The following is a 144179-nucleotide window of genomic DNA, read 5'->3' as shown; positions in this document are numbered from 1 at the left end:
ATTGGTCTCCAAGAGTTAAACATGACCAATCCTTTTAGCAATCGATTAACGACTACAATTTCAGTGATTATTTAGTGACCAAATTTTGACTCATCGCTAAGTGGTTTGCAACTAGGATTTTCGTCACTATTTCCATTTAGTCTTTATTTTGTTCACAAAATAATCTACGACCGATTTTTGGTCATTTAAGCGACCAAAATGGGTGGTCACTGTAACGCCCCATTTAATTATTATGCGAAATTAAAGGAAACGTCACACCGAAATAGTACTGTAGCGTAGTCCTGGGGTTCTTAACACAACCCTTACAACTTGGGCACACCACGATACCAACGGAAACCAAATACAAGGCTAGCAAAAGAGAAAAGAGTAGCAAGGCGTAAAACAATACATGGGCCATAGCCCTAACGAAAACCATGAGAAATTAAAAGAGATCCAGCCCCGATGGCTAAGCAGCGGAATCGCCATTTCCTTGCTGACCACGAGAACCTCGCCCATCTGCTCCCATCAATCAAATTGATGATCATCGCAAGAAAGAAGAACCACATACAAGACAACCACGCAACAACAGGGTAAGCTAGAGCCAACAACATTTATATCATACAGTCAAATATCTATTTTCACCATTCAATATCCATACAACATCCAAGCATGTTTTGACTTTCCAATCAATACACTAAAACTTGACTCGACTCATCCGGATACGTATAACTTGGTCGGATTCAGCGGATGTTGACACTTGTGGTGGATACCTCTGCTCACCCCCGAGCTATGTGTTACAAGTGTTATAATGAATCAATTTTCCCTCACCACAAGGTTAGCCCTTAATGAATGTTGGGCCTCCTGCTACTCTCACCATAGGAGTCAGTCCGCTCTAGGTGAGACTAGCTGACTCCTTAGAGTGTTAGGATGCAACCTTACCTTGAATCCTTACCTAGTTATACAGATGGGGCATCACCATGGACACCCACTAACAGGGGCCATGAGATTACATCCCGACCACTGAAGCACGACCCTGAAAGTCTCACCTAGAGACTCCAAAGAATTATGCACTAACACAGATCAACCATGTTCACGCAGCCAAAGAATATTCACCATGCAGACATACATTAATCGAACCAACTTTTAAAGCCAAAGCCTTTCATGTTCCAGGCCCAACCCATTTCGAATCATCATAAACCATTCATGCTCATAGGATCTCAACTCATCTCATTTTCATGCCATTTTAACAATAACCAAGTCACTTAGTTCACATGCCAACTTTCATACCAGACCCATCATCTACAATTCATGATTCATGCCAAGCATGCATAATACTCCATTATATACATGTTTCTCATCATACAATTCATACACAAACCAATATCAATCATCCAAGAACAAACAAGCACCCAAGCAGTGTACTGCCTCGCCCAACCCCTCGCTCAGGCTGAAAGGTCTCGCTCAGGCTAGACGTGCTCGCTCAGGCGAGCCCCCCTTCGCCTAGGCGAGGGCTCGAGGAAGCATCCAGAGAACATCACGGGATCTCGCTTAGGCGAGACCCCTCTCGCCTGGGCGAGGTGTTCGCTCACTCAAAAATTTGAGCGGGTCGCCTGGGCGACCTTTTGCGCATTGGGGGTTTGGGCGAGCCTTCGTCAGACTCACTTAGGCGAGCCTGACTCGCCTGGGTGAGATTAACAGCTCTCGCCTCGCCCCTGATTCACCTGCAACAAAGGTGTTTCCCGATCCAACCAAACATACCAAGCACTACACACACCAAACCAGTGATTTATCCATGCAAACCATCCACAAGCTCAAGAACAGGCATAAAAACATCACTTAGACTCGGACTCTAACTTCCCGTACCTGGAAAAGGGCTAACAGAACTTCGACATGGGACCTCGGAGCACAGCAGATCGAGTGATGGACTTGCAGAACTGGTAGAGCAGCGGAACAGTGGAAGAGAATGAGATTAGTTCGAACTCTAAACGGTGAAATACGAAGAACAACTTTAGGAAGGAAATACAGTAGGGTAGAAATCACTACTTGAGCTTTTAGGCGGACCGGTTCGAGGCGGGAAACAAACCCTAGCAGAGCTCTAGCGGTACAGTGGAGAGGAAGGCGGCTGCGAATCTGAGAATGAAGAAAGTGTGAGCGTTAGGGCACCCTGAACTCAGCTTTAACCTTTGGGCCAGCTCTTAGGCCCATCAGATTTGGGACAGCCCCTTTATGTAAGGCAAAAAAAAGAACAGGACCTTAAAGTCACTAAAACACTTTTTTTTTGTAATGAGCGAACAAAATAATATTTTTTAGATATTTGATAATAATTTTAAAAAATTATGAGATACGTTTTGTCCATCCTCATGTACACGTAGATCTGTCACTACTTGCAAATCATTACCATGTTTTCTTTTGTTGGGAATGAATAAAAGATTAGTGGTTGGTTTGCATCAAGGACTCAAGTAACATGGTTGGGGAACACTTGGTCTCCACTTAAGATACCTTTCTTTTTTTCTTTCCAAATTTTATCATCTCAAAACCCTAAAATGGAAAACCACTTATTAAATCATTTCCAAAACTTCTCAAATATTAGTACAATGTGATGGAAACTGATCTGTTCCTACACAAACCTAAGTATGTAGCATTGAGAATATTTATAGACCCAAAGAACAAATTACTTTATAAGAACTTTCATCCTACACGCAAAACAATCAAAACCCTAATAATATTTATTATATCTCTTGATTTAATAACATATATTACTACCTACCTCATGTTGTGTTCAAATTTTCATCATACGTTTTCTTTTCATGTATTTATTATTTACATTTATTATTTATTTTTTCATATTTTGTCTATCTATAATTTCCTTAACGAAGCAATAATTGTTAAGAAAATTAATTGCATATTTGATCACTAAACTTTTAACATTTTATGAATTTTACTACTAAAGAGTGATGACTGGACGGTTAATTATTTGTGTTTATTTAAAAAAAAATGCATATTTAATAAAATAACTAGATTTATGTTTTTTAAGTGTTGTTTAATAAAAAGTCGTCAACTTATTTTCATTAGTAAATGTTACGTATTTTTAAATTACTATTTAAAAAAAATATGAATTTTAAAAACACTTACTTTAAAGTTAGATAAATTGACCAACCATGTCAAAAAAATAATAATAATAATAAAAAACTTGGCTTTGTGACCAACTTTTGCAAAACAGCATCATTGGTTTAATTTTCTGAATTTTTGTTTTGGAACACGTTATCACTTGTTATAAAGAATGGATAAAGTATGTAAAAATTAAAAGGAACGATAATAAATTACGCAAGAATGATAAAATTCACGATCATAATTTCATAGTAAAATTCTTAGTTAAAAAAAAAAAAAAAAGGCCACCTAAACAACGTTGATTTGTAACCAGTTTTTGCGAAACAACATTGTATAATATTTTAATTTTATAGAACTCTTTTGTCGCACATCATTACTTCTTTGTCATATTAATAAAACGTGTGAAAGTTAAAAAAGAAAAAAGTAATAGTAAAAAGTGAAAATTGTTTAATGATAAAATTGACAAATAATAATGGAGTAGTTAAAGACGTAATTTTTTTTATAACTAATTCTAAAAACACAATAAGAGTAGAAAAAGACAATGAAAAGGAATATTTATTATCATCCCAAAAATTAAAGTTATATCTTTAGCTAGGTAGGTATATATGAAGCAGAAATGAAGCTATAGTTATGATTTTCTTATCATGGAGGTACCTATGAATAGTTTTATAAACCCTAGTCTAGGGAAGCATGCTCATATAGGTTAAAGAGATAGAAATAGAAAGACAAAGACTCAAATAATGTGTTAATAATTAGGAAGGCTTTTGAAGGCACCATTTTTTTGTTGCTAGGTTTTCATATTTTAATTATTTTTAATTCAAATCTTTCATAGTATGTGGACTCTTGAGTCATGATGCTTAGCCACAAAAAATAAAATAAAATGATGTGATTAAAAAGTTAAAAAGAAGAATGGTTTATTAGATTCCCCTAATCATAAACAAATAGTTTTTGTTTAAGAATGAGTTACATAAGGATGATGTATATATATCCAACTTCTTCTTCTTGATCATTGTCTTCTGGGGAACAGTGGTAGATTTATAACATAGGAAATTGTGAATATGTGTGTGTTTGATCCCAGATTTTGTGAATCGGTTGAATGTGCTGCGACATATAATAAATTGAATAAGTAAAAAAGTTTATTAAAATAAATTTTAAATTATTGTAATATAATTTTAAAAAATAAACTTTAACTTTACAAAATTAATTCGTAAAATAAAATTTACATTATCGTAAATTCATCTAATTGTGATAATAACTTTAGATTGAAATATTGTGTAATATATTCAAATATTTTAGATTTTAAACACATATATTATATATGTATATATTTTTTTTTTTAAAAAAGGGTATTATCTGAAAGAGAAATAATATGAGACAGAAAGAATAATTAAAAGATAAAATGAGAGAGAATGGAAGCATTAAAAATGAAGTAAACATCCAGCTCAGCTATGTTTTTGTTGTGGTGATTGAAAAAGAATTGAGAAAAAAAAGAGAAAAAAAAAACAGAAGCACATGGGAACAGGGGAGCATGTGGAGAAGATTCAGAGCAGTTTGATGAATTAATTTATGGGAGAAAGAGCAACAGGGAATAACATGGTCTCACCCTATTCCAAAGGGGTTACCCCCAAACTTCCAATAAAGGGCTGCAATTGCAAAGGGACTTTGGTGCTGTAGGACAGCCTAGCCTATTCAGGTACACCTGGTGGGCCCCATTCCCACTCATGCCCATTACCTACCCTCCCTTCTTTTTTCTTTCTTCTTTCTTCTTTCTTCTTTCTTCTTTCTTTTTCACCACCACACACTTCAATCACACCAACCTAAGCTACCACCTACCAACTTTTCTCTAATATTACTACCTTAACACAATCCTCATATTCCATAACAATAAATCTTCATTGTGAAAAATAAAAAAAAAATAGGTTTTTACAATGGATTACAAAAGGGGTTATTTATAAAACAACATGCATCCTTCTATCTTTTTAATTCATAAGTTTGGATATAAAATTGAGATTTGTTCCTGTTTTAAACTTTGATATATTTTGGTTTTCAAATTTTAAAAAAAGATTAAATATAATATTTTTAATCTAATTACGTTAATTTTTTTTAACGTGTCAAACACATTTTAGATTAACGTTTGAGTTGTTTACATCGTTTGATATGTTCCAGATCAAATGGTAGTCTAGAACATCATTTAACAAGTCCACAAAAACTATTGTTATTGGGTTAAAAGGATTATACACATTAAATTTTAAAGTTCAGGGATTAAAATATAACAAAGTTTGGAATATGGACGAATTTCAATTTTGAGTCTAAGTTTAGGGACTAAAAACATGTATATTTTTTTTAATTCATGAAGTTTGATCTTGGTTTCTAGATTTTGAAATGTTTATGATTTAATTTTGTTCTCAATTTTACATGATTTTTAATTTTATATTTTAACTAATTAGTTTTTTGTGATATCATAAATGAATGTTAAATTAAAATTTATTGAACCTAATAAAAGAAATAGAACATCTAGAAAATTGTCAATTAAACAAAAAAAAAATTCATAATTTAAGAAAATGAGATTAAATAAACAAAAGTACAAATTTTTAGTATATACTCTTATTTGATATTGAAATAGATATATGAAATATAGTGTAAATGTGTTATTTATATTCATTGATGTATGAATATTATTGTGTTTGTTTAGTTGACTCAGGGATATAATTACATTAAATATGTTGATGTGTGAGGTGATTGATTTAGAGATAATGTATGTTGAAATGAGTGATCGTAATTATATCTTATATGTTTTTTTGGTAAAATTTTGCTTTTTGAACTAAAATTGCTTGGTGAACCATCACTAATATCTAAGATTACACTCATCACTCAATATTATTCAAGTGTTGTGATGGATATGCAGGACATAAAATGCACAGTTCAAGCAACAACTTGATGATTGAATAAGATAAAAGTGAGACATTTTTCTCTTCTTTGGAGCAAATATCACTCAAGCGATGTAATGTTGTTTAAGTGATGGAGTAACAATGGTGCATGAGATTTTGAAATGAGATAATGAAATTACATGTCAATGCTCAAGCAACAATATGTTCATTCAAGTGATAATATTAATGATTATGGATCTAGTTAGATGATAAAACTGGAATGAGACTCAAACAATAGTTACTCAAGTGTTAGATGAATGTTTTAGTGCAAGAAGTATACTCAAATTCTCCCATTTGGAGTTGAATTGCTTAAGAGATATGAAACACTTTAGTTTAAGGGAATAAAGTCGCTTAAACGAGAAAGAGCACCCTCAACTGATATATATTTTATGGTAATGATAATAATGATGATGAATGTGTCAAGATATATGTAATTATATATGTGATTGATGTGTTTAGATTCATGTGTGGAATGATTATTTATCATACAATGTATTTTAAATCACACACACACACACACACACACACACACACACACACACACACACACACACACACATATATATATATATATATAAGATTTAAGATAGTGAGAAACTCAAGGAAGTTGTTGCATAAAGACTTTTTATATAACATATGTAATAGTTACTTTAACATTATTTTTTATCAAATGTGTCTCGCAGACCCGAGACAGAAAAGTGTCTCTATGGCTCTGGTCCCTCTACAACCGAGACAAAAAAGTGTCTCTGTGGCCTCGGGTGATAACCGAGGCCAAAAGGCACCCCCTTTTGGTCTCGTCCCAATATGCCTCGGTTATAAAACTTAGACAAAATAACAAAAATAACCGGGACCAAAAGCCCTTACTGCATTGTTGAAACAACAATATGGTCCTTCAAGTGGTAAGATTAATGATTATGAATCTTGTTGGATGATACAACAAGTATCATTCAATTGTTGGAATTGCACTCAAGCAATAGTTACTCGAGTGTTAGAAAAGCGTTCAAATAAACATGGGTATAACCAAATTCTTGCATCTGGGTTTATAAAATGCTTAAGTGATGAAGTTTTCCTTAATTTAGGAACACAAAGTCGCTTAAGTAAGAAAGACCTCCCTTAAGTAATATATATATATATATATATATATATATATATATGTATATGTATATGTATGTATATGTATATGTATATGTATATGTATATTTTATATTATATTATATTGATGATGAAAGATATATGTGATTAATGTGTTGAGATGCATGTTTGGAATGATTATTTTGTATAATATACATTGTATGTTACATTATATAAAATATTTATGACATGTATGTCTTTTCAGGGTGTCATGCATGACTTTTATGGGTTTGTGGTGATGGAACGTATTGCGATGGTAGTATTAAACATAAAACTTATTAAAGAAAAGGAACATTCTATTTTTCATTGATGATGTAATTATATAAAGAAAAGAAATTTATTATGCATAAAGTTTTTTTTTTATCAAATATGTTTATTATGGGATAAATGATTATCTTTGCTGAAATATGTTTAATAAAAATTTTTAAAAAAGTTTTGAGTTTGACAAAATTGTACTATTCATAAAGATGCAATTGAATATTTTGTATTCACTAGTTGAAATAGTTTTGAAATTGTAATTTGTTGAGAAAATATTTGGAATGTGAATGACATATGTATATAATATGTATATAATATGTATATATATATATATATATATATATATATATTTAATTTTAAAATAATTAGATGTCTCATCATTCTTATAGTTTAAGAACAAACGAGATTGCAAGTAGTTTATATGAATTATGGAAACATTTTAAACTTTCCTAGTAATGTGTAAGTGTTTACATACAGTGTGTTCGGAAATTTAATGTTCTAACTGCATAAATTACATATGTTATACAATACTATATATAGACTAGTATAACTAAATAAATTGGGACTTAATTAGTTGGATGATACTAGGGATGTCAACGGGACGGGTAGGATACGGGTAGTAGGTCTTCCGTACCCTATCCGCTGGATAAATATTCGTCCCGTACCCGTACCCATATCCGTCGGGTATCCGTTATGCGGGTACCCGTCTATTTTTTTCATATCCGCGGATATCCACGGGTACCCGCGGATATTTAAAAAATTATTTAAAAAATAAATATTTAATCATAAATTCAAATAAAATAAAATAAAATACACAACTGTCATAAATTTTAAATAAATTTCAAACTAACCCAAGTCCATACAAGTCCAAAAAGTTATAAAAATAAATATAAAATGATGTTCAACACAATGAAAATTATTTAATTAGTGTTTTGATCAACAAGCCTACTTTCTCCGACTGATTCCTGAAAAATAATCAAATAATAAACCTCAATTGTCACGTGCCAAGTATTCTTATTTTGATTCCATCATTTGACAACAAGCATACCATAAACGTCATTGTCTATATAGGGTTTGATGTATATGCCCAATTTCAAAGAAGGGAAAGAGAAGAATGTCAAGAGATGTACTTGGAAGAAGACAACATACCAATACTTGAAATTACAGAAGACAAGATGTGCAGCTTATAAAAAATTAGGACAATTTTTTTTTACTAATATATATATATATATATATATATATATATATATATATATATATATATATATATATATATAAAGGTATTTTTGTGAAATAAAATTTAGCGGGTACGGGTATCCACGGGTACGGATACTATGATACCCGTACCTACCCCATTAACATGCGGGTATCAAAAATACCCGTACCCACGGGTAGCGGGTGTCCATTTTTAATACCCATTTCCTACCCATTGCGGATTTTATCCACGGATATCCACAGGTACAAATATTTTTGACATCCCTAGATGATACTCACTTTTGTCCAGATATATTATTTTAGTTCTTGTTTTTAAAAATTTGTCAATTATGTTTCAACTTTTGAAAGAATGGTTTAATTAGGTCCTTTTAAACAATTTATTAAAGGTATTAACGACATGTCACATGTCATTCAGTGAATTTTTTTCATTTTTTTTAAATTAAAAAATTGCCACATGTTAGGTCCTTGGTGTGACACATGGCACTATCCATGCCACATGACAAGGTACCACACATGTTAGTGTCACTACCAAATGTCATTGTCTTTATTTCAATTTAGTCTCCACAAATGTTTCTTTGTTTCAATTTAGTCTTCGTATATGTCTCTTTAATTTAATTTAGTCTTCATATATGTCTTTTTTATTCAATTTAGACCCAATTATTATTTTTTTTCAAAATAAAACAATATTGTCCCTCTCTTAAATTTGGGATCAAAGTTATTATTTATATACATTTTATACTCATGCTTTTATTGGGAATGACGTTATAACATATTATATTTCTTTTAATTATTAATCCATGTTTTTTTATTCATGAGTTTTAGTTTCTCTTCGAAACTTTGGCTTAATTTAGTTCCTTATTGAAATGTATTTGAAACGTTAAATAAATTTAACAAATTTTGGTTAAAAGAACTAAATCTATATTATTTTATAGTTGGGGACTAAATTGGACCAAAGTTACGAGGAATGATTTATTTCAATTTTCACTAAAAGTTAAGGAACCAAAACACATTTAACCTTAAATATAAGTACTTAAGTTAAGGGACAATATTTCTCTATTTTGAAAAAAAAAATGAACTAAATTGAATCAAAAAGACATATGTGGGGACTAAATTGAAACAAAAAGACATATGTAGGGATATGTAGGGATTGAATTGAAATGAAGACAATGACACACTTAGTAGTGACATTGTTTGTACCTTGCCACGTGACACTGACAGTGCCACGTGTCATACTAAAAACCTGACACGTGATAAATATTTTTAAATTAAAAAATAATAGAAAAAACAAAAAAAAAACCACATATTGACATGTGACATGCCGTTAATGCCATTATTATTTTTTTTAAAATGACCTAATTGAAACATTTAGAACGTAATTAACACGTTTTTAAAAACGGAACCAAAATAATACATATGAACCAAAATGATATGATCTGACTAATTAAACCTAAATTTGTACGATACACCCATAAAACATTCTCGCACCCTATTTTACTGTGCTCTCTTGCACTCATTCTAATACATAATTGCAACACAATAAGTAAAATTGAGTTTTCTCCAAGTTAGAAAAAGATCCACATAGACCGATTATCATAGTGTAAAAGAAGAGATTAGAAATGGAAGATTCTAGAGTTCTGAGATAAAAACAAAGGCTTAACTTGCAGTGAATTTTGCCATCTAAAATTAACTAACATATACTTTAACTCCTATTTTATTTATCAATTGATGGATAGGTAAACATATACTTAATTTTGTAATTTGTGTGTACAATAAAAAAGAAAGTTTAAGGATAATTATTTCAATCTCAAGTTTATTTAAATAATATTATCACTCGATCATTATATATAATTAAATCTCATATTCTCTTATATATAACTAAAATAATATTCATTTTAAAAGGGATGGAATAAGTACAAGTATGATGATAAATATTTTTTTATTAGTTTACCTAGGTGGGTGTGATTCTTGTGAGTTAAATTCTCGTAGATACTCTTAGCATTAGAAAAGTAAAAGCACCCAATGCTTTCTCCATCAATGGATAAAAGACATATTCTATCACATTCCCTCACAACTCTATATATTCATTCATTCATTCACAATCCTTGTGTGTGAAAAATTATGAAATCATGAGTCATCACTACTCATCCCGTAGAACAAGCAAATTTGTGATCTAAAAAAAGATACCCTCAATTTGATTTGATCCCTCAAGATACATATGTTTTGCCCTATCTTCTAGCTCTACCTTTAAATTATTGGTATATATATTCAACAAATTAAAGTGGGGTACATCGTAACGTGATCAAGACCAATTATATCAACTAAAAACTTATCTTTATTGTTTTTAGGGAATCTAAATGTTAATTAATACAGGGTTAAATATGTTTTTTTTTTCCTTCAAATTCCAGCGAATTTTGGAATTAGTCTCCCTTCAAACCTTCATACTAATTTAGTCCTTTATCTTTAGAAATACATGAATTTAGTCATTCTTACCAAATTTTGTTAAGTTTATTTGACATTTTAAACGGATTTTATAATAATATATGAGTTAATATTAAAATGAAAATATGTCAAACGGTGTAAACAATTCAAATACTATCATGAAATACATTTGAAACGTTAGATAAACTTATCAAAATTTGGTTAAAAATACTAAATTTACCTATTTTTAAAGATGAATGACTAAATTGGTCGGGTCAAAAGTTTTGATGAGAGACTAATTTTAAGTTTCACTAAAACTTGAGAGACAAAAACATATTAATTAACCCATTAATATATAATCTTTTCATTTATTATGTGATTTATTTGAGGTATATTAATTGGGTTTTCTTCATAATATAATTAGTTATCAATTTATAATAGTTTTTCAAACTTATTTTCATGGATATTCTCTTTCAAAAATTACCATTTGCATAAATATTAAACTTGATATATCTTAGGAGATTAAATATTTTTTTTAGAATCTATATTTACTTGTTGCAATAATAATTATTCTAAGCTCAAGTCCATTGAAATAATATCATTAGAGTCAATTATTATATTCGGTTTTATATAGTAGTTTTAGAAGAGTGTTGAAAGAGAAAAGCGTATTTAAACTGATTTTGGTTTCGACTCTTAAATATTTAAACTGATTTTGGTTTCGACTCTTAAATAATGTAAGACTTTTAAATGTAATGAAACAATTATCATAAAGTTAAATTTCAAATAATTCATTTATTTAGTATAGAAAAAAAATGCTTAAATATGATTGAGATTTTCTTTTATTTCCAATACTTCTCTTTTTTTTTCTTATTTTACATTTCATCTCCTTGAGGCTATATAGACTATGTTAGTTTGACATGAACATATTTGATAACTTCTTCATGGATTAGAAGAACAAGCAGTTAAAGATTTCCATAGATGAAATATAAAATATTCTTCTTTTAAGAGAACCCAAAAAAGAAAAAAAAATATCTTCGAAAACAAAACAAAACAAAAATACTTAGGTCTAACTAATCCACACTATGAATTAATTAAAATTAACCTCTTATATGTTATATGTACAATATGAAATCATATTTTATATTATGCAAGGAAAGGATTATGAATTTTTAATTTTTTTTTTTACAATCAAATCTATCTTTACCATATGCACGTTTAGGAAAAATAGTAGTACACGATTGGAGTGAAAATATTCCAAAATCTTAGTCTATATGTTTGATAGAAAATGGACAAATATATCCAGCAGATGCCAGACTCATCACTTTAATTAATTTAATTCCTAGTGCAAGTTCCATCACTGATGCGTATATACTTATATATAATAATTTCATCAGAAAAAAAAATAAAAAAAAATAAAGTAGTTATAATAAAATCACTGCTTGATGAAGTGTGCATTTTCAAAGTATTTTCTATTATAATTCTCTCCTTGGATTCTGGATTTTCACGTTGCAAAATGCCAGGTTTCCTCGTCACACACATGCATGACCTAACCAGTTAAATTGCCTTAAAATCAAGTGGCTCTTTTTTGGCAAGATTCCAACTTAATTCAAGTTGTCAAATATGTAAGTTGGCATTTTCATCATAAAATTGTTTTACCTTAAAAAACTATTTAATTAATAAATAAGTAATACACGTATAAGTATGATATAATCGTTAAGACAAACATGAGATATATAAATTTCGTATATATAAAAAATTAGATAAATTTTACTTTGAAAATGAAAAATAAAATAATTAAAACCGGTGATTTCTCTAATTTTTTTATATATATGTAAATGCAAATATTGTTTTTAATTCTAATACATTTGACTCTCTCAAATTTCTATGTATTTATAAATAAAATTTAGTATTTTTAAAAGTTCGTCCCTAATCAACACCGTAATTGTTGTCCTTAAAGTAAAAAGTTTGGTTTCTTTTTTTTTTTTTGGAATAAACATTTCCTTAAAATGGTATAACATTGTAAATCCATGATATTGTTTCATGTCTTTATAAAAGAAAAATAGTTTTGATCCCTGTAAAACAAATAGTTTTAGTCCCTTCCAAATCGAAAACTAACATTTTTTTATATATTAATAAATAAATAAATAAAATATAATTCAGAGATTTAAAATATATTCTTAAACTCTTAAGATATTAGACCACAAGTTGGAAGTCTCATATCGACTAGAGATAAGACTAATTCACAATATATAAGTAGGTACAATCCTCACCTTACAAGTCAGTTTTGTGAAGTTGAGTTAGACTTAAAACTCATTTCTATCCTGGTATCAGAACTATGTTAGAGCATATTCTAGCGAACTTTCTTGAACATTCTGTTCCATCCGATATCAAACCGCTAATAAACCAGTTAGATTTAAAACCTACTTCTAACACAACATGATAGTCAATTATCCGAAATCATCTTTCAACTTTTCCCTAAACTATAAATCATAAACAAGTAAAATTTTAAACAATAGTTTTTTTTTTCTTTTAAGTTAAATTCAAAATTCATTAATTTTAATTTCTTTTTATGACTTTCTCAAATAAAACTCCTTATACCCCAATAATGTATATATGTCAAGAAGAAGCAAGCTACGTCTAGATCTCTCTAAAGAAACCAATTTTTCTTCTCTTTATTGGGATTGCTTGTGCTTTTGATGTAGACAGATATGAACTAAACTAGACTTGCATCACTCCAATTTCTCATTTCCACTGATTAATAAAAAAGCCAAAATTTCCAAATAATATAATAATGTAAATAAAATAAGTTATTTTGTATGGTCCCAGAGCTTCATTATCGAATCATTGAGTTTGAATTATTTTTCATTTTTTGTGGAGTTCAATTTATATAAACATATAAACTAACAAAGAAGAGAGAGATATTTGTTCTGGACCATTAAAATATTATGGAAATGTGTGCTATAGTTAGCATATCTATGAATCTTGCATGTTGAAGGATACAAAATTCAGCAGCCATGTGTATAAAAATATATGTTTTTGCATCATTATTATAATTTGGACTATAGTTTTGACAAAACCATTGGTGTTACAGATCACACACATCTATGATTTTTCTGTTCATCTTTATCTTAAATCAGCAGCTACACAGTGTGCCTATGTCATATATATAAAATTAATAAACATAAATGTCAATTTGTATAAATAGTATTTCTACATATTTTCTAGAAAAAGTATATTTAATGTAACTATGCTTACAAATTAATTTAAATAAAGAAAATATTTTAACATGCATTATATCACTTTATATTTTAAATTTTACACATTTATAAATATGTATTTTAATAGTATAATATTTGGAGGAATAATTTTATCATTTCTAAGGATCTTGCCTGTCTTGAATTGATAGAGTCGTCTTTTACGGAAGATGTGGCTTCAATAGAAAAATATCTTTCGTAAATATTATTGTTTTTATTTTAAATATAATAACATATTTCAAAATAACACAATAAATTATTAAATTTTAATATCTTTAAATTTGATATTAGTTTAAAAATTTAATAGTTTAGTTGTATGCGGAAAATGATCGAAGCATTATTTCTATAATTTTTGTTTTTTATTTTTTTTTCTCAAATTTAGTCTTCTCTTACTATATTTTCCTGATAAAACTTTGCTCATAAAAAATAAGGAAGTGTTTTTTGAGATAGAAAACCATTTGAAAGGTTCCAAAGTTTGCTTTTACATTTTATGTTAGCATTTCAAAGAAGGAAAAACACTTAGAGATTCTTATTGTTTTGATAAATATGATGCTACAACAAGATTTATTAAGTGAAAGAGAACTTTAGATAGTCTAACAAATCTAACTTGTAAACTTGAAAAGAAAAATAAAAAATTAAGAGTTTTAACAAGAGGAAAACTGATGGAAAGGATTTTGGTAATAGTTAAAAAGAAATAAAAGATTAAATTGAAACAAAAATTAAAAATAAAATAAATTTACCTTTTTAAATATACATTATTTCGAATCTGAGAATAGCTCCTCAAAATATAAGTTGCTTCTAATTTTAAATTATAAAAATATAAGAAGGTTAAATATGTTTTTTATTTTTAATTTTCAATAAAATTTGAAATTAGTCTCTCATCAAAATTTTAAAATAATTTAGTCTCCAATCTTAAAAAAAAAAAGTGTGAATTTAATACTTTTAACCAAATTTTATAAAATTTATTTGATATCCCAACAACATTTCTTAGCAAGGATTGAACATAAATATGTCAAATGGTATAAACAACTTCAATGTTATCATATGTAACGTCAAACAAACTTAATAAACTCTTGTTAAAAAAAAGACTAAATCCACGTTTTTATGAAATTGAGAAACTAAATTGAATCAAAGTTTCACATAAATTCATCCGAAATTTTACTAAAAATTAAAGAACCAAAACATTAAAATCCAATAAAAAAAATAAAAATAAACGTATACAGTGTTAAATATTGAGTTAAATTTTGATAACTTTAAAATTTAATGTTATTATCAAGAAAAAAATAAATAAAAGAAGAAATCCGTGAATTAAAAATTAAAGAGTGACTAAAATTAAATTTAAGCTTCATTTCATTCCTTCACTTTTGTAGTAAAAAGTTACTTAAATTAACTATATAAATAAATCAATAAATTTTTGATAATGAAATTATAATGATATATAAAATTGAATTTAGATTAATCATAAGTATGTAAAACTGTTAGTGCATAATTGGTATGAATGTAGAGTTTGTATGTTAGTTTATACATTATTATACATATAAAAATGAAGGAAGAGAGAGAGAAGATGGGTCCATGAAAAGTCTAATATATGAATTTGATGTATACTAGCATTTCATAGTTTGCTTTTACACCTCTTATTATGATGTTTTCTCTCTCTGCTGTCTGTCTCTCAGCCTAAAAATCGCTGTCTTTCGGTCTGCATACCTATCATCATCACCATCCCTCTTTCTGAAAACTCTGTCACCATGAGAGTGAGAGCCAAACTCCTGTGATCGCCACCACCCTCTTCATCAAACCCTTCTTCTTCTTCTTCTTCTTCTTCTTCATCTTCTACCAAACACCACAACCTCAAACAAACACAACAACAACAACAAAGAGTATTTGATTCTGTGAGTTTGTGTCACTGATTCTATGAAGCCTTGCATGAATGAATGATAACACCACTCACAACATCACAACACCAACAACAACTCTCCCTGTTCTTCTACCATGGCCTTCCCTCCCTCTCACACCTTCATGTTCCAAACCCATGAAGATCATGACCACCACCAACTCCACCTACGCTCCACCTCTTCCTCCCTCAACGCCTTCCCCTCTTTCCCACCCCATCACTTTCAAGGTAATCACAACGCTCACTCATCCCCCCTCTTAATTCCATCTCAATTCTTGTACTTTCTTCATGTATATCGAGGTCACACAAAACCGTTTCTACCTGCAGCATCAAAGTTTTTCTCTTCTATGTTATTGTATCATCACTATGATTTCAGCCACACCGCCTTTTTCATCTGTAATATCAAGAATCGTGATGAAACTGTGATAGCTAACACAATTTGAAACCTTGATGTGTATGCATATCAAGTTTTCAAGTTTGATTACGATTGCTGATAAATGTAGCCCATAGAACTGCAGTCTCAGTTTCTTTGTGGTTATATAAGATCTTGGGAACTTTGAAATCATGGGTTGTTTTTTAAAATCTTGATCTTCTGGGGTATATGATTTTTGGAAAGATGAAAAATAAGTTTTTCCTTTTAGGTAGAGTGGTGTTATATTGAATATGTTGGTGTTGTTGATTCTGTGTGGTGTTTAGGCGGTGGTGCAGGTGCAGGTTTCATGATGAAGCGATCGATGTCGTTTTCAGGCATAGAGAACAAGTGCGATGAAGTGCATGGAGACGACGAGTTGTCAGATGATGGATCTCAGCTAGGGGAGAAGAAGAAGAGGCTGAGTTTGGAGCAGGTGAAGGCTCTTGAGAAGAGTTTTGAGTTGGGGAACAAGCTTGAGCCTGAGAGAAAAATGCAGCTTGCAAAGGCTTTGGGCCTTCAACCGAGGCAAATCGCTATATGGTTCCAGAATAGGAGAGCAAGGTGGAAGACCAAGCAGCTTGAGAAGGAGTATGAAGTTCTCAAGAAGCAGTTTGAAGCTGTGAAAGCTGATAATGATTCACTCAAAGCTCAGAATCAGAAACTACATGCAGAGGTAATCAATGCTATCATACACAGCTTTTGTATCTACTCTTCAGTTTTCAACACAAAACTTAGATGCAGTTCTTTTCTCTTGCTCTCCCATCAGAATTCAGTTCCAGTAATCTGAAAAACAATGATATTGTGCTTGGAGAACTTCAATTCTGATTGAAAAATACTATCGAAATTACTTAAAGAATTGCATCCAAGTTCTATTATTTTCGATACCAGAAAACATGTCTTGTGACTAGTCATTGACTGAGGTTCCTTTGTGGTTTTGATAACAATGGTTTTGGAGAAATGTGAGCTTGAAGTTTTTGAGATCTTGGGGGGTTAATTTGGTACTCTTTGAATCCCGATCTTGGTTCAGAAAATCATTGAACCACCATGTAATCTTAATAGAGTTTGAAATGAATCCAAAATCCAATTGTTTGGTGCTGAATTGTAAAAATTGGATTCTGTAAAGAAAGGAATGGTGTTTTGTTCTTTGTCTCGTTTATTCCCACCACAGTTTTATTTTCAAGAGTTTGATTGATTAGCTAAATTTTGTAAAGGTCCTCTAAGCCGTTTCAGTGCGCTTCCTTTTCCCTAAACAATGGATGAAATTGATCTTTTTTTCATGTTTGAAAAAAGAAAGCTAGTCTTTTGTACATACATATGTGTTTTAACTATAAGAGGGTGTTTTGTTCTTTTTACTTTTGAGTTTTGGTTTTTCCCGTTCCATTTCACTGATTGTGTTATTATGATGATCCCACAAACAAACGTTAGTGACTAATTCTAAAGAGATTGGTTCCATCATTAACTTGTTTTTGTTGATTGAGTTGATCATTCTCGGGAGGTGTCAGTGTGACAGTGTCAGAACTGAGAGCTGCGAATTAACAGTAATGTTTGCTTTCCTTTTTCCATTGAAAAACTCTGTGTTATAACTGTTCCATGTTGCTAGCTATGAAAAAGACAAGGTTGCATTTGATCCTTCACATGGAACAATGTAACATGATGAAGGCTTGGAATGAAAACCTGAGATGAAACTAGAACATGAACACATGAACACATGAACACACAGTTTTTGTTTTACACTTTTACCGTGTGGTGTTTGCAGCTACAAAGTCTGAAAAATAGGGAGTGCTGTGAAACCGGAACAGTAGTTAGTCAGAAGAAAGACACTGAGGGTTCTTGGAGCAATGGAAGCAACAACAGTTCAGAAATCAACTTGGACCTCTCAAGAACACCAGTGATGAACAGTCCTGTGTCTTCTCAGAATGGAAAAAGCCTCATACCAAGTTCCCACAACAAGCCAACAAGCATGACTCAACTCCTTCAATGCTCATCAAGATCAGATCTTCAAGATGAGAGCTTCTGCAACATGTTCCACAACATTGATGAGCAGCAGAATTTTTGGCCCTGGACCGAGCAGCAGCACCAGTTTCATTAATCAAAAAAACTTGATTTTGGATATTATAAATGATTTGAGGTTGAAAGGTTGTGAGAAGTAATTAAGTTCATTAATTAGGCTTAGCTCAACTTTTTTTCTCTCCCTACCAGTTTTTTTTCTTCTTCAGTTTATGCTTATGATGTAGATTGGTGTATAAAGAGTTTGAACACATTTACTTGAGTCATGATCAAGAGAGGTGGTGAACTTTGAATAGTAGAGCATCTTTTTTTCTCTCCCTCTCTCTCTCTCTCTCTATAACAAAAACTACATTCAAAATTTACAAGTAAATAAATTTATTTATGTAATTTAATGGATTAATGCAATGAATTTCAAACACAATTGTTTATGAATTAGATCTAAATCTGGTATTAAACTTTAGAGTTATGCAGAAAAAATATAGCATATAGTATATGGTTAGATATGTAGGTGGCCCTAAGTGGAATTGCAGGTCTGGAATGTAGAATGGGGCCAGAGATGGAAATAGGATTCTCTGGTGGCATTGTTTAAGCAGAGAGATAGATACATAGATAAGTATATATATTTTATTTGATGTTGGTGCTTTGGAATCATGAGATCATGTCATGGAAAATTGCATGGAAAAAGGTGTTTGGAGAAAGTTGAGGTAATGGGTGAGGAGTGAGGAGAGAGATGAAGTGGTGCAGAGAGTGAAGCATGTCGTTTTATGGGATGAAAGAAAGAGCCAAATCTAGCTGGGACTTTGCAAAGAGTAGTGGGGATGGGGGAAGTAGGATTCTGAACCTTTGCACACACTCCAACAACGGAGAAAAATATGTTGTAACTCACAACAAAACTAAACTTACTACAATTCAATCATCTACTAACCTTTGTCAACTTTATTAAAATCAAATTACACCACAATTATAACACGTGTTCTGAGGAAAAAAATTATATTAATTAATAAAATAATTTAATCTTTTTTAGTAGTTTTAACCATTTCTTCAGTAAAAATGAAAAAAATTATAAAAAAGATTAAATTTTAGATTAGTAGTAATATTAATTTCTTATTTGAATTCAGCTCATGCTTCCTTAATATTATAAATTTTCAGTGATTTTTCGGAAAACTCATGAGTTGAATATCTCAAATATATATTGATAATCAAACAAGTAAGAAGAGAATACACAAACATCCTCTATTTCTATTTTCGATTCATCTATCTTCCTTAATTGTTTTTAAAAGATATCAGTCTGACATTTTTCTTAAGTTCCACTAGTTCTGTTAAAAAATGAAAAACGTGTGTAATATATTTAAAATAATTGATAAAAAAAGATTAGGATTATAATTTGTTATTGGAAGATACCTTGCTTTAAGAAAAATAGATCTTTGCCAATTTTAATCTGACAAGCGAAACTACTTCATTCTGAATCCTAAAGAAGATCCCATGTGACCTACTGCCACAACCAAAAGCAAAAGCCTCTCATATCTTTCTTTCTCTCTCTCTCTCCTAACTCTGCATCCTAAGTTTCTTGGTAGCTGTCTACCAAAACAAAAACTTTATCTTTGCTTTCCTAAAAAAAATATACACTACTTAATCAAAATATATACGGTTAAATATATTTTTATCTCTTAATTTTTTTTATGAAAATTAAAATTAGTTTCTTTTTAAAATTTTAGACCAATTTAGTTTCTTATCTTTAAAAAATAGGTGAATTTAGTCATTTTAACCAAATTTTGTTAGATTTATTTGACGTTTTAAACGTGTTTGTCAGTCAATATTGAAACGAGAATGAGTTAAACGATGTAAAGAACTCAAATACTATTATGAAATGCGTTTAAAATGTCAAATAAATTTAAAAAAATTTGATTAAAAAAACTAAATACACACATTTCTAAAGTTGGAGGACTAAATTAGTCCAAAATTTTGAAGATGGAATATTTCCAATTTTCACGTTAAGAGATAAAAAACATATTTAACCTAAACATATATACGTATGGTTAATTAATTAGTTAATTATTATTGTTAGAAGTGGCGATTTTCATAAAAAATGTCTTTAATATGGTTATACATAATTGCAATACATAGATTCAATATTTATCATTAAACTATAGAAATTTTTATTTATATTTGTAGAGTTTACCTTTTTAGTAATAATTATTAGTTAAACAGATAAGAAAGCATATTACAGAAGGTATGTATATTAAATCGTTAGCATATTAAGCTAAAATGTGTAAAATAGAGTTTGCATTTCATAAAGCTAAATTGAAAAAGCTAACTAACCAAGTATTAATATTTTCTTAGTCAACTTACTGTACACTAAAAAAAATTATTAAGTAGTGACTAATTTTATAACAAAAAAAATGTTTAGAAATCATTTGGGTAACCATTTTCTTAATTAAAAACTAATTTAGAGACAAATTCTTTTGATAGCCAAAATTTTGATAACTAATATTAATAACTAATTTAGAGATTAAATAGAAACTATTTTAGTTATCAATAATTTTTAATTTATAAATTAATATTTAAATAAGTTACTATAATGAATAATTATTTTTTATTATTAAAATTAATTGATAGTTAAGAATTTTTTTGCAGTGATAATATCGAGTTTTAAAAATTTAGTATACAAGTTTTTGTTATTATTAATTGTTTTATTATTTGGGTAAATTGGTTTTAGAAGTAGTTTGTTACTAATAACAAATATTATATCTCACAAGCATTATTATTTCCTTGCGCTATAATAGAATGGAGTACTTATAAAAAAAGGAAACATAATTTGTTCTTCCTAAAGTATCCATTGAGTGCTTAAACTGTAGTTACATTGTTATAATGCGAGGAAGTGGAAAGAATTTTGTTCACAATGGTGAAAGATGTAACATCTAAGAAAACATTTATTAATATCTACCTAAAATTATTGATACAAGCTTAACTATATCATGTATAATAGTTTATTAATATTATAGAAAGTATATCAATATAATTAAAAAATAGAATTCATTCTATCATTTTTATTTATATATTCTTAATATAAATATTTTGTTTTATAATATTTTACTTTTACCAATCACAAGTCAATTAAAGAAGTTTATAAATTAAGATTTCTAATTGTACATTAGCACTAGCAGTACTTTTACCTATGCAACTTTTTCTTTTTATAACAATTAAAACCAGTTAAATCAATTTTAAATAAATATTGTAATCAAAATATTCCAGGTAGTATGAAAATAATACATGGATAATAGATATGATGATTAACTTACCATTTTGTAACTTAAACGATAACTAATTAACAAAGTGTATTTGAATTTAAATAAGCTTTTTCTTTGTCTGGTATCAAAGATAAGATAAAGTCATTAACTTGTTATACAAATTAAGTCCTAAGACAAAGTATTCATTTAGTATAAAATAAAAATACGAGGTATCAAATTATGCAAAAAAATATATAAATACACAAACTCAACCAAAGAGTGCAAGGGTGTCTAGTGTTTTGAATTAGAACATCTTATGGTATTTGAATATTGACTTCACCATTTTTATTTAACTCGTGTATCCATCTCAAATTTTGAGAATTCAATAAGCAATTTTGGTTTTTATATCATATGCACTTTCATTGGATTTGTCATTATTTAATTTCATGTTTTATGAAAACTTTACAACTTTGCAATATTTCCATAATTTAGAATAGTTTATTGGTGCTTTAGATCATATAATTAAATTGGTTTCCATTAAGAGTTTAACATGAACACTTCCTTTAATCATGTTGTAAGGTGATTTCTCATTTATTGATATGCAAACTATAAAATATGTTATTTTTTCTCCATGAAGTAATAAAAAAATCATACAAAGTTACATTCAAAATAATAATTTCCTTAGATCTAATTGTAGTTGACAAATTATCTTTCTCATACCCCATAACCATAAAAAAAAAAATTCTTTTACTTTTAACACTATCATTGTCATGATCTCTTTATACACATAACTAATGCATGAACTTTGGTCATGCTTTCTTTATCATAGTTCAACTCATCAATAATAAACCTATTTTTGAATATGAATGAATCTAAAACATCAAGTTGAGAAAGACAACTATAGTCTTTTATCGAAGAAGGTAAGCTCCATTATCCTTTAAACATGATTCCTTAGTGGTTTCTTTGATTGAATTCACAAGAAGCATGCTTTTTTAGGATGTTAATTTCTTTGTTTTGTGACATCTTTAAGTTTCAAACTCATTCTTCTAAAATAATAACAACACAATTTTCGCTTTGTGTACTTATTTTGAGATAGTTTGAGTAATTTGACTAACTTAACATAAATACACGAATTTTATAATTTTTGTTATTGTATTATTGACTATAGAACTATATTTATTAATTTAAAAAAATATATACTTTTTGTTATTCATTTAACTCTTACATTGAATTCTATTTTGATTTTTTTTTTGAATTACTTGTATTAGGTTAAGAAGGTGTAACAACATTTTTATCCAAATAATAGATATCCAAATGGAGTTTTTTTTTTTTTTTTACTTCATCAAAATGCGATTATATTTACTATTTGAAAAAATTGATAACAGTGTTTTAATCACTAAAACTCTTATTCAACATTGTTCATTACATTAAATTTTTTACTATTATTTTTGGTATCAACCAAATGTTAAACCAATATAGAAAGGTTTTTCTTTCAACTTCGAATAACATTCAAAATAAATGATATTAAAATTAACATAAAATATTGATATCGTGATTAAAAGTAACATTATATATAAACGACGTTAACATTGGAATAAACTAATGAGATAGTTAATTAAAAATTAAATCATAATTGTCCATATTTTTTATTCATTACCGTAGAATAGATTTTTTACGACGATTAAAACATTCTTCCAATGATAGTTTTTAAATCATCGAAGATGTGAAAGTCCAAAAAACAACGAAAAATAAAATAATCATTGTTAAAAGTTTAAAATGACAACAATTGTTTTGTAACCATTGTTAAAATTCATAAAAAAAACAAAATAAATAACGTGTTGAATATCAAAACAATATCAACAGAGGTAAACTTACTAGAGTAGAGTAGAAAAACAAACTCATCTTAGTGTTAACAAAGACACATAAGTTTTTCATAGATTCACCATTTGCTTACTTGTGAAATTATAAAGATAAATAAAAACAAGTAAAAAAAACCCTAAATAAATGTGAAACCTACCATAGGAGAGGAGGAGACTTGTGGTGAGGGTTTTGCGGTTCGATGTAGAGAGCTTTGCAAAGGAGCTTCACGATGCAGTGTTGAGAGCTTTTGTTGGGCATCTAACATGTCTTGAAAAGTCCCACATCGTATAGGGTAACCTAAGGGGTAAGGGGTGAGTGTTAGTGACTATATAATGGGTTCTAAGTCCATGATGTTCCTTACCCCAAGTCAAAGACACTTTGAACTAGTGCTTGACTTTTCTTATTCTCTTGTAATAGAGTGTTGTGAAGTGTAGCTAAATTCTTGCTTTGGAGGGTATGGGTGTACTTAGGGTCAAAGGGCATGAGAGAGTTGTATATGCGTTTTCTTGTGTTTATTTTATTTTTCTATTAATAAAGTGATTATCAAGGTTTTTTTCCAACAGTGGTATCAAGAGCTATGGTTCAAGGATTTTTTCTTAGTATGCTATGTGGTTGCAACTTAGTCTGATCTTTCACATAAAAAGAGATTAATTCCTTATTGTTATAGAATCATCCTTATTTGCTGAAGTTGCAATGAGAAATTTGATGGAAGGGTCATTGTTAGTGTTTTGTTGGCGGTAGGATGTCATGGTGCCATGGTGGTGCTATATTGGCAGGTGCTGTGTCTCTAGTGAGGGAGTCAGACGACACTGTGGCTGCAAAGTGTAGACATTCGATCTGAGGCTTTTTGCAATGTTCGGTGGTTTTGCTTCGTGGGTTGTGGCATAGGGTTTATGGTGTTTATGTGCGAGAATTGACTAATATTTATGCAAGGTTTGTGGTAATTATACACGAGCATTGGTTAGCATTGATGCAGGGTGTAAGGAAATTCTTGGGATGACTTAATTCGAAGTGGAAATTCTTGGAATTATTTGATTTCAAGTGTAAATTATCACTACAAAAAAATGTATTTTAGCGACCACTGAATTTGGTCACTAAATAACATAAATCAGTCCCTAAAATCATTTGCGACTAAATTAGCGACCGAATTTATGGGGTAACAAAAACCTTGGTGGCAAAAACAATAGCAACCATTGTTTTTAGTCGCTAAATAGCTACTGAAATTCGGTCGCTATTTGGTCCCTAAAAGTTGGTCACTTTCCTAACCATAAGTGATATTAAATTCGGTTGCTAGTTTGGTCGCAGAATGTAGGTAGTTAGCGACCAACTATTTCAGTCGCTAAAGTATGATTATTATATTTATGTACACTTTTTTTTTGGTCGCTAAATTGGTGGCAAAGTTATGAGACAAACAGTGACCAATTAAATCGGTCGCTAAAGTATGATTGTTTTAGTGATATACAATTTTTTTGGTCATTGAAATGGTGGCAAAAAATTTTGTGAACAAGGACTAATATTTGTTGGTCGCTAAATTGGTGGCAAAGTTCGGAGACTAACAGCGACCCATAAAATCTGTTGCTGATTAGCAAAAAAATGAATTTTTTTTTATATTATTTACAATTTTTACCTAGTTAAAAACAATATTTTTACCTGTTTATGAATGATAAAATTTGATCTAGCTAAGTAATAACAAACTACATTACATAATATAGTAAAGTGTAGTACATACATCACAAGTGGTAAATATATAACATGATCCAAAATAACAAAACAAAAAAAGTTTGAAAGTGTTCAACATTGAAACACACCAAATAACTAAACATGAAACTAATGATCGCCTGGTCTACTATCACTATATGGTCTACTTTATCCTCTCAAATATTAGGAGGATCACTAGGACCTGGCACAACATTCTTCAAATGAATATGTTGCAAAATAAGTTTCATTTGTTCATCTTGTTGGCGCATACGTTCATTTTGTTCATGCATACGTTCACTCTGCTCGGCATGATTTTTCAGCAAGTGTTCAACCTTTTCTTCATGTGTCTTCTCCTTGGCATTCTTTGCCATAAGTTCAGCATTCAACTTTTGAATAGTCTCACGCATTTCTTCTATTTGATGTACTACTGGAGCTTGGCTAGTAGAAGAGTGAGCACCTGCAGAACTATAAAATTTTTTGCTTAATGTACCAAGTCCATACACATTCCCTTTCTTACTTTCACCTCCAACAACACTAAAGTATATTTCATTGTCATCAATAAAGGGAACATGAGAGTTTTGTGAAGATGAGCCTTCATGCATGTGTTGTTGTTGGACTTCTTCTCGACGTTGCTTATATTTTTCCTGAAAATAATAACATAAACTATTCTAAAGAAGGAAACACACAACAATCACTAAATTATAACATTAAATGTTAAACATATTGCAAGGTCACGAGTCTTGTCATTGATCCATTCTCCAGTCTTTAGTTTCTTTGTTCTTTCTACAATCTCCCAAGCAGTTGGTTCTCGTTCAAGTTGCCTAGTCTACATATATTTAAACACAAGTAAAAATTTAGCATCTTAAGTCTAATATATTATATTTCAATTAACTATACAAAAATATAATAAGTACCATTTTCTCAAAATGAGCTGCAGTAGATATGGAACCACCACAGTAGGTTGTGACTCCTTTTTGAACAGCCCAATTTGCCTTGGTTGTGACACTCTTGTCTTGGAATTTTGTAGAACTTCAATGAAGATCCAAGGCTGCTCGAACACTTAGTGGAATCCAAGTCCCCTTATCCTGACCATTCCTAACTTTGTTCATTGCATTTTTTAAAATACGTGAGCCTTTCATTTCAAAAACAAATCTTATAGCTTGCTCTTGTTCTGGATCCCACCTATATTCTTTCTGCATGAAAAATCAGTTAGCAAACACATATAATTTAATAATAAAAATAACATTTCAAATGTAATCATAATTCAACTCGCCTTAAATTCTCCAAACCATCTATCTCTAAGCTCGATTCGAACCTTCTTCCAACTAAGATTTGGTTCATCAAATTTTTGTTTGAAGATCCGTGAGATTATAGTAGATGGGCCATTTGCTGGAGTAAATTTGTGTTCAAACATATTGTCAAAATGATATATGTAAATATTGATACATTGAAGAAATTCCAGAATGAAATTAAAATATACTTACTCTCCTTTATCTGCATGAAGCCAAGGCCTATGATCAATGACATTGCCAGATTCACACTCGGGTGTAAGTGAATCATGTATTGGCAAAGGTTGATTCAGTGTGGTCTCTACAGAAAAGCTAGTAGGAATGGACTCTTCTATTAAATGTTCAGCATGTTCTTCCTCAACTACAGGAAGTGAGGGTCCTTCACATATAGGACGTCTAGACTCCATGGTGGTTAGATGAACAAATGAAGTGGGAGAGTTTGTGTTAGGTGAAGCCCTATCATCAACACGAACACCTCGTCCACCACGATTGGGTGATCTACGACCACCACTTCTACCCCTTTGAGTCATCTGCAAGTGGAACTTATTACATATACAACATGTAAGAAATTAAACAAAGTGGAACAATGAATTGTTAGTAAACAAAATAAGTTAATTATAATGAAAAGACTCAAACCTGGTTGTGTTTTCTACACCCAAACGTGTCAGATATTTTGCCTCTCATTCATTACAATTATCAGAAATGACAAACATATTAATGTAAAAGATAAGTAACACGAGATATGCAATTAATTGTAATACATGAATTATCGAAGAGGTATATGTTTCATCAAAATCACTATCCATGTCACCCTCGCTTGAAATGTATTCATCCTCATATTCTTCATCCATGTTTGTTTAATTTAGAAATTGCATATCTATTTCTTCTCCTTCGCCGTCAACATGAGCAAGAGAATCATAAATGACGTCTGGATTTACATGTAGCACTACTTGGAGTTGTATTAGCTCATCATCTTGGTATGGAGTCTCATGCTCAACCTGACCAACCTTTGTGCCCCTCTGGATATGATGTGTAATAAACTTGCTCTGCCTGTTGTGCAAATATGAATGGATCATATGCTTTATTATATCTCCTTGATTGGTTCACTTGAACGATTCCATACTTATTATCTACTTTGGTTCCTACATTAAGAGTATTATCAAACCATTCACATTCAAAAAGAACCAAATTCATGATTGGCATGCCAATATACTCCAATTGAATGATATTAGACAATAATCCATAGAAATCTGACTCTAATTAACCATTGGTTCCTCGTACATAAACTCCATAATTAGAAGAGTTCATGCCTTCACTCCAAAGAATAATGTGGAATTTGTATCCATTGATGACATAGATGGGCCATGATTCAACTTTTGTCTTAGGACCCCATGCCAAATTAACCAATAAGGGATCTTGAATATTATTTTCTGGATTTAGAACCTAAATAAAAGATTATACATTATTCTCTAAAGGAGAAAATAAGATGTGAATAACATGTAACTTAAAAACCTACATATTGTTTGAACCAGAGTGTAAAATGCGATGATATGTCTTGGTCAATTTCAGCATCAAAAGCAGTTGGCCTAAGCTCTCTTAAATATTCAACATAAATACTGCAAAGAAGAAATGAAGTACTCAACCGATATAAATCAACATAACTAACTTTAACTTAAAAGGACTGAAGATCATTCATCTTACTCAAAGTATGGTTGAACCTCTTCACAATTTTGAAGAACATACAATTGGGCAGCATCAAAGTCTCTTTGGTTCAGAAAATATGTTATGGATTTTCCAATTGCTCTTCCAGGGTAATTGAAGATTGAAATAGGAGGAGTAGATGAAGACCTGTCACCTACATCAACATTACGAGGAATCCTAGTCCTTCTTGTTTCAACATGATCAAGATAATGAAATGAGGCAAAGGTAGATGTTTCCTCCACCAAGTAAGCTTCACAAATAGAGCCCTCCACCCTAGCTTTATTTTTAACTTTTTTTTTTTAAGGAGTGTAAGAACCTAAAAAAGAATATAAACATGGATCTTTTAAACTATTCAAGAAGTATACAATAAATAGTGTAAAGGTGATTAGTAATTTTATACCTCTCAAATGGATGCATCCAACGGTATTGAACTGGACCACCAATTTTTGCCTCATAAGGTAGATGAATTGGAAGATGTTCCATGAAATCAAAGAAGCATGGTGGGAATATTTGTTCCAATTTACAAAAACACATTCTGCTCTGCTATCTCTACAAAAGCTTCAACATCTTGCATTAAAGAGAAAAATAAAGTTAGCTTTAATTTTGGTTGTTTCAACAACAAGTGCTTTATGCATAAATAACAACAAAATTAATTCTCATAAAAAAATAAAAATCAATAATTATTACGCCCAAACTACATTTGCGGTAGAGCCATTTACACCAAGTTAAAGAAATGTTGAGAACAAACCAAATACCTTATTCATTCAATTTAACAGTATATTATAACTATTCAAACACAAAAATAAAAAGTATATTTATAAAACTAAAAGAGAAGGAAAAAGTTAACTTAGTGTAGTCTAGAGAGAAAACAAGAACAACTTTATCAATAAATTCCAAGGATTTTGAGAAGTTACCCAAATTATTGAAGGACTAAGTTGTTTTTAGGGCACTTTGAGCTTGCAATGGTTGAAAGAGCTCCTTTTCTGCAGTTGGATATCCAAGCTTTCAACTCCTCAAACTTTTTATAACTCCTCTTGGATTGCAAAGATGAATGCTTGGTGAAAGAAGATTGGCAACGAAGAATAAAACTTAAAAGAGAAGGGTTTGGAGGATAAAGGTTTGGTGAAAGAGAATGTACCAGGAGAAAACAAAATTTAGGGAAATGGAAGTGAAAGATGCGTGTGGCATGGAAGAGGGAAACTGAAATTTCAGACAAAAGGTACTTTAATTTTAAAATTAGTTATTTTTATCTCTAAGTAATAATGACTACAAATTTAAGTATTCTTTAAAAAAAAATTCCAATTTTATTCTACCAAAATTTAATTATTGGAATAAATTAATAATAAATATTTGTACAAAAAATATAATTTGAAAATTAATCAATAAATACACATGTTTAAATTGATTATTTAATATTTTTTAATTACTAATTAAAACTAAAAATAAATAATAAATAGAATGTTATTATTTAATATTAAATATATTACCTTAATTATTTATTTTAATATTTATCATTGTTAATAAAAACAAATGTTCAAAATCATTCAACCAATTTTAACTACTAAAATAAAACGTTACTAAAACTAAGACTTAGAAATTAAATAAGATGAAAAAAAAATTATGGCTAAATATGTTTTGGATTTCGAAGTTAAGCACCAAAAAAAGGAAGATGATGCTTAAATCAATATCTAAGAAAAACATTGACGAAACATTTCAAGAAACAAAAAGATTAGGTCATGTTTCATACCTGGTGTCAAGATTAATCTTGTGTTTGGATGAGGGATTTAAACTTTCAGTCTAGATCTACTCGGCTCGACCTAAGGCTCGGATCGACTTGACTCGACTTAGGGCTCGGATCGACTCGTGTCGACCTCTAGTCCGAACTGACTTGGCTTGACCTTCGACCTATTCTGACTCGGCTCAACCTTCGAATTGAGAGAATTCCTTAATTTTTGAGGGAATTTCATATTCTACTATTTTTGTTATTTAAAATACGTCCTTAAAATTCTTCAATTTCAATTTTCTTTTTAATTTCTTTATCCAAACTTGTCATTTTTCTTTAAAAAAACTTTAAATTCTTTAAATAAATAAATAAATAATTTTCTTAAATTGTCTCATCCAAACACGTCATAAATATATTAAACTATTAGATATTCAGATTGAGTCTCTCTGCATAGTTTGTAAAAACAAGTTAGAAATATGAGCTCGATAGAATTAAATTATTTTAAATCTAGTATTTTTGTTTGAAATTAAATGGATTTGGAATGGTCTAACTCAAATTACAGTAGCCATAAATCTTTTAAAATAATAATTATTCTTTTTAAAATTTGTAAATAATATTGTTTTATTAATAGTCGAAAGAAGAAGAGAGGGAGATGCAAGAGACATGCTATTTTTCTTTCAAATGTTTCTTTCTGTGATTTGTGAAAGATTAATGGTTTGGGCCAAGGCTAGGGTCTATTTAAATTGCATACATGAAGGAACTCATGAGTTAAACCATAACACGCAAAAATTGTGGCTGTCGTGTCACTAACATCAATTTGCATGTCTTAACATGCGTTATATATATATATATATATATATATATATATATATATATATATATATATATATATATATATATATATATATATATATATATATATATATATATATATATATATATATATATATATATATATATAAAGATGAAAGTAAAGCCCATTATTAGCCATATACATATTATTTACAAAGGAGTTCAAGATATTCCAGAAAAAGAAATACAAAGATCAACTACGGTGTAACCAACTATGGTGGACCCACACTTAAAAGAATTCAAACACTAATTGACGCTTTAACATGGCAGTTAATTTAATACATTCCTGTAGTATATTAAATTTGAAATTGTCAATACCTATTGTATGAAAAAAAAAATCAATGACGAACTAGCTCGTAACTAATATTATTTTACATGTCAATGTTTAGTGACCCAATTAAATATTAAATTTTATTTTTCAACTAAAAACAATAAACATTTAGCAACCATTAAATTTTTGGATCTTAATATAACATTTAACCATAAACCCTAACCCTAAGTCTTAAAACCGTAACCATTAAATCCCAAACTCTAAACACACTCATCTAATGCAATTTTAAAAATATTGAATTTAGCGACCAACACAATTCGGTCGCTAAATGATGTGTTCGCCATTTAGCGACCACTGCATATCGGTCACAAATTGCTACGTTAAAAACATTATATTCAGCGACCACCAAGTTTTTAATCGATAATTATTATGTAATAAATATTTAGCGACCACCACGTTTTTGGTCGCTAATTATAAAATTATACAAATTTAGCGACCACCATACTTTCGGTCACTGATTCATGCATTAAAAATATTTTAAGTAGCGACCAATGACTTTTCAGTTGCTAAAACGTATTTAGCGACCACCATGGTATCGGTCGCTAATGAAAAATTTATTCGGTCGCTAATGTGGTTGCTAAAAAGTCTACATTCATTTGTAGAAATATAGCCACCGATTTAGCAACTAAATTGTAGCAACTATATGTGAAGGTCGCTATTTCAGTCGCTGATTAAATTTATGTAAGTACAATAATATTTTGTCGCTATAGTGGTCGCAGATTGCAACAAAAATCATTCAGTGGCTAATTCGGTCGCTAATTTCGGTCGCTAAAACATTAAATTCTAGTAGTGTATTGGGATGGTTTAATTCCAAGTGGAAATTCTTGGGATGGTTTGATTCCAAGTGAAAATTCTTTGAATGGTTTAATTCCAAGTGGAAATTATTGAGATGGTCTGATTATGAGTGAAAATTCTTGGGATAGTTTGATTCCAAGCAAAAAATTTTGGGATGGTTTGATTCCAAGTGGAAATCTTGGGATCATTTGATTCCAAGTGGAAATTCTCAAGACCATTTGATTCCAAGTGATACTCTTCATGGTGGAGTTTGATGGTTGGTACAGGGCAATAAAGATGTGTTTATTTTAATCAGGATGGGGAATGTTGAGCTGATGAAAATAACATGTCTTGAAAAGTCCCACATCGCCTAGGATAACCTAGGGGATGGGTGTTAGTGACTATATAATGAACTCTAAGTCCATGATGTTCCTTGGCCCAAGTCAAACACACTTTGAGCTAGTTTTTGGTTTTTATTATTCTCTTGTAATAAAGTATTGTGAGGTGTAGCTAAATTCTTGCTCTGGAGGATGTGAGTGTACTTGGGGTCAAAGAGCATGAGAGAGTTGTTTATACGTTTCCTTGTGTTTATTTTATTTCTCTATCAATAAAGTGATTATTGGGGGGTTTTCCCAACAAGCTTCGTGGAGGAACCTTGCGACGTGTGTTTTATAGCGCGGTGCAATAAAGACTTGCAACATGAAATGAGACCAACAATGCCTCACGACTGGCGGAGGTTCACGTGAAACGATTCTTGATTGGCGAAAGCTCGTGGAGGTTCATAACTGGTGATAGTAGTGATTGCGAAAAAGTAGGGGGAAGAAAAATGAAAGTACATGGGGAAGAGGAAACAATCAAATTAAAGTTGAGGAAAAAAACACTTTTTTTTATGAAAGTATTGCACATTCAATGATGGTTCTCTATATAACTGTCATTGTTTCTCCATCTCGAGATATTTTTAACGATGGTTCTCGATATAACCATCGTTATTTCTTGCCTGTCCCATTTATGCTAATTTTTATGGTCCAATAGGGACTTAATCTTTCCAGCAAATGCACTAGTTCATTTATAGCACAATAAAGTCGTATACACAAGGATTTGGTTAGATAAAAGAATGACTTATGATCTATTCAAGTTTGTAATGAAACAAAGATATTGGTAGACAAATTTGAAAACAGACTTTACTTAATGATTAAAGTAATTGATGTTGATAAGGATGTTGAGATTGAACTTGGCTAATCTTATTCTATTGCACTAGTATTGACTCGCTATAAGTTATGTTCACTGCTTTAGTATTTCTGAAAGTTCTCTTTATTGTAATCCTAAATCCATTCTTAACATCTAGAATCTAAGATTATCAAACTCCGTGTGATCTCTTTAACCTCCTAATTGAATGACTCTTTGCATTAAAAACAAAACTTTTTGTTCAACTACAATCTTAGATTTATTCTTATCATCTAACAACTTTAATATTAGTTAAAAATTCAACTAAAAATTTAATTTCTACTTTAATTATTAAACGACTGATATAAAAAATAAAATATCACAACTTTAACACACATCTTTCTATCTTTATTACCATTATTACCATGTAATCACGTTGAAAATCATTATTGAAAACACAACTTGTAGTAGTATAATTCAATTTTTATCTTTTCTGTAACACCCCTCTTAATCAAGAGGGTCGTGTCAGGTCTGCAGCCCAATACACCCCAACCCCTCGCCCCAAGTGTCCCCCCACTTCGCAAGGCAGGTTGTGGCCAGTGGGTATTGAACTCCCAACCTGACCTTTTAACACCCTGGCGAACCAGAAGATGCTACCAGTTGTGCTGACTTTTTTGTAACACCCCTCTTAATCAAGAGGGCCGTGTCAGGTCTGCAGCCCAATACACCCCAACCCCTCGCCCCAAGTGTCCCCCCATTTCGCAAGGCAGGTTGTTGTCAGTGGATATCGAACCCCAAACCTGACCTTTAACATCCTCTCAACAAGAGTCTCTTGATTGCAGACCTGACACGGCCCTCTTGATTAAGAGGGGTGTTACATTTTCAAATCTTAAAATAATAAATTGACCTGTCTCTTCCTATTTTCTAAAATATATTTAGAAAATGAAGAACTAAAATGTCAAGATTATATATATATATATATATATATATATATATATTTACTTTAGTTTCTATTTTCCATTTAAATTCTTAAAAATCTCATCAGGCGGAGAGTTCCCGCTAATGGCTTATATGAATTAGTTCCACTGCAAAGTAAATAAAAAACTCAAATATATAGAAAATGCAATTAGGGTTGAATATCAATTTTTCATTTAAAGAAAATTGATGAATTGACTTTTATCTTAGTATTTGTAACTTATTTCATTGAATTTGAAATGGAATGAAATATATTAAATTTGATTTTTCTTCTATTGTAAACTGAATTACATATAAAATTATTATTTATCAAGACATTTAAAAATTAGTTTGATTGATTTAACAAAAGTAAACTTCATTTAATGTTTTTAATTTGTTGTCATAAGTTATTTATCCAATGATCTATTTAAACAAACTTTTATTCTAACTTATTTTTATAACGACTTATCTAAAACTATCTTCTGATAAATACTTTTTATAAGAGTTTTGAAAATAAAAAGAAAATGAACATTTTTATAAATTAAAATGATTTCGTACATTATTAAAAAATTATAAAATTCATATATGAGAAATTTTTATACATTAGCATATATGAATAAACAAAATTTTATAACTTATAAAAATAATTTTTTTTTCCACCTTCATATAAACTATAATTGTAACGTTTACCCAAAAAACATTATCTTCTCTTTTTTTTTTATAGTAAAAGTTCATGTAAAAAAATTGTCTAAAAGAACTAATATTAGTTTATACATACATTGAAATTATTCTTTATTAAACTCTTACCAGCCATTTTTTAAATTTATGTATAAGTTAATTTTATATTATGACAGAAGAAGCTAATTTTATTTTAATTTTTTTCTTTTTTTCTTTTTTGTTAAAGTAACTATAAATAATTTCCTCCTAATACTTCTTTAATCTGTTAAACAGTTTCATCAAACACTTTTAATTTAAGCAACTATAGGTTATTATTTTTGAACTCTTAATAGTTTATAAACTTTCATCATACTAGTTAATAGGTTAATTGTGTTGGACAAAGAGAGCAGAGTTATCCTTGAAAAACTAAAAGAAGATTTGATAGGCATTTGTGTAAGTTTGATGAAGCATGTGAATAAGAAATGAAGAAAAAATGCAGCAACGTATTTAAGAGATTGGGGCCATCTGAACTGACACACAAACTGATAGTGAAACCATTTGATGACAGCAGATACAACAATGAGCATTAATGGTTGCGTATCTGATGCATCCATTCACCAACACATGTGGCTATTGCAATGCATGCATGTGTGCCTGTGTCATGTAATAAACATTCAACAGACAAGGTACGAGTGATTAGTGAATTGTCTTCCTTAATTTTGATGAGTGTTATAGCAGGACTTGCATTTCGAGGAAAAACCAAAACATGTTGGTCACCATCTCTTGTTTCCCATATATCACATTTATTAAGGTCAAGTGGGAATCATGTGTGTTGATAGTTACGTATAAGGTTGCCACCAAACTCTACTTTCTCGCTTATTCAAATATCAGATTGGATAGACTAAAGTAGCATAGGTAAATTTATAGTATAAAAATGAATGCAAATCTCATCTTACTGGTTAGTTTTGTAAGATTGAGTTAAATTTAAAGTTTAGTTTTAGACGGTATCAAAGTGATCTGAAACTTATTCCATCGAGAAAGTATCTGAAACATATCCTAAAGACTTGAGCTTATTGTGTCATCCACTATCAAGAGATTTGTTGTTTGTTGGACGTATCGTACCTCCCGTGCTATCTTATCAAGAAACTTATTGTTTGTTGGACCTATCGTACCACCCATTAATATCTAGTCTCATGCTCGCGATGAAGTGTGTTGAAAATTTTACATCAATTAGAAACAAATATATTATATAAAATGGATGCAAACCTCACTTTAAAGCTAATTTTGTAGCCTTAAGTTATAATTAAAGTCAATTTCTTTAGACATCCTCTTGGGTTCAAGATTTAACTATCTCTTTTATTTTGTTTACGTAAAAGTAATGTAGTCAAATTTAAATTACTTTACATAATTTTCACTTGTTATATTCCAAACATGAATTTGAGAATTTCTTTTTTAACTTTAATATTATATATATATATATATATATATATATATATATATATATATAATTGAAGATTCTACATCAACTAGAAATAATACAAACTTATAATAAACAAATAGGTGTAAATCTCACCTTATAAACCACGTTTTGTAGGATTGAGTTAGAATTAAAATTTACATTTTAAGATGATATTAGAATCATCTTAAAGCATATCCTAAAGAGATTTGTTGTTTGTTGAACCTATTATGTTACTCGTTATCGAACCATCATTAATATTTAGTTTCACACTCGAGATATATATACTTTGTTGTGATAGAGTGTGGTGGACATCCTACGTACAAGGAAATGTCTAAATAGAAACCAATTTTAGAGGCAAAAAATAATTAGTCACTATAGTAAACAATTTATAAACCAATTTATAGAATAAAGATGATTGATATTTAAAATAGTCTCTATTATGAATAAAAAACTATAATTGATTTGTGAATTGGTCGATAAATTAGATACTAATATTAGCTACCAAGATTTTGATTATATAGAAATTGATTTCTAAATTGGTTTTTATTATGAATAAAAAATTATAATTGATTTGTGAATTGGTCACTAAAATTAGCTACCATGACCTTTGACAAATTAGAAATCAATTCCTTTGGTAGGCAAAATATTGATAGTTAATGTTAATGACTAATTTAGAGATCAATATTCACAAATCAATTATACTTTTTATTTATAATAGAAATTATTTTAGTTACCTTTAGTTATTAATAATTTTTAGTTTATAAATTGGTATCTTGGTTACTATAGTGACTAATTATTTTTTATTATTAAAATTGGTTGATATTTAGAGATTTTTTTGTAATGATAAAGTTTAAATAAAAAATTAAATATTGTTTTGATCAAAATTAAAATAATTAAACAATACTATTTTTTTTAATTTGTGTGAAATAAGTTGTTTTTTTTAATTTATATGGAGTAAGATGATTTTTTTATAATAACTAATTTAATAACACTTGTACAAAAATTACGGTAACATTTATATTTTAAGAATAAGTAATACGTGATTGATTTTACAATAACTATATTAAAAATATATTTTTGAATGATAACTTTTTTATTATTTAGCCGTGTGATACGAAGTAAACTTGGACTCTACTTTAAAACGTAGAGAAAAATTACTTTATGCATATAAATTATTTAAACTTAATTAGGTTTAAGGAGGAGTGATTGTGATTTTCATCTTTGCTAAGCAATGTGCTTCATGCTTTTATGGAAGTGCTAGTGGCAACTGTTGTATATAAAATAAAAGCTCTTCGATAAAGAGCTTATAATAATGTGACACGTGTTAACAGTATCATAGAAGATATTCCATAAATAAAGTGTAATTGCTTTCTTATTGATTGAAGATTAAAGCACACATGATTATGAGATCGGTCAACTCCATTATATATAATTAATCTTTTCATTATCGTTAATTATTGGTGAGATCTCTTGTTTCTTGCCCAACATCACCATCCACTCTTTTTCCAAAAGCATGTTTGGCATTCCTAATACCAACCATTAATTAAAAATATATTTTTACAAAAATAGTTTTAATTTTCTCTCAAAATAATAAGAATATAATTTTCAGACATTCTGTATCGATTAAAGATAAGATAAATTTACAATCTTTAAGTGACGGTAATACTTCTTTTGATTGAATTAAATTTAAAGTTAATTTCTAAAGAAATATAATATCAGAATCATTCCACTACTAAAACAATTCATATTTCTTGCCAATTTTGTTTTGAAATTTATTTTGTAAGAAATATTTATAAATTTTGTTATGAAAAAAAATTTGCAGGAAATTGCTACCAATTTTTTTGTAAAATATTTTGTATAAAACACTTTTTGCAACAAATTTTTTTAGAAAATACTTGCGAATTTTATAATTTTGTAAAAAATAATTACCTACAAAGGAATTACCTACCAATTAAAATTCATAGAAAAAATAGCATGAAAAAGCCTTTTCTTGCAAACTTTTTTAACAAATTTGCAAGAAAATTTCCATATAATATGAGAATTTTTAGTAGTATTCAAAATCTACCTTGATGTTTATTGAGACTATTGAGTTATCCAATATCAAATTGTTATCAGAACACTTATAGGAGTGAATATAAATCTTATCATATAAGTTGAATTTGTAAAATTAAGGTATACATAGAGTATTTTCCTTAAGATCAATATTTTATGTTTGTAGTAATATGTGATACAACATTTTTATCAATTTTGTTAATAATTAATTATCATCTAAGGAATTTTTTTTTTCTAAATCACATTTTTCTATCTATAATATTATAATTTGAAACATTGCTTAATCTTATTACATACTATTCAAACAAAAATTTTCAAAAATATGATGTAGATAATTTATTCATTTGACGTTTGTGTGAACTTATAATCAAATTGTAATAAAATATCTACAAAAGAATCTTTCCCAATCATGTGAGTGTTCTCTGTTATACCTATCATATTTTTGATTTACCACCGACAATTTTAGTTTTAATTTAATTTAAATATTCCTTAAGTAGTTTTAAAGTCTACTCAGCTTCCATCAAACCCTACAATCATATATGGTTGTTACGAAATGTCTCATAATATGACAAGTTTTTAAAATAGAAACTATTTGCTACGAAATGTACCTTATAATAATATAACTTTGGATAAAATAAAAAAATGTAAAAAAAAGAGTGCTATTTTGTTACAAAATGTCTGGTAATAAGAGATAGTAAAATTGATAATATTATCGTACATTGTTGATGCTTAAAATTTGTGAAACATTGAGAAATAGTACACATTAAAAATAGAAGGAAACTTTCTTTTCTTTATCATATTGGAAAAAAGTAGAATGCATCTTTTGACCTTACTTTCTATGGATAGTGACTGAACTTCATTTTTAAGTGGAACCACCTTTTTTCTTATAGAGAGTTAGAGCATAGCTAAAAGAATAATCATTAATATTTTTATATAACTTCATATATTTATATATTATTTCTCATTTGTGGTTTTTCTTTTCTTGTGGCTGTATATCTCAACTATCACACTAAGAGATAAGGTAGAATAAGCAAAGTTGTCTCAAATTAATAATATTATATATATATATATAATAATAATAATAATAATAATAAAATAATGTAACAGAATATAAAGGTAAATAACTTTACATTATATTTTTTAAAAATAAAATTACAAAAATGTTGATCCGAGAATTTTTTTTTTTTCAAATACGAATTTAAACAGAATGCAAACATAATTGATTGTGGACTATGTTTAATGTAATATAAACAGAAGGAGAAGAAATTAAATTAAATTAAATACATTGAAGTTTCATGTTATCTCATCTTAATATCTTTCCATTGAATTATATGAATTTTTAAATTAGCTATTGAATCAAAAGTTCTAATCATATATATTATATTTACAATTTTATATTAATTTTTGAATTATTTGATATATTGTTTATGCAAATAAAAGTAATGTATCATATATTTTTTTGAAATTATAGTAAAATATGTATTAGACTCTGTTATTTTTGTTTAATTTCAAAAAAAATTGACACAAATAATCATGATTATATAAAATTATTATTTAATAATTGGATTGACAGAACTTACATTTTTATCTAAATTTATTAATATATATATATATATATATATATATATATATATATATATATATATATAATAGAATTCATTCAGATTTTCTCATGAACAAATTCTCCGTTGGTCAACATCAATCTTTCAAATTTTTTGATGATGAGTCAAATTGTTTGCTAAACTAAATAATCATAAGTTTAAGGAATGTCCATTTATGAAAGGGACTTAAATAATCAAGTTAGCAAAAATGTATAAGAGAATATAACTTAAAGTGAGTTTTTGTTTTTTTTCCTTTCTAATGTTAAGGAAGGTTATTATATAAGCTTATATGGGATTACATTCTAGTTGGTTATAAATTAATTACTATTCTCATGTAATAGTAATTTTTTCGAGAAAAAAAAATCCTTTTTATCATTTTTAAACTTTCAAGATAACGGTTATTTTTTTCAATTAAATTCTGATTGTCCATTTTATTATGGATTGAAATTTTTTTTTAATAATACTATTGTTGCCATTTTTATTGTACATTAAAAAAGTTTTGGAAAAAAAAGTAGCAAATATATATTAAATATGAATATCTTATGTAAAAATAGTTACATTATATAAAGTTACCGCATCAAATGGTACACATAAAAAAGTAATAAAGAAAAGAAGAATAGGGGAGAGAACCGGTGAGTTTAATTGGAAACATGTTATAGAAAGTATGATATATTTTATGGAAAGATTATTCCATAAATCTTGTTCTGGAAATCATGTTTCAAAAGACATCTCATGTATTTAAAAAAAAAAAATTAAAAATTTCATTCCAGAAAACATTTCATAAATTCCTGTAAAATTTTCCAAAAATTTTATTGCATAAAACTTGTTCCAACATACATTTTTAGAAAACTTATTTTGAAAATTCTATTATAAAAATCTTATATATTCCAGAAATTCTGTTTCAGAATAATTAATCTAATAAAGCAGGCCATAAGCATAGGCCCAAATTGTTAAGGATTGGGGTATAAAAATATCGTTGGGCTTTGTTGTTTCTCACAGGTCTTTTTGTTAAATTCACACTCCATCTGTTCTGTATCATTTTACGAAAAAAAAATCCTTTTTGGAAGTGCGTTTACTATTGTTGTGTATATAAACAAGATCTAACATACACAATAAAAATACGCTTATAGTTGTAAATATTTGAAAATAAATTGAAATTAAATATTATTTCTCTAATTAAAAATAAAAATAAGAAATAAAAAGGGAAGTAAACTTCATATTAACTTATATATATAAGGAGAAAAAGTGTTGAACAAAAGAGAAATAGTAGATCAAGAAGTTTTGAAACAAAAATGTGCATTGTTCTTTATTTTTCAATTTGTATTGATAAAATGCTCACTATAGTTTAACCTTTTTTTAGGGTTTCGATATTTAAGGGTTTGAAAATGGTAAAATTTGAATATATTGCTAATTATTACTGAAAACATATAATTTACTGGAATAAAGTAAAATCTTTTTAAAATTAAACTTAATATAATGAAAAAAATGTAAGAAAAATAAAATGTGAAAGATTTCAAATGTTCCTTACTAAGTTACCTTTACAAGGTTTTATAGTTAGATATTTGTTTTTTAATATATAGAATGTGAGGTAGTATTATATTTGTGGATGAATTGAGTATTAATCCATAAAAAAATTTGAATTAGATGAATTTTATCAAATGGATCAAGAAGTTGTTTTATTCCGTTATGAAGTAAAAAAAAAAAATACTACTAACTACAAAATATAGAAAAATAACACGAATGCATTCTAAATTTAATTTGTCCCTTATATAAGTAATGTTTTTATTTTACAAGAATAATTAAGAAAGTAAAATAAACCATATAGCACTTGATAATCGTCCATATTTTCATGATAATTGTTGCTTTCCTTCAACTTCATTAATAAATTATTGAATGGTTATGAAACATAAGTCTTTTAATCTTTTACAATGTAAAATATTAAAAGCTATCCCTTTGTCCCTCCCTAAATATAAAACACTTCTAAAAGAGCCATAACGTTATTAGTGTACTAAATTTACTCTTGTTACAATGACTTTTAAAATTCATTTTTTCATTTATTAGTGAAAATATACATGTCATAATATTTGAAAAGAAAAAAATATATAATATAATACAGAAACTATAAAATGTCTTAAGAAAAATAAAATTTAATGTCTTCTAAAATATGTCTTGTAATAAGAACTAGGATTGTATTAAAAGTCATGTGCACAATAATTAAAATAGCTAATAGGTCATATTAAATATTGTATAATTAACTTTAATTTTTTAAGACTTTTTTGTTAATATATAAGGACCCTTTATGACTCGATCGTTGGGGTTTTTCTTTCTTTACCCCTAAATTTTCTTCCTACATCTCAACTTTTTTATAATTTCACTGCTATCCTTTTGGTTGTAGTTATCGGCTCTTAGAATTCGGTGTCACCGGCTTTCAGAAACCGGTATTACCGGCTTTCAGAATCCAGTTTTATCGATTTTCAAGATACGAACAGTGGCGAAACATGAATAAAAATTTTAGGGATGCCAAATTTAATTTTTTTTATATATAAATTAATTTTCTTGTTAAATAAAAAAATCTTCATTTTCTTTACTTAAACCATTTTCATAGAGTGATTCACATATGCATTTCTCAATTTCTAATATTTCTAAATCATTGAATTCACGCAACAGAGATATTCTAATTTTTATTCCAAATCAAGGTTATCCAACTAATTCATTATGTGTAGCAGAATTTGTAATGCAACCCAAGATTTATCCATAAATTTTACCATTTCAGCAAAAAACACAACAACCTTTAAATTTCATAATTTAAGGTTGTACTAATTTGGATAAAAATATAATCAAGGTTCATGCTAATTTGGTAAAAGAATTCCTAAAATCACAATTAGGGTCATATTAATTTGGGTAAAACTTAATTTGGAAGAAACATCATAGGAGAATCATAAATTTAAGATACATAAATCATAAATTTACCGGCTTTCAGCATCCGGTGTTACCGGCTTTCAGAAACCAATATTATCGGCTTTCAGAAATCGGGGTACCAAATTTTAGAAATCGGAATACCGAATTTCATTCTTGGGGATGCAGACTACGAAGATATTTAGTTTATAATTTTTATTTTATTTTCTTGAAGGATTTAATGGTTTTCACACTCAAACTTGGAGGTGCAGGAAGAAAAAATAGGGGTGCAGGAAAAAAAACCTTCGTCGGGTTAGTTTGAGAAACCCATAATTTATTTTAAGTTAGGGTATTGAATTACAGGCTCCGAAAATTTGGACCTATTGACCTTGCTTGTCTTGTTGGGCTTCTGAGTCAAGTTGGGCTTTGATAAACAAAGACACAAAGAGTGCTATTCAAAAAAAAAAAAAAACCAATAGTATTAATCAATTTTAAATTAATATTTATTCAATTATTTTATAAACATAGTGCCTTTATATAATTTGAATATAAATTTTTCACTAATTCTTATTAATGTACAATTGTATACTATTTTGTAAAGTACTTTGAACAATATATGTATTCAATTGTTTAATTTAATTATTTAAATTATTTTTAATTTAATTCATTATTTAAAAATCTATACGTTTAAAGTTTTCATCGTCAAATATTATTTCACTGATTTTAAATCATTTTTATTTGAATATTATTACATCAATTAGTTACATATATAATTTTTTATTTAAATATCTAATTATCTAACTCATCATTAAATTTTTCGAACTAAATTTCACATTTCAATACAAAATAGGTTTTATATTTAAAAAGTAATGACTCCATAACGAATTATGTAACATGTTTTTTTTTTCTTCTGATGTTATTAATTTTTAGCATTGTTTTATTAAATTAATATTAATTTATGGATGTTATTTTCTTAATTAATGTAATCATTCAAAGTTTCAGAAATATTATATTTAATAATTCAACCTTTATATATAATCATTCAAACTACTAAGGTTTTAGTTATAAAAAAATAGTTTCTAAATATGTTTTATTAGTGTCGAATTTATATATAAATTTAGAAACCAATTTTGTTGGTAGCTAAAACTTTCATACTCAATATTAGTAATCAATTCATTATATGACTAGTTATAGACCAATTTAAATAATATTTTAGTCAAAAAAAATTAGTTTTTAAATTGATATCTAAATTGGAGTTGTGATTAATTTTTTATCACTAAAATTAGTCATTAATAATTTTTTTTTGAAATATTAATTATTAATTTTTTAATTTTTTCTAAATTTTCGGTTTTCAAAATCTAAATAAATTTTCTAATAATACAGGCCATTTTAATCAAAATTTATTATGTAAATAATTTCATAAGAATTCGTTTTATATTATTTTTAAATCAAAATATCACGTGGGAATTCAGTTTCCAGAAAGTTTAATTCTGATTTATTTTCCAATGACATAGACACATGGAAAAAACCAGAATTCGGGACTCGAGGAAAAATTATAGTTATAACAATAAAATGTGTTATTTCTGTATATAATTTGAACTATACATCTCATTAAAAATTATGTTCAAGAGTGCTATAGGGAAAAAAAATTCATTTACGTCTTATTATTTTACTTCCAATCTCAATGTAACTGGCTTAACTGGGTTATGCAAAACCATTCCATGAAAATCAACAACAAAATTGTAACTTAAATTTATTAAGTTTTGAAAAATGTTTAAAAAATAAATAACAGCAGTAGTTGAGTAATGTTTTCTTCTTTTTGTTTTTTATAAAAATAAAAAATTTGAACTCTTTAAGGACAAGTATAAATTTTCCTAACAAATATAACAAAGATTATAGCATTCATAAGGAGGAGAAAATGATGAGAACAATTTCACGACAATTTACTCAAAAGCTCTTTTTACTTTGTATTGCTATAAACTTTAAATTGTTAATTAGACAACATGGTAATTCTAGAATGTGATTCTCTACTAGAGTTTTTTTTTTTTTTTGTTTTTCTACTTTGTCTTTAGAATATCATAATAGTCACAAATTTAAAAATTTTAAAATATATTTTAATGATTTTTAAAGTATCAATATAATGTATTTTTAATGCTCAGTAGAGAACAATATAAAAAAATCCTAGTAGAGAATCTAGACTCGTAATTCTACTAGACTTTAGAGAAAAAGGTGCACAAGAATTTAACATAAGAGGTTGAAGGAAGAACCAAAACCCTAAGATTTAGATGAAGATGCAATCCAAGGATTTGCTGGAGTTGGAGGTAGAGGAAGAGGGTAGTATTGGCACTGTGGTGAACCTTGAAAGCACCTTAAAACTTTTGGTGATGAACCTCTTCCAGGGGCACACCTGTTAGCACTAGCATGGTTGGAAGGGCGTACACCATGTGAGTTTTTTTTGGGACCAACCTCACCAACCATCTCATCATGTAGATACTTCAACTTGTGAACTATTTCACTCATAAGGGGTCTTGCTTTAGGGTCTAGGCGAAGACAATGAGTAGCTATTCTCATTGTCCTATGAGCACACTTTGTAGGGTATTGTCCTTCAAGTCTAGGATCCATCAAATAATGAAAATTTGCTTTGTTTCTCAAATGAGGTCGCAACCATTCTATCAGGTTTTGTTCCTCTACAGGCATTGTTTCATCCATGGCTCTTCTTCCTGTCAGTATTTCAAGCAGAACAATCCCAAAGCTATAAACATTGCTTTCAGAAGTGATGTGTCCTGTGTCATCCACATTCTTAATGTGTCAAAAGACATAAAAGTCACTAAAGTTAGATGTCATAATTTTAATGAAAGGAGTATACAGTTAAAAACTAAGAAAATGTCAAATATGATGGATTTTTTACCCAACAATTTAGAGAGACTAATGTTATATATATATATATATATATATATATATGTATATATATATGTATATATGTATATATACATATATACATATATATATATATATACATATATACATATATATATATATATACATATATATATATATATATATATATATATATATATATATATATATATATATAACATTAGTCTAATCGACATAAAAAATTGACACTATTTTTAATTTAAAATCTTGAGATAATGAGTTTAAGACTTTTTTCAGTGTTTTGACTATGTCATTGTCTATCAATGTGAAACTTTGACGAATACTTATTATTTGATGTGAGACTTTAATGAATACTTATTATTCTCTATAAGAAGTGAAAGTCTATGAATTTGGTGAATGAATATACTATTGGTATTGCATAGAAGCTATTTACACTCAAGGATCACTAACCTTTCATGACATACTCAGGGGCTTCATAACCTTTTGTTACTACTACTTTAGTTGGTGCATGAATTTCTCTAGCTAGACCAAAGTCCCAAAGTTTTGCGTTGTAGTCCTGAAATAAAATGATATTAAGACGTGTATAAAATTAACATAGTTTGAGATTGCAAAATTGAAGTTATTACCATATCCAATAGGATCTTAGATGTCTTAAAATCTGGAAATATTATTGGCCTTGAAGCTTCCTCTTGTAAAAATGCAAGGCCATTGGCAGCACCAATTGCAATTTTCATCCTCATAGGCCATGTAAGTCGAAGAGTTCCTGCTCACACGTAACAATATATAGCTTGCTAATTTTATGATATATATCTATAATATACAAAATAATAGAAAGAATCTAACTAATATGTCTACGTTGTGATACATGTGAGGTAATATCTTCACATGTCATAAGATAGATAAGATTTAGAAAAGAAAGAGTTAAGAATAGATAAATATAAAAACAATATTAATTTATTCTTATCAGCCAAAGAAATATAATAAAAGATACAAGAAGTATAAAAAATACATAAACCTTAAGAATAACAATAAGTTTAAGAAATAGAAAGAACGAATATGTATGGAAGTTTACAAACCATAAACAAAGGTTAAAACCTAGTTAAGCTTACAAATAACAAGCTTTGCTAAAAGAGCTTTCCTTAATCCTCCCCTTGCCATTAATTACCAATAATTGAACAACTAAAACCAAACACAAAATACAATGATTAACAAACAACTTATATTATCAATTTGCACAAACTTTTTAGTGGCGATCTCCAAAAATATTTTAGAGGTACCAAAATTTTATTTATAAATGCATACAAATTTGAGGGAGTAAAATATATTATGATTAAAAATAATATTTTTATTTATATACTATTTTTATATATACTCATGTTAGCCAATACAATTAGATTATGAAAACAAGTAGTAAATTATAATACATTACCCCTATACCAAATATCTCCTATTTGTTCTAACTCAATCCTAAGGTTAATCACTCATCTAGAGGAAAGCATAAGCTTCTAACAAAAATTTGATAAATATTTTGATTAACCCCACAAGTTATACGAACATAACGAATATAAGGAACTTACCAAATATACAAGAGTAGAAATAGGGTTGCAAGGGTAGAGAGAGATAGTAAATCTTATGGGTAGGTGTTCAACACTTAAGGTGGTGCATGATTGAGCCACGAGAAAGTTAGGCTCAACTACAAAGGCAGCAAAGACAAAAGAAAACCCTTCATAGAAGGAAACCTCTGTAGTTGAGCGCCAAAAGTTCGGCTAAGCACCGCCTAAAAATTTCTATAAATAAAGACCTCCTGTCCTTATTTTAGACATTGAATGGAGAGTTATAAATGTAGTAGTAGATTAGAAATAGGTATTTGAGACTAGAGAGAGAGGCTCTTATTATAAATCCTTTGTGTAGATGCTGTTGGAATTATATTGCAATATTATTTGGGTAGCTGAACTCTCTCGTGTCCAGGTTGGATGTAATCAATTCTATTTCTCTATACTTCTACTTCTTGGATAATTATATATGCTTTCATTCAATAGTTTGTGGTTTGATTTGTATTTATTGCTTGGATGACTTGATCACTCATCTTATTTCACTAGTTTGGATTGAGTTGGAAGATTGGTCTTAAACTTTGGTCCAATCAAACCATCACACTCTAGCTAGAGGCTTCCACATGATCTACAGGATATGTTGGGTGAAAAAGTCTTGCACAATAAAGTAATAATTCATTCATGGAGGAATCACACTAGATTTGAAGTCCTTAAGTTCTAGGCTGTAGGAATGGGCCTCGATCTACCTTTAAGAGTACTCCAGGAAATTGAATGATTTGCATATTAAATAAACAAGATTTTTAGTAGTAGCGTAAAAGAAGAAGAGTTGAAACCCAATCACAGTCTCCACTGCACTCAATCTATATGTATTTATATGTACTTTCTATCAACATCCAAAATCCTAAAAACTACCTACCAATATACTTGCTAAATCTTTGTGGATACGATAACCTTCATTCGAATGTACTACAATTGACTTAGTGCACTTTCCAATAGGTCACACAGTTGAATAAATATCTTAAAATTTGATATTATGTAATGTTAGGGCTTAAGCCTCATGGATATAAATCTCAACTTAAGTTTATCCCAAACACAAGCATGATTACAATAACAGAAAAAACTACAAATGATTGGTAGAAGGTAAACAAATGAAGAAAAATAAAATAGAAAATGAACACACAAAAGTAACATAATTTAATTGAAATTTTAAATAAATTCAATCTATATCCATGATGAAATTTTGCTATGAACCAAGGATTATTAGTCAAAGTTTCTCTCTAAATGACTCATTACTCAACTCGCTTTACAAAGTGACATAACTACCTTATCTATTTTTCATTAAACATGTCTAAATAGGTGGAAAAAACATGTGAACAATGATTCTCACAAAAAAGAAAAAACATCATTGGAAGACTACGTTAAAAAACATTAGTCTTAATAAAAACTAAGGGTTGGACTCCTTACTAACACTATCTACCTTTGATACAAGAAGATAGATGTCTTGTATTGGACACCTTAATGAAGTTAGAATACATGAAACCTTGGTTTAGCCTAAATCTTTTGAGCAAGACTCACTTGCGTGCAACTAAACCCATTATAAGCTTAATCACTAATCAATTAGGTCAAATCCAAGCAATGGTAGAACTTGTTTGAAAAATCTTTCATAATTACGTTGTAAGGGTTACAATTATTTGAGACCTTCAACACCTTCACAAATCCTTAAGCAATCTCTTCTCTTACAAGTATAGCCTAATGTCAATATGCTTTGTTTTTTCATGGTATACTTGGCCCTTTGTTAATTCTATAGTGTTGTTATCACACTATACAATGACAACCTAATATTGCACCCTCATCCTTAGTTAAACACAACTACCATAAGGCTTCACTCATCGCTTTCGTCATGACAATGTACTTTGCTTTAGTGGTTAACAAAGCAACTACCTTCTATAGATTGACTGATCAACTTATAGTAGTACCATAAGCAATAAACACATAACCTATGAGAAAGTTTTTAGTGTCCAAGCCACTACAAGAATTTTGTTTATTACCGACGGAATGTTATTGACGACCAATAATTCATTGGTAGACTTTAATTTACCGATGGACGTTTCCGATGGATTTCACATTTAAATTTATCGATAGATACTTCTGATGAAACAAAGTGAGTTTTTAAAATTTGTTGGAAAGATTCGTCAGTAACTTATCATAAAAAAGTGTTTGTCGGTACTTTAGCATCATAATTACTGATGATCAAATTCTTTCGGTAAACATATTGGCACTTTGGGCAACAAATTTTTCGCCCAATCTACTAGGGATTTATATTATATTAAGGGAAATGGGTGAGGAGAAGAAGAAGAAGATAAGAAGAATAGGTGGGAGGCGGCTAGGGGTTGAGGTGGAGGTTGGTGGCTGACACAAAGGCTTGCTGGTGACATGATAATGTGAATTTTTACCATTATCTTAGCTATCTTTTGCTAACAAAATCAACTACTTTTTAGCTTTTAACCTACTTAATCCTCAATTTTACCTTGCTTTTATTAAATAAATACATCTTGGGTTGCATTGATCTAATGATACCGCTAATCCCAAATTTTTGTATTAATTCAGGGATAGGAACTTTTGCCTCAAACCAAAGAAGTTGGCAACCTAGAGAAGCAAGAAGAAAGACCAAATTTGAAGATTTGAACCCTATATTTAGTGTTGAGCGCCAGAAAGACAAAGTTCAACGCCATTTAGCTTGTATTTTTCCTGCGTTGAGTGCACTAAAAGGAGCGTTGAGCACAAACCTTGCAGGGTTAAACACCTAGAAACCCTAAAGCCAACATTGAGCGACCTTAAGCCAATACTAAGCAACAGCTATCTTGTAAAATGTGGCTTTGAGCACTAGGAGGCGAACATTGAGTGGCATTTTATTCAAAAAAATGCATAGAGAAGTCTTCATACTGAACGCTTAACGATACAGGACTAACGCTGAGTGATACCTGTGTTGACGTGGTAAATTTATCCTATTTCTTCTTAGTTACTCGAAGGAAAGTCATCTTTGGACTTTTGGAGCACGAAAAATACATTGTGGATAGCTTAGAGGTTTGTTAGGGCTGATGGGAATAATCTCTTCTTCTTCTTTGTATCTCCTTCTTCTTCCACTCTTCATTTGTAAGTTTTGGTTTTTTATGACAATGGAGAGCTAAACCCATTTTGTTAGAGGTAGATGTAGCCACTAACTCTTGCATATTCTTCAATGTTTTGAATATATATATATATATATATATATATATATATATGCCTTTTCCATTAAATGCTAGTATCATTGTTTCTTTACTTAATGTTTGCTTTAGTTTGGCCATCCATTGCTTGATATTTGGTTCATTAGGTGTTGGAAAATATCTTTTGTAACCTATAACTGAAACTTGATACCTAATGGGGCTTGTGTCTAAGAATAGAGCTTGACCCATTAGTTGTCGTAAACCCTAACTCATAAAGCGAGTCTGTTTGTTAAGGGGGATTGACTCTTAATAAGGAAATCTAGGCTCATTCTATTAAGGGATTAAGGTTTGAGTAGACTTGTGGGTTGATAGTATATTAATGGAGAGGATGTGAGTTTCTATATGCATGAGAGTGAAGTTGGTGAAATCTAACCCCAATAATAACAATCCATATCATTTGTACCCTTTTACATCATCCTTGTGTTTTCAATCTCCAAAATTTATTTTTATCATTTATGCTCAAGTTTACTTTCTTACACAAACTCAGATTATGAAAATATTTGTTAGTCTAAACTTGTTATTAATAGTACGATTATTTGGTATTACATAAGTCCACTGGGAAACGATATTTCAGTCTTACTGGTTACTACTTGCACGATTTGGTACGTTTGCCAAAGTCCTAACATGATACGCGTTGGTAATGCGTACTAGTGACGTCGATGATTGTTGGTGATGGTGACAATTGTAGGCCTGTGTTAGAGAAGGAGATGAAAGAGGAGGAGATGGAGGACGAGGAAGACAAATAAGAGGAGGATGAGACCTAAAGGATAAAAAGGACCTGAATTGGTGGTGGTGGCACGTCTGCTGGTTAGTGACAAGGAGAAAAAAAATGAAAAAGAAGAGGTAAACAAGGGGGAAGAAGAAGATTCTATCACACATTTTACCAATGAATATTACTGATGGAAATTACTGGTAGATTTGAAGTTGTCGATACTTATTGAAAAATGGTTGTATCGTTGATAAACTTTACCGACAAATTTTTAACTGTTGGTGATCCATCGATAAACATGATTTACCAACAAATTTTTGCATCACTGACTAATATTGACCATTTGGTAATATGCAATTTTCTTGTAGTAAGCACTTAATGTAGTCTAGGTCAACACAATCTTCTAATTGAGCATCTCAAGCATACTGACTAGCTTTACCATTAACTAAACTCTACCAAGTGACACTTTCAAATATTAAAGCATCCACTTAAGAGCTTGTTAGTGTCTTTCCTAAGATTTGAGATAAACTTGTTAACAACACTCACAACATAGGCTATTTATTATTTTGTTTTTTATTTTTTTAATAAAATGTTCATGTAATGGGAGTGATACCTAGCGTGAGCTTATTTGGAACATAGGCTATGTTGAGGGCAAGCATAAAACATTGCATGCATCACAAAACAAACAATTTTTTGATATGGAATACATCCATATAACTTTGTTCCTTCACCTTCTTAGGAGACTTTGCATCACTCATATTGTAATGTGAAGCAAGAAGTGAGTAAACAAACTTCAAGTTTGTCATTCCAAACCTTTCAAGGTTTTCATTCCAAACCATTCAAGTTTGTTGTTCCAAACTTGTAAAATTATTTGCAAGGCATACAAGTCATTCTTCCTCACACCCTTCATCACTAAAATGGATCCCTCATTACCATCAACATTGTCCGACCACCTTTAAAAAAACATCCCTTCTTCATAAATTTACTAAGAGATATTAGGTTACATTTCAAGCTAGGTATGAGCCGAACATCTTCAAGCTAGGTAGAAGCCTAACTTCTTTAGGAACTATCTCAGATCCATCATCATTTAGACAAATCTTGGTGATTCCAACTCTGATTATCTTACAAGACTTGTTATCTTTAGGGAGAATTGAACTTCCTTCAAGTTTTGTAAAGTTCTGAAACCATAGATGATTAGGTGTCATGTGGAATAAGCAACTATAATCCATTATGCAATAACAATCATCAACATTACTTGACACCAAATAAGCCTATGTTAATTCATGAATATCTTCAACTAGAGTTGCTTCACTAAATGTAGGTGATATATTAGAACTAGACAATCTACAAGATCTAGACAATCTGCCAAGGTTATAAGCATTCTTTTTCCTCTCAGGATAGAACCTTTTGGTATGACATTCCTTCTTGCAATGAAAAGATCTAATATTTAATGCACATCCACTATTGAGATACCTTGACTTCAACTTCTACCACCTCTATTATCAATTGTAAACACTCTTTTCCTCGTTACCAACTAGAGTTGTTTCACTAAACATATGTGGTATATTAAAACTAGATAATCTACAAGATCCAAACAATCTGCCAAGGTTATTAGCATTCTTTTTTCTTTTAGGATAGAACCTTTTGATGTGATATTCCTTCTTGTAATGAAAACATCTAATATTGAATGCACCTCCATTATTCATATGTCTTAACTTCAACTTTTACCACCTCTATTATCATTTGTAAAAGCTATTTTCCTCATTACAAGGTTGTCTTAAAAACTGTATGCCCTACTTTTAAACTTCTAATTAACTCTTTGAAGCTCAGAGTCACTTTCACTTCCTCAAGAAAGAGATAGAGAAAGAGGGAAAAGAGTCTTTCTTCCATAAAACAAGGTTTCCTAAAAATGATTATGCATCTTAGGCAAGATATACAACAACAAAAATGCCTGATCCTCATAATCAATCTAAAGGTCAATATTCTCCAAATCAAGAATAAACTTATTGAATTTATCAACACGTACTTAAGATATAAGTGATTTACCATGGATTTTGGCATGTACAAGCTCTAGACTTTTATCTTTAATCACATTGTGATCTCCCTCTTTAAAATTTGCTTTAATATGTTGTCAATGAGGCTAAGAACAAAACTTGTATAAGTATAATACATGCTTTTGATTTAGACAATTAAACTAGGGATTTCGGCATGTACAAGCTTTCAAGTTTCACCCATTTTTTTTTGCCATCTTCCCTTGAACACTTGTCTCATTACCTTATACCTCTTATTGAGGCTAAGAGAAATGGTGCTAAGACTTTTCTTGTAAAATCTTTGTGTCCTTCTCAACCATGACTACGTTAAGTCTTGATTCACTTTCTCAAACTTGAAGGAGGCCTAGTTGAATCAGAGGATCACACATTTGAACAACCTCAATCTAAAATTGTTTAAACTATTACAACTCTTGTATAAGGACAATACTTATTATTGAGGCTAAGAACAATTGCGCTATGAGACTTCTCTAGTAATGTCTTCTTGTCCATCTCTGCCATGACTATGTCAAACGATTGATTTACTTTCCCAAGCTTCAAGGAAACCTAGTTGAATAAGAAGAGCACACATTTGAAATACTGAAATCTAAAATTGTTCAAAACACTACAACACTTGTATGACTATAATACTTGCTTTTGATTTAGACTATTAACTAAGGATTTTTGCTTGAACAAGCTTTCAAGCTTCATCTATGATTTTTTTGCTAGCTTCGTGTGCGACTTAGATGTTATACCTTGTTATTGAGGCTTAGAAAATCACATTATAAGACTTCTCTACTAATGTTTTCTTGTCCTTCTCTGCCATGACTATGTCAAGCCTTGATTCACTTTCCCGTGCTTCAAGGAGGACTTATTAAATCAAAAGAGCACACACTTCAGCAACCACAATACAATACTTATATGAGTACAATACTTGCTTTAGATTTAGACGATTAGCTATGGATTTCAACATGTACAAGCCTTTGAGTTTCGTCCATAATTTTGTTGCAATCTTCCCTTCAAGACTTGCCTTAATACATTATACCTTGTTATTAAGGTTAAGAACAATCATGCCATGAGACTTCTCCAGTAACGTTTTCTTGTCCTTCTTCACCATGGCTACATCAAGTCTAGATTTACCTTTTTGAGCTTCAAGAAAACCTTATTAAACTATAAGAGTACATATTTTCAATAGTCACGGTCTAAAATTATTCAAAGCAATGAATTTCTCAATCACATACTTTTTGTGAAAGTCATAATGATTGAAGTACTTGCTCATCACACCAATTTGGTGTGGAATGTACTAAAAATAAATCATTGTGAGATGATTTAGCAACACAAACGAAATTACAATAATAGAGAAGAAGGTGCAAACTAACATTAAAAGGAAAATGAAGGAAGATACAAAAAAAGAATCAACGTACAAAAAGCAACATGATTAAATTGAAGTGTTAAGAAACTTCAATTGATATCCATAATAGAATTCACTATGAACCAGAGATTATAACCTGAAGTTTTTCTCGATGAACTCACATTGAAATCACTTACAAAGTGTAAGAGCTGAACTTACAACTCTTATTTAGTTTTCAACTATAACTACAAGTTCCTATATATAGTAATATAACCACCTTAACTAACTTCTATGAAACATGTTCAAACAAGTGGAGAAAACATGTGAATAGTGTTTCCTATTATTGAATTGAAATGTCACTGAGACAACTAATTCCAACTAAGATATATTAAATAACCTAAGTTTTTAATTTATAGTCTTCCACATATTTTAATTTTGTAGATTGTTTTCTAACTTACCCATTCATTTTTTCTAATATATTCTTCTACCTTTTATAGAAATTTTCTATGAAGTGTCTTAATTTTCTTAATCATCTTTTCTGCCATCTAATAGATTGCTACGAAGAATAAAGGTAATGCAAACAATATAAATGTAATGTGAGATACTCTTCCATATATGAATCACTTTTAACAACATGTCTTCAATATGAAATTAAAGGTAAAATAAGAAATTGAAGTATAGTTAATGTATAATTAATTTGTGTATGTGGAAAAAAAGAAATATATTTTAGAAAAGAGGAGTTGGAGATATGAATATAATGATTGAATCCAAGTTCTCATGAGGTTGTCTAGTTTTATGTATTTCTTTTATAATATATATATATATATATATATATATATATATATATTATTTTTTACATTAAATTAAATAATATGATTCTTTAGTAGTCGTTTTTATTATGTTCTATAAAATCTAAGAGCATGCCTAGGGGAATTGTAGATTATTAAGGAATGTGTATACGTAGGTGGGGTGCTAGGATTTTAAGTGAAAGTTGGTCAAATTTTTGAGATTATACAAATCTCACTAGATTATGTCTTCCCTTTAAAGATAAATACGAAAGAACAATATAAAAAGCTTGTAGTCTTATATCTTGTACCTATAATTAATATATATTTTATGTCAAACAAAAATCAACAATGATAATGTAGTACTGAGGCATTGAAACAGTCACAAAAAATAGTAGCCAGTGTATATAAAGAAAATATTTTTTTTGTTTCATTTTCAATTGTAAAAATAGAGTTTATTTTTTGAAAACTAAAAGTAAAATTGGAGTAGTAAAAAATAAAGGAAGAAAATAAAAAAAAAAAACAACTTTTCAAACCATACAATCACTATTGAAAAAGTAACTGAAATAATGAATTATTTGGTACATTAGGACATACTGCTGAATAGATGCTTCTCTAAGCTTCCTTGACACATATACTCATGTACTAGTAGTCTTTTGCCATCCTCAATGCAAAACCCTACTATTTTAACCAGATTTAGATGATTGAGTTCACTGAGATAACTAATTTCATCCTGAAAATACATGAAAACAATGAAAATATTTTATTTTTTAATAAACAATATATATAGTAAGTGATGTGATTAATTTATAACATTTTCTTCTCTAGTATAGTAAGATTATACATGTCAAATAGATTATAAATAGATTATCAGTGTAATGTATTTAAAACGACTAAAAAAGGTTAATAATGATGTGTGCAATCTCAAGAAATCACAAGCATGCCAATGTAATTTGGTTCAATAAATAGCAAAGAAAATAAAGAAATTTAGTTAGGGTTAGCATCACATACAAGCCATTCTTTTTGATCTTGAGATTCATTTAAGTTGAGTGCCTTGACTGCAATGGGAATCCCTTTTCCAGGCCTTGCTGCATAGTTCCCATATTGATTAATCCAACCCTTCAACAAAATCCCAAACCCTTCCTCGTCATGAAAATTCTCAACCTTAAAAGTTCGTGTTGCCAACATAAGATCTTGAAAACTGAACCTTCGAAGAAGCAAAGAAGCTTCAAACAGTTCTTGATTCGGAACACACAGTCTTGTTGCATGCCTAAGTAACCTTCTGTTTGATGAGGATCTTGGGACAATTGGTTCTTGTCTCTCAACATCATTTGTAACATGTTTTCCTGTTGAATTGGGGGAAATAGGTTAAAGAAAATTTAGCAAGGAGCTTAAAAAGGTACATGAAATAGACCCGTAAAATTAAGTCTAAGTTTTTAATCTCCAAGAGTATCAAAGAAGATCTCCAATTCTCAATTTTGTAACATACATATTTTATATATATTCAACTTTATGTCACAATTAATTTTTTTTGAGACATGCATATACATTGGGTTAAATTTTTTTTTATATATAAAGAATTAATTTAAATTAATAATAGAGCACTTGAGAGATGTTCTAATTTATCTACAAAATATAAAAGAAAGATGCATTATAAAAGATAAAAAAAAATGTAATGTATCTTCAAAACTTGTCAAAGACAACGATATAACTTTGATTTACAAAAGTTAAGATTCTTCTAAACATTGGACACCATATTTTAAGGAAAGAATTGATTTTTCTAGCTTTTTTTTTTGTGTTTCTATATATTGTATTGTGAGAATAAAGAATAGTGGACACCACTGCATATTAACACATAATGGAAAAGAAACCATGAATGTGATAAATGATATGATATTTTTAGAAAAAAATAGAGAAAAATGGTGTAGTCAATTAAGTAAGTGTTTTTATAATTACTTGTACACCCATCCCATATAGAAATTAAGTAATGCAATTTAAGAGTTTATTAAAAGAAGTTCTTTAATTGGAACAAGAAAGAAATGTAAACTCTTAGAAGAATAATGGTGAAAGAAGGTAGAATATGTATAAATATATATATATATACCATGAATTTGATTGATTTTGTTTGAAGAAGCTTCCCCTTTAGAACTCCAAAGCATGCAACCCAGGAAAATCCTCAATTTCTTCCAAAATCTTGAACCTTCTTCAGTACTACCATGAACAACATCTTTGTTGTTTCTTCCTCTCTTGGTTTTGCCCCCAATTGAAGAATCAACCCTAATACAATCAATGCTTCCCATATTTTCAGTTCAGACCCCTGAAAATTCAACATATACAAATTTCAGCACCAATTCTTAAAATGAAAAACATAGAAGACACACATGCTATAGCAAACAAAATACACTTTGAAACCTTTGTGTGAATTGTTCTTAGTATGCTTCGTGCTTACTAAGATATGGGTATTAGAGGGAAAATGGTGAAATAGCGTGTGAAGAATCAATGTGCTTGGTTTTTTAGTACCAGTGTTTGACTATTTTATGTGGGTCAACGTGTATTTTGTTCTAAATAATAATAATAACAGCAATAAATGCTAGGGTGATGAAAATGTATTTCTGAGATGTTTTATTTATGGGGTCCATTAGTAATGTTTTTTTTTTTTGTCATGAAAGTCAACAATTCCACCAATAAATTTGGTTTAGCAATATAAATAAATAAAAGAAAAAACTCTGGATAAGAGACAATTTCCTATATATAACAGGAAGGATTTGGTGACTTTAAGGATTTTCACACAAAAATTAAATCAAATATGAAAAAATACAATGCATGGTTTGTTAACACAATATATATACAATGGGTGTGTAATTATTACACCAACCAATCAGGTTAAAATCTATTAAAACATAAATGATGTTTACGTATGAAGACAATGAAAATGATCAATTACTTTGAAGAGATAAATATAAATTTAATTAACTAAAAATATCATAAATATAATTTCTAAAGTAATTATCATATGAATGATTGATTTTCAACAATATAGTTTCAGAGATAAACTTACATTTTTACAAAAAAGTTTTTTTTTTTTTAACTGAAAGAACATTTCTAAGCAACATTTTTATATAAAAAGAGCTTACATTTGTAAAGGAGGCCAATTTTAATAATACACCGTAAATGTATTTCAAGTAATTTCAGTTCTCATTTTGTTTGATAAGCATTAATAAAAACCAACATAAAAATTGACTTCATAGAATTAACAAATTAAAAATCACTAATGATATATTTTTCTAAAAAAATAATGCGCATGTAAATAAATTATTTATGATTGAATGACAATATATAAAATTATATGTATATATTATTTTTCTATAAAATTTACAGTACATTTATTAAGATTTTATTTTACTTATTTATGGAAATGATAGTGAAAGATATACAGGTAAGTAAAATTTGACAAAAAAGTTTAATGAATTTTAATCAAAAAATGATAAAAATAACTTATAAAGTTTACAAGGACCACAAACCATAATAAAAAATAAAAATCACAAAATCACAAGTAATTAAGGAATATATATCTCAGTTAATTATTTCAACATTCAACATTGTAAATGAATTGTTGTGACTCCTTAGTTCATGTTCATATTTCACACAAAAAGAGAATTTGTAAACACTAGCAATGAAACATAGGAAAAAGTGGATGCATTAAAACCTGTTCTAATAAGATAATCAGACACAACACTGAACTTCTTTACTTCAGAGAAAGGATTGAACCATTGCTACACATTTCAATGTCATAATAACTCGTTGATGCAACATGCAAAGATCTTTGTTCCCGGTTTTTGTGTTCATCAATTTTTAAGTATGCAAAAAGGTTTGGACATATATCTCTAAATTAAAAATAAAAATAAAAAACTAATCACTTAATATAGTAACTGATTATAATTACCATTGACCAAAGTGTTATTTTTATATATAACTTACCAATGATTCTAAATACTTAAATATTTTAAATATATGTGGTCAAGACTACAACTTTAACACAGGTAGTTCTTTTAATGAAATTTAATTTTATTCATTCCATTATTGTTCCTTGGTCAACATTCAAAACTTTCTTCATCTCATAAGTAAACACTTGCACGTGCCATTATATATTGTTATATTATTACCACCTTATTTTCTTAATTTCTTTTGCACTTTGTAGAGAGGTTTCTTGCTTTTATATATGAATATTGGTTCTCAGTGTTGACACATCTTATTGTACTCAATTTAAGATTTATTATTAATGAATTTTTGCTTAAAAGATAATCAGTAATTTTATAAACTGTTTTATTTTTTTATTATTCCTAAACTGAAAAATGTCATTGGATCCTTCTAAAAATTTGTGTCCCTATGTTTTAAAACTATAATATAGATTGTCTTTTTTTTTACGGTTCATAAACTAAATTTGGGAATCTAATTTAAAAAAAAAATTACAAGATCAAGAGCTGAGTTTTACAATTTTTTTTTTTGTTTTTAGTTTAATAATGAAGTAATTGAAAATTTTCAAATAGTTTAGCACCCTATAGTTAATCTTGCGTCATTTATTTCTTTTGTTTTTAATTAAAAAACAATAAGATTAAATATTTATATTTGACGCATAAATTCATCCATTCCACACACACACACACACAAAATCTTGAATTTACCTCCTTACTTTTTAAACATTTCTGATATATAAAATGACTTGAACTTTATCTTTCCATTTATCGCATCTGTTATATTATCTGTCTTTCCTTTTAATCTCCAAATACATTTAAAGATGGTAAATAAGTTAAGATATATCCATTGATCATTCATGTTTGAGTCCTTAAATTAAGAAATTCAAGTTTGAGATTACTTTATATATTAGTTTCATCTTTTCATGATAAAATTTTCTCTCATTTTATTTTATCACACATTAATTATAATAATTATTCTTTAAATAATAAATATGTATATTGTTTAATTAATGTAATAATGTTAATAATAGAGGAGACAATTACACTTTTTTTCTCACCTAAGTAATGTAAGTATTTCATTGTTTTTTTTTTTTTTGTTAATAGTGTGACATCCCAACCATGCTTGTCCAAAGACCCTATAAACATATCATTCATAGCATTCAAAGTACGAGAAAGAAAAAAAAATGTCCTAACTTATTAGTCAGCCATAATTATGTTCTACAACATATTGGTCAGCCACAATTATGTAAATTTAATGAGGTCAACCACAGTTTCACAAATCTAATATTAAAAAATATACTAAATATTTATATGTTACAGCAAGATCAAACATAGCAAAACCAAACTAAAAGTTATCCTCACTAAATTTCCTTCCTTTTGAAACTATATATTTGAGTTGTAAGAAACCATGTTTGAGTTGTAAGAAGTTGCCCCCACATTTTATTGACTTGACAACCCGATTTGAGTCTCATGCTATGAAGAATACTGAAAATGGAATTAAGTTGAAAAAAAAATATGAATATCAGTGTCACTCAAATTGCGATGCTATTGTTGGTTTAATCGATTCTTTCTAATGTAATATAAAAGATTAATTAAAAACAACTAAAAGAATATGTAATTAGTTTCAAATTTGTGTTAGCATTGGCTTAGCATACGTTAATTAAAATAAATAAAATTAATGTCGATTTAGCATATACTAATTTTATTTATTTTTAATATTTATAATTATTTGAGTTAGTGTTGAGTAAATAAATATTGACTATAAAAAAACTAAAATAAATAAGGTTGGGTCGGTATAGTGGACTCTAAATTTTATTAGTTTTAATATTTTATTTCTTTTAATTAGTATTGACTAAGTGAATGGTAAATGTTAAAAATAAATAAATAAAGTTAGAATTGGCTTAGCCGATGATAACTTTATTTACTTTTAATATTTTATTGATAACTTTATTTATTGATTTATTGAACCCTAACTATTAAAAAAGTTAAATTAAATAAGGTTAGTCTAAGTTCAGTGATGTAAACTTTATTTATTTTCAATATTTATATTTATTTAAGTTAGCATTGGCTTAGCCAACACTAAGTTATATATTCTGAATTTGTGTACGTTCATATCAAACATGTATCGTAGACAAACAAATTTTATTGAAGGAAGAGGACGGTTAGATGGTGGTACCAATAAGTGCCCATTTTAAGTGAAAATTAAAATTATTTTTGGCACTTATTTTGCTTTGATTGATTATAATTTTATGATAACTCATCCAAATTTAGTTTGTTTTGCATAATAGAGCACCATGAGAGAGAATTATAGGAAAATAAGAAGTTTTGATTGAAATAATGATACTTGATTACTTTAATATTAAAAAGTTAAAGTATACATAGAAATTTTATAAATGAGTTTCATTATTTATAAACACACTATCTATTTAAAATCCTTTTCTTAGAGCCTTATCCTTTCTCTTTAGATTTCTCACTCTTGTCTTCATCTTTTTTAATATTAAAAACCACTAGAGTGACCCTTGTGGAGAGCTCTATAATCATGTTCAATCAATTTCTAAAACTGAATAAGTTGATTTAAGTTTGGCATGTGTTTGGCATTTCATGATAACATTTAAGCTAGTTACACCTTTTCACACATTTATGCTTCAACGTTAATTGATAAATGCGTTTGAAACATCAAATAAACCTAACAAAATTTGGTTAAAAGGACTAAACCCGCACATTTCTAAAGATGGGGACTAAATTAGTTCAAAGTTTTGATGAAGGGACCCAAAATATATTTAACCCAAATAAAAACATATTCAAGGGGTACTACATGTGAAGGACATGAAGAAGAATCTATTGTCTATAGAACAATTGGATGAACTCGAGTGCAGGATCCATGTTAAAGGTGGGATCTTAAAGGTAGTGGAATAACTTAAACCCTAATTATGAAAGCAGAGAAGATCATGGCGAATTTGTACGTGATTATGGGAGATACGTTGCAAGAAGTTAATGCAATAGTTGTATTGACAAGTCAAGAAGCGATGATTGTGTGACATCATAGACTTGGCATATGTCAGAGTGGAATCTGCAAATCGTTGTGGAACGTAATCTCTTACCATGGCCTAAGGAGGTTAATTTACCTCTTTGCGAGCACAGTGTGATAAGCAAATAACATAGATTGAAGTTTGCTAGAGTGGCTACAAAAAGCAAACACATATTAGACTTGGTTCTTTTTTATGTGTGGGAATCACCCGTATTATCACTATGAGGGGCAAAATATTTTGCATTATTCATTAATGATTACTCTAGGAGATTTTAGGTGTACCCCATCAAGAGGAAGTCAAATGTGTTACCAATATTCAAAGAATTAAAAACACAGGTAGAGCTTGAAACTTGGAAAACAATTAAGTGTATAGGTTATGCTGACAATCTGAGGGATCTCACCTATGGGGTCCCATTGTGCATAAGGTTATTGTTAGCAAGGATGTAATGATGCTCCAACCATAAGGTTTTAAAGAACAAGAAAACTTGGTTTGCATATTGAACAGGTCTTTGTACGATTTAAAGCAGACAAGGAGGTGTTTGTACAAGAGATTTGATTTTTTTAGTAGCCTCGGTTAGAACAAATTAAGTTCAGACCATTGTACTTACTGCAATAGGTTTCATGAGGATGATTTTATCATATTGTTGCTTTATGTGGATGACATGTTGGAGGTAGGCCCCAACAAAGCTTGAATTCAAGAATGGAAAGCACAATTAGCTAGGGAGCTTGATAAAAAGGACTTGGTGCCAGGAAACAAGATTTTAGGGATGCAGATACACCGAGACAAAAAAAATGGCTTTTTTCAGAAGAATTACTCACTAAAAATTTAACGGCACTTTAACATGAAAGATTGCAAGTCAATTTTTATCCCTTTAGTAGTGAAGCGGAGATTGGAGATGTCTCGAGTATCATATGCATCGGTGGTGGATAACCTTATGTATGTCATGATTTGTACAAGATCAGACATTGCACAAGCAGTAAGAATGGTTAGTAGTTTCATGACAAATCCAAGTGGAAATCATTGATGTGTTGTTAAGAGAATCTTGAGATACATCAAAGGAACTTCATGTCCTAAACATAATGACAAAGAATAAAGCATAATGTGAAGATTTGATTAATTTTGTTAAAATTTTCAAGTGGGAGATTGTGAGAATAGAAATCCACATTGGTGAAAACTTACATTGAATCTTACTTTTCATGTTATAAAAGAAGCTCAGTGTTTCCTTAAAAACGCGTTATAAAATCTTTTTTTTCTCTTTTATTTTGTTGTAGTGCTCGAGAGAAAAATAAAAAAAAATGTTAATTTTTCTTTTAAGATTCTCCTTGTATTTATTTTTCTTATTTTCAAGAGAAAGATTTTTATTATTTTTTTCTCGAGATAAAAGAAAAAGGTACGCATTTTTTCCCTAGTAAAATTTATTTTTTTATCTATTACCAAAATTTCATTTTTATCTATTGCCAATATTTTCCTCATCTTTATTTTAGTTGTGAATATACTTGTGTTATTACTATAATATCCAATAATATAACTGAAAAAATATATAAATAATTAAGTACGTGGAATTAACATATAACTAAATATAAATATAAATATAAATAATTAAATAAATAAGATCTATAAGATAATTAGAAATGAATATAAGTAATTAAATAGATAAATAAAATAAAGTTGGGATATTTCCTGAATAATGAATTTTAAAATTAATAAATAAATAAAATAAGATGAGTGATATTTTCTTCTCTTATCTTAATAAATATAAATATGCACTTCCATATTTTTCTTTTGGTTTCTCTTTCTCTTTCGTTTTTTTCTTTTCCTTTTCTTTCTTTCCTTCTACTCTCTTCCGTCCTTTTTCGTTCTACGTTTCTTCTTTCTCACTTCTCTTTCTTGTTTTCTCTCGATCCTTTTTATGCTCTTCTCATTCTTCTTTCCCCTTAAATTCTTTTTTTCTACCCGCACCCCACCAATATATATACACGTAATGATTACAAACATGATGTTTTTTACCTTCTTTAAACCGTGATTATCTTTTATTTGTACCGACAGATAAGTCATTACCGATATATTTTAATAAATTAATTAATTCTTCTTTTAAATTTTTAAATTTTTAAATTTTATATTAAATTAAAATAGTTATATAATTCATAATTACTAAAACAAAAATTTAATAATCAAGTCACAATTAAAATCGACAATGACAAATCACATAATATATTACTTTTTTCTGTATTTATAAAAAAGAGATAAAAAATAGTACCAAATATTAAACAAATATTTCATTATTAATTGAGACAAAAGAGAATTGCCTTTTTCTTTAGAAATGAAATAAAAGATATGAAAAATATGATTATAAATAATAAGTTTATGTCTAACTTTCTTTTCTTCCATCACAGAAGAAAACAAGTAAGCGAGAGAGATGGGATGAGTACAATATGTGAAAAATACAAAAAGATGATAGAAGAGAAAAAAATATCTTAATTCTTTTTCTTTTGTTATATTGATTTATATTTTATTACTTATTAACATTATAAAAGAACTAAAAAAATACCTAATTTAATTTTCATTAATTTTCAATATACTACTACCTAATTTAAAAGATACATATAATTTAAAAAATTTAAAAAATACATATAATTTACAAAAATTTCACAATACATATAATTTAAAATAAATTGAAAAAGTTTGGGGTCTTGGACACCCTCACCCCTTATATACTTCGTCACGGTATAAGTAAGTGCAGTGGCGGATCTTAACCATAAGTTTTGGAGGGGCCAAAATAATATAATTTGTTTATCATTAAATTGTTATATCATTAGTATAATGTTTTAAAAATTGGTTCCTCTAACCGAATAATTTAATCTTTAGTATAATATTGTGACAAATATAATCTATCTTGTTTCCATCTTCACGAATAGCTTTACTTTTATCACTTTTATCACTTTTGAATAATAAATTTATTATTTTATTCTTCATCAATATACATATTTTTTAAATAATATTTAAAAAAATTTATCATACATTACTAAAAAATTGAATTAAAGGAAAAATATAGTATAGTTAAGTCATAACTAAAAATCGGATACATTGTTTTTTCTTCTATATTCATAAAAAATGAATATACTAAAGGCTCATGAGATAAAAGAAACAATGTTAACTATTAAATTAATATTTCATTATCAAGTAAGATAAAAGATAATTATTTTTCTTTTCTTCAAAAAAGAAATAAGACAAATGAGAAATGAGAGAAAAAATAATTACCTTTTTTCTTAAAAAAAATGACAATGAGAGATGAGTACAATTTTGTAAAACTAACAAGACAATAAGAAAGGACATAAAAAATATCTTAATAAATATTTGGTTTAATTATTCTTTCTGTTATTGTTTTAGTTCAAAAATGTTAAGTTAGTCCTCCAATTTTGTTTAGTTTCAATTTAGTTGTGATTTTTGAAAAACTGATATAATTTGGTTATTTTTATTAAATTTTTTGAAAGGTATAATTACTGATTTGGTACCCAAACTTTTTGGTTAAGTTCAATTTAGTACCCAAATTTTTGGTTTGTTCAATTTAGTACCCCAATTATCTAAAGAGATTCAATTTGATCCTCTCCGTTAAGTGGGAGTTAACATCGTGTTCGTACAGGACATGTGTCAAGCTATGAAATTTTTAATTTTTTCAATATTTTTTTTAAATTATTTTTTAAAAAAAAATATTTTTTTTTTCAAAAAATTTAAAAACTGCCACATGTCAGTTTATCATCGTGTCACGTGGCAGCTTACAATCATGACACGTGACAGTGATAATAGTTTTTTTCAATTTAGTACCCCACGTGTCATGATTGTAAGCTGCCACGTGGCACGATGATAAACTAACACGTGACAATTTTTAAAGTGTTTGAAAAAAATAATAAATTTTTAAAAAAATATTTAAAAAAATAAAATAAAAATTTCATGGCTTGACACGTGTCCTGTACAGACACGGTGTTAACTCTAACTTAACGGAGAGGATCAAATTGAATCTCTCTAGATAATTGGGGTACTAAATTGAACAAACAAAAAGTATGAGTACCAAATTGAACTTAACCAAAAAGTTTGGGTACCAAATCAGTAATTATACCTTTTTGAAACATATCAATGTTTTTTCATTAAAATTGTAAACAAAGATAATTTGTTTTGTTGGTGTAATTAACATAATCTCACTATCAATCTTGATGAAAAGTTGATCAGCTTTAATAAATTTAACCAAAATGACCAAATTACATCAATTTTTCAAAAGTCGAGATCAAATTGAGACTAGAAAAAACATGATGACCAACTTGACATTTTTAGATGAAAATAGTGACTAAAAGATTAATTAAACCTAAATATTTTTATTCTTTATATATTTAATTTTATGTTTTATTATCTATTAACATTAATTGGTTATATTTTATAAAAGAAATAAAAAGACAAATAATTTAATTTTTATCCGTTTATAAAATATACTACCTATAATTTAAAAATTTTAAAAAAATAAAAAATTTGAAAATGTATATAATTTTTAAAAAAATCAAAAATCTTTGGGGCCATGCCCCTCCCAATGTCAAATCTCACCCTACAAAGTAACTAATTTTATAAGGTTGAGGTAGACTTAAAATTTATTTCTTAACAAATTATAATTTAATAATTATGAAAATAAAAAATTAAGTTTCAATTGTATTGGAAAAGAATCAATGGAATGAAGCATGCCAATAACTAATTAAAGATTTTACATCTTCATATTTATGTTTAATAAAATAGTATAATACTTTGAACAAAGTAAATTTATAACAAAGTCCCTTCATAAGTAAATTTATAACAAAGTCCCTTCATAATTTAATCGTTAAAAATGTAAACTGAGACATAAGCAATCTAAAATATATGAAAACAAACTCCTCTGGAAAATACCCAAATACCCTTATTTAATTGTTGACACTTGTTCATTTATTTGGTTTTTTGGTCAGTTTAACTTTTTCCAAAAATGGCCCGTGATTTGCACTGGTGGTTCAGTAACACTTTTAGATTTTACTCAAATAACCCAATTTAAACGAATGACACCTGTCCCATCGTTGGTTTTTCTGTAAAATCCCCTTTGACCTTACTTTTCAGATTTCTGTCTCCATTCTTTCTTCTCTCAATTTCTCCCGCTCACGACATTCAAAAAAATTCATAATTTTTTTTTCTTAAATTGTTCGTCCTTTTGCTGCCAAATCTCCTCAGACCATCTTCCCCCTTCTTCTTTCTCCCTTCCTAACCCTAAAACACACCCTTTTTTATCAACCCACTTTTTTCTCAGAACTAACCACACCCTTCTTTTAGTGTTTCTGTTTTGAAAGCGTTGTCTGGGTACTCCAGATTAGTGCATGCAATGATCCACATATATGGTGTTCTTGAAAATTCAGTTTTATGGATTAATATTGTGGGTTGAAAGAAAGGTAACATCTTTTTTTATTTTTTTATTCTTTATAGTTTCAATTTTTAGACTTTCCATTCTTCTTAAACTTATGGTTTTACGGGATTGTTTATTAACTGAAGTTTTTATGGTGCAGGATTGAATGTATAAACTTTTTATTTTGGTATTCAATGGTTCCGGCTCCGATCAAGCAAAAGTACTTTTTTTAATCTTTTATATTTTATATTTATTTTGTGGTTTAATTTTTTGTTTCGTAATATTTACAGTACTAAAACTGGAATGGGAAGTACTTCAAGTTTTCATTTTAGCCAACATTGCAGGTTCCTTATCCTCCACTTATCCAACATTCCAAGTTCTATCACGTTATGAGCTAAAATTTTTGTGTTCTGTTGATTCCCTTTTAAAGAAAGTTGAAGAAAGGTTAAATCTTTAAAGAAATTTTGGGTTAATTTTTTGAGAACTTTTGGTTTTGAATTTTTCAGGTTTGGAGAAACAAGGCTTGGAGGCAAGGATTTAAGGTGGTTTGCAAAAAAAGATTAAAAAAGATTTTAGTTTTAGTCTTTTTTTTATGCTTCAAATGCTTCTCATTTTTTTCTTTTTCTGAACTTTTGTAGTGTTGTTGACAAAGGGGATGTCAAAGTAAAATGTTGCTAATTCTTTCAAACTGATTTAAGCTCTTTTTTTTTTTGTGAAATGTTGTTGGTGACATATAGGATATGCATGGATTCCAAAGGATGACAACATCCACATGTGGGTCTATATAGTAAGCAGCTTCCTCATGCATATGTTGAAGGCATGATTCATTTAGATAGTTTAACTTAATCTTTTTAAATTAATGCTTCAATTATTAATTGATCTTTATTGTTGTCTTATAGAAGCTTGATCCTTATTGAGGCCACAAAATTGGTTGCAAAGCTTGATGAGAAGGAAAGAAATAGTTTACCAATGCTTAGACAAGTTGATTTCATTGATGGGGTCCTCCATGAAGGTCTCCCTAGCTGTTGGCTTTTTTATTTATTTTGCTAATGAATATATTATTGGGTAATTTTTCAATAATGTGTTGTCTTTGCTCCAGGGTTTCTCTGGGATGAATAGGTTTAGCTAGAGCAGATGGAGTAAAGTCCAATATGAGATGATATTTGCGTTTCTTATCATTTGTTGATTATTTCTAGCCAAGGTATTTTTTTTGTTGGAGAATGTGAGGAACTTTGTGTCTTTCAATGAAGTACATACATTGTTTAACCTTGGCTTCACTTTTTGTGATGAGTTATCAGCTAAAATTACTGCAACTTTTTTCCTTAAATGCAACTTTGATTTTTTCCATGCCTTAACTGCAACTAAAATTAGAGTAATTTATGTAGATATCATATTGTTGAATTTGTATTCTTCTCTCATGAAGGACTTCGTGATATCATATTTTAGGGATAAAATGAAGAAAGTAAACAAACTCTCAAAGAGCTTGAAACTAAGCACAACAACTATACGAAAAGACAAAACGTTTGAATGACATGGATTTTGTAATTGAATCAGTTTTCATAGTTATATTGTTGTGCATTAATTCTTAATAATAAGCTTTTGAGGTGGTAATCTTGTCATTATTAACTTCTTTCATTTTCAGGAGTTAGACAATGATATGAGGAAGTGTAAGGAAGAGTTCAAGGAGTTTGAAAGGCATGATGTTAACTACTAGAAAGATTTTAAGCACATAAGTCAGAAGATAAAAAAGCTAGAGGATAAACTAGAAAAGGTAGAGAAGCAAGTCATAGTTCATTGCAACGAGACATATAATTCTTTTGTTTCTACTTTGTATGTCAGGATTCATCCAAAATTGAAGCCCTTATGAAAAAGGGCAATCCACTGATTTGATACCAAAACTTGAGGACAATATTCCAAAACTGCAAAAGTTATTGCTTGATAAGGAGAAGGTCTTGCATGAAATCACAAAGAGTTCCAAAGGTGGACTTTTATCATTTTTACTATTTTATTTCTAATATAGTGTTGTCTATTGATAAAAATATAGTGTTGTTTAATCATAATTTTTTTATGAACAGTTTGGGAGGGTTCCATAACTTCTCTCCCTGTTTTACCTTACTATTTTCTCAGGCTACCAATGATATGGAAAAAAGGCCATTTTCCATGAGTATCTCATTTTATAAAGGTTACAACCTTTCTTCCTAACTTCTTTTTATTGACTTTTATCTAACATTGTGTCCTGCATATTACTGATTTTTTTTCTTTCATTTTTAAATATTTCTCTTTATTTAAAACAGTCACCTACATGCTAGATGAAATCATATGGAGTTAAATAGCCAACAATTTTCACTTTGGTGCAACTATTGTCGAATCAAATATATGAATAAGCCCATGAGAATCCTGCTATTTCAATTCCAAACACAACATGTTCTTTTATTTATAAATATGTTTTCAGTTCCTTTTTTCTTGATCAATAGATTGTTCTGGTAGTTGAAAACTTGATGGTTAACATTGCATTCACCATTGTTTTGGTTATCCAAGCATGTAATCTTTACAGAATGGAAATGTTCAAGGAGTACTAATAGAGATTGAAGAAAGTCTTCTAATTGTTGTAAGTCTCCCTTATTGATTCTTTCTATATATTCATGCTAAGAATTTGATTTTGGCCTATGTTGATACCTGTTTAATGTATTTCCAACCATCATTTTAACCGTGCAAGGATTGCTACAACATTGCAACTAGATTAGACAAGATTTTATCTATTGTTATGATAGTCTTGGCTGTCTTCTCTAACGTGGTGGCTATATATAGTGATGCCTATGCCTTGATCAAGCAGAACCAAACTTCACGCGAATGATTTCCATCATTCTAAATAAGAGAAGCTGAATTAGGAAATTTAGGTTTTCCAAGAGGATCCGATGGATTGATTTGAATGAATAGAGAAGTTACCCTGTGTACAAAAGTGCTTCAGAAGTGTTACAGTCTACAACATGCGTCCATCCTCCTCTGTAATTTGCCATTTGTTGTGGTAGTTGAAAGTTTTTTTGAACAATACTCTCTATCCCTTTCCCTAATTTGTTGGCGTTTGTATGCATTGTATTGAGTGAAAATGAATGAATTTGTTAAAGAAATGGTATACATTTGAAGAATTGGATGAGAGAAAACTATAGCTTCCATTTATATTCCTGTCCCTATTCTCTTTTTTTATTGTTGAAGAAATTGAATTGTAGATTTCAGAATTACTTATTATAAACCATGATATGACTTAATTTGACAATACTAAATATTTTCCCGCTGTTTTTCTAAAAGGTAGAAGACATTAGAATATTGAGCAAGGAAGATATAATTTTCTTAAGTGATTCATTTAGCCTCACTGACGTGGTTTTTGTGATTACATTTATAGAAAGAGTAAAATACATCAAGAATAAAATAAAGATGGAGCAAGAAATATTAGAAATTGCCATGAAGCAAATACATAAAGCTTCATAAGTTTCAGATTTCGATAGTAAAAACAACGTTCATGTGCGTTCATATTCTTAAATGTAAATGAATTTCGTAAGTTATTGTTTGTCAGCAAAATTAAGTGTTCGGTTTATTTTAGTTATTTATTTTTCATGAAAAACTCATTTTTGATTTACATTAAAAAGACAATTATAATTTTATTTTAGAATGTTTTATATAAGTTTTTCAAAAATAAATCTGAATCACAAAAGATCAGATTACTAATTATTTTAAATAGTTCGCAGAAAAAGGTGATAAGTTTTCTTTTAAATTAAAACTATATTTTATAATTGTAATAAAAATAACTTTTACCTTTTATATATTCTCTAAAGTATTAATTATTGTTTATATACATATATCCTTAAAATTGTTTGTCTTTTTTAAGTTCTAAATTTCTAAGTAACCTTTACAGATATACGTAGTGTGAAGAAACTTCTAAAAACAAAATTAAAATCAAAATTAATTATTTATTGAATATTAAAAACAAAATTAATTACTATAATACTTTCATATTTGTTATATTATGTTTAACTTTTATTATAAATACAATGTCTATGTTGATAACAACATATGCATGTATTTTTGTTTAAAATTTTTAACATCAATTTCAGGCTTCTCTAACTTTTTTTAATAGAGATATCATCTCAAAATATGTTTGTATTTCTCCATTTTTCTTTAAATTGATTATTCATGTGTGGACAATACTTTACACGATACCAAAGTTCACAGTATACCTATATTTTATTTTAACAATTATAAGTACATATACATTTCATTTTTAATATAATATATAACTAACTCATAAAACATGTGTGTCGTACCAAACAATTAATTGAGAGTTAATGTTTGATAACAATATCTTTTATATATATAATATATATATATATATATATATATATATATATATATATATATATGTGTGTGTACTAGGATTTAAGTATGGTATGAATTAGGAATTTAAATAAATTTATGCATTATATTAAATTTTAAACCAAAAAATGAAATGTTGATAGGACTCTATCGAATAGGGTGGATTGAGTGTTATTTTACTATTTATTAGCCAACACTATCTTCTAAATCAAAAGTTAACAATGCAGTATAATTTTATTTTTTGTTGGTATTTTTTTTTCTTATTATTAATAGTATTGTTATTATAATTATTAGTAGTCTTAACAATTTTAGTGTTTTTATTTTATACGGGACCAAAGTTTACAATAACAAATTTTAACTATATAACACTATTATTCTTTTATATATTAATTATTATATCAATTTTAAAATGTAACACAAATAAATTCATATACAAATAAAAATATAGACCCTATATAATACTATTATTCTTTTATATATTAATTATTATATCAATTTTAAAATGTAACACAAATAAATTCATATACAAATAAAAATATAGACCCGTGCGTAGGCACGGTATCATGCTAGTAACATAGGAAAGTATAGTAACATGGAGACTGTGAGAGTGTTAATATTGAGTAAGTAATTGTCTATGAAAGATTAAATATTACTTTCACTCAAAAAAATATTCTAGTGTTATAATCTTGATCGCATTTATTTATATTATTAAAAAATCATTCACAAATTGTAAATATAATTAAAGTAACATTAAGTAAATTGTATTAATATCGACTAATAATAAATATAAATATTTATTTATTAAAAAGTTTACAAATAAATAATATCGACTTAGAGTTGGTTAGGCCGATTCTCTCGTACATGGTACATTAGATCATTTACAATTCATTTCATATATTTGTATTATAATTATCTTTTTATTATATTTATTGTTATTGATAAAAAAAAATTTAAAAATAATTTTACATTTTAAAACTAAAAAAAAAGAAAAAATCATCCCACTGCTAGGATGTAAATGGGACGGGTTGGATACAAATAGTAGCTCCTCCATACGGTAACTGCTGGATAAATAGTTGTCTCGTATCTATATCTATGTTTGTTTGGGTATTCATTATGTTATGTGGGTACTTACATTTTTTTTTAATATTCACGGTATTTGCGGATATTTACAAAAAGAAAACTTTAATATTTAACAACAAAATTTAATCATAAATTCCAATAAAAATATAATGCATAACATTTATAAATTTCAAAGAGTGCAAATAACCATTTAAATAATGTTGAACGACAATTTAAAAATAAATGAAATTTTTTTAAAACCAATTGATAAAACATAACTCATTCAAACTCAATGTGTTAATGTTTTAATCATTTTTTTTATTTAAAATAGAGTATAGTAATATAGATATCTACGGATACATATACTATAATATTTGTATCAATTTCGTTAACAAGCGAGTATAAAAAATATTCATAATCGTTATCCAACGAGTATCCATTTTTAATATTAATTTTCTATTCGTTACAGATTTTATCCACAAGTACTCACGGGTACTGATTTTTTTTATATCTCTGCCCACCATATAAATATTTAAAATTAATATAATGTTTTATATTCAAGAAAAGAAATTTTAGTGATTAAAAGATTTTCCCATTCTCCACTCTTCTACCAACCATGTTCCACCCCACTCAACCTCCTCTTACGAAACTGAATTTATGACAATTCTTTTATGTATTTGAGATGCATTAATTGCATTTTTATGGTCCTTTAAGTGTTTCATTCATTATTTCCATTGCCAGAAGTCATCTTTCTACTTTTTCATGCATAACGCACAAAATCTCTTTTGGAAATGAGCGTTTCACTTGAATCAGTCAAAACAAATGCTCTCCATATACTCTCTCTAATATTGTTTAATACTTTTCATCTAAACTGAGAAAAATATTTAATTTTTCTCGTTTAGTGTAATCTAAATTAAATTATTTATTACATTTTTTTGGTTTTTATTTCAATTTAAATTTATTGTAATTAAAAATTACTTTAATATTGAAATTTCTGTCTTCCTAATGATCTTGGATAATTTATTAAATTTTCTGATTTATTTTTCTCTAGCTTTAATAATTTTGATGAGTGTGTACCAGTTGTTTTTAGACTTTTTATTGTACTTTACTATTGTTTAACACATTTGAGCACAGTTTATCTATTACTTCCGTTAAATCTACAATTTTAGACTCATTAATAAAGTGGGAGACTTATAATTTTGTAATTTTTATTGAATAATAAATGTTGTCTTTAAAGTAATATATGTGGGAGAGTTACTTTTATCTTTATAATTTGTCCATCTTACCCTCTGAACATCTTAAAATTCCAATTAGTATCACACATAATTTATTATTCTCCCTAATAATATTTAAGTTTTTTCATCCTGATTAAAATTAACCATGAATGATTTATTAAAATAATTTTATTACTAAAGTGAGTCCACCACTTTCCTCAACAAATTTATCCACTACAAATTACAAAAATTAATATATTTTATTTGGAGACAAATAAAAATAAATAAATTTCATTTAAATTTGAAAACATTCATCAATTTGATGACCATAAATAAAACAAGGGTTATTTTAAAATGGAGAGAGTGTTATTCGTTGCAACAAGTTCATCTCACTTCTTTTTTATCTTAGCAGAAATATTTCTTTATTATATTTTACTTAATATATCGATCCTAATTAATCCGAGATAAAATCTTGAGAAATATTTAGACATTAATTCGTATAGTAAAAAAAAAAAAGAAAACAGGTGATATTTTTTACTCAACGACTTGAAAAACTCCCCTATCTCTATTCCTCTGTAATATTTTTTTTTTAACAAAAACTTGTTCCTTTTTTATTTATCATGTTTAAAATTTCAATATAACACAATTTTATTTTCAATTATACCCTTTATTTTCGTGTTTATTGTGCCTTGAAAACTGTTTAAATATGAAAGAGGAAACAAAGTAAAAGAAGTAAGATAAATAACGTATTTAAAACTGGATTAAAAATAGAGCAGTTAGACATTTCTTTAAATTTTGTGAAAAGAAAAAGAAAAGAGAGAGTAGTGAATGGCCCTGAAATAATATGTCAGCATTAAATTCATCATTTATAATTTTGTTTATTTATTTAATATTATTAATTGGTAATAATAATAATAATAAATGTTTATACATTGACCCATATTAAATATCTAAGCATCCATTGCTAAATACAGGTTCTATATAAACAAACACTCCTTGTTCTTCTTTCTTTCACATCTCATATATTAAGTTCTGAAGCATCACAAGATAATTTGACACTAGCATTTCTATTTCCAAGGTTTTCCTTTCATTCATCAGAAAACCCTAGAATTTTCTCTTCTTTCTTGTCATCTTTAATAATTTTGTGCTAAAATTTGTGTGTGAATTTTTGTTTTTTTTTTTTTGAAGTATGGGGAGCATTGGTGGTACTGAAGCTGGTTCCATGAGTGCTGGTAAATCCAACGGAGGAAACAAAAACAAAGATGTTGCTCAAGGTGCCATTAAAGAAGGCTCAAGTTTTTGGAAGAAATTGAAGATTTTTCTAGGTTGCATGCTTCTGAGTTCAAAAGAGAAAGGAACTTCTGGTGACAAAAGCAAAGATGGTGAAGGTATGTAACTTGTTGAACCATTCTTCTCATAGTTCACCCTTTTTCCAATCGTTGTCTTCTTATTACCTTATTTAATTTTTCACATTATTATTTCTATTTCTTTTAGTTTTTTCTCTCTCCATATGGGTGTACACAACTCAAAATCCTCAATTTTTTTTTCCTATGCCATTACATCTTTCAACTTTTTTTTTATCTATGTTTCTGAATCTCTTTTTCTTATTTCCATTTACATCAAAATCCAGTTTAATCAGTCCATTATATGAATTCGTGTTTAAGTTTAATTCAATTTTAAAAAATTGACTCAATAAAATAAGTTTTGTTCCTTCTCATATATTATAATTTGGTATTATCTCTAATTGATATGAAATCGAGTGTAGAAATCGGTGACAACCTAATAATGGATGGAGATCGACTTAAATGTCGACTAAGATAAACTCTTATGTCTCTAATATCATATCAAGATAGAAAATTTAAACTTAATTAAACCATATAAATTAGTTTATTATTAAAATAAGGTCTTCACTCATATGAGACATGAGATCTTCAACAAATTCTGATTTGGGATTTTATATTAAGACCCATTTGTTTATTTTCATTTTTTTAAGTCTTTTATATCCTTGAGGGCATACAATCCTTTGGGGAGAAGAAAAATAAAACTAAAATTAGGAAATAAATGTAATAGATATGCATCTAGAAAAGGAAAAAAGAAAATTAAAAATACGAAAAGATCCGTATTATAAATTTTGAAAATTGTTTTATTTTTCATTAGATCTTTGGAGAAACCAAAACAAAAGATCGATTGCTTTCTTATAAAAGAAGAAGAACTCATTCTACATAGATACCATACGCTTATGTATATGGAATTAGTTGTTAATAAAATCAAAAAAGGGCTTTTTATTAGTAAAAAAAAATACATTGAGCATGTTGCAAAATTGAATTAGATTTAGTTAATGCGACCAGTTCATGTACAATTTCATGTTGTTGATTGAATTTTCTTTGATGTTTTTTGTTTTTTCTATGTAATGAACAGGAAGAAATGTGAGAAAAGATATTGTTCGGCGCAAAAGGTCAAAGAAACCCTCATCCAGCAACGAAGGCCAGGAGTTTATTGCAACTTCTTCCAATCTCAGGAGGTTCACTTTTCTCGATATTCAGATTGCAACAATGAATTTTGATACTAGGAGTTTTCTTGGTAGGGGAGGTTTTGGAACTGTGTTCAAAGGTTGGGTTGATGAAAGAGGGAATTGTGCAGCAACACCAGAATCAGAATCAAGGATTCCGGTAGCAGTGAAGACTCTAAACCCAAATGGATTTCAAGGTCATAAACAATGGCTTGTATGTGATATCATTCTAAACCCTAATTTATAACTTTCCATTTGTATCTTTTAAGGACTTCTTCTGACTGTGTTTTTGAGTTTAAAAATTGAATCTTTTCACTGTTCTGTGTTTTGCAGGCTGAAATTAAATATCTGGGTGAACTCTATCATCCGAATCTAGTGAGATTGGTGGGATATTGCATGGAGGAAGATAAAAGGGTACTCATGTACGAATACATGAGTCGAGGAAGCTTAGAGAAGTATCTGTTCCAAAGTATGTTTTAACTCTATTGAAATTTAGGTTCTAATACATCGACCAATGCAATATTTTAGTCATTTTTTTAAATATAGTACTTTGACATTACTTTTATACCAAAACATTAAGCTAATGGTATTTTGGATTTTCATCTTTATATAATATTTAATTTTGTATTTTCTATTCAATGTGAGACTTTTGACTGGTACTGGGACATAAGGATTTAAAATAGAAGTAACGAGAAATATTATTATGTATCAGGAGGACATGTGCGACTTCCATGGCGTATCAGGATTAAAATTGCAGTGGATGCTGCTAATGGTTTGACATTTTTGCATGAGGAAGCTTCACGGGCAGTGATCTTTCGAGATTTCAAGACATCCAATATCCTATTGGATAAGGTAATAATTTTAACTTTGCATTCATGAGTATTCAAATTTTAAACATAAAATATAAGTGTGTTTACTTAATATCAACATGTTACAGGACTTCAATGCAAAACTTTCAGACTTTGGGTTTGCAAAAGATGCTCCAGTGGGAGGTAAAAATCATGTCTCTACAGAGGTTATGGGAACAGAAGGTTACATAGCCCCTGAGTATGTGTTGACAGGTTAGTATATTTTCAAAATCTCATCAATGTTATGGTTCATGCATCTGATATAGCTTCTAGCCTTGAAAAAAATTCAGTCTTCAAGTGTGGACTCCTCTTCGAAGATGAATAGTCGTTTTTATCTGTTTTGTGTTCAACTGTTAAGAATATGAACTTATAAATTGTATTGTTGATTGAATGACTAGAACAACATGGTGAATCTGTGGGTTAAGTATGATTTTGTTCCTTTAACTTTTCAGTGAAATGTGAAATTGGTTTTTTTCGAAACTTTGGTCTAATTTAGTTCCTCAAATTTATAAATATATGGATTTAGTTCTTTTAATCAAATTTTATTAAGTTTATTTGACGTTTCAAACATATTTCATGCTAGCATTTGAGTTGCTTATACCGTTTGATATATTTCTGTTTCAATGTTAACTGAGAAACATGTTTGAAAAGTCAAATACACTTAACAAAATTTGGTTAAAAAACTAGACCCACCACTTATAAAGACATGAGACTAAAGTGGTCTAAAGTTTCGAAGAGTGATTAATTTCAATCTTCGTTAAAAGTTAAGGGACAAAAAACATATTTAACTCTACATTTGTTAATTAGAATATTCTCTTCTGTTTGGTTAAGATTAAAAATGTTTTTGACACAGGGCACCTTACAGCGAAGAGTGACGTTTATAGCTTTGGGATGGTTCTCCTTGAAATGCTGACAGGAAGAAGAGCTGTGGATCAAATGAGGCCTACAAAAGAGAAAAACTTGGTGGATTGGTTGCGTCCTCGAATAAGGAGGAAAGAAAATTTTCACTATGTGATGGACCCTAGATTTGAAGGGCAATATCCAATTAGGCATGCATATAGGGCAATGAGGTTAGCCGTTGAGTGTGTTCGCCATGATCCAAGTGCAAGACCATTGATGAGTGAAGTGGTTGGTGAGTTGAAGTCTTTATTGGCTCGTGATGATGGCACACATTCTGGTCCTTCAACTTCACCTTCGATCCCTTCAACCTCACTTGGGAGAATCCATGTTGGTCCCTCCAACCATGGTGGTGGCAGTGGTAGTGGTGTTAACAAGTACGGCCTCAGAACTGCTTCGGAACCAAATGTTCCACGGCGTTTTCAGGCCTCACCAATGGGCCAAGAAAGTCCTCTGACTCCATCTCCTCATAATCCTAGTGTTGAACCTTAATCCATTTATATCGTCTAGGGTTGGACTTTCTTCAAACCCTAATCTTGAGTTTCTTGTGCATATAACCATTTTTTTTATCATGTTATCGAATTTCATTTTGTAGTTAATTTAAAGTATGAAGTCATTCTCTCACCTTTTTGTTTTCCTCTATTACAAATGATTATAATATTTCCATATTTGATAGGAACTACTATATTTATATGTCTCTAAATAAAAAATTTCACTTAGAACCAACACAACACAAGCTCTTGTATTCAAAGAGAGATCAAGTCATCCACAATGTACTTTTATCTTCAATTTTTTTAATCTGATTTATAGTAGATTGTAACACTACAAGAAAATATCTTATTAATGATCAAGTTAATTAGTGATAAAAAAATAATAAGTCATTATAATAGCCAATTTAGATATAATTTATAAACTAAAAATTAGTAGTAACTAAAATAGTTTTTAAATTGGTCATTATAGTGAATTAGTCTCTAAATTGATATCTAATATTAGTTATCAATATTTTAGCTACAAAAAAAAAATGATTTCTAAACTTGTCCCATTAGTGGCCAATTTATATACAAATTTAGAGATCAATTTTTTTTATAACTAAAACTTTGATAACTAATGTTAGTAACTAATTTAAAGATTAATTTACTATATGCATCGATTTAGAAACTATTTTAGTTACCAATAATTTTTAGTTTATAAATTAGTATTTAAATTGGTTAGTACAATAACTAATTATTTTTTATCACTAAAATTGATTGCTAATAAAATATTTTCTTGTAGTGTAGAAAATGATTATGAATGACAACAAACAATATAAAATTAATTATTCTTCTTAATTTACAAAAATAGAATTGATTTACCAAAAGAAGGCCTTACAGCAAACAACTTGCAATAATCAATGAAACTTAAATTGGCATGAGCAATAAAGATAACTTTGCATGAAAACTAATATTGAAGATGATAAGCAAAGAACACTAAAAAAAAAATCATTAAATAACAACTAATTTTAGAGACATAAATATTTAGTTACTATATTAATTGAGTTAAATAGATTAACTAAGTTAAATATCATTTTATAATCTAAAAATTATTGGCATGTAAAATGTCTCTATAATAAATAAAAAATTATAATTGATTTGTGAATTAGAGTCTAAAATGATACGTATCATTAGTTATCAAGATTTTTGCTACTTACTATATTGATTCTATATTAACCTCTAATTTAAAATTAAAAACTAACTTAGACACTAATTTTTTAGTAGTTAAAACTTTAGTAACTAATGTTAAAAATTAATTTAAATTTTAATTTACAAACAAATTATAATTTTTAATTTATAAAAAAGATAATTTTAAATATTAATAATTTTTAATTTATAAAATATTATCTAATTATTTTTTGTCTCTATAAATTCATATATATTTAATGATTTTCTTGCGTAGAACTCCGAAAATCCTTTAATCGTGTTAAATATTTACAACACACCACAATCAAATCCAAACACAAAATTCCCCCACAACCCACAATTCCAAAATTTAGAGGAAGAGATAAAAATTGAAAAAAAAAAAGGAAGGATGAAAATAATATTATCAAAGAAAAAAAATAAGGTTAAATATGTTTTGGTCCCTCAAATTTTAGTGAATTTTGGAATTAGTCACTCTTCAAAACTTTATACCAATTTAGTCGTTCATCTTTAGAAATGCATAGATTTAGTCCTTCTTGCCAAATTTTGTTAAGTTTATTTGATATTTTAAACGTATTTTGTGATATTATTTGAGTTAACATTGAAGCGAAAATGTGTCAAACGGTGTAAATAATTCAAATACTATCATGAAATGCACTTGAAACGTCAGATAAAACTTAACAAAATTTAGTTAAAAGGAATAAATTCACGCAATTTTTAAGATGAAGGATTAAATTAGTCAAAAATTTTGAAGAGGGACTAATTCTAAATTTCACTGAAACTTGAGGGACCAACAACATATTTAACCCAAAAAAAATATGTATAGATATTCTACACTTTAACTAAGGTTGAGTTCAATAAAGGAAGCCAACAATAATAATAAGTTCTAAAGTTTGTAAGAGGGGCAGAAAGATGGAATAAGAGAGAATCAAAAATCAAAAGTTTTGCTTTTCCAGAAATTTTTTAGATTACTATTAGTACTCATTCACTTACTAACGTCACTTTCTTTTATTTTGAGTTATAAGTTTATTTCAACCCAAACCTCAAGGCCCAGTATCTTTTACTATACCCACCACTTAATATACTATTCGCAATCTAAAGATTAAATACAAATATCCTTTTCTAACAAAATCTAAAACTAGCACACACACATTTTATAAATACCTTATATATAATTAAATAAATAAGAGCTTAAATACTTATCTCATAAAAAAAGTCTTTGCGAAAGTGTCATTTTTCTCTTCTCTTATAAACTCTATATCAATTAAAAAAATGTATTCATTGATTATTTAAAAATATTTATTACAATTAATGTGCGTCTACTCAATAATAATTTTTTTAACAAAAAAAGTCTGATAAAATTTTATTACAAAATGGGGAAACTAGACACATAAGATAGTTAATAATTAATTTATTATCAAATTTAAACATGTTTAATAAAACAAATTATCCTTATCCATCGTTTAAAAAATCAAACCGAATAACTCAGGGATATTTATTTATGTCTTTAGATGTATTAAGAAGATATGGAAAGGAAGTAGAAACAAAAATAAATAAAACAGGTCAGACATGACAAAAAAGAATCATTTCTTATATCAGATTGAGGTGTAAAAAAGGGGGAAATAAATTCAAAATTAAGTTTTTTTAAGGAGTTTTTTTTTTCGGTTAAATATGATTTTAGTCATAAAATTGGACCTCAAATTAAAATTTGTCTATGTTTCAAATTTTGTTAATTTTAGTCCTTAAATTTTAAAAAAAAATTATATAATTATATAAATGCAATAACATTAATTTTTTTGAGTTTGTTAAATGATTTTTTCAAACTAACATCGAAATAAAAATATGTCAAACGGTAGTAACAACTTAATTATCAACCTGAAATGCATTTGACATGTCAAAAAATTGTAATTGAGTAAAAAAAACTATTTATTCAATTAAGTTTGGAAAACAATATATATCAAAGTTTATAACGGTCAAATTTCAATTTGGCGTTATATTTGGAGACTAAAAATATATTTAAACTTTTTTTACATAATATATAGTAATATACTTATTCTTATTGTTTTTCAATTAAAAGACATATCCAACTTTTGGTTAAATTAAATAGCAACTTCCTAAACTATTTTGAAAATTTTTAATTAGCTCATTTAACTAAAACAAATATGTAATATTTAAGTACTTGATTGTTTTTTTAGTTTAGGAACAAAGTAAAAAATTTCCAAAAACCATTTGATTATTTTTTAAGCGAAAATTATTAACATCAAATAATACCAATACATATTCAAACAACCTAAATAAAAAAGGCAACACTGAGAACCAATATTCCTTTATTAAGAACATAGTATACCAAGTAAAAGCAGGGAAACCTCCCCACAAAATTCATAAACAATTAAAATAAAAACTTAGAGATGTAATCAAATAGGAAAATTTAGTGACACCTGCAACAGTTAATTGTGATATGATGAGGAGGAGGGTGTTGACCATTGACCAAAGAATAATATGTGAAGTAATAGTTAAATTAAATTAAAAAATTACATGTATTACTGTTATAACCTTGACCACATTTATTTTGAATTAATATTAAGTATTTAAAATCATTGAAAAATTACATATAACTAAACACCTGGTCAATGATAATTATAGTCAATTACTATAGTAATTAAGTTATTAGTTTCTTAATTTATCTTAAAATATTTAGAGATATATCTCCAAACCCTGTGAGTTCTGAATCCCTTGAATATTACAAAAATAATGAACACAAAAACGTGGAATGGTTTTTGCACTGGTTTTCAAAGTTCTCTGCACATTGCATCCAAGAAGTTATTATGACAGAGAAATGTATGAGTGTTTGCATCAGAAATGGTTCTATCGTTCTTCTGAAATAATGCAGTTCATCACTGTTCTTGCATTCCATTCCTTGGCCAAGTAATGTATATTCTGTCATCTGATTTTTCAAATAGTTTTAGAACACTGTTTTTGATGCATTCAACATTTCTTATATTTTTCTTTTGTCGTTTTATGAATTATGTTAATCGAGATGCTTTTGATAACAAGAAAAATGGTGTCGTTTTTGACATGTTACATGTAGACCTCACTTAAACATTTTTGAATTCAAAATATAAAAGTATATATATTTAAAAACGATAATTTAAAAATTATAAAAGTTAAAACTAATATATATTTATTTACTTTATTTTCTTAATTTACAAAAGATTTTCTAAGAAAGTAAAATCATGATGGAATAATCACCTTACAATTGAAACATATAATACTTTTAATAAATCGTTTTGTCTACTAGTCATTTTTGTCGTATGTTTTTTTAATTAATTCACCCAAAAAAATATTTAATATTTAAATTAATCTATTGATAGTTTATTATATAATTGCTTAAATTACTTTTATAAATCAATCCTTAATTAATACATTACGAGTTCAAAATCAAAAACTTATTCATCTTAATGCTTATGCATGTTAACGTGTTCTCTTTCTCAAATATTCATTGATTACTATTGACTATTTTTCTTTGCACATACTCATTTCTCATATTCAATGAGGTTAGTTTTTAACTTGTTTATCAGGTCTAGTTAAACACTAAACACAAAAACATTACCTTTAATATCTTTTGTAATAAAAAAAAAAAACAAGTTTTCCATAGTTATACAATCACGAATGAGATTAATCTGTCTATTTTTTTTAAAATATATATGATATTAAATCTAATTTTATCATTAGTGTTTGTTAACTTCCATGATGTTTTTTTTTTGGAATCTCTCAAAAATATATTTCACCACCCTAACATTTATTATTATTTATTAATAAAAAGCATAGACCCACATAAAACATTCAAACACAGATGATTTTTAATAAGCTCACAATGTTACTCTATTAACCATTCTACCTCTGATGCACATACCTTATTAAGCACTGAAGAATAATACTAAGATCAGTTTCACACAATATTACTGCAAAGTGTGTTGTTAATTACCTGGCATGTCTCTTCTTTGTTTTCATCATTAAGATTTTTTTTCTTTTTTTTGCTGAAATTCATATTTGTTGAATGTTTTAGGGAAAATGGGGAGCATTTCTGGTACTAGGGTTGGATCTACAATTGGGGGAAAATCCAAAGGAGGGAGAAAAAACAAAGATGTTGTTCAAAGTAGTAATGGAAAAGGTTCAAGATTTTGGAAGAAATTGAGAATTTTCCTAGGTTGCATGTTTTGGAGTTCCAAAGGGGAAGGTTCCTCCATAAACAAAATCAACCAAGCTGATCATGGTAATATATTAATTCTACCTTTTTTTTTTTCACCAATATTTCTTACAATTTTGTTTGACTAAAATTCTTGTGTTGACTTGTTTGATTTATACATTGGAATAGTCACTATTAAAAGACTTAATTTGATTCCACATTCTCAAAAAATCATGTTTACCTATATTATCTTTGGTTTTTAATTTGTATTAGATGTCCACAAATCTTTCCTCTTACACTATAAATACAAAAAAGTAATTTTGAAAAGCCAACTTAAAATTCAATTTCTTTCTTAAACAAAATCTACATTGATTTTGTGAACATATTTGTTAACATAATTACTTGTGAAGTAAAATTGAATGTGCATCTTTTATGTGTAGTATGCATGCAAAATGGGAAATTCAAGATCTTCTTTTACATGTACAAATTTAGATTTAGTTGTGTTTAATTCATCTAAATGTTATGTCGCTTATTAAATCAACAGGAAAACATGTTACAAATGATGTTGAGAGACAACAACTGATTGTCCCAAGATCCTCATCATCAAACAGAAGGGTACTCAGGCATGCAAGATTGTGTGTTCCGGATCAAGAACTGTTTGAAGCTTCTTTGCTTCTTCGAAGGTTCAGTTTTCAAGATCTTATGTTGGCAACACGAACTTTTAAGGTTGAGAATTTTCATGACGAGGAAGGGTTTGGGATTTTGTTGAAGGGTTGGATTAATCAATATGGGAACTATGCAGCAAGGCCTGGAAAAGGGATTCCCATTGCAGTCAAGGCACTCAACTTAAATGAATCTCAAGATCAAAAAGAATGGCTTGTATGTGATGCTAACCCTAACTAAATTTCTTTATTTTCTTTGCTATTTATTTTATTTTGACCATTTTTTTTATTAAGAAAATTACATGGCTTCGATATTTCTTATATTATAAGTCTTTTTATAGTTGTTTTAAACATATTACACTCACAACTCCAAAAAGGTGCATAATAATGTGAATCCTCTAAAAGGGGTTAATGTAATGTTGGATACTCAGAAATAGGTGCATAATCTTAAGATAATTAGAAAATGTGTTAGTGTGTAATTTTGCTTATTTTTTTTATACATATAAAATGCTGTAATTCACATTACTTATTACTATTTATGTTGTTAATTAAAAATTTTGATTTTTTTTTTGTCTCTATTTCATGTATATGCAGGAAGAAATTATTTATCTTAGTAAACTCCAACATTTAAATCTGGTTAGACTCTTAGGATTTTGTCTTGAGGATGACAAAAGGCTGCTTGTGTACGAGCATGTATGTGAAGGAAGTTTAGAGAAGCATCTTTTCAAGAGTATGTTTTAATTTATTTATTTATCCATTATTCATGTTAGTTTTTTAATAGTATCTGTATGCTTTTAAAATAATTATTTTATTTTCTATTTTAGTTTTTTTTTTCATTATTCAATCATAATTTTACAAATAAAAAACAACAACAAAAAAAATAAAACCAAAATGAATCCTCCTAAAATAAACTAACCCTTATTTAGTGTGACTGTTTTAATGTCACAAAAGTTACAATGTCATGGTGTAATGAAACTTATTTAGTGGTGTGGGAAAAAGCCAAGTTAAGAAATAGGTTCATAAATTACCAATTGAGTGAATTCCAAGCTTTTTTTTTTTTCCTACAATAAGAGTATTATTTATATACATGGTGCATGTTACCAATTCCTTTTACATAGACCCTATAATCAAGAGATCATATTTTATATCTTATTGCATCTTATTAGTTTTGTAGATTTTGCATTTTATTTCTCATGCCTTTCACCCTTATTGTTGAGTGAGCATAGTGCTTTCTCCGCCATGGACGTGAAATCATGTTATTTCATTATACTAGAAGGACATAAGCTAGTTAAGGTGTTAGTAAAGTGAGACCTAAATAGTTACAAAGAGAAAATGAAAAGTTGGTTAGTACTATCAATTATCTTATCAACCAGAACCTTTTATCTAGTGGTGAGGACCCTTTTCAAGAAGAAGTCATAGTCCATTTTCTTGTGTTAATCAAGAAGAAGGACAAGTAGTGGTGATTTTGCACTAACTAGAGAGTCTTGAAAACTATTATTATCAAAGATTATTTTCCTATAAAAATAGTAGACAAACTACTTTATGAATTTTTTGGAGCCAACTAGTTTCTAAATTACATTTCTCATCAAATTCTTGTGTGGTCAAAAAATAGTTTAAGACAACATTTTATGGGTATTAGAGGAGTTGACAATGTTCTCTAGCTCACTAACACTCTAATCACATTCTAATACCTTATGAACATCGTGTTTTAGTGGAAATTCTAGGTTTTCTTTAACGAAATTTTAGTTTATAGCCTAGGGTTCTCAACTACAACACCTCGAGTTAGTTTTACAAACTCTTCAACAACATGTGACAAAGTCTCGTGTTTAGGTGGATAATGGAAGACTCCAAGGTGCAAGAAGTGATGAAATGACCAACACATACAAATATTAAACAAGTGTGTGATTTTCTTGGACTTAAAGGGTATTATAGACCCTTCATCAAGTATTATGTTACAATAGTCGAACCTCTTAAAATTTTGCTAAAGTTGGAATGAGGCTACCAAAGTAGAAGGTTATAACCTTAAACATGTTAAGTTGAATAAATAATTTGTTCAATTTAAAATGCTTGAGGTTTAATATAGGTTGATGTTCAATTGCAAGAACTTATAAAAGCATGTTCCACCCTCGTATAACTTCTCATTTACCTTGAAAGAGAATTTGCTCTTTCACAAATATTGACCTACTATATGCAATTTGATGAACAATCAAAATTGCTAAAAAAATTCCTTGAGATGTATTTGTATAGTTTCACATTTCAAAACCTAAAAGCTTATTTTTCTTCAACAACTCTCAAAGAACTATCTACTCATGCAACATTGCGCTTCAGTCAAATTCAAGGCAAAGAATATGTTATCCAAAGAAGAGACAAGCATATCCAATTATTGAAATATTATATAAAGAAGATAAGAGCATTTATTGCTACATGGAATGCATTTAATGCATCCTTCAATATCGAGCTCATCAGACAAAAGAAGAGACATTAAAAAAAGAATTTACTCAAAGATCATAAACGATTTTACAATGGCTACTTTCTTCAAAATCTATATAAAATATTTCATAATGAAGAATAGGGAGAAAAAAAACGTTGCATATATAGTATCAAAACACTATTGAAATTTTTTAGCCAACTAAAGATTCATAGAGGAACATTCAGTTAACAAGCTCTAAGAGAGGGTTATTAAATCTTGTATACGTTAATAGATGATTACCCTCTCTAGCGAGCAACTTAGTGATGCCTGATCACTCCTCATACAAATTGCTTATCATAACTAGCAAGCAAAAGTAGTTGGTTATTAACCAAGAGTGACTATTATTTGAAGAATACTTGCTTAAGTCGAAAAGAAACTTGTGAAAGAATATTAAGTTGAGTCAAAAGTAAATTTTTTAAATAATACTTGAACAAGGTGATACAAGACTGGTTGGGAGATGAAAGAGTATTCAAGTTGATATAGAAGTCACTTCAAATATTTCTCTTTAGGAATACCTCTATAAATATGAACTCTCAAGTAAGAAAATAGAAAAGAACATTTCATATAATTGAAAGAAGATATGTGGTTTATCAAAAGGTAGAAATCTTAGAAGCCAATAAATCTTTTATCTATTGTTCCATTGACTTGATGCACCCGATATAAAACTCTACCAATTTGTTAAGTAGTGGAATTTAAGCTTAATTCAACCTTACAAAACTGACTTGTAAGGTGGGGTTTGAACTCACTTATATATTGTAAATTGGCCTTATTTAGTCGATGTAAGACTTCCAGCACATCCCCCTTATGTCAAGGCATATACATATTGAGCATGAGAATAAACATTATTGAGTGGTTTAGTAGCAGCCCAATAACGGGTGGAACAATAAATCCAACAAATAATAAACATTGCAAGGATATGTATAACTCATAACTTTAATATTGTGTTAAGAAGTAGACTTATATATATATATATATATGTTATATTAGTCTTATCTCTAGTCGATGTGTGAGTTCTAATACAATTCACTAATACTTTTCAAAGAATTTTTACTACCTTTAGAGGAAACCATAACATCATCCACACATACAAAACATTTGTATGAATAGGAATAACTTTGAATAACATCATAGCATCAATCCTACCATTGTGAACCACTTTTATTGAGTTTCTACTAAGTCATTTCACAAGAAAAAAGAACATAAGAGGATCTCCCCTACTATAAAAAGTTACCCACCAAATCCTTACCACTCTAATAAAAAATTTACAGAATATAAGATAGTGTAGATCCAATAGTTATTTTATCTCTATAGTATTACCTTATTTTACTATCCTCGTTCAATGAATAAAACATTCACAATTTTATTTTAGATCACATTTATCTTAATATAACTTGCACTTTTAATATATTTGCTTTTTATAAAATTTGAACTTATTTTGCTTAACATTTAGGTTATTGATTATTGTATGTGTTAAGATATATATTATAGACTCATAAGTTATTATTGGCATCTATCAGCAAGAGCTGTACACCTTACATGGCCTATGAGGATGAAAATTGCAATTGGCGCTGCTAATGGCATGTCATTTTTGCATGAGGAAACTTCAAGACCATTAATATTTCGAGATTTTAAGACCTCTAATATCCTATTGGATAAGGTAACTTGACTGTTCCATGGCTTACTATTCTAATTTTCAACATATTTACACCATTACCTACATCTTAATATCATCTTATTGGATCAGGATTACAACACAAAACTTTGGGACTTTAGTCTTGCGAAAGATGCTTCAATGGGACATGAAATCCATACAACAACTAAAAGGGTCAGATCAAAAGGCTACGAAGCCCCAGAGTATATAATGACAGGTTCGTATACTTAAACATCTCAATTTTGGAGGCTGTCAAGGACATCCAAAGAAGGGTGTTAAGGTTACATATTTATAAAATAAGAAAGGCAAATAGAAAGTTTAGATTAAATATTTCTTAAAATAAGGCATTATTTGAAAGGATAATGATCATTGAAAAAAAAACTATTGTTGCTAATTTTATATTCCTTTCTTATTTTCTATCTACACAGATGTTATCACTAAGTCTCTTTGATTGATTCAACTAGATATTTCCTGTGTAGTAGACAATCACAGGCATTGAGAAAATACCTCTTCAAGACCCTATTTAGTTTTTCTTCATAATAAACTTATCAAATCAATGTAATAAGATATATGAACTTGTGATATTTTGTCTAAGATAAAAAGTACAACAATTATTTTTCTTAAAAAAAAAGAAGAAGATAAGAACCTATCTACAAAAAGTATAAAATTGCATAGTTGTCATGACTCTATTGTAAATCTAGAGTGTTTGGTGCTTAAAACTACTTTTTGGTTTAATAATTATATAACTTCTCAAATTTCTTGCTAAATGGACAAATATATAAATGACTTGACTTCTTTAATGAAAACTCTCACAACAATTTGTTCAAAGATTAACTATACCAAAACCTCCAATTTTATTAGGATACAATGAATTTCTCATCTTTTTATCTATGTCTTTTGATCTTATTGTTTCACTAAAAACATACACACAATGCATTGCACATGGTAATAGTGTATGCATGCTTTAAGCTTCAATGTTGCATATAGTGCAAGTTTCTACTCCATTTGTTGTTAACATTAATAGTGTTACTGACACAGGACTCCTTACTTCCAAGAGTAATGTTTATAGCTTTGGACTAGTTCTACTTGAACTATTGACAGGAAGAAGAGTTATAGATCAAACAATGCCTACAGAGGAGCAAAACTTGATAGAATGGTTAGGGCCTCGTCTTAGGAACAAAGCAAACTTCCATTATTTGATGGATCCTAGACTTGAAGGTAAATATCCAACAAAATTTGCTCATAGGACAATGAGGTTAGCTATTCATTGTCTTCGCCTTGACCCAAACACAAGACCCCATATGAGACAAGTACTTCATGAGTTAAAGTCTTTGCATGATGACATGCTTGGATCCTCAACCTCCCATAGGAGAATGTATAAAGGTCCATCAAACCATGTTAGTCCAAACAAGTATGGCGTTGGAATATGTTCATCATCGAATTTTCCAAGGTGCTTCCAAGCCATGCCAGAGTGTCAAGATTATCCTCTACCTCTACCTCCATCTCCATCAAATCCAAGAGTTAGATCTTCGTCAAATCCTAGTTTGAAAATTTATTCAACCTAGTGTTAGTTGCTTGTGTACATAACTATTATTTTTATCTTGTGAAATTTAGAGGAATTAATTATATTGTTTTCTAGTTCCATATTGTAACAAACAAATCTAAATTTAGATAGCAATTCAAAGAACAAAGTAAACAAGTATTACTAAATTGTTATATACATATGATCTCACCCTTTATTTATGCATAATGAGTGTTACAATCTTTACCGTATTTGTCATTAAATTTTGTTTTCAAAAACTCGATCCTAAGCACAAAGTATTTGTCTCCTTAACACTTTAGGAAAACAAAACTAAGGATGATGAAACATTAGTAGTCTATTTTTTTTAACCTTTTATTTTGAAAAAAAAAAATTCAAACCATAATCAATTTAATTGATTTTGACTTTCATGAAATTTTTTCACAAATGACTTGCATCACAACAACAAATGTCTAGTAGATTTCATATCACTCTTTTGAAACTTATATGTATTACCATCTCCATAAAATTTCTTCTTTTCTCCAAATTATCATTATATATAAGTTTTACAAAATTAATGTTATGATGTAAATATTTTTCTTTAAAAATATTTTTGAATAATAAGAAACTATTTTTATATTCTAGTAACTATTATAATTTAAGTTTATGTGTGATTAATATATAGAAATAGAATGAGAGAATGCACCATAATATGTGAAACCTAACTTGGTGTCCCTTTTGAAATAGAAATACACTATGGTGACATGTTATGACATTACAAAAAATTGTCTATATTGTAGCGGTTTTAATATGGTGATTGTTTAAAATTGTCGCTTGATAAAGGCAAACTTGGGTTGAGATTTTATATACAGAGGGCTTGAGCCCCAAAATCCCCAACATCACATAGTATGAAGTTTTAAAAGAGTTGTTCAGTTGTGTGACCTATTGGCAAGTGCACCAAGTCATTTGTAGTACAGCTAAATGAGGGTTATCTTATCCACAGAGATTTAGCAAGCATATTAGTAGTTTTTTTTTTGTATTTGGAACATATTGATGGTAGTATATATTATATAGATTGAGTGGAGTAGAGGCTATGAGTAGTTTCATCTCATCCTCTTCCATGGCACCATTGTTGATCTTGTTTATATACTTACGCAAATCATTCATTATCCTATGAGTGTTCTTTAAATGTAACTTTAGGTCCATTCCTGGCACCTAGAGCCTAAGATCATCAAACTTCAGTATGATTTCTCGATGACTGCTTTAATGAATCACCTCAATAAGGATCAAGACTTTATAACCAACTAGAGCCTTATATTTATTCATAGCATCTAAAACTTGAAGGAGAATTAGCTGGACCACAACTTGGAACCAGTTCTCACTCAACTCTAAGTTAGTGAAATAAGACGAGTGGTTAGTTCATCCACAACAAACACAAACTAACTCACAAATATATTGAATGAAAATATAGATAAATATTCAAGAAGTAGAAGTACAGAGAATTAGAATTGATTACATCCAACCTTACAAGAGAGTTCAGCTACTCATAGAATATTGCAATGCAATCCCCGCAACATCTAGACATAAGATTTACAATGAAAATGTCTATCTCAAGCCTCCAAAATTGTGTTCCTACTTTACTACTATATATTTAAGTCTTCACTACTAAATATGTCTCCACTCCACACCTAAAATAAGGACATGAGATATACATTTACAAATTATCCAAGGCAGTGCTTGGCTCCAGCTTTGGCGCTTAAGCAGCAAAGGTTTTATTCCAAATCTTTCCAAGGACTTAAGCCGCAATTTTGGGGCTCGAGATGTAAAAGTCTCGATCCTTCTAAAGGTGGGTGCTTGAGATTTTCTCCTCATGAGGATTTCCTTTTATGGCCCAAGCCTCAAGATCTGGAATGTAACTTCCCTCCTCATGAGAGTTTCCTTCTAAACCTGAGGCTAAGCCATGAAGACTCTTGTCTAAAGAAGTTATCTCAGTAGCTTGAAGTTATCTCATGTTTAATTCTTGAGATTCCTTTTGCAATGGGTTTACTTTATGGCTTGAGCTTTAATTCTGCCGCTCAACTACATCAGTCACAATTTGCCCATAATTGGATATTTTAATCCAGTTTCTCTGTTTTTCCACCTTAACTTTGTTTTGATGCTTAAAATTACAAAACTAACTAAATACGGCTGAATTCAGCAAAATGTAAGTAAAATAAAAACAATATTAGTGCTAACATTATCTTAAAATTCATATAATTTTGGCACTTATGACAGTTTTATACAATATAATATGGTAGTTTGAAAACTACCACATTTTGAATGTAAAGTATGACTTTTTTAATTTCCATAAATAAATTATGGCAGTTGAAAATATCGTAATATAACTCGAATAATGGCATTTCAAAATATCGATGTTTACATTAAAAATGTTTTCAAATAAAAAATGTCATTTTTACACTATTTTAAATTAGGGTTGTTGCGGCGATTTATGAAAATTGTCATATTATACTTTGTGATAATAAGATCTATGACAATTTTAAAAATTATCATATGCGTAAGTTATGGCGGTTCAAATTGCCATAATATACCAAAATAATCGTCAAAATTTACACAGTCTTTTGTAGGGAGTAACAATATAACATTATTAGTTTATATTAGTGTGACAAATATTATATTACAATGGGATAAGATTATTATCATATCTTTAGTTTTTAAGAGAGTGAAATGGAGTGATGTGAGGAGTGGGTAACATTACATGTTATTACGCAGTGTGTATACTAGAGTGATATGTTAATTTTGACCATTGTTATTAGTTATTTTACTTTAACAAAATTAATTTTCTTTAATTTTTAACTTAGTCTCTCTTTTTATTTTTTATTTTGTAAGTAGTTGGATAGTGATTACTCTCGTTTAATTATACCTTTAGTATGTATACAAGAGTGATATGTTAATTTTCACCGTTGTTATTAGTTATTTTACTTTAACAAAATTAATTTTTCTTTAGTTGTTAACTAGTTTGTCTTTTGATTTTTTATTTTGTAAGTAATTGGATATTGATTACTCTAGTTCAATTATACCTTAGTTTCCATTACTTTTTTGTCTAACAATTGAATGGGAATAGGAATGGAAACGGGTTAGGTCGGGCACGGATCGTGCCTACCCGTAACTCGACCCACAATAAAAAAATTCACTAACAACCTGCCTAAAGAATACTCGTCAAGTACTTGCTTAAAAAATACCCATGCATATTTTAAAATCTGTGGATACCTACAAATATTTAAAAAAAATGTTATAATTTTTTTAAATAAAATTACAAAAAAATAAAAATAAAAATAAAAATTAAATTATAATTTTATTAAATTTAATCTAATAAAATATAATTTTAATTTTAATTAAATTTAGTTTAATGAACATAAATTAAATTTTAATTTTAATTTTTTGCAAGTAACGAATACTCGCGGGTATGGATAGTATGATACTCGTACCAGACCCGTATATAGACATGTATTAAAATACTTGCTATCCGCGGATGTTAAATATCCATCATGGATTTTATCCACGAATACTTGGATACCTTGTTGGGAATAGTCCAACTGTGAGTCAAAAATCTCACATTGGATAGAATAGACAAAGTTAAACACTATATAAGAATAAAAACTCATAACATCATTGCCTTAAGGTTTTGGTGTAAAACTGGTGTCAAATGTCTTATATGTATAAAACTTATATCATATAACTATATTGAACCACAATCTCTCTATAACTATAAAACCATATATATGAAAAAAATATAACCCAACATACCTGTGGTATGAATATTTTTGTCATCCCTAAAGAAACACTTGATCAAAGAGAGGAAATGAAAGTGTAAAAAAAAGGTCAAATATGGGAATTACAAAAGAGGAGCTTGCATTGGCTGCCACCTAGCTCTCGCACAACACCACGAAACCAAAGAGGAAATATATTTTTTCCAAAGTCGAGCACTATGAAGATGTATCAAAGCATAGAATAACAATCTTTCTCAAATTAGGTTGGAACAACATTTTCATTATGAGTGCATAATCACCATGTCCCATCGTTTTTTAACACTAATACAAGTGAAGCAAAAACGTTTGAATAATGTTGTCATTCATTATCTTGAACTTCTAAAGGGTAAGGATATCGATTAGGCCAAACATTTACCACATTGAACAATATATATTACCTACAAATTTTCCTGCAGTAATAAATTATTTATAAAAGATACTTGCAATTTTTATTGTAAAATGTTTTCTGTAAAAAATATCCATGCATTTTGCTGAGATTTTTTTTTACAGAAAATACCCACGAAAGTTTTTGTACGAAATTATTTGCTGGAAATTAATACTTGCAGATTTTGCTACACTAAATATTAAAAAACTATTCATTACCTGCAAATTTTTCTATCAATTTTTTTATAAAAAATATACATGATTTTTCTTGTGAAAATTTTATCGTAAGAAATACCTATAGATTTTTTTTTTTCGTAAAATGTCTTTATTCCGCAAGTAGTACTGTAGATATTTTTAGTATAAAATTATTCTGAAAATATTATTTGTAAAAAATGCTCACTTAATCTCAGGCTTTTATTTCACTCGATCTCACGGTGTTCACCAGATAGTTAAAATTGATATTTAAATAGTAATTAATTATGCATGAAAATATTATCTAGAAAAATTTTAAGAAACACTTTCTACAAATTTTGTAAGAAATCTGAAAACAAAAATCTCTATCAAATATGGAAAATTCTAATAATGTCATGTGGTGTAATGAACAACTGGGGATATTTGTCAAACAGGGCTTCAAATTTTTGTATGGGTTGAGGAATAAAGTGTTAATCCTAAGAAGGTAAAAGCTATGATTGGAACATTTTCACAATCCCATCAATAACAATCAAGCTCCTTGATATGCCAAAATCAGAGATGACACCTCAATTTTTAAATTTTGAAGAAAATGTCTGCAACATCTATGATTTAGATGAACCCAATGTAAAAACATTTGAAAGAAGCAAATGGAGAGCTATTTCCATCCAAGATGCATTTAGAGCTCAATAATGATGCTGAAATTAACAAACACTTGGTGATTACATCAGCAATTCTGTGAGTGATTGCTGTTCTGCAATCATGTTAACCCTTTGATTGCATGTCTCTGGCCCTTTCCATGTCTCTGCAGGGAGAACAAAAGTCCACAATTTGAATGAGTATTACAACTTGAATACATTATTACTACTTCATTTCTCAACTATAAATTCTTGAATTTCTATTCCTGTATGCCGAGCACCTCCTTGTACTCTCAACACAATTTCATCTCCAACTTTGAGTGAGGTCACTGGAATGGTTGTTTTTGACATTGTATTTCCTGAATACACAAATACACAACACTTTAAGAAAATCACCAAACTAACAGAAAATAGAAGAAAAAAATGATTGAATTACCTTGTGGGGGACAAACCAATGCAACTGTTTCTGCATTTTGTAAAAGGATGCTGATAGTTTGATTATCTGATTCTATCTGAAATGAGGCAATTATTATTACCAGATCAGAATTTTGGATAGGCATCATCCTTTACTGTACAATATTGCTGCAAAGTGAAGACATCGACAAGGATAATACTCATTCAACAACTAAGTAGAAGATGTAGATATTCTATTCAACCAGTTACTGTGTATTGCATTTATTATAGCATAAACTATGATTATTTTAAGTTTCTGAAACCTTGTAAAACAACTTTTGACTTTTACCAGAATGATGACGTTGTGGTTTTGAAATATGATTAAGGGTAAAATAGAAAAAATGATTTCTGGTTTCCCTAATGATGATGACATTATGAATACTACTTTATGGCACTTGGTTTCATTGCAAGTGCTAAATAAGGGGATATTTGAGAACTCTAAAAGCTAATTTAGAACTACTTAAAATAAGATAACCATATAAATTCAGGTTATTATAAACCCTTGTTAGATATAGTTTGATATTATTAAGATATTGTTAGATATTGATAACCACAATATCAAACAATATCTTCTATTTAATCTTTTTATTTTCAGTTACTCTTTTTACTTGTACCTCTCTCTATTATAAATAGATTACCCTATGTGTGGTTTATACACAAGGGAGATTAATCTCAATCCCTATCTTCTTTATTCTCAACAACCCTAAACCCTATAAAAACTACGTTTAACCCAAACTTCCATTAGAATTTGTTTTAAACCACTTTATATCTATCTGGTTTTAAATTAAAAGCACTAACATGTTAACTGACTGATAAATGAGTGGTTTTTTGCAATTTTATCTTATCCGATAACACCCTTGGATCCAGTTGAGGAGGACAAGGGGAAAATGAAGAGGAAGAGAGAGCAAAAGAAAAAATAAAGTTGGATCAGAAAAAAGACCCACTTTGAATTTGTTGTTTGAGAATCAATTTTGTCTCAGAATCAGATTCCATGAGAAATGTTGTTCAAAAAAACTAACCCACAGTATCTAGTTTTTAGGAGTTTCCATAAACCCCTAAGGAGAAGTTATAATCACAGTGTATTATCAACTGCTACATCTTTAAGAATATATTGTTTTAGATTAATTTGACATATTCCACAGCAAATGCACTATAGCACACTCATTAAAGAAATCAGGCTAAAATATATAAAAGAAACACTTTTCAATATTTTTCTTTTTCAATAATGCATTCTTCACAAACCTTTGCCTCCACTAGGATCAGTGGTCTACTTTCTATCTTTACACGCCCAACAATAGCAATTCGTTGGTGACCCTGCTGATCAACAACAATCACTTCTTTTCCTGACTTCAATTCTGACAGGTAGGATGTTCTGCTTCCTGGAACAGCAACATAGGCATGCACTGGTCCCTGTTATGTTAGAAAGGGTTCATGCAACTTCTGTAAAGAGCATGACTAACATTTTAACTGAAAACTCCAAAACATTGTGAATGCAAAAAGTAATAAAAACAAATTAAGCAAAAGTCAAACTTTCAGCTTCAGGAATGTAAATAGGCTGAATTAACCTAGCAAAATGGGACAAGCAATGAATATATTAATTTCAGTCTTGTGTGCATGATAAGTGCCAAAAATCAGTTAAATTTCATATGGAATTCTGGCACTTTTGTTTTTAATTTGTGTTTATATGATATTGATTTTCCATGATCTAAGCAAAATGAGCTTCAATCACATGTTTCCAAGTTTCTACGGAAATCATTTGATCCCTATTTTATGTATTTTTCAGGTAAATTAAAGAAGGAGAAAAGACCCTAAGAAGAGTAAGGAGAAATCAAGATACAAAGAGAAAAGGAAGAAGCTCTACCACAGTTCGCTCAAGCCAAAACAATCTCACCCAAGCGAGAACTCTTGCCGTCATTCTCGCCTAAGCGAGAAAGACCTTGCCTAAGCGAAAACTCGTGCGATATACATATTTCATGAGTCAGAAAGTGAAAGGAGGCTGGAACTTTTGCATCTACGATCTGAAAAGCGCTGGAGAATCACAAACAGGACAGAGGAAGCATCTTTCAATGGCTACCATGAGTGGCTAATCTTGTCTCTTAGGATTGAATGTAATCAATTCAAACTTGGATGTAATCTGGTGATATTTATATAGCATTTCTGTTTCTACTCAATATTGGTGTTATGGTTCTATTCTTAATGCTTGATTCTATCTGATCAATAGATTCTTTTCTTGATTGTGATTGTTAGATCTGACTGGGAAGTATTTCTGAAAATATAATTTGAACAATGATACTTGATGTGTTGTGATACTAGAAATAGATTTCAATATATCAAATGCTTATAACACTTGAACATAATGCTGGATAGTTTGTTGAACATGTGAGAAATCAATATTCAGGAGACTAATCTTATGAATTTTATACGTGAGGAATCAGTATAAATGATTGTTGAGTGTTGCATCAATATTGGTATTTTCGGATGCTCTATGTTCATATTTATCCAGATTATAGACAAGTGAGATATATGAAATTCAATCCCAGCTTCTTTTATTAAACTTTCTCTAAACTTTTCTGCTTTCACTATAGTACCTTTATGTAAATTTAGTTTAACGATCAATGATGTATCAAATGAATATCTTTGTATATACGCCGATTGAGATAATTATCTATTTTAATTGAATTTGTTCCTCATGGGATAGACACTCTTACTTAAAAATTATATACTACAGTTGACTTTTAGTAGTGCACAACTTACTGCATTCACCCGGAAAGGCCTACTTGCTATGTAATTTGACTCCAAGCATTCTGAGTGAACAAGAAATAAACCTCTGGCAAAAGATCCAATCTGTTGCAAGTATTTGGACAATAAGAGTGGAAGCTTCACTGATTAGCCAAGAAATAACATAAATGTTGCAGAGAAAACTGATACATACCAGAAGTCCTTCACCAGGTCTCATGAGACTGCAGAGATCTACACAAACACGATCCCCCATTCCAGCCACTTGAATATGTGTCACAGTGGCTTTGGTCAAGCTCAGTAGATTGCTTTCTTCCATTCTTCTGTCAAAATATGCCTGAAAGTTTCCAGCTGAAATAAGAGGTCAAGCCTAGTTACTGAAGAAGTCTCATCTAGGTACAGAATACCTTTAGCTCATGAACAGGTTCAACATCTTCAATTTTCATAACTATGCCATCTAAACCATGTTCAAGCGCCTGTAAAATCCAAGGGATGTAACTGTCAGAAGAAGAGAATTAAGGCTGAAAGAAAAAGAGTACTGTACTACTATATACGGTGTAAAGTTTCCTTCATTTGTCTTCTTGTGTATACCTCAAGAAACACCTGAGCTTCAGAAGTATTATTAGAGATGGCCAACACAGTCTTTTGGCTTCTTTGAAATGCAGCTATTATATTTTCAGCAGGTATTACCTGAGAAAATGTAAACAAATAAAATTACTGAAAATGATTGAAAACAAACTATATTACACTTTAAAAAAACAGTGGATTATGTTGCAGGAATTGAAGTCATCAGACATGATCAAACCACGAAAAAAAATGGATTCTAGGTGATGCCCTCGAAGTCATAGAGTTAAAATTGGTATAAAAACTATATACAAAATGATTCATGGATAACAAGTGTGCAAACTATTCCATCATACTTGTTATAGCAAGCTACAACGAAAATACCTGCCAATCTAGTAAATTAACTACAATGCTCTCTGCTTCTTCATCCTCTGGTCTAAGTCCCTCTAGTTCCTCTGGGTTTGAAACGTCAAAAATTGTGGCTACCCTTTTATTCTGTTCATCCAAAACCTCTCCCTCATTAACAAAAAGTGGGCATATTACTGCAATTGCTGTACCCATCAAGACCAAAATTCCAAATTCATAAAATTAGACATGGTAGTATAGTAGTATAATATACCGGTTCACCAATAATTGTTATATGTTCTTTTTGCATCTTGAATCATTGATTGTCTCATGTATGGCAAGATTGCTAGCTTCTATAATTATCATTTTCAAAGTCATTCATAGTGATTGATTCCCAATTGATTGAGATTGTAAATGTTTTTACATTTGCACTCAATCCAAATTAAATTCTGGCAAAAAATAAAACACAAATGGGTGATAGAATCTGCTTCCGAATGAAGAACTTACAAGACCATTCTTGAGCAAGTTGTCGATGGTGTGATGGAAAAACAAAAGTATTCCATCCTCTCTCTACTGCCGCAGTCATTACCTGCTTGTTTGTGGTCCATATCCACACTTTCTTGGATCGTTTACCAGTCTCATCCCACGATGTAAAAGAAGGAGGAGTAGAAGAAGAAGAAGGAGGCATAGAGAAATAAGGAGTATTATGCCTATGCCGCAAAAGGGTCTTCCCACAATGAAGAGAATTAAAGTTGGAACAAAGGTTTGTGGCTCGAATGTTTCCAGAGTCTGTGGACAACCAAGAACATTGGAGGAGAGTGGTTGGTGAAACTGAGAAAGATGAAGAAGGAGAAATTGAAGAGAAGTAAGAGATGCAAATATGAGAGAGCAGTGTCATCCTATGATGTTATTGTTGTTATCTCACCTCAATCTTTTTTTTATTTTGGTTTCGGTCCTCATCTGTTTGTTTGAGTCACGTGGGATTTCTTTCCAGTGTTCCAAGTCACGTGACATTGGCCTCACTGGAACAGGCCAGAGATATCAAAATGGCTTTTACTCTCTGCATCCATTTTTCTTGTACGCTGTGAAAAATAATTTAAATTATCCGAAAAAAATCAAAAAATGATTTTTAAAAGTCTTTTAGATTGAGAGCATTTCAAAACATTATAAATATAACACTTCAGATCATTATGTAGTTAAAATCACACAATAATTAAAAAAAATTGGATTTAATATCTTTTTAATCTTTAAATTCTGATTTAACATAAAATTGAAATTCATCCAAAATTTTAATAAAATTCGGTTCTCAAATTTAAAAATAATAAAAATAGTCATTCTAATCTAATTTTAATTACGTTTAGGTTGACTTTTGAATTTTTTACTCAGTTTCATAAGTTATAAATAACAGGTTTAAATTTAGAAAACCAAAATATATGTTTCAATTTTACATCCAAATTTAAAATCTATAAAAATAGTTAACCCTATATAATATAAAAAGAATATATATATTTTTGTAATATGATTTCCAATTTTCCAATTCAAAATAATATTTTTAATTTCCTGATCAAGTATTTGCATATTATCCCTAAATTTGTTTCGATAAATACATCAAATCTATTTTCAACTCGAAATTGTGTGCAAATTAACTTCAACCAGCAGTATGTATAGTCTACTGAGACTCATTATTTTATATTATATACTCTGTTTTTTCACCAACAAGGCATTCACAAGTTACAAAACTATGGTAACTAGTACAACACAGACTAACTTTTTGAAGGTTAAACAACAATAGATGCAGAAAATTGAAACATGTCATTATTCAGTTTAATGAAGCAAAGCCAAGTTTGCATGAGCAGAAAACAAGAGTGATGCTACACTGATACCAACAAAAGTGGCTTAGAGCACAGAATTCCAATTAGAAATGTGAAAAGGCGTGTGGAATTTTGGTGGAGAATTTAAGCAACAAGACATGTTTGTAAGGCTTCTGAGGGGTGACGATAGTTGATGGAAAATTAGGGTGATTCACAGAATCAGGGAATGCTTGGCTCTCCAAACACAGTGCTGAACGTGGCTGATAAACAAACCCACCTTTTCCCTTATCATTCTCCACAAAATTAGCAGTGTAGAACTGCAAACCAGGAGCATTTGTGAACAGTTTCATCACTCTCCCTGATTTCTTATCCACCACTATGGCACCAAGCTTTATTATCTCTTTGCCTTTTGCACCATCAAGCACATAGTTGATGTCATAGCCATTGGTCTTTGGCAATTGGTTGATCCTTTCCCCAACCCTGTGTGGTTCAAGGAAGTCATATGGGGTACCCTTCACAGAGGCAAATTTGCCTGTGGGAATGAGATGATCATCCAAAAGGGTCACTTGGGATCCAAAGATCTGAACCACTTCATTAAGAATATTGCCACTGTTGTGGTTTCCTAGGTTCCAGTATGCATGGTTCAACAGATTCACCGGTGTAGGCTTGTTCAGTGCTTTTGCTTTCATGATTATACTCAGTGAGTTTTTCCCAAGAATGTAGCTCACTGTTACTAGCAGGTCCCCAGGAAATCCTGAAACACAAATACTCAATTATGCAGATGCACTCTTTCAACAGGCTAAAATGCTCTCTTGGTTCTTGTTTCTTCATATTACAAATTGTGCCAAAAGAAAGATGAGATTGAAAGAAAAGGTTTGTTTTAGTTACATAAATGCAGGTGTCATGGTTCAGCAAAGAAGTGAATTTTAACTCTAATTTAGTCTTACAAAATCAGTTTGTAAAGTAAAGTTTACACTTATTTATATACTGCAAATTAGTCTCATATCTAGTCAATGACTTTAGTCGATGACTTTAATATTATGTTCAGAAATGAACTTTAAACTTAATTCAGTTTATAAAATTGATTTATAAAGTGAAGTTTGCTGTCATTTGTATATACCATTCTGTAAATTAGTTTTATTTCTAGTCGAAGAAAGAAATAAAGTTGATAGCATTCTCATTTACCTCCTTCGCCATCAAAACTGTGGTAGCTGAAGGTGATTCTTGGTCTATCTCCCTCTTTTATATACTTTTCCACATTCCAAAGAACATCACTGAATGCTTTGGGTCCAGCTACAAGTAAGGTGCGTGAGAGAGCATGAGTTAGTCTTTCTGTATGAGAAAATTAAGACTTGAAATTGTGTTCAATGATATTGCAGCAGCATAGACCATAAATTATGGAAAAGTTGTGTGGTAAAACATACAATGAAGTGTGTTGTTTCCTTCATTAGCAACTAATTTGTAATGGACTCCATTCAGAGTGAACTGAGCTCCTCCAATTCTGTTACCAACCCTGCCAACCGTTGCTCCAAAGTATGATGAATCATTCTGCAAAATGTTTTGCAATTTTAATCACAGTTAATGTTCTTAGCTCTTTCATTTTTACACACAATATTCTTTACTTTAGTTATTTTATAAAAGAAGATAAGCTCACAATTTTTTATAAAGAAAATGAAACAGATACAAACGTTGAAAAGTCATTTTCATTGAATTTTTGAATTCTAGTTTATGTGTATATAATATTCATCTCGTGTTGAATGCTTCACACTAAAAGAAAAAAAAAATCCTTTTTATTCAATAAAATATATCAAGATGTTGACTAAACACGTATGGACCATTCCCCTTGATATGGATCTATCTATGTCAGACACATAAAACTACATTTATCATTTTTATAAAAATAAACTCAAATTTTATATATCTCAAAGTCATTAATTTCTGACTTTTTGTCCTCCTTTTATATTATCTTCTGTTCATCGCATTTATGATATGTTAAATTCAAATTCTAGTGTTTTCATTTAAGTGTGTACAGTACAGAGTAAATTCTTCCTACCCTCTCATTAAAATGAAAAATATCTTGGTACTTTGAACAAACATTCCTAGAAACTATTAGAAGAAGAAAAATATAAAAAGTGAATTCGCTTCTTTACATTAATTAAAATTAGGTTATGTAAAAATAAATAATTTAAATGAACTATATAAGAGTTTATATATATATATATATATATATATATATATATATATATTAAAATTCTTATGACTTACAGTGTATGCCTTGGGAGAATCATATCCAAGAACAATATCACCCAACACTCCTTCATGGATGAAGAAAACATAATGAGTGTGTTGAAATGTATAAAAATAAGGAAAAATTGATGAAAAGGTTTGAACTGTGTACCATTTTTATCAGGAAGAATGACAGATACAAGTGTTGCACCCCAGTTGGTGACCTTGATAGAAAAATCACCTTTCTTCAGCTCAAATAACTTGATATCATCCTTCTTCTTCTTCTCATGAGAGCCATGGACAAAACCAGAAGCAGCTAAGAACAGAACACACGACAACACAAAGATCTTGGTCATTGTATTATGGTACCAAGCATTTAAGGAAACTCTGAGAATGGTGTTTTCTGGTGTGTGAAGAGAAAACAGATAAAGTGCAAAAGTGAATGCTAAAAGTTTAGTGGTTTCTGATACTTAAAAGAAGATTCAAAGTAGATCTAATAATGGGATAATTAATATATGGAGTCAAGTCGACTTGTAAATGCTTCTTAGTTGTCATCATGTGCTATAGTACCAACTCAATCATTCTAAATAATTCTTAATTCTTTTAGAATTTAATTTATTTTTTTATAATGATATTTTAATAATTCTTTTTATAGTCTAAAGTGGATTTTTTTATGTGATTTTAAAGTATTAAAAAAAATGGAAAGTCATCTAAAAAATATTATTTAAAATTTATATTATAAAAAAAAATTGTCAAAATTTAATTATTAAAGTATCATTTTTTTTTCTTTAAGATTTCAAAAGCTATTACCTTCTATTTTGATATAATACTTTTTAATTGGAGGGGTGAAATTATATATAATTCGAAAATATATACATTTTAGAAGAAAAAAATGTATGGTCCTTCTATAAAATATTTTATACTTTTTTTGTGAAATATTAAATTTGGTACATTAATAATGTTATTTTAAAAAATGAACAAAACTAACTAAAATTAATTATTTTTATTGACACGTATGTTTCTGTTCGACATTATAAAGGGAGTGTGATAATATATGTTTACAAGCTAAAATGAAAAGGTATTTTTAAAACACTTGAAGAAAACCTCACAAAACATTAGAGACATATTTTAATTTTTTTTTTTTTTTGTAATAGTATACTGTTGTTAATCCGACAAATTTTTACATTCAGTAAGATTAAATACAAATTCTTTGTTAAATTGGTTGTACCTATAATTAGTTTAAATGATGATTTAATATTCCAAGTCACACACAAAATATTAATAAATGTGAATTCTAATTAAATAACTTGTTTGCGTGATTTATTGATTAAAGAATTAATAAATACAAATTATCAATATTTTTTTATCTAAATATATATTAGATCAGTGATATTTTTGAAAGAAAATGAAATCGAAGCAGATTTAAAATAAAAGCTTGGAGCCTACATATGCAATAGCCGCCGGCGGCTCTCATCGATTGGCTGCAAATTATTATTATAATTATCTTCTCACATTATCCTATAACAATATTAATTAACACTAATTACATTATATGTAAGAAAATTATTAGAAAAATGTTAATGTTTGATATTTGGATCTTTATCCAAAATTGTAATTCCGTTCCCATCTTAAACATTGAAATGGGAGCCAAAATTGTATTATTATAAATAGATTTCAATGTTATAAATTTACATTACCAGAAAATATACTAATATGATTATTAGTGTAGTATTTTATACATTTACTTTAATAAGTTAATTATCTTTCTTTTTTACCTAAACCTTATCATGGCCTCCATGTAATTTCCACCATTCATATGAACAAAATTAAAATTTTAAAACATTGAGATTTATTAATTGTACTAAGCATGTCCATATAAGGTAAAAGCTTTTATTAAAATGTGTTATTAATGTAATTTTACTAAGCTTTCTAATGTCAATTCTTTTAGAAATTTTTGGTTATAAATATAAGATTAAATATGTTTTGGATCACTTAATTTTTAGTGAAAATTAGAATTAGTTCATCTTCGAAACTTTAGACCAATTTAGTCTCACATCTTTATAAATGCATGAATTTAGTCTTTTTAACCAAATTTTGTTAAGTTTATTTAATGTTTCAAGCATATTTCATAATAGTATTTGAGTTATTTATACCATTTGACACATTTTCGCTTCAATGTTAATTCAAATACTATCATAAAACACATTTGAAATGTCAAATAAACTTAAAAAATTTAGTTAAAAGAACTAAATTCAACCATTTCTAAAGTTGAGAAACTAAATTGGGTCAAAATTTCAAAGAGAGACAAATTTCAAATTTCACTGAAAGTTAAGAAACCAAAAACATATTTAATCTTTAAATATATTAACTAGTTGGCGAAAAATCTTTCCTTTTTTTCTATAATGTTAGACTTAGATATTCATTTTTGTTCTCCTTTTGTAATATATGTAAGATTAAGAAGCTTTAACTCACTGTTTGAAAGTTTGTAGAAAGAATAAAGGAATTAAAGACCGGAGAAAAGATAAATGATAAAATGTGTGAACTTGTGGTTTGCTTATTTCAAGTTATAATATAAAAATCACATTTATATTTGATTTTATTTTCAAGATAAATATAAACAATGCTGAGAAGATGTCTAATAACGTCACAGGCTTGAAGACTCATCTTCAAAAAATTCTCTTGTTATCTTCATTGATCATAATGAAATATAATAACGATCGTTGGTGGTGGAAATAAAAAAGAAAATGTGGATGAACTTGGTGCATTGAGCAAGTGAATTATTATTTCTATAGGTTGTCACTCTAGTATTAACTAAGCTCCAATGATTTGTCAAATAATAGAAAAAATGTGTGAGACTATTCAAAGGATGCAAAAGAGAGGACACTTCAAGAAAAGATGAAGCAATTGATAAAAAATTCATGAATAATAGAGTGAATGCATACGCCAACAATATGAGCAAATAAAACTTATTTTGTAGCACATCAAACAGAATAATCGTATGTCAGACCCTTCTGATCCTCCTAATAATGGAGATGATATAGTATATCATACTAGTGATGATAGATGAAAGGACCATTCACTAACAAAAAACAAGGCTTTTAACATATATTATTTTAGGCTTTAATGTCAGGTTTTACAGACACTGACACCACTATCAACCCAAAAACCTTAAGGCAATGGGTTTATGGATCAAATCCTAACAATCTCCCCCTCAAGGGTGAGTCCCTTCAACCACATTGGTACACCCCCCTCCAGCGGAAGCTGCCCAACCACGAGTACTCCTTTTCTGCCCTTACTAGGACCATACTGGTACTGCACTCGTTTGAGTCGGTATTAACCATCGGCTCTGATACCACTTGTCAGGTTTTACAGAGGGGGTATCACTAGGAGATACAACACACCAATGAGACCTGAGCCCAACCACATAAGACACTGACACCACTCTCAACCCAAAACCTTAAGGCAATGGGTTTATGGGTCTTTATTCTTATATGGTGCTCTATTTTCTCAATTCTGGTCAATGTGGGACTTAGACTCATACTTGTATTCCTAACATTTAAAAGTCTGTTAAAGGTCCAATGTCATAGGGAGAGACGTTAAGTTAACATCCGTTGTCCATAAACAAGTGTTAATTAACATCTATTACATTTATAACAAACATTGAACAATAGACATTAATTTGTTAGGGGTTTTTTTGCACATATTTTCCTCATTGAAACCATGGAAAATCAATATACAATACAAGAATACACCACAAAAAAATTCAAATTTTTGCCTGGGTTGACTTAGCTCAACCTTCAGCCTGTATCGACTCGTCTTGACCTTCGTTTCAGGCTGACTCGGCTTGACCTACAATTTGGGCTTAAGTCGACTCGACCTTCGGTACATGTCCAACTTAGGTCGAATTTCGACACAGGTCCAACTCGGCTCGACCTTCAACCTTGACCCAACTTAATTAACCTTTAGCCTAGTCCCAAATCGCCACGACCTTTGACCGAACTCAACTTGACAAAACCTTCAGCCTAGGACAACTCAGTTCGAACTTTAGCCCAAATTGACTTCGTTTGTCCTTCATCCTAGGCCGACTTATCTCGACCTTTGACCTAATTGACTCGTCTCGATCTTTGGCTCACACCAACACATATTAACCTTCGGTCTAAGCCTATTCTTCTTAAACTTTTGTCCGATCTGAATATATTCAGCTTTCAGCTCTAGCTGACTTTGTTGAACCTTCAGTTCGAATTGAGTTTTTAGCCTTAGTCAACTAGATTGAACATTCAGCCTAAGTCCACTTAACTCAACCTTTGTGAATATTGTGAAAAGTAGTAGAATTTCAAATTACTTATTTTTTTTAGTATTTAAATTTTTTTTATTTTATTCTTTTGAAATATCTTTTAAAATATCTTAAATTTTAATTTCTTTTTAATTACTTATTCAAACAAGTCATTTTAATGCGAAAAATTTCAAATTCTTCAAATAAATAAATTACTCTTCTAAATTATGTCATCCAAACACAACATTAGAGTTTGGAATTTTATCAGAAAAATCTATCTGAAGAAATACTTTATGGTGGTCACTTGCATCACTCTATGGACTCTTCACGATTAAACTTGCATTCTTAATTGGCTTACCAACGACTTCTAATCCATGTTGAACTTATTTTAGCCAAATAGGTCAATGCTTTGGATTAAACTTTTTAATTGAATGAGTAGGTGAAAACGTGAAGATTTGGGTTGTATATATAAAGATAACATCGCCTAGTTGATTATTTATATTCTTACAAGATTTAGAGGAATTTTGTCAAATCGCTTGATCTATTATTATTGGTCTCAACATGTTTAGAAGTCTTCGATCTTCTATTACTCTCATCTCGATTTTGAAATAGTGGTTTACTTATAAAAACAAATTCACTTCACCAGTATACATAAAATTCAACAATTTAAATTTCTAATTTTTTCCTTTTCATACATCATTATTCTTAAACCAATTACTAGCTTCCTTTATCTTCATATTTCTCATGCACTTAAAAACTTCATCTTGAAAGATGTTGTGAATTAAGAACACTCATAAATTTCTAACGATGAAAATCTCAACTATTCAACACTGTAAGAATCAATACATTTATCCTATTCTATCTAAATATTTAAAACTAACCCACACATCATAAAATATAAGCTTGATCAAATTTAATCTTAAATATATAGTAAATTTAATTATTCATTTCTCAAAGAATATTACACAAAAACATATACTTATAGATAAATGGTTTAAATACTAATTTTGTTCCTATTTTCATTGAATTTATTTAATTTAGTCTTAATATTTTAAAATTTAATAACTATTTTAACTGGATTTTGAAATCGAATGCTTCCTTAAACATGTTTTCTTTCCTAAATTGTGAGGAAAATGAGAGGATGAGTGCTGGTGGATGGATGAATATAAGAAGAGAGAGAAAAAGTATTTTGATTTAATTATTATTTTTGTTCATATTTTTGTCAAAAAATTTTAAATTAGTCCTCTATTTTTTTTAAGTTTCAATTTAGTCCTGATTTTCAAAAAATTAATGCAATTTGATCTTTTTTGTTAATTTTTTTGAAGTGATTCAATAATTTTTTTATCAAAATTGGTATTATGGTTATGTTAATTACATCAAAAAAGCAAATCATCTTTATTAACAACTTCAATTTTGATGAAAAATCTTTGATCCGTTTCAAGAAATTTAACGCAAAAAAAACAAAATTGCATCAATTTTTTTAAAATTGGAACTAAGTTGAAACTTAAAAAATATGGAAGACTAATTTAATATTTTTAGATACCAAAAAATAATTAAACTAAATATTTTTTACCCTAATCAAACTGTTAAGGGTCATTTAAGGGATTTTAGAAAATTTTGTGAATGCAGAAAAAAAAGTTGGAGTTGCATGAAGAAATCCCCAAAAGATGGGCTGGTGTAACATGCCTGAATAAAGGGCTCTGTTGTTTGGGCTACTTGAGTCCAAAACCAATCACCAAAAGGGGATTTCTTTTCACATGCCTTGTTTTCTTTTTCCAGCCTATAAATGTTGAATTCCATTATCTAATCCAAAAATCATTTCAAGAGTTTATTTTAGATTACATAATCGAATTTTTATTTTCAAAAAAAAATTAAATTGTGCAATTCATAAGTCATAATCTGGATGTCAATTTTTTTCTAAGCAAAAAACATAACTTTTAAATTATACAATTGGAATATATTTTTATTATGACTTTTGGCAATCCAAAAGTGACTTATAGATCAGGAAGTCTATATTTTACCATCCAAAAGTCATTCTAAAAGCTTATTCTAGATTACATAAAGTCATTTTTTTTTTCAAAAATAATTGACTTCGTTAATGTTCGATCTAAAATAGGTTTTCAGATTACACAATTTGAAAGCTACTCTTCTTAAAAAACTTCTTAATTTTACAATTTGAAAATTTTTAGGTCATAATCCGAAAGAGAGAACAACTAAGACAAAGTAAAAGTCTAAGTTTAATTTTGTCTTTTACACACTCCATTATTGAATATATAGAATAAAACCATAGAAATGAAAAGAAAAAATTAAAAAATCCTCTTCCCAAAAACTAGGGTGATCATGGATTGGATTTTTAATGATTTAATCCACATCCATTTTGGATCCAAATAATTGGATTAGATTTTCGATCCAAATTCATTTTTTCAAAAAAAGTAAATTGGATTTTTTAAAAATCCAAGACCAAATATTTAGATCAAGTTTAAATCCAGATCTAAATATCTGGATAAAGTTCAAAATCCGAAATCCATTTTTCATAAAATAACTTCAAATTAAATTTTTTAAAACTTGTGTCCATAGGGCTGGCACCATAGAATTTGACAGATTTTTTGTTGGGGCCAACGAGGCCAAATTTCAGCATGGGATGAACTCGGATGACTTTCAAACGAATTTCGGTCGGGGACGACGTGACCAAATTTAGGCCAAGGTCGACTTGACCAAATTTCAGTCGAGATCGACTTGACTTGATTCGACTAAATTTCGGCCAGCGCCGATTTTGCCTAATACGACCAAATTTTGGCCAGCTCCGACTTGGCCAAATATGACCACATTTGGGCCAGGGCCTGATCAGTCAAATTTCGGTCAGGGTTGACTCCACTAAATTCGCCGGTCGGTACCGACTTGACTGAATATGGCCAATTTTCGATCATAGCTGACTAAGTTGAATATAGTCAAATTTCGTTCGGGACTTACTCGACTGAATACAGTTAAATTTGGGCTAGTATCGACTCGACCAAATTTTGGTCATGACCAACTCGACTGAATTTGGCCAAATTTAGGTTAGGACCGACTCGCCTAAAGATAACCAAATTTCGGTCGCGATCGACTTTGCCGAATATGACCAAATTCAGGTTAGGACCAACTCAGTCAAATTTTGGTTGAGGCCAACACGACTGAATTTTGACCGAAAACGACTCGACTGAAATCGGCCGAATTTCGGTCGTGGCCGACTTAGTTGAATCAGCCAAAATTCGATCGTGACCGACTGATTTGAATACGGTCAAATTTCATCCTAGGCCATCTCAGCTGAATACGACCAAATTTGGGCTAGAGCCGACTCGGTCAAATCTCAATCAGGGCCAACTCGATTGAATTCGAACGAATTTTGATTGGAGCCAACTAGGCTAAATACAACCAAATTTTGGTCGCGGTTGTCTCGGTCGAATACAGTTAAATTTTGTTTAGGTCGACTCAGCCCAATGCAGTCAAATTTGGGTCGGGGTGAACTCAATCGAATACTTCCAAATTTTGTCCAAGACCAGCTGGGCCAAATTTCGATTGGGACCGACTTGATAGAATTTGGCCTAATTCAACCAAATTTTGTATAGGGTCATGCCAACTCAATCAAATACGACTAAATTTGGGCTAGTCCGTCTCAACCTTTAGTCTAACCTAACCAAAAATATAAACTGAAAATTTGGATTGAATATTTTGGATTATCCATTTTGAAAATCTAGATTTAGGGTATGGATATACAACCCATAAAATATATGAAATGTATATCAGATTGATATCTAGATCCAATAAAATGGATTGAATTTTTAATAAAATGAATATTAAATGGATTAGATCATAGCAAAAATGGATTGGATCATGAAAATTAGATTTTTTGTTCATCCTTAGTTTAACTTTTCATATCATCCTCTGCTTCCTTACGCTCATTTAAGAGTTCAATAAATATAAATTATTGTTGTTATCCTCATAATTTTTATTTTTAGGTGTTAAATAAACATTAATTATTACTTTTACCCTCATATTTGTATTCTTTCACTTATATATGTATTTAATCTTTTTTTATTAATACAATTTTTTACAATAGTATAATTTAAATTTGTTAGTACAAATTTATGGATACATTAACAATTCTTTTATTAAACTTCTAAAATTTTTAATTAATTGTAAGGTTTAGTTTATGAATATAAATTTCAAGGTTTAGTGTTTACGGACGTCTCACGTCTCACGTTGCACATCTCACGTCTCACGTCTCACATCTCTCGTCTCACGTCGCACGTCTCTCTCGTCTCATGTCCCACGTCTCACATCTCACGACTCATATCCCACGTCCCACGTTTCACGTCACACGTCTCACATCTCACGTCTCACGTCTCACGTCCCACATCCCACGTTCCACGTTTCACGTCTGATGTCCCAGGTCGCACGTCTCACGTCTCACGTCTCAAGTCCCACGTCTCATGTCGCATGTCTCACGTCTCAAGTCCCACATCTCATGTCGCATGTCCCACATCTCACGTCCCACGTTTTACGTCCCATTACCCACGTCCCACGTTTTTCGTCTCACGTCCCACGTCTCACGTTTCACGTCGCATCTCTCTCACGTCTCACGTCCTACGTCTCTCATGTGTCACATCTCACATCCCACATTCCACGTCGCACGTCGCATGTCCCACGTCTCAAGTCCCACGTCTCAAGTCTCACATCCCATGTCCCACGTCTCATGTCCCACGTCCCACGTCTCACATCCCACGCCTCATGTCTCACGTCCCACGTCACATCCCACGTCTCACGTCTCACATCCCACATCCCACGTCTCATGTCTCACGTCTCACGTCGCATGTCTCACGCCTCGCGTCCCACGTTTGACGTCTCATATCCTATGTCTCATGTCTCATGTCTCACGTCACACATCCCTCGTCCCACGTTTCACGTCTCATGTCCTACGTCATACGTCCCACATCGTCTAACATCCCACGTCTCACGTCCTACGTCTCACGTCCCATACGTCTTACATCTCATGTCTCACGTCTCACGCCTCTTGTCTCACGTCGCACGTCGCACATCCTACGTTCCACGTATCACCCCCACGTCTCACCTTCCACGTCCCATGTAGCACATCTTACGTCGCACGTCTCACATTATTGCACTGAAATACTTGATTCTTTCATAAAATAATGGTGCTTTGGTTTACTAGTTACAGTATAGCTAAAGTTCTTCTTTGTTGTTTATCCTTCTTTAGATAATAGTTTCTTATTAACCGAAAGAGGGAAGAGAAAATGATATTATTTTACCAGAAATAGGAAAGTTAACCTTATGCAACAACAGTAATTTGAGGCTTTTGCAGATGTATGTTATCATTACATGGATGATTTTAGAAAAGTGTTCAGATGTTGGCAGACAATATTTTCTTTTTTGGTTTTCTGTTTTGACATTCAATATGCAAAGAGATGTGTCACAAAATTCTAATCAAGGGTGGGCAAAAAATCCAATTTTTATAATCCAATCTATTTTTTCTATGATCTAATCCATTTAATATCTATTTTATTAAAAATTAAATCCATTTAAAATCCATTTTATTGGATATGGATATCAATCTGATATATATTTTATATATTTTATGAATTGGATATCCATTCTCTAAATCTATATTTTCAAAATGAATAATCCAAAATATTCAATCCAAATTTTCAGTTTATATTTTTGGTTAGGTTAGGCTAAAAGTTGAGACCGACTAGTTCACATTTAGTCGTATTTGATTGAGTTGGCGTGACCCTATACAAAATTTGGCCTAGCTGGTCTTGGAAAAAATTTGGAAGTATTCAGTTGAGTTCACCCCGTCTCAAATTTGACTGCATTGGGATGAGTCGACCTAGATAAAATTTGACCGTATTCGACCGAGACAACTGTGGCCAAAATTTGGCTGTATTCAACCTAGTTGGGTCCAGTCAAAATTTGGTCGAATTCAATCGAGTTGGCCCCGATTGAGATTTGGCCGAGTCGGCCCTGACCCAAATTTGGTTTATTTGGGTACGACGGCCTAGGGTGAAATTTGGTCGTATTCAAATGAGTCGATCACGATCGAAATTTGGCCGTAATCAACTGAGTCGGCCACAACTAGGGATGTCAAAAAAATTCGTACCCGCGGGTATCCGTGGATAAAACCCGCAACGGGTAGAAAATGGATATTAAAAATGGATACCCGCTACCCGTGGGTACGAGTATTTTTTATACCCGTATGTTAACGGGGCGAGTATGGGTATCATAGTATCCGTACCCGTGGATACCCGTACCCGCTAAACTTTAATTCACAAAAGTACTCTCATATATATATATATATATATATATATATATATATATTAGTAAAAAATATTTTGGCCTAATTTTTTCTAAGTTGCACATCTAGTCTTCTGTTTTCATTCTTCAAACTTCAAGTATTGATATGTTACACCCCTTGACATTCTTCTCTTTTCTTTATTTGAAATTGGGCATATACATCAAATCCTATATAGACAATGACGTTTATGATATGTTTGTTGTCAAATGATGGAATCAAAATAAGAATAATTGGCACGTGGCAATTGAGATTTATTATTTGTTTATTTTGTTTATTTTTTAGGAATCAATTGGAAAAAGTGAACTTTTTGATCAAAACACTAATTAAAAAATTTTCATTGTGTTGAATGTCATTTTATATTTACTTTTATAATTAATTGGACTTGTATGAACTTGAGTTTATTTGAACTTTATTTAAAATTTATGATAATTATGTATTTTATTTTATTTTATTTGAATTTATGATTAAATATTTATTTTTTAAATAATTTTTTAAATACCCGCGGGTACCCGTGGATACCCGCGGATATAAAAAAAATAGGCGGGTACCCACATAACGGATACCCGACGGATATGGGTACGGGTACGGGGCAAATATTTATCCAGCGGGTAGGGTACGGGGGAACTACTACCCGTACCCGCCCCGCCCCGTTGACATCCCTAGCCACAACCGAAATTCGACCGAATTCAGTCGAGTCGGCTCCGGTCAAAATTCGGTCGTGTTGGCCTCGACCAAAATTTGACCGAGTTGGTCTTGGCCTGAATTTGGTCGTTCGCGACCCACATTTGGTCATATTTAGGCGAGTCGGTCCTAACCTAAATTTGGCCAAATTCAGTCGAGTTGGTCATGACCAAAATTTGGTCAAGTCGGCACTTGCCCAAATTTAGCCGTATTCGGTCGACTATGTCCCGAGCGACATTTGACTATATTCAACTTAGTCGGCTGTGATCGAAAATTGGTCATATTCAGTAAAGTAGGTCCTAACCGACGAATTTAGTGGAGTCAACCCTAACCAAAATTTGACTGATCAGGCCCTGACCCAAATGTGGTCATATTTGACTAAGTCGGCTCTGGCCAAAATTTGGTCGTATTAGGCAAAATTGACTCTGGCTAAATTTCAGTTGAATCTAGTTAAGTCGATCTTGCCTAAAATTTTGTCGAGTCGACCTTAGCCCAAATTTGGTCACGTCATCCCCGACTGAAATTCGTTCGAAAGTCATCCAAGTTTATCCCATGCTGAAATTTGGCCTCGACAAAAAATCTGCCAAATTCTATGGGGTAAGCCCTATCGAAAATCTAATCCACATCCATTTTGGACCCAAACAATGGATGTGGATCCAAATTTGTGTCCATAGGGCTAACACCAACGAATTTAACAGATTTGGCCGAATATTTCCAAATTTTGTCCAGGACCAACTGGGTCAAATTTCAATTGGGACCGACTTGACAGAATTTGGCCTAATTCGGCTAAATTTTTTATAGGGTCACGCCAACTCAATTAAATACGACTAAATTTGGACTAGTCCGTCTCAACCTTTAGCCTAACCTAACAAAAAATATAAAGTGAAAATTTGGATTGGATATTTTGGATTATCCATTTTGAAAATCTAGATTTCGAGAATGGATACAATCCATAAAATATAGAAAATGTAAATTAGATTGATATCCAGATCCAATAAAATGTATTTTAAATGGATTAGATTTTTAATAGAATGGATATTAAATGAATTGGATCATAGAAAAAATAGATTAAATCATAAAAATTAGCTTTTTTGCTCACCCTTACCAAAAACCATTCTCAAACCAATTTACCTAAACAAGCTCACTTCATTTGTTTGTATCCATGAAGAAGGAAAAACGAGAAACGAAAACCCTAACGTTATCAATTAATCCCTCTAGATTCAAACATAGAGAAAAATTAGTTAATTTTGGTATTAGTGGATATATTTTTAACTAATATCATTTAAAAATAGTTTTATTTTTAAATTTTTCTTCATTTAAATGAAACTTGATAGCAAGAATTAAGAAAGTCATTAAAAACAAAATCTCAATTTAATAGAAAGATATTTTTGGGCTGGTAATTAATCAGAGTGAAAGTATTATATATATATATATATATATATATATATATATATATATATATATATATATATATATATATATATATATATATATTAGCCCATTTTTTATTTTGGTTTCATTATTCTGATTTTAATGCAAAAATCCTTAACAACAATAAAATGTGTAAGATTTTAAAATTTGAATGGTAAAATATATGAAAATTTAAAAGTAAACAAAAAAATGTAACTCTTTTATCGTATAATTAGTCATGTACGTAGTTTTACATCTTTATTGTTATATATCACATCTCCAATCCACGTCAACGTCATCCACCACAAAACAATGAACATGTTAAATTAGCAATTAATTAAATTGTTGGAAAATATAAAAAATTCTGAAATTGAATAGAAAAATATACAATTAATTCAAATTAATTATATTTCATAATACAATTTATTCATGTCACTTACCCATATATGAACTAATAGCAATAACACATTTTAATTATGTCTATCATTAGAATAGTATTAATTACTAAATATAAGGAATTTGGATTTTGGATTTTGTCGTGCCATTTATCTAATTTGTCTTCAAAATATGTAAATATATAGATACATTGATGGTTATTGATTTTGAAATTTTAAAATATATTAAAACTATTTTTAAAGTGTGAAAATAGTGTATTTTTAATGTTCAATAGAGAATAACAAAAAAAAACTAAATAGAGAATTAAAAAAACTAAAACTTAAAAGTATTTGTAATTTTTATTTTAGAGCAATGAATAAAAATTAATATGAAAATATTAATAGTATTATATATATATATATATATATATATATATATATATATATATATATATATATATATATATCCAAAAGAAAGGTACATGATATCTTGATATGCACAAAAAAATGTTAAATAATTGTTTGTTCATCGCAAAGTTTGAGTTGGGCCAAAACCCCGCAGTTTTGTTGTGAATCCAGGCTACAAACTTGATGAGATCAAGGAACCAAAAATACTTATTTAATTAATACAATAATTTATTTGGTTCATAGTTTACACCTCTTATGAGTTATATTAAATTATTTGTTCAAAATGATAAGTACGAAAATTAAGTTATCTACATCAACTCGTACGAACGAATCTTAAAAATGGAAAACGATTTCTCTTTTCTCTGCTAATGTTTTCTTTGTGTGTGTGTGAAAATTCTGACCCTCTTGTTGCTCCAAGAGCCACCTTTTTACGTTCAAACATTCTAGCTACCTTCAAATTGCATCCAAGGTTTCATGTCTCTATCACGTGCATGAAATCTCTCTCACATGCCTCCATCTTCTCTCTCACCTTTCCTTGTCCCTTAAGGTCAAAAACCTAATCAACTATATAACAAAAAACATATATTTATATATAATTCATGCAACATTTTCCAACAGCTATACCCTATGATGCATATATACCATGGTAGCTACGTGGCTACTTTGATAGCTATATATACACACATATATATCGCTATATATATCACTTGAATTATGATGTCACCATCATGCATGCATGCATGCAACTATTCTCACAATAACACATATATAACATTAAAGAAAATCGTTTGAACTATCGATAACTTTAGCTTAATTATTACTAGTATAATTCATTCACCACACATAACCAATTAACCTATGATCTTCACAATGATTAAAGGCCAAGCATTTATCTAAGGTTACCAATTCTAAACGAACTCTTTGTATTTCTGTGATTCTATAGGCACGACAATATCCATATCAACATTATTACTTATACTTTGTTAGCTTATATTATGGTGTTTTTCTTGTATTTTACATTAGTTTGTCCTTTTTTTTATCTTAACTAGTAATGAAATTTTAATGATAGTTATATATATTGAAATTATTTTTTTCATGGATTAGACATAATTTTCTCATATTTTATATATTTTTATGTGATAATAAATAATTAATAAACTTTAAAGCGTCAATATAACTTATATGTGAATGATAATGGTTTTATCAAAGGAAACACAGTTCGTTAAAATGTTTTATGTGTATATATTAATATGATACGTATATATAAATATAAATATGTATGATAAAGAAAAGGTCTTATATATACTGTATTATTATATAATTATCTTAATTGCTATATAAAACATGTTTCCACCATTGAAAAGTAATAGAAAAAAAAATGGGTAAATTGAGTATAAAAATCAAGTTATATATGGATTACATTTTCTCCTCTTTATTTTCTACATGATCCATTGTAGATAGTACCATATAAATAAGCTCAGAAAAATGTGTAGATGAACATTAAAAAACCAGGCTTTGCTGAAACATTGCATACCAAGTTATTAACACATGAATTGTGTACAAAGTAGCTAATTTAAATCATCAGAAAAAGTGAGTTGAATGAAATAACCAACTAGCCTACAAAACGAGGCTGGATCAGCTAATTGCATTGCACCTTCATTGAAGTTTAATTTCCGGTGAGTTTTGTCCTTTTCTGTTTCTTGGTATGTACACAAAAGAACTATAGAGACTGAAAACAGCACCAAGTGCATGGCAAGTGCCTCATGTTTCATAAAAGAAAACAAAAAACACTACAGAAACAACAACAAAAAGGGTACAAGAAGAACACAGGAGTTGTTTCTCTACTTGAAAAAGAAAGAAATTGACAGAAAAAAATATCTGTAAGGGTAACAACTGAGTACAGGAACTCAAAGAGAGTGTATGTAATGTGAGAAGATATGATTGATTATCAGTAATTTAGCTCTCCACAATCTTTGGACCATTGTACATCTTTCCATTTACTTCCAAGTCTTCAAGCTCCTCCCTCTCTTGTAGCCATTCATAAGCACTCTTTTCCTCTTCTGGTATGGATAATCCATCCACTGAAAATCAAAATAATGTGCATCTATCAGTTAATGGAAATCACTTATAAGAATAGTTATTACAAAAAGTTAAGAAACTAATAGTGCATGCATTCATGCATTAGTAGCAAGATACCTGAAAAGTTGGAAAATGGAAAATTGTGGTAATATGTGCAGTGTCTGCCTTCAGTATCAGAATATGGAGGACCAAGCACATCAAGAACTGCACATGCTGTCACTGCTGTGAAACAGTGCATGTTGCCACCATCTTCTGGATAAAGGATGGAAGGGTTGCAAGGAGCAGTGAAATCAGCATCAACCTTAACTTTGGCTAGTCTCATCTCACGAGTTTGGCCTGCAAATTAGATTATAAACATTAGTTGTTTTCTTTGTGCTTACAAGAACAGTTTAAAAAAAAGAAATACTATGAAGGAGTAACTGGTGCTAATTCGCTAATTCACTAATTCCCCTTTTATGTGGGGCCTTTGAATCATGTGGATCCCACTCTATTTTCAGTGAGACACATGAAATTCAACAATAATAAAGATGTGTTGAAAAGGGCATGTCAAAAAGTATGTCATTCCATTTCTCTTTCACCATGAAAGGAAGAAACTTGGGAGATATATTGACTCAATACAACAATCAACTGAGAAGATGTTTCACTAAGCATTTGGAACTCAGACACAGTAAAAGCAAACAAAGATAACACCATCAATCAATCTTTGATCATGAAATTGTTCACATCATTCTGAGATGAAAAGTATACAAGAGGGTTTTGACGTTTGGAGAAGTTTGTGTAGTATTTGAGAGTTCTGTTGGGGTTACTATAGGAAGTTCCTAATGCACACACAACATAGGTTTGTCTAAAGATAATTCTAGTTAGCAACAAAACTCCTTCTAGGTACATTTCTCTATTATTCTTAAACCAAACAGCACCTTCAACACAGAAGGGCATGTACATATACCAAATGTTAAACACCACCTTCTATGTATTTGTCACTATTCATGGGGCTTGAATGTGCAGTTAGAAGATAACGAAAGCTTTGAATCTTTTGTTCTAAAAGCATTCTTTTGTGACATGTAACAGCTATCGCAACATGTCCTCAAAGTACACTGACATGTTACAAGAATAGGAAAAGATACTCACTTTCTGAAGGATTGATGATGTTGGGAGATTCAGGAGGCATGTCAACGACCCAATCATATGACTTGATGTGCATAGTGCCAAAAAGTAGCTTACTGAAAACTGTCATCCCAGGATGATTGTGAAGAGGGATAACTCCAGAAGGTGGCAAGCAAAATATTCCCATCTGAAAAAACCACACAACAAAACAAGGTTACCATCTACACAAGAAAAACATCACTCACTCTCATACCATGAAATCAGTTCCAGGTTTAGCATGTGCAAATACCGAGAACTTTTCACACTCATAAATGTGCAGGTACTGGATTCTTGGCACTCTCTGAGTGGCACTGGTCCTGAAATACGGCATATCAGGTCTCAAACCAACGTCTTCTGGCCTTATTCCATCTGCACAAAGAGAGACAGCAAGAGTTGCATTGCATGCTTTGCATCATGACACATATAATAAAACACGAAAAAAAAAAAAAAAAAACAGTTTACAACAATTGGTTCATAATTCTTGGCAACACTGTGGAGCTACGTGTGGTCCAGGTAATTGATTAAGGTTCCAAAGGAACATATATACAACAAAATTTCACTATATGCATTAATTATGGTTCAGACATATAAAACCAACTAAGAGTAGCATTCCTATGTTTAACAACTCCCACTGAACAATAAGAGTTTTGTGCTAGGCCTCCAAAACAGAATAATTTTTATTTTCCCTCTTTGGCAATCATCATCACACAAAAAACTTGCTACAAGCATTCAACTAGTTATCAAATCCAGTGATTGGTTGTTTTGTCTCCCACCTAATAATAGGATTAAAAGTCTTCATAAACCATTAATCTAGCTAATTTTATCACCTGAATAGCCCAAAATTATGATATAGAGAATCAAAATTATCAACATGGACACATGAGAAAAAGAGGGAGGAGAGAGAAGCAAAGAGTTTCACTATGTTTGATGTCATTCATATTAGAATCAAACACGTAGTTCACATGACACTGAAATTAGTTCAATGTCAATATATATATCTTGCTCGGGGACACAACAAGCACATGATAACAACCATTTTTTTATTTGATAGCCAATGCAGAAACCTCGGTGCATATATGCAAGACACATGCATGCACGTTAAGACACAAAATTAGAATATAAAAGAAGCATAAACCCCACACAAGTCTGGTGCAATTTGTGATATTGAAGCAATTGCCAAAAGCATACACTGATTATTAACATTATTTTATTGAATTGGGGCATAAAATACACCCACCCTTTTATTGATCCCTCCAACAATACAAACTCCATGACCAAACTAAATTATTATAATTCCAATAATAAGAGAAAAATCCAACCCATTTCACCATACCACATTAGAATTGAGATTACATCTTACATCAAGATGAAAAACACACAAATTTAAACATTTGCATTCCAGATCAAAATTTTGACACCCACCCCAGATAGGGGGAAAGCAACCAATAACAAGCAACAACACATGGCACAATCATAAGCTAAAAAGAAGAAAGAAGAAGGGAAAAACAGCAACATGGTATAGTACCTAGAACAGACCGCAACTTGTCAATGTCCTGAAGGGGAGGGACAAAGCCTGTCCCCGCAGAGGCAAAGACAACCTTACAAGTCTCGAAGAGCATCTGAACCGGCGGCTTCTTCCTCTGACGCCGCCGGTTCCGCCGTGAGTTGCTGCTGGCAATGGTTTCCCTTGAAATTCCACAAAATTCTCGTCCTTTTCTCTCAGCCAAGGTCTTCTCAATCCCCATCCAAAACCACCCCCACCAAAAAAGGCCTCAACTTTCCACACCAACTCAATAATGCAACGTCAAAACACCCCCAAAGCCTCAAATTCACAAAATGGGCACTCCAAAGGCCTCTCCAAAATGCAAAACAAAGACCCCAGAAGAAGAAACAGAGCAAAAACAGAGGAGAAGGGTATAATATGACAAGTTAACAAAAATTAATAATATGAGCTAAAGGGTAGAGTTTGTCTAACTGTGTATATGTGTATGTTTTCTCTTTGTACTTCTTTCTCTTTTTTCCTTTTTTTTTTACACAGTTGATGTTGTGGGTGGTGTTGTGTTGTGTTGGTGTGAGGGGGTAAAAGGTTTAGATGATGCTAGTACTAACCATAACAATAACAATAATGGGTGTGAAAATTTTACAAATTGGCTTGGAAAATTGTGTGGGTGAAGCAGTGGTGGGTAAGGAATGTGGATTGATATTGATATAAAAGAGGTAGAAGAAGTGGTGGCAGGGTTAGTTGAGAGAGAAAAACAGTTGGTTTTTGGAAGCCAAATCAGAAAACCAGGGGCCATGCTTGCCATTCCAGTGGGCTGTTTCAACAGCGGGTTTTTTTTTATATATAATTTATTATATACCATCATTTAATATCTTATATTAATGTTGCTAGTATCATATCAATATCTGCATAGTCTATAGTATATACTCCTCTTTCATTTTCTGCTTTAATCTATTCTCTTTCTTCTTCTTTTTCCTTTATTGCACACTCAATGAACCCTACAAATTATTCAATATTTCATGAATCATGACCATTCTTTTTTTTTTCTTGGCTTCATTTCATGGTAACTGTAATTTAAGGTTTAAAATAAAAATATAATGTTTCAACCAAAACTAAAAACATCAATCAACTCAAAATTTTATAAAACAATGTTACTGTTATTTTTAGATAGAAGAAATCGTTACATAAAACAAGGATTAGGATAATATTTTAATTGCTTAATAACACAACTTCATATAAAAAAGAAACTCAAACTCTACACTATTATTTTAATGCCTCATTATCTCTTGTTAATGAAAATTTATGAAGCCAATAATATATATATATATATATATATATATATATATTGATTTTGAAATGTTCTGTTTAACACAAGTGGGAAACCTCATAGATTAGTTGTGTTTAATTAATGTTTGGCACCTAGTTCTGCATTTTTTTGTTTTTGTTATATTAATTAATCTACACACATCTGAGACTCCATTGATGATTCAGATATCTTCTCAGAAATAGGACTTTACATAATTTATAGCAGTAAATAATTTATTTCAAAAGCCAATGAATAAATAAATATGCTAATGCTCTTATATTATATTTTACTCATAAATAAGTTACGGGTGCCGCTCATGTTAAATTATATATATTTTATAAATAGGATTTTGAGTCTGAATTTTATAAACAATAAATAAATATATTTTAAAAAAATTCACAGAAAAAATAAAAATGAAGTTTTTTTAAAGTTAAAAATGAAATGTATTCAATTAGTATATTAGGACACAGTTTATACAGCGCAGAAAGTTAGTGTTACAGTACTATATTTTCAGTACTATATTTAAGATATGATTATAAAAAGTAGTATTTATTGTTTTGACCATGAAATATATGAAATTTAAAACATAATCAAATACTTTAAGAGAATTTTTGTTAAGAGGAATGTGATAACGTATTGAATAATTTATACATTTTTTTTTACAATTGAATAATTTAGATTTGACTCTAAATCATGTTTTTTTAATTGTTTGATATAATTGTATACTAATTATGACTGTTATTACATGTTGTTGAACTGTAATGAGTAGCCGTATTTGGTTTTAAGTTGTCTCCGTATTTTTTCATTCTTTATTAACTGTTTTCTCATTTCGTTGATATTAAAAATAGCAGTAAAAATATCAATTTTACAGATATATTTCATTATTTTAAATTTAGACTATTGGTGATGACCTCTTAGGGTAATATAATATTTAGGAAAAAAAAATGTCTCTTTCAAACATATTTTCTTTGAAATTATCAAATCCCGTATATCAAATTTTTTATAAGGATTTTTTTTTTCATCAATGGAGGAATTATTTTCATGGTTTATCCTTTATATATATATATATATATATATATATATATATATATATATATATATATATATATATATAAAGTTTTTGAAATCAGTAACATTTATTATATGCAATAAACAAAGTTATTACTATTTATCTTAATAAATTGAAAAATACTTGTAACAAAATAAATAGGATTCACAAATAATATATTGATTAATATACAAACTATTTTGACTCAATCAACTTTCTTTTAGTTTTTTCTATTAGTAAAATTGAATTAAATACTTTTAAAATGTAATAATTTTTAGTTCTTCAGGGAGTTAGTGAACAATTAAATCAAGAAAAATAAAAAAACAATTATATCTTCTATGAAAGCTAAGCAGTTTCAAATATTGTTTTGAACTATGAAGAGATTAAATGAATTATGTCCTTTTGTAAATATATGGCTCAAGAACAATATGAAAATTGCTCAAACAGTTAGATATATTGTTCAAATAAAGAATCACACACTTTACTGAGAAAAAATCAATGTTAATTAATGTCACTCACTGAGAAAATACCTAATTCAAGCTATAATTCTTTATTTTCAAACTCATGATTTGTGTGTAAATAAGTTCTCCTCTATAAACTAAATTTTATATAATATATTTATAATATATATTATAAATCATTAATGATTAAGTGATTGATACAAATAACATGGTTTATCTTGATTTAAGATGCATATTAAATGAATTGATGGAGAAAGAAAGATAATTATATAATAATTTCATCTAATTTTTAGATTATAATATTGAATAATGAAACGGATTATGGAAAAAATATATATATCATAATCTCAATAGAAAATATTGTCTGAAACTTTGGTAAATAAATGCAATAAAACACTCTAACTCCATTTAGTTATTGTTGATGTTTTTTATAATTTTCAAAAATGGTTAGTCTCTTGAAATATTTAATACAAATATTAAAAAACAATTTAATTATTAATTAAAGATAAAAATATGTAATATGTGTACTTTTAAAATTAAATATAATATATATAGTATTTAATGGTTAAATTTATTAATTATTTTAACTTAACTTTAAACTTTTATGTTTGTATTCATAATTACATAATGACCGTACTTTAAGATTATATATAAACAAAAGTAGATAAGTTGTAAATTCTTATGATTACGTAAAAACTTTGTATTTTTTTTTTTTTGTGTTTTGTTAGAGGGTTAGATATTAGTGTTATTATATTTTATAAACCATATTATATAATTAGATAATATATACATATACACAGTGTATGTGACTTGGATACAATGGGAGGCTTATTTGAGTTTAATCTATGAGTATATTATTAATTTATAACATTTGTACACATATACGTATATTTGGAAGTGACATTTATCTTCGTATTCCATTATATTAATGAAAAGGATAACATGCATCTATTATATCTATTATAGGTTTACACAAAGAGTTACATTGCCAAATACTTTATGAAACAAATATTTGTTTATTGAAAAAGACATACTTATGTATTATCAAATGATAATATAAAATATTTGCCCCAACTGTGTATCAAAATTGAATTGGTGATAATATAATATAAACTTTGGTAGAAAGCAAAAGCTTGCACTATGATATTTTATTATTATTTCATTAAAGGAAAAAGTGAGACACCAAGAACAAAATATTTCTTTCTTTTTTTCCGTAAAGATGAAGTAAATGTATTTATTTAAAAATAAAATGTTATTTAAATATGATGTGTGAAATATATAAGGGGAATTCGAATTCATCAAATAAAAGTTATATAAAAAATTTCCATATTATTCTCCAACTCTCTTGGTCCCTATAGAAAGAGAAGTAATATTCTCCTACTATCCTAATGTATGAATGTCCTGGAAAAAAAATTCGGCATCACAAAACATTTGTGCATCTTCTAATGAGTTATATATGTGTTTCAAAACATTTGTTTAGCCATCACAAAATATTACCCTTATCTTACCTCTACTTAAACATTGCTAAGCATATGGTAGGGCTCAAATACAAATTTGAGTATGCAAATGATAATTTTGAATAATTGTTAATAACTCAGCCCATGTTTTTAGTTGTGACATTGTAAAAATCTCTTGATTTGCCATTTCATTTCTAAAAATACTTTTTTTCTATGATTCCAAATTACCCAAACTATTGTCATCCTCGTACATTTCCAAACACCATTTTTTTTATTGTTCAACTTTGTGAGATAAATTTGTTGAAAATGTTGCTCTGTCTTAAAATGTTGAACATTATTAATATTTATCCATTTACTATAGTGATTCCACACAACCCTTGAAACTTTGCATGTAAAATATAAATGACTAATACATTTTTCCTCAACCTCACACAATGGACAAAATCTATTATATATTCTTATCCCTCTATTGAACGAGTTGTCTTTGGTTGGTTGGAACCATGTTAAGAACCACTCTCCAAGCCAAGAGTTGAGTAGATGGATGAGTTTTAACGGACAAAAATAGTTGAACATATATGAATTGTCACCACTGATGTTATCTTGCAATTTTTTATAAGCTGAATTAACCATTTAATAATTTGAATCTTCATATTTTCACTCCCAAATATCTTCTCTATCCCTATTTGAAGATTTATCTAATAGTTGTTCCATCATTAAGATTAGTTGAGGTGCTACCCATTCAAATAACTCCACCTACATACCAAATTATACTTCCAACTTTCATTGTTCCAACAACCTAACTCTCTAACTTTGCTTGTTTATTAATGGAATTAGCATATAATCTTGCGTTTCTTTTAATGGCACTTCTCTAATCCATTAGTCATTACAAAAATTAATCAAATTCCCTTTTCCAAGTTTTCGCTAAATATTTTCCTCAAACCAGTTCCTCTATTAACCGTCACTTGTCACCTTCTTAATATCCCTCCACCACCTTAATCTCAGCCTATTACACACCCTATTATTTAAATTTGTCCAAATTTCATATTTAGATTCTAGGATTGCTTTCGGCATGCCCTCTCTTTATATTCCTAGTCACTCCATTTACCAAGTAAGACAATATTGAATAGTTTGAAGTCTTTAGTTCCTAGGCCCCCATCTGCTTTCGATTTGCATATATTGTCCATTTTACCCATACTATCTTCCTATATTCACTACCCCAACCCCATAAAAACTCTTTTTGAATTTTCTATATCTCCCTTTGTACTCTTGATGGCATTTTGAAGAACGACATAAAATATAGAAGTAATGTTGTAATAACATATTTGAGCAAGCATACTCTACCTGCAAAGGACAAGTATTTTTCTTTCCATCTAGTCGATTTTTTCCTTATTTTTTCAATTACCACTTTCCACAATTCAAACCTCCTAGAGATGTCACCAATGGACATACCTAAATAAATGAATGGTAAATTGTTATCAAACATATATTTCATTTATAATAATATGTTATGATACAAATTTATTGATAATATTTCAAAACAAATTAATTTGTACCAAAAAAGAAAGTAATTGATCTTATTATAAGATACTTTAAGAAAATATATTATTTCTTATAAATAATATTATAATCGAATGTAATTTAAAAACTACATTATATATCAATAAACTATAAACATTTTTATTTACTATAAATTTGCAATCGATCTAAGTACAAAAATATAATTTTTCAAGAAGTTCGATATTAACATGTATTATCATTTATTGACCTTTGAATTTATCAAGACTTTAATCTATGAGTTAATTAAGGATTAAAGTAAGTTCATTCTAACACAAGTTCGCACATTTATAAATATATTGATATGCAATAATTATCTATCGGTTATCTTAATTTGCGTTAGTTAAACCATTAATAAGCAAATGCATATAAGAATTTGTACTTAATATATATGAACACAAAATCATTCATATATCATCTCGAGTGGTTAACTTCAACTAAAAATTACATCATAATATAAAATACATAATCATTCCACTAAATACAATATAACATCATATTATTATTACATTTAATTATTGAACTAAAAGTGTCTTAAGCCCAAAAAAATATTGTTTTGGTACTTAAATAAGCAAATATAAAGACCTACTGTAAAAGTCTCATTGCTCACGGTGTGTAGTGCCACGAGTAAGAGCTAATATCAATGTGTTTTATCAACACTTGAATGATAAAATCAATTAAAATATAACTAGGACAAAAAGTGTATTTAACTACTCGTAATATGCTATGGTTTTAAGAAAAATGAAGCCTTAAAAAACACGGTGACATTTTTAAATTATTGGAAAAGTATAGGCTCTAGTTCTTAGTTAACTGAAACCTATGTCATGACTGTTTAAGTATAGGCTTCGGTCTGTAACTTATTGATGAGGCTCCTTGGACGTGGAAGTGAGAAGGAGACTTCATGAGCATGCAGCAAAATGGAAATGGAGACAAAATTGAAGGCTCTTGTAGCTATGGTATGGTGTGGTGGAGATGAAGTTCTAGGAAGGAGACCTATCCTAGGGAAGGAGGTTAGAGGAGTTAAGGTAGAAGCCTAGTCTAGCAATGACTCTCAAGGCAATTGTATGGAGTGCTCTCAACATCTGGCAATTATCATTCAAAGAGTAACCAAATACAAGTGGTGGATACCCCCATTTATAGTAGGGTAGTCGTCCAAGATGTAATGCAAATGTATCTTGAAATGAAATGCAAACTTGGCTTGGAAAAGAAGCTAGCCTTATATCTGTGTGATGCAAGGGAGTGAAAGATCATGTGCCAACTGGCAAGTCATGCTCTCCATGCCTTTGCACCATGTGTTCTAAGTGTTCAATGAGAGTAACTCTCGGCCAAGCATTTCAATTGGGCTTGAATTAGCCCAATTTGAAAGCTAATCAACAATGTACTTTGACTTTTTATTTTATAAAGCATGACATAACATGTGGCCCAAAAATAAAGTCTACACTAATGCTTTGACATGCCACTTCTCATATTTTAACATTCTTCTTGGCCAATGAGAAGAGCATTTGAAGCCCATGAGGATTTTGGTCATCTTGAGAGAAACTCATTTGAATCTTTCTTAACTTGCTTCTTGTTATTGGGCCTTTGATTGGGCTGAGGCCTTGAGGTGCATGTAGGTCATGAGTTGGTCCTAAAGTGGACTTATCACTTACACTTTATCAATAATTTCAAAAATATCACCGTATATTTAAAAGACTTTACCTGAGTGTCTGAATATAGGCTTCGATTTTCTTTAAAATTGAAGTCTATATCCTAATTGTCTGAGTATAGGCTTCAGTTCACTCTAGGCTTTAGTTTTACAGAGAGTCAGAGCCTATAACACCCTAAATAGGGTTAATGTCAACATTTTTTATAGATTTGTGCGTTCAATTGTTACATCCCACCAATATGAATTCCTTGGCTTACCATCTCTACCGTGAATCCTCTCTCATTTTCTCACATTTTCTTCCATTTTCTCTCATCATGTGCGTTTAGGTTGTCCCTCACTTTTTTTCTCTCGTTTTCAGTTTCTTTTATTCGTTTGAGTATCTCGCATTTAGGTTCACAGTTCATTATTGTGGGTTGTGTTCTTTCTCGTTTGTGTCGCATTGTTTGTGCACCATTGAAGGTGACCATTACATATTTGAGTGATTTTGGGCTTCAGATGTATTAGTAATTGGAGTCATTTCTTATAGTACAGGCTTTGGTTGAGAACTACAACCTGAACCCTCTATTTTTTACAACGCCTAGATATAAGCGTGGAGAGCCTAACCAACAAAGTACTCCCCCTTTCTTTTTCCATAATCTACCTTATTTTCATATGTATTATGTACTCTTGCTTATGTTGGAAAATTTTAAACATGCAAATGTCTTTAACTCAATTTTTCGTTTGTCCTGATACTGAAAGGGAGTTTTAGAAACTACCTTATTAATAACCTTATTTAATACATAAATAACAATCTTTAACACATACATCATACATCTAAAATAAAATGAAAATGAGGAGTTTTATAAATGAACTTGGACACCATTCCATTTCACCATATTTTTTATAATACCTACTACCTCTATCAAATATTCATATTTGGTTCTCTAAAAAACCAAAGCCTATAGATGAAAAGGCTTTGGTTGCATGGGAACTGATGTCTAAAGGCTCCCAATAATTTAAAAAATATCATTGTATTTAAAATATTTTATCTTAGTGGCAAAGTTTTAGGCTTCAATTATTTGTAAAATCAAAGCGTATTAGTGTATACACTTCGGTTTTACAAAGAATCGAAGTTTAAAGCTCTCTTTAGGGTTAATTTTTGCTAAATTTTACAAATGTGCCAAGTCTTTTGTTTTATTATGCTACTGTAGTAACTTGTTATCTCTCCTCCTCCATTATGAACGTCGTTCTTCCACGATTCTTCATCCTTTCTTCTTTTTTCCATCATTTTCACTAAACCCCACGTCTAACACCGTCACGTTGTCCGTCATCGCCGCTAAACACGAGTTCTTGAGGACCTCCATTCTCCGCCGCTCAACATCGAACACTCATGAATGTTGTTTCTTTCTTCCCCATTCATTTTTTCCTTTTTGGTTGAGCTCGTGTATTGGTTAAGGTTTGTTGTTCCTAAAGTTTGAGCTTTTTGCCACCATTCATGTCCAGGGTACTTCCTTGTGTTGTGATAGTGTAGTCCGCATTTCATTGCTCCCAAAACACGTTTTACATGCATCTCCTCCATTGTTGCTCGCGTTTCGCACTCCCAAGTTTCTATTACCTTTACAATTTATATTTAATATGAACCTATATTTTTTTAATATGTTGTTAATTTATTTTTTGTATGTTAGACACGTTGATATTTTTCAATTGTATGTTTTGGTTCAGTAATAATGCATGGTTGAGAGATGTAGACGGGTTCATGAACCCCTAACTCATTAATCAAAGCAATAAGTTTGATGACACCCAAACATACATCACCAATTGTTTTGAATAAGGAAAGCAAATATATTTAGTCTCTTATATAGATTCTTAAGTGTAGTTTGTTGTATTGTAATTATAATTCATCATTTTAAGGTATAACAATGATTGTATTTTCAATTCAAATGTCATTCACAACTACTTGTAGTTTCTCTCGGGGAGAACAATGTTGTATGGTTTTGCTCATTACACAAGTCTCCCCCAAGCATCTCAAACAAGTAATAGATTGGTAAGAACCTCAATCTTATGAAATTTCTTTCTTATATAAGTGCATCCAAAAACATTCCTTTCTTTATAGTTCATTTATTGGACATAACATGTTGTCCCTTCAGGTTTTCTATTTTGGTCCATATATAATTGTTTGATTCATTTTCTTCCTTGATTATTTATAAGGTTTAGTTATGTCTTTGGTTCCCATTTTCGTAGTAAAATATCGATTTGGTCCCTCTATTTTTTCTTATCTTAAATTGGTCCTTATTTTGGGAAATTTAATGCAATCAAGTCTTTTTCATTAGTGGTACAATAACGACATTAAATGGGGTATTTCGAATATTTATTTATTTTTTTGAATTTAAAAAAAAATTGTCACGTGTCACGCTAACATCGTGCCACGTGGCAATGATAGAGTGATGTGGCAATGATAATGTCACGTGTCATTATTATGCCATGTGTCATTTTCTCATTCTCAATTTGGTTCTTGTATTTCAATTTTTGTCTCAATTTATTCCCAATTTTTATAAAAATTGTGCAATTTCATCCATCTCCAAATTGAAAAAAAAAATTAATTTGAATATAAATGTTATACAAATATTTTTATTAAATTTGATATTTTTATTCAAATTGATATTTTTATTACATATTTTTAACATAACTAATAAGTTTGTTTAAATTTGTGTTTCACATTCAACTTTACTTAAAATTGTTTTCAAATTTAAATTTTATTTGTTTTTTATTGTTACATAAACTAGTTAAAATAATTTTTATAATTGTTATTTTCACACCAACTCAAACAATTGGATAGAAATTATTGAACTTTACACATTTTAAAAATATACAATTATTTGAAATATAAATTCAAATAAAAAAATAATATTAAAGTATGATGTAATAAAATATCAATATAATTTATGAATTTTTTTTTTCTATTAGCATTATATTTTAGGTTAAATTACTCTTTTGGTCCCCCTATTTGTCAAGAAATTTCAGTTTGGTTTTCAAGTTTTTCGTTGTCTCAATTTGGTCCTCATTTTCTTAAAAATGATTCAATTTGGTCATTGCCATTAATTTTAACCAAACGGTGTTAAAGTCAACGCCACGTATCAATTTCTAGTTTTTTTTTTTTTTGCATGTGTCACTTCACAATTGTGTCATGTGTCAAAATGACTCAATTTGGTCCCTATATTTGTTTTTACTTTCAATTTAGTCCCAATTTTTGTAAAAATAAAGCAATATTGTTCCTCCTAGATTGACACTCAATTTAATTTTTGTATACAACTTATGATGATATTCTTAATAAAATTGACGTTTTTATTAAATATTTGTAGAAATATTTTTAAACAAGTTTTTTTTTTAGTTTTATTATTGAACAAAGTTAAACCCCAAACTTAATTTCAAAAATTAACAATTTTGTCATCATATATAAAGGCATCAAGTGTATCATATTATACAAACTTAGTGAAGATTAAAAATCAAATAGCTTGTCACACATAAGTTTAGGAACTAAATTTCAAGTTCAAAACAAAACCAAAGTCTAATATTTTGTATAGAATTTAAAGTTAATTTAATCTATTTATAGAAATATTTAATAAAAATGTTAATTTTAGTAAGAATATCACCATAAGATTTATAAAAAAGTAAATTTAGTGTCAATTTAAGGAAGGACAATATTACTTCATTTTTACAAAAATTGGGACTAAATTGAAACTAAAAATAAATATAGGGACCAAATTGAGTCACTTTGACACGTGACACAACTATGAAGTGACAAGTGTAAAAATTTAAAAAAGAATTAAAAAAATTAAAAAAAAAACAGAAATTGACACGTGGTGTTGACTTTAAAATTGTCTGGTCAAACTAACGGTAAAGACCAAATTGAATCATTTTTAAGAAAATGAGGACCAAATTGAGACAACGAAAAACTTAAGGACCAAACTGAAATTTTTTAACAAATAGAGAGATCAAAAGAGTAATTTAACCTATATTTTATTAACAACTTTAAAACAATTTTAAATAAAGTTCAATGTAAAATATAAATTTAAATAAACTTAATTTTGTTAAAAATATTTACTTGAAATATGAATTTTGGATAGAAATATTTGCGTACATTTATATAGAAATTAAATTTGGAGAGGGACAAAATTACTCCATTTTTACAAAAATTGAGACTAAATTGAAACAAAAATTAAAATAAAGGGACAAATTTGATAATGAAGAAATGACACATGGCATAATAGTGACATGTGACACTGTCACTGCCACATCACATTGTCCCTACCACGTGGCACGACATCAACGTGACACGTGACAACCTTTTAAATTTTAAAAAAAATAAATAAATAATTCAAAAAATTCTGAAACTGACACGTGACAGAACTAAAGCTTCTTCTCCCTTCCACGTGTTATTAAATTTTAATTACTTTTAAAATTAGAAAGAGATTAGTTTTGGTTGAGACTTAGAACCAAAGTCTTTTCTTTTATTTTTTTAATTTCAATCGTTTTTTAATATTTTTATGCTTTGGTTTTTAAGACAATCGAAAGTTGCAACCGAAGCCAAAAAACCTATTTTTTTACTTTATTTGGATAAGCTTCAGTTATGGAACTGAACTGAAGTATAATATCAAAAAGAACTGATGCCAAAATCCTTTCAGTACAAGTATGATTGGTAATTTAAAAATATTTCAAGTTGAATTACAACATTTTTTAACATTATTGTCTATAATTATAAACAGTTTCTACTGTATTGCTTAAAATAAAGAGGCAAAAATTTTTGTATGTTCTCTAGGTTTAAGGCAAATAAAACTCACTGTATAACCAACAATAAAAAAATGGGGCTTATTCCTATTTTAGACAATGATTTTTCAGTTGTTGTCATGTCAATGTTGCCTAATCTATTGATACGAAGAAGATTCATAATGTATAGTATAACTGAGAAATAAATGACACAATAAATAAGCCACAATTTTTTTTGTCCACATTTTCTATGGGCAACATTAAAAAAATTGTTTAAATAATTAACAATTTATAAAATGACCTTTAGTAATTTTAAGTCACACTTATATATTTGTGGTCTTTTCAATGTTTAGACAATAATTTTATACATGTGAACTAGTTAAGTGTAGTCTAAAGTAAAGAATGAAGTAGTAAATTAATTTCAATACTTTTATGTTATTAATTTCAATAATTTTATGCTAAATAAATAAGAACTCATAATAATGTGGTTTCAATCTATAAAAACCGTCAATAATAAAACCAAAGCCATTGAGTTTAATTTTATTATATAAATTGAAACAACCATGTCCATCACTAAATTCAAAACCACATTTACCTATTTTTTAAAGAAAGAACATTAAAGATTCTTAAGTAGACTAAAATGATAACCAATATAAAAGATCATACATAATAAGTTTTTATTTTTGTCTTGAATAGTTTTCACATAGAATATTTTACTTTCACTTGTGTTTTAGACCATAAGGAATATTTGCATCATTTTAGACAAACAAGAAGTAGCACAAAATCAAATCAGCAAGAATGACGAGGAAACTAAGTTAAATTTGATTAAAAATTGTATACATATGTGCAATAAACAACACCTTACATTTGAGAAAATTTTTCTAAAAGTCCTTACTACAAGAAAATGTATCATAACAATCAATTTTAGTGACCAAAACTATAATGACCAATTTAGATACTAATTTACAAAATAAAAAAATTATTGATTATTAAAATAGTCATTGTTATGAATAAAAAATTATCACTAAATTGGTCACTAATTAATTAGAGACTAATTTAAACTAATTCATTTGGTAGCTAATGTTTAGTGAACAATTTTCTTTGGTAGTTAAAATCTTGGTAGCTAAATTTTAAAAATCAATTTAAAAACTAATAATAATTTTTTATTTATAATAGTGACTATTTAGTAATCAATAATTGTTAATTTTATAAATTGATACCTAAATTGGTCACTATAGTAACTATAAAATTTTAATAATTTTATAATAGTGACTACAATTGGTCGTTAACAAGGCATTTTATTATAATGATCCCACTTTTATCACAAAAAACTACATTTAATTTATTTCTTAACATGACCCTTTTTTTCTTTAAAGTTCTTGGCCTCTAGCTTTAGCATTTTGTCACCTACATAAACTAGGTTAATAGAATTACCTTTAAAAAAATTTAACATGTTTTCTGAATAAGTGTTCCAATTATTCTTTAACATCCACTTGTCTTTCACATGTTACAGCTAAACCTCCATATATACTCAAAAGTAATGAGTTTAGAATAAATTGAAGCATAAAATCTTATACTCTATAACACTTTTTTCTTGCTGTAATATTATTCATGTCAATCATGTGTTATTGTGTCTTATTATTCTTTGGCAAACATAAAATATTTATTTGCACTTAGGGTTTGCAAAATAATGTTTTAATTGTTTGTAATAGTTGTTCACACGAATATAAAGCTCAATTTATTAGATCATTTTCATGCCTTAAGTTTAGACTTCTCATCGGTTTTATAATCAGATAAAATTTAATAACCCGTATTTATATTTCTGATTTTTCAAAATTAGAAGTCTTCTTATTTAATATATTCTTTATGTATTAGGTTACCATATTGATGTGAAATTGGACTAATTTTATACATAATTAATTTTAATTACAAAATTTTAATTAACTATTTATGATGAATATCTTTTCTTAAAAAATATATTTTATACATAAAAGTTAAACTTCATACTAGAGTGATGGTTTAACTTTTCTTTATCTTCAAAGTAAGATATTATATTTACATTATCACCAAAGAGACTTTTTATACATTTTTTTTTTACGTAAATAATAGTTTGATTGGATATCGCGATTGTTGGAAGTCTCACATCGACTAAAGATAAGATCAATTCACAATATATAAGTGGGTGCAATCCTCACTTTATAAGTCAATTTTGTGAAATTGAGTTAGACTTAAAACTCACTTCTAACGATAATCATAGATTTACACAGGGTGACAAAATCTTTTATGTAAATTCACGTACAACTTCATCACGTTTGACATAAATTTTTGCTTTTTTTCCAATTTAGTTAGTTTCAGCTTAAAGCAAAACTTGCAATACAAAAATATACTAATATTAATTCACAGAACCATATTGTTATGAGGATCAGTAAATGTCAAAATGATTTTACATCAAAATCGTAAAAGTTTGACATCAATAACTTTTAACTATTTTTTGTCATTTTTCTCTAGATCCAACGTAAACTATGTAATATAAAAGACAAATTTGCATTAGTGTAATTTTCATTTTCGATGTAAAGCACGTATAAAGATTTGTGTTTCATATTTGTTTCATCCTTGTTTCTTGTGAAGTAACAAATATACTTCCAAATATTTATTAAATACTATTTTTTACGAAAAACTAAATATATAGTATTAAAGAATTTATTACCAAAATACACATAATTTATCTTCTTTAATACCAAATAATAATGAAAAAAAATGATAATTCCATAATTTTAAATTATAACATCAAATAAACTAAAATTATTTTAAAAATCAAAGATATATATACATTTATAAAGATAAGAAAGATCACTATAAGAAAATTCTCAATTAGAAACAAAAAATAGTTAGATATTATATTCACCGATTTAGATACCAATTTACAAAATTAAAAATTATTAATTATTAAAATAGTTACTATTATAAATAAATTATAATTAATTAATAAATTGGTCACTAATTAATTAAAGACTAATTTAGAAACTAATTTATTTTGGTAGTCAAAATCCAGGTAGCTAATTTTTAGTGACCAATTTATTTTGGTAGCGAAAATCATGGTAGCTAGTTTTAAAGACCAATTTAGTAATCAATTATAATTTTTATTCATAATAATAACTATTTTAGTAACTAATAATTTTTAGTTTTGTAAATTGGTATCTAAATTAGTTATTATAGTTATTAATAATTATTGGTCATTATTTAGAAATTTGTACACACTATTTCCATCAACATACTTAAATTAAAAACTTAAAAATCATCATAGGATAAAAAAAACCACAGATATAATTTTATTTGTACCCTTGATGACTTAAGCAAAAACAATTGAATTAATTTTATTCTAATAAAAAATATCACAAAATATATGTTCACTTTCTTATATGCAAACTTTTTTGTATACATGATGTCAACTTTTTAAAGAGAAAATATTGATTAATTAGAAATCAATCTAACTGTCACCCTTATTTAATTACAGATTCCTTAATTTGTACAAGCAGTAATGGAGACAAATATTACAACAACTGTAAACATGCTTTGAAGAACACGGTTTTGCTTGAAATCTATGGACTTAATCATGTTTTCTTGTGTTATATAACAATATATCATATATAAGTGTAATTAACTCAGAGATACCACTTGTCTCATCTTCTCATTGTCGAGTAACTTAATTTTTCTATAATGTCTTTCAATTTATTTTATACTTTGTACGGTAAATATAAAATATGTTTCATCTTTTTAAGATATGAAATATATTTATTCCTATTGCATATTTTATAGAGAAATGGTAAAAAACTTAGGAGAAGATCTATACCATTTCATAATAGGTGGATGAAAATATTCTTATGACTAAGGATGAAGGGAAAAAAACTCTTTTATTCAAGTGAGAAAAGTGACCGAATGATATTTGAAATAAATTGTTTGTAGCGAAGATACGAAGATATTTTTGTAGATCATAATATGAGATGACACATTTGTTTTGGTATACTTAATAGTTTCATATCGTTTTGGAGTCAAAGCAATAAAGAAAGTTTAAATATCATTTTTTTCCTTTAATCATATGAAACATCATTTAGTCTATATTTATTTTTATTTGAGATTAAATATAAAAAATCAGTACTGATTTTAATTTGAATTATCTATATGATTATATATATATATATATATATATATATATATATATATATATATATATATATATATATATATATATATATATAAACAAGACAAGAGAATTGATACTCTATATTAAATCTTTAACTGTTTAGTTGCATAGTTTTGAAAGATGAATAACTTTTTATAATTCATTTTCATTAGTATGTATATTTTAACGAGCATCTCGTATATTTATGAAAATTTGGATAGTGGTCACTAACAAAAAAAAATGTCTACAACGTCACTCAATTAATGTCTGTTAGAGAAAACACAAATACCAAAAATGACCAATGACATTTTTGTAAATAAAGTGTCAAAAATGACGTTTGTCCAGAACTACACTGACGTCACTTAACATTGATTTCTTTGTTATTTGTGTTCAAAAGTCTCGATTGTTTAGAAGTGTGGAACTTTTCTCTTGTAGCTTATCTTGAGAGTTAGGTCTTAAGTGAAAAATCACCATAGTTTCTTATCTCTTGGTACTTAAGCACGCAAATTTCTTTTTAATTTCTAATTCCTTTTTAGGTATATTGGTTTGCTTTCAAGAGAAGTTAAACCTAACATAGATCAAACCAAAAGTCATCCAAGAAACCCTCAAACATTCAAATAAGAACCAACAAAGAAGCTTCCTACAATTTAAATTAAAGCATAAAGAAAAAGAGTTATATATGTACACTATGAAATCATTATTATAAAAATGAAAAGAATATTTTATTCGATGGGTATAAAATATACATAGATGTAGCATTTATTTAAACATCAAACTAAAAATGTTTAACGGATTTTTGCAATAATTTTTTTTAATGTTTCAAAATTCTCTTAAAAAATTGAAATCTAAATGATTTTTTAATTGTAGTTAGCTGACATTCTACATACTTACTTAAATTGGTGTCCTACGTAACAAACTATGCAATAAATAAATAATTTTCACGTAAAAAATCTGTAATCCATATCATAGTTTTAGTTATACTGATTTAAAATAATTAACCTCTTATGATAATTACTAACAACTTAACGATGAGTTGATGAATCAGCCCTCGAAGTTCTAAAAACGAATTGATAAATGCATTATTTTTTAAAATTTTGATTTCATTGTGCACAGAAAAGGACATTATCGTGTTCTAATCCACTTTTTGCGTTGTGATATGCTTGACCTAAACGAAAGGATAAAAACCTATTTTCTTATTGTTCTCATTCACCACCTTTTGAATTCGATCAATAATGTGAATAGACTTGGAAAAGTTTGAAGATTTTTTCTATGCTTATCCATTCTAACTCCACCTTAAATAACGATAAAAAGTGACCATGATTCTTTTGTTTCCTTTTATAAAAGAAGAAGAGGTGTTGTTATTTTATAAATGTATGTACAAACTAATAAAAATATATAAGAATAATTGTATGGAACCCTAGAAATGTTTTATGGAAGAGTAAATGGAAAAATTGTACTATTTTTATAGGTTCAAAATTACAACTTATTCATTTTGCCGAGACTTAAAACATACTATTTTATTATCATTATTTAAAATTTTCATCCTTATGTTACTAATTATAAAATGTAAAGTAGAAGTGACTCTTGTAGCACTCGATTTATAATGATTCTTTTATTAATTATTTTTACACTAAAATGATTTAATTGATATCACTACTAAAAATTTTCATATTACATTGCAATTTTCTTGCAAATTTGTTAAAAAAACTTGTAAGAAAAGACTTTTTCTTGCTATTTTTTCTAATAATTTTAATTGACAAGTAATTCCTTCGTGGATAATTATTTCCTACAAAATTTGTTGCGAAAAATGTTTTATACAAAATATTTTGCAAAACAATTGGTAGCAATTTCTCCGCGAATTTTTTTCGTAATAAAATTTATAAATATCTCCTAAAAGAAATTCAAAATAAAATTCTCATGAAATATGAGTTTATTGACAAATATTTAGAAAGGATAAAAACATATTAATGACAAAAGACTTTTATGGTATGTTCGGTTAGAAGGTAGGAAAATGAAATAGAGTGTGAAAAAGAAAAGAAAAAGGAGGAAAAAAAAGAGGGGAAAAAAAAGAATAAAATAAAAAGAAAATAGCATTTGTTTATTTACGGAGAAAGTTGAGTAGAATGAATAAAATTTGTTACTTTCAAACACAATAAGTAAATAAATTAATTGAAATTAAGTAATCAAACAATTAAAAACCTATCCATGCATTTATTATTTATTTTTTATGAACGAAATAAATTTTTAAATTAAGGTTTTATCTTTGTCTAATATATTTATATTTTAATATAAATTATAAAACACTTTTTATAAAATTATCATTTCTTTTCTAAAAGTATTTGAGTTACTAAAATTAATATAACAGTATCACTTTTTGAAATAAAAATTATCTAACCCTATCTTGGGAGAGAGATATAAGAGAAGGACAATTTTAGGAAATAAAACATGTTTTTTGCAATATTTATTCTTTTTGTTCTTTGTTTTAGTGAAAAACAAAACATGAACCCAATAAAAATGTATATCTTTTGTTGCGACTTTCTTTACTATCAAATAAAGAAAATACTTTCCTTTTAACATTTTCTTGCATCAACTATTTTTCAGTCTATTTCCTACTTAAATGAACAACCTTTCAATTCAAACTAACATACCATATAAGAAAAATAGTAGATTCATTGCTACTACTAAATTGTATTTTTTTTAATTTTGATTAATTAAGTTTCATAAAAAATAATTAAAAATAAAACAAAATCATTTGATAAAAACATAATAAGTACATTTATATTCAAAATTAGACTTTTAAATTAAAAGTATACTATCAATTTTCAAACTTAAAAGCATAATATATTTTCTTTCAAATTATTATTTAGTATTTGTTTCATTTTAAGTCCTTCAAAGTTTATATTACATTTTCTTTAATATTTAAATGCATTAAAAATATACTATCAATTAAATTTCAAACTTAAAAGCATAATATTTTTTTTTTCAAATTATTATTTATTATTCATGCTATATAGATGAACATAACTAAAATGATAGTTCTGTTGACATGGCACGTAATGTGACATGTATATCTTTTACATGTTTGTAACTTTATATAGGAACCAAATTTAAATATGATTGATGTTAATATTTAATTTTTAAATAAAATTTTCTCTTTGTTTCCTTTTATTTAAATAAGACATTCTTGGTATTCATCTTCTTCAAATGCATTTCTCTGTCCTTTTTTCATTCCTTCTTTCTTTTTCTTCCATTTTCCACCTTTTTTTTCATCTTTCATATATTTTTTCTTTCTCAAATATCAGAAAAATACACTTTTAATAACCTCCTAAATTTAAAATACCCATATTCTTTAATCTCATTCTTTCTTTTTCTTTGCCTCCTCTTTTAATCACAAGGCTAAGTATTATTCTCCATCATTTAATTATTTACTTAATATATTATCATTATCACCAACTATTATATCTCCCTAAAAAAAAGTTAGAGAAGAGAAAGAAAACGAGAAACTATCATAAACTACCTAAAAAAAGTTAGAGAAGAAAAAGAAAAGGGGATACAAAAGAAGATAATGGAAATCAAGAAGAAGAAAACGAAAATGAAGAAAAGAACAAAACGGGAAAAAATAGATGAAGAATACAAAGAAGGAAAAGGAAGAAAATGAAAAAAAAAAAGAGAAAAAAAACCTTATTTCAAAATGAAGACAATTTTATTATATATATATATATATATATATATATATATATATATATATATATATATATATATATATATATAAAATTTGTGTTGAGAGAGTGTTTTAAAGAAGAATACCTCTTAAAAAAACAAATGATAATAATCATTCAAATTAAAAAGAATTTGTTTCTATCCGTTTGGTGAGAAATGGGCAGAAAAGGTTGAAAAAAAGTGCTGGAAATGAACGTAGAACTTTGACATGTGATCTTATTCTCAAAGAGAATGATTATTAAGTTTTTACACTTAAATATATTTTTATTCTTTAGTACTGATTTTGCTCTTTATATTTTTTTTTCTATTTTTTTAAAATTATTGGTTTAGTCCTTACAAAATGTATGAATCATAATCTTTGCAAAATATTTTTATTTGTTTTCTAAAATTTAAAATCCCTAAGTGAGAATGTATTAGAACTCTAGTAAACACCATTTTAAATAATTACTTTACTTTTTTTTTCAACACAACAAATATCACATGATATATTAGAAAAAAAAAACAATGATTTTTAATTGAGGAATTAAAAACAGAAAAAAAAAACACATTTACTTTTGAGGAACTAAAACTTATCTGTGCCTAAGTTTGTGTGATTATAGAGAAAACAATTGTTAGAAAACCAAACATTAAGTTAAACATTTGAAGAATTAGTCTTCAGTTGAAAAATACATATGATATGGTTGAGTGGTGCGTGTTGACTTACAGGTAATTTTTTCTTAATTAACACAGACATGGAAAATGAACATATCCATGATCATAGAAAAATTTCTTATTCAAAAATATCGAAACATGGTCCCTATGACAGCAAGGTACGAAGATGCTTTGTTTAAGCATTATTAAAAAACAGCAAAACTCTTGTTTCGAAGGCCTTTGAAGGATCGTGAATCATGCAGGATCATATTATTATTGTCTTGTTGGTTTCAACTCCAACCAAACCCTAACACAGAGAGATTGAAGCCTTTGTAGCAAAGAGAAAAAGTAAACCTAGGTTTTGTAGCCCTAACATGTGGATCAAAGTGGTTGGCTTGTATTAATATATGATATCCCTAAGCTCTTGGATAAATGTTTTTGCCTGTTTTAAGGAGACATCCACCATGTTTCCTACTAATGTTTACTATTATATTTCAAAGATTTGATGCTGTTCATGATTTGGTTATTCCACTATTTATTTACATCTTGTATAATACTTCTCAAACTTTTTTAATTATACTTAAGAACGCGTTTTTTTTATCTTTTATATATATATATATATATATTTATATATGTTTTAAGTATTTGAATTTTGACACAAAATCGAAATTTGCCTCTCTCTAAAACTTTGATACATTTTAGTTTCAAATTTTGAAAATGAATGAATATAGTCTGGCATTTAAATTATTTACACCGTTTGTTACATTCTTTCTTCAATGTTAGCTGAAAAATATGTTTGATACATCAAAAACATTTAATGTAATTGACTTAAAAGGACTATATTAATTCATTTTTAAAATTTTGAAACTATAAAATATATTAAAATTTTGAACAATTACGAATTCCAATTTCACATCAAAATTCAAGAACTAAAAACATATTTTAACCCTTTCATATTTTATTCACTAATGTAAAAGAGATCTTTTACTTGAATTATTTTATCAAATTATAAGTCACCCGATTTAAGAAAAAAAATAGTACATTTATCATACAAACTTAAATTGATGTAAAATTTACTTGACACAATAGTAATTAACAGCCAAGATTTAAGATTTGGTAAACTCTACCTAAGAACAACTAATTAATATGTATGAAAGTGCAATTCCTAAAATAAATAAGGATAAA

The 144179-nt window shown here is 28.9% G+C and overlaps 8 protein-coding genes and 1 long non-coding RNA gene across 12 annotated transcripts; 5 read left to right on the top strand and 4 right to left on the bottom strand.

Moving 5' to 3' along the window:
- The first annotated feature begins 15892 nt into the window (after window positions 1–15892).
- On the top strand, window positions 15893–18913 carry LOC114182324 (homeobox-leucine zipper protein HAT7-like). 3 transcript variants are annotated; one of them, XM_028069180.1, is made up of 4 exons: window positions 15893–16409; window positions 16878–17266; window positions 18072–18131; window positions 18350–18913. In XM_028069180.1, exons 1-4 carry the CDS (start codon window positions 16280–16282, stop codon window positions 18680–18682), a joined length of 912 nt encoding a protein of 303 aa, XP_027924981.1. In that variant the 5' UTR covers window positions 15893–16279; the 3' UTR covers window positions 18683–18913. The 3 variants fall into 3 exon arrangements, with proteins under 3 accessions (XP_027924981.1, XP_027924982.1, XP_027924983.1); XM_028069181.1 differs by having other exon boundaries at window positions 15894–16409; window positions 18096–18131; XM_028069182.1 differs by lacking the exon at window positions 18072–18131 and having other exon boundaries at window positions 15896–16409.
- Window positions 18914–45111: 26198 nt separating this feature from the next.
- On the bottom strand, window positions 45112–57720 carry LOC114182054 (probable serine/threonine-protein kinase PIX7). The gene is made up of 6 exons (XM_028068797.1): window positions 57525–57720; window positions 56432–56766; window positions 56018–56153; window positions 46362–46498; window positions 46186–46291; window positions 45112–45620 (listed from the first exon to the last, which is right to left on the bottom strand). Exons 1-6 carry the CDS (start codon window positions 57718–57720, stop codon window positions 45112–45114), a joined length of 1419 nt encoding a protein of 472 aa, XP_027924598.1.
- A 10629-nt stretch (window positions 57721–68349) lies between these two features.
- Window positions 68350–68809, top strand: LOC114181436. Its single transcript, XR_003603819.1, has 3 exons — window positions 68350–68369; window positions 68565–68614; window positions 68727–68809. It is a non-coding gene; the product is annotated as an uncharacterized LOC114181436 (long non-coding RNA).
- Window positions 68810–75675: 6866 nt separating this feature from the next.
- Window positions 75676–79268, top strand: LOC114182560 (probable serine/threonine-protein kinase PBL11). The gene is made up of 6 exons (XM_028069448.1): window positions 75676–75856; window positions 76887–77191; window positions 77311–77446; window positions 77690–77829; window positions 77915–78038; window positions 78679–79268. Exons 1-6 carry the CDS (start codon window positions 75691–75693, stop codon window positions 79212–79214), a joined length of 1407 nt encoding a protein of 468 aa, XP_027925249.1. The 5' UTR covers window positions 75676–75690; the 3' UTR covers window positions 79215–79268.
- A 5198-nt stretch (window positions 79269–84466) lies between these two features.
- LOC114182053 (probable serine/threonine-protein kinase PIX7) lies at window positions 84467–85484 on the top strand. The gene is made up of 2 exons (XM_028068796.1): window positions 84467–84668; window positions 85126–85484. The coding sequence occupies exons 1-2, from the start codon at window positions 84467–84469 to the stop codon at window positions 85482–85484; spliced, it is 561 nt and encodes a 186-aa protein (XP_027924597.1).
- A 347-nt stretch (window positions 85485–85831) lies between these two features.
- LOC114182052 (probable serine/threonine-protein kinase PIX7) lies at window positions 85832–90929 on the top strand. The gene is made up of 4 exons (XM_028068795.1): window positions 85832–85977; window positions 89235–89370; window positions 89458–89581; window positions 90403–90929. Exons 1-4 carry the CDS (start codon window positions 85832–85834, stop codon window positions 90927–90929), a joined length of 933 nt encoding a protein of 310 aa, XP_027924596.1.
- A 4906-nt stretch (window positions 90930–95835) lies between these two features.
- On the bottom strand, window positions 95836–100924 carry LOC114180312 (3-dehydroquinate synthase homolog). 2 transcript variants are annotated; one of them, XM_028066607.1, is made up of 10 exons: window positions 100506–100924; window positions 100038–100204; window positions 99681–99779; window positions 99497–99565; window positions 99286–99426; window positions 99108–99197; window positions 97596–97763; window positions 96337–96412; window positions 96182–96259; window positions 95836–96067 (listed from the first exon to the last, which is right to left on the bottom strand). In XM_028066607.1, the coding sequence occupies exons 1-10, from the start codon at window positions 100894–100896 to the stop codon at window positions 95985–95987; spliced, it is 1362 nt and encodes a 453-aa protein (XP_027922408.1). In that variant the 5' UTR covers window positions 100897–100924; the 3' UTR covers window positions 95836–95984. The 2 variants fall into 2 exon arrangements, with proteins under 2 accessions (XP_027922408.1, XP_027922409.1); XM_028066608.1 differs by having other exon boundaries at window positions 95924–96259.
- Window positions 100925–101789: 865 nt separating this feature from the next.
- On the bottom strand, window positions 101790–104520 carry LOC114180973 (aldose 1-epimerase-like). The gene is made up of 5 exons (XM_028067275.1): window positions 104208–104520; window positions 104075–104124; window positions 103234–103357; window positions 102995–103102; window positions 101790–102563 (listed from the first exon to the last, which is right to left on the bottom strand). Exons 1-5 carry the CDS (start codon window positions 104389–104391, stop codon window positions 101914–101916), a joined length of 1116 nt encoding a protein of 371 aa, XP_027923076.1. The 5' UTR covers window positions 104392–104520; the 3' UTR covers window positions 101790–101913.
- A 14602-nt stretch (window positions 104521–119122) lies between these two features.
- On the bottom strand, window positions 119123–123014 carry LOC114182682 (plant cysteine oxidase 2-like). The gene is made up of 5 exons (XM_028069601.1): window positions 122275–123014; window positions 121000–121118; window positions 120735–120897; window positions 119724–119942; window positions 119123–119608 (listed from the first exon to the last, which is right to left on the bottom strand). The coding sequence occupies exons 1-5, from the start codon at window positions 122492–122494 to the stop codon at window positions 119484–119486; spliced, it is 846 nt and encodes a 281-aa protein (XP_027925402.1). The 5' UTR covers window positions 122495–123014; the 3' UTR covers window positions 119123–119483.
- Window positions 123015–144179: the final 21165 nt, after the last annotated feature.

Source organism: Vigna unguiculata, chromosome 4, assembly GCF_004118075.2.
Source record: "Vigna unguiculata cultivar IT97K-499-35 chromosome 4, ASM411807v1, whole genome shotgun sequence".
In the NCBI taxonomy this organism is placed as follows: domain Eukaryota; kingdom Viridiplantae; phylum Streptophyta; class Magnoliopsida; order Fabales; family Fabaceae; genus Vigna; species Vigna unguiculata.
This window is presented reverse-complemented; position numbering and strand designations above follow the sequence as displayed.

Excerpts from the sequence above, each read along its gene's own strand:
- LOC114182324 (XM_028069180.1), top strand. The coding sequence starts at position 16,280 with ATGGCCTTCCCTCCCTCTCACACCTTCATGTTCCAAACCCATGAAGAT. Across the intron at positions 16,410-16,877 it reads CCCACCCCATCACTTTCAAG|GCGGTGGTGCAGGTGCAGGT; the intron begins GTAATCACAACG and ends TGTGGTGTTTAG. Across the intron at positions 18,132-18,349 it reads CTGAGAGCTGCGAATTAACA|CTACAAAGTCTGAAAAATAG; the intron begins GTAATGTTTGCT and ends TGGTGTTTGCAG.
- LOC114182054 (XM_028068797.1), bottom strand. The coding sequence starts at position 57,720 with ATGGGAAGCATTGATTGTATTAGGGTTGATTCTTCAATTGGGGGCAAA. Across the intron at positions 56,767-57,524 it reads CAAAATCAATCAAATTCATG|GAAAACATGTTACAAATGAT; the intron begins GTATATATATAT and ends CCAATTCAACAG. Across the intron at positions 45,621-46,185 it reads CCCTGAGTATGTCATGAAAG|GACACATCACTTCTGAAAGC; the intron begins GTTAGTGATCCT and ends TGGATGACACAG.
- LOC114182560 (XM_028069448.1), top strand. The coding sequence starts at position 75,691 with ATGAGTGCTGGTAAATCCAACGGAGGAAACAAAAACAAAGATGTTGCT. Across the intron at positions 75,857-76,886 it reads CAAAAGCAAAGATGGTGAAG|GAAGAAATGTGAGAAAAGAT; the intron begins GTATGTAACTTG and ends TGTAATGAACAG. Across the intron at positions 77,192-77,310 it reads AAGGTCATAAACAATGGCTT|GCTGAAATTAAATATCTGGG; the intron begins GTATGTGATATC and ends TGTGTTTTGCAG.
- LOC114182053 (XM_028068796.1), top strand. The coding sequence starts at position 84,467 with ATGGGGAGCATTTCTGGTACTAGGGTTGGATCTACAATTGGGGGAAAA. Across the intron at positions 84,669-85,125 it reads AATCAACCAAGCTGATCATG|GAAAACATGTTACAAATGAT; the intron begins GTAATATATTAA and ends TTAAATCAACAG.
- LOC114182052 (XM_028068795.1), top strand. The coding sequence starts at position 85,832 with ATGCAGGAAGAAATTATTTATCTTAGTAAACTCCAACATTTAAATCTG. Across the intron at positions 85,978-89,234 it reads AAGCATCTTTTCAAGAGTAT|AGCTGTACACCTTACATGGC; the intron begins GTTTTAATTTAT and ends TCTATCAGCAAG. Across the intron at positions 89,371-89,457 it reads CTAATATCCTATTGGATAAG|GATTACAACACAAAACTTTG; the intron begins GTAACTTGACTG and ends TTATTGGATCAG.
- LOC114180312 (XM_028066607.1), bottom strand. The coding sequence starts at position 100,896 with ATGACACTGCTCTCTCATATTTGCATCTCTTACTTCTCTTCAATTTCT. Across the intron at positions 97,764-99,107 it reads GGCCTTTCCGGGTGAATGCA|GGACCAGTGCATGCCTATGT; the intron begins GTAAGTTGTGCA and ends CTAACATAACAG. Across the intron at positions 96,068-96,181 it reads TGTGTTGAGAGTACAAGGAG|AGACATGGAAAGGGCCAGAG; the intron begins GTGCTCGGCATA and ends TTCTCCCTGCAG.
- LOC114180973 (XM_028067275.1), bottom strand. The coding sequence starts at position 104,391 with ATGACCAAGATCTTTGTGTTGTCGTGTGTTCTGTTCTTAGCTGCTTCT. Across the intron at positions 104,125-104,207 it reads CATTCTTCCTGATAAAAATG|GAGTGTTGGGTGATATTGTT; the intron begins GTACACAGTTCA and ends TCATCCATGAAG. Across the intron at positions 103,358-104,074 it reads ATTCTCCCAAGGCATACACT|AATGATTCATCATACTTTGG; the intron begins GTAAGTCATAAG and ends AACATTTTGCAG.
- LOC114182682 (XM_028069601.1), bottom strand. The coding sequence starts at position 122,494 with ATGGGGATTGAGAAGACCTTGGCTGAGAGAAAAGGACGAGAATTTTGT. Across the intron at positions 120,898-120,999 it reads ATGAGTGTGAAAAGTTCTCG|ATGGGAATATTTTGCTTGCC; the intron begins GTATTTGCACAT and ends TGGTTTTTTCAG. Across the intron at positions 119,943-120,734 it reads CATCATCAATCCTTCAGAAA|GCCAAACTCGTGAGATGAGA; the intron begins GTGAGTATCTTT and ends TCTAATTTGCAG.